The 103,612-nt window shown below is 47.4% G+C and overlaps 2 protein-coding genes across 3 annotated transcripts; one reads left to right on the forward strand and one right to left on the reverse strand.

Annotated features, from left to right (window-relative positions):
• Window positions 1-963: 963 nt before the first annotated feature.
• Window positions 964-72,777, forward strand: MAP6 (microtubule associated protein 6). The gene is made up of 4 exons (XM_019726450.3): window positions 964-2,611; window positions 50,160-50,373; window positions 53,475-53,671; window positions 71,742-72,777. The coding sequence occupies exons 1-4, from the start codon at window positions 1,698-1,700 to the stop codon at window positions 72,634-72,636; spliced, it is 2,220 nt and encodes a 739-aa protein (XP_019582009.3). The 5' UTR covers window positions 964-1,697; the 3' UTR covers window positions 72,637-72,777.
• A 6,219-nt stretch (window positions 72,778-78,996) lies between these two features.
• On the reverse strand, window positions 78,997-88,643 carry SERPINH1 (serpin family H member 1). 2 transcript variants are annotated; one of them, XM_019726451.3, is made up of 6 exons: window positions 88,510-88,577; window positions 87,011-87,054; window positions 83,888-84,555; window positions 82,642-82,740; window positions 82,302-82,534; window positions 78,997-80,002 (listed from the first exon to the last, which is right to left on the reverse strand). In XM_019726451.3, the coding sequence occupies exons 3-6, from the start codon at window positions 84,510-84,512 to the stop codon at window positions 79,700-79,702; spliced, it is 1,260 nt and encodes a 419-aa protein (XP_019582010.1). In that variant the 5' UTR covers window positions 84,513-84,555; window positions 87,011-87,054; window positions 88,510-88,577; the 3' UTR covers window positions 78,997-79,699. The 2 variants fall into 2 exon arrangements, with proteins under 2 accessions (XP_019582010.1, XP_019582013.1); XM_019726454.3 differs by lacking the exon at window positions 87,011-87,054 and having other exon boundaries at window positions 88,510-88,643.
• Between the last annotated feature and the right edge of the window lie 14,969 nt (window positions 88,644-103,612).

Raw genomic sequence — 103,612 nt, forward strand, 5'->3', positions numbered from 1 at the left:
TTAGTGCATTACCTCATTTTAATTCTTTGAACAACATTGCAAGTTCAGAATTGGTACCTTTGTTCACAGATGAAACGAAAGGTCAGGAAGTTGCCGTGATATGCCCATGGACATAGAGCTAAGGAATGCAAAAGCCAGGATTTGAATCCCCATGGATTTGATTTTTAAACTCAAAGCTTCTGCTATGAGTCCTTAAATACCTTCACAAAACCACTCTGTGGTACCTATTATTTCCTCCGCTTTACAAACGGAGCGATTGAGGCCCAGGGATAACCCAACTTGCCCAAGTGACACAGAGAGTAAGTGTCAGAGCCAAACCAGGTCTGACTCCAAAATCTATTCTGCCTCCCAGATTGAGGAAGAGCAAAAGTCAGGGGTCAGGAATGTGCCCGAAAGCCTCTGCATGTCAGGCCCTACCTTTTCCTAGGACACTCATGATCCGTTTGTTTCCCATCCACACCAATCTTCCCACTTAGGCCCTTTCCAGGAATTTTCTTTTTACTGCCTCTCCCCCAGTGTGGCCCCTGGGCTAAACAATTCGGTGTTTTGGAGAGGCTGTAAGGTACCCCTTCCCCTAAGGAAAGGCATAACCAGTCTGGGGGCTCCTATCCCCACATATCTAAGCAAGACCTATGCATAAGACTGGAGAGTGCTTGGATCAGCAGCCAGCCAAACTGGGTTCAAATCCAGTCTGGTGACTTTGGCCAATAACAGTAGCTCTGTTTTTAAAATCATCTATCCTGGGACAGACATTTCACTCGGGGTTTCCTCCATATTTAAAAATTTTTAATCCCCCTGGCGGCCGCCCCCCCACCCTCCCCTCCATGATTGGCTCTATTTACAAAAGAGGAGCTGACCAGACCAGCGTAAGGACAGTAAGTCTTCAGGAGCCTAGGACTTGCACCCACCTAGGCCCAAATTTTGCTGTTGCCTAGGAGCAGAGGAGGGAGGAGCTGCCAGAGCAGAGGGAGGAGGGGAAAGACAGGGCGAGCTCCCAGCAGTGCGCGCTGACGACAGCAGGTGATTTTTTTTTCTGCAGCGCTCTTTCTCTCAGCATCTTTCCTGCATGTTTTTTTCCCTCTGCTGAGCGGCAGAAAAGGGTGGGGTCGCTTCCTTCAGCAGAGAGGGCGGCGGCAGCAGCTGCAGCATCTTTGGGAGCAGCGGCAGAGGCAGCAGCTGGAGGTGATCGCCTCCGAGTCCTGCTAAGTGGCCGGCTGAGACCCGACGCCGGCAGGGAGGAGAAATAGAGCCTCGTCCACGAACCCTTCGGCCACACTGCCCGGTCCTTCTTCTGCGCCATGGCTTAAGTCAGCGGCCACCTTGCCTCGCGTCGCCAGGATCTACCGGGGTCTGCGCGCCGCCGCAGCCCCAGTGAGGGGCGCTTCCCAGACGCCTTCGCTCGGGGACTTGGGGACGCCCTGTCTCTCACCCTCCGGTGACTGCAGCAAACTGCGTTCTCAAGACCTTTGCAGCGGGTAATCGAGAGACTTTACGGACTTTACCTCAGTGATAGCTTTGCTGGCCCAACCTTCCCGGGTGCTTTCTGAGGGAGGACGGCAAGGTAGCTCGGGCCACCAAAGAAAAAAAAACGGTGGCAACCAGATTGGCTGGTCAAGAGCTAAGGGATTGAAGAAAGATTAGAGATTTGCTTTAGAACCAGAAAAAGAAAGGGAGGACCAGCTTGGCCAGCTAGCATCATGGCGTGGCCGTGCATCACGCGGGCCTGCTGTATCGCCCGCTTCTGGAACCAGCTGGACAAGGCGGACATCGCCGTGCCGCTGGTTTTCACCAAGTACTCGGAGGCCACCGAGCACCCGGGCGCCCCGCCACAGCCGCCACCGCTGCAGCAGCAGCAGGCACAGCCAGCGCACGCGCCCCCCTCGGCTCGGGCTGTCGCCATAGAGACGCAGCCAGCCCCAGGCGAGTTGGATGCAGTTGCCCGGGCAACAGGGCCGGCGCCTGGGCCTAGTGGCGAACGGGAGGCGGCGGCCGCATCCGGCCGGAGTGGACTGGCCTCCGGCCCAGGCTCCGGCTCCACCTCCGGCGCGGGCCCAGCGGACTCGGTGATGCGTCAGGACTACCGCGCCTGGAAGGTGCAGCGGCCCGAGCCGAGCTGCCGGCCCCGCAGCGAGTACCAGCCTTCCGACGCGCCTTTTGAGCGCGAGACCCAGTACCAGAAGGACTTTCGCGCCTGGCCACTGCCGCGCCGCGGGGACCACCCGTGGATCCCCAAACCCGTGCAGATCCCCACATCCTCCCAGGCTCCGGTGCCTATTCTCGGGGCGCCCAAGCGGCGGCCTCAGAGCCAGGAGCGCTGGCCGGTGCAGGCCGCCGCTGAGGCTCCGGAGCAGGCGGCGGGCCCTGGTGGAGCGGGTGTCCTCGCGGCGGGAAAGGCGTCCGGGGCGGACGAGCGCGACACACGCAAGAAGGCGGGGCCCCCCTGGACGGCGCGTCGCCCGGAGATGCTGGGGCACGAGCACACGCCGCTGCCCTCAGCCCAGGCTCAGGTCCAGGCCTCGGGCCCCGAGGGTGGCAAGGGGCGTGCAGCGGCGGACGCCCTCAACAGGCAAATCCGCGAGGAGGTGGCAAGTGCGGCGGGCAGCTCCTACAGGTGAGACGCAGAACACAGCTCATCTGACGGAGCTGGTCACACTTACCCTCTCCCGAAGACTGCCCAGGGCTCTTTCTCCGCAGTGCAGGGCTATTTCTCTAGCCTCCCCTTCTCATCCCAGGCCACACCCTCTCCCCAGCCCCATCTCAGGCACCCTCCGAGGGCTGACTTCCTTCTGCTCTTTCTTCGTGCTGTCTTACTACTACTATCCATACCAGCCTGCCCAGGTCTTTGGCTTTACCACTTCAGCCACGTTTTCCCATCCCCGCTCCGCCTCAGATCCCTGTCCTCCCAACGAAGACCCTTTGCAATTTCTTCACAGGCTGTGCTTCCATCCCGCCCCACCCACCTCACCAGCTGCGTGAGCCTGTATGCTGCCCCTTGCTGGCTCAGCTGCCACCAACTAGCCTTCCAGCCTTCCCTCAGGCCCCATCCTCCTAATAAGAGTTCTTTCCTAGTGACTAATATGCCCTTCTCCATAGCCCAGTTCACTTGACCTTTCAGTCTTCACTCCGCTCTCAGTCCCTGGGAGATACCCAAGCACCACACACACCCTTTTCTAGATTCCCTGCTGGTTCCTCAGAGATCACCCTCCTCCTTCTAGCATGGACTGTGAAGTCTGACTCACTCCTTATGTTTCTTACTGGCTGTGACACATTAAGCAAGTTTCTTAACCTCTCTGGGCCTCAGGTTCTTATCTGTCAGGTGTGATTGATAGTAGATTGTTCTTTTAGAATTGCTCACTCATTTATTAATTTAATATTAAATACTCAACATATGTTTGAGCACCTACTATAGGCCAGGCACTGTGCTAGACATTGTGAAGATTCAGTGAGATGATTCAAGAGAAGAATTGTGCCTGGCATATATAGTAGGTGATGAGTGCATCTTGGTTCCATTCCAACCTTCTACATGATGTCTCACTATTCTGATTTTTATTTACTGGATATGCCCAGACTTCTCACCTTTCTCTTTATGTTCTACATCTCCTTTCTCTTCATGTTCTCCAGATGTGTTTCTCATTCTTTTACCATCCGGAGCCCCCTCTTTAGCACATTTAAATTCCCTGTAAAAGAATGCCTCAAGCAAGGATATAACCTCTCTCTCTTTCCATCCTTCTAGAATTCTCCTGCGGCAGTTTTGGCCGTTCCAAACTGCTTTCTCACCCTTCATGCATCCAATATGTATTTCTGAATGCTTAGCTTTCAATCCTGCCCTTATGTTACAACCTGAATCAATCAGCTAACAGATCACAGTTGACTCTGCACATGTAACATTGGGTTTGGAGGTCTCTGGGGAAGCAGATGTGCATGATGAATAATTGAGATAAAAGTGTTCAAAATGTGGTTTATGGGGTCCTTCATCAATGCCATAGCCAGCTGCCTCCTGCCAGCCTGTGGGTGTGGCCAGGAGGACTGCAGAATTAGTGTCTTTTGCCAAGACCCTCTATGTAGGCTCATGTCACACTGATGTCCTTCTCCAGTGAACAGAACAACCATTCGCTCATATGCTGAGGAAAGAATAATGTAGACATCCTCTCTCGTGAGACAAAAATCCACCCCCCTTCCAGGTTTTAACTCTGGAAAGCATTTCTCAATGAGAAGGGACAGCTAATCAGTTGGTCCCTACTCCATCTTCCGGAATTCCACCTCTCACTTGGCATTTTTCTCTTGGTTTACTGTCATCATGACCACACTGGTCCCCTAGGAGTACACTCCAGTTAAAGCTCTGGGTCAGGCAAGGACACAGCCTGTTCCTTAGTTCACAGCCAACAGGAGGTAAAATTTTCACATTATCTTTTTGCTGCTACCAAGGGATGATCAGAAAGAAAAGAAAGGAAGCAACTAGGCAAGGGGCATAACAAACAAAGCCAATATGTAGTTTTGTAATTCTGCCATGGCTTTTTTATTTTCAGGGCCCTGCTTTATTCTCTGAGAAACCTAAGGTTGGCCCACATCACAGATTCCTGGCCTGGCCTCTTCATCTTCCTACTCCCATTTTACCACCCTGTGGTACATGGAACCTTAACACCCCACCAGGGAGGAACTACCTCTCCTCACTTCCATAGAGCCAAAGCCAATCAAGAGAGATTCCAAATTCTCGTCTCTCCTTGGGCGATGCCCCACAGTGTATGTTTCCAAGTTGGTGGGACTTGCTTTGTCTATGGATGATTGGCCAGACAGTCAGGGAATGATTCCACCCTTCAGATACAACTCACTCCAAATACTTGGGTTTATATCTTTGTTCTGTGTAGCTTCTTCCCCTGAAAAAAACACCTTAACTATACTGTAAACCTGTCATGCTTTACAGTTAGAATTACACACATACTGCAAGTGATTGGATTGAATGGGGGAAGGTTATGCTCTTATAGCTGGTGAGAATGATTATATTTTTGTGGCTATCAGAATTCCACCAACCTGTCAAAAGAAAAAAATCTCAGAGCACCTCAAAAATAATTTTTTTCTAATTTTGGGTCTTTTGTAAAATTTAATGATGCATATGATTTTGGGTAGCAGTTTCATTTTGCTGTATAATCAGAAGGGTTTTGAAACCTTAAGAGAATGAGTGTTGCTAAGAGACAATCAATTTCTTTAATGGACAATATAAGTGCATGACAAATTTGATGTGAAATTTAACATTATTTTTTGTTCCAGAAGAAAAATAAACCAATAATAGAGACATGCGCTTTGGGTGAAAATAGATATGAAGAAATAAGACAATTAATTAATTAAGTATACTATAAAGAAAAAATGCCTGGATATTATGGGCTTATCTGGAACATTGATTTTCCTTCCCTATTGTCTTACATTCTTTTTCTTGCTATGATTCTGAATTTAAGTATGCTCTGTGTCTGCTGTAAAGGAGGCTTTCATTACCTTAGAAGCCAAGTTTGGCTCCACTGCAGTGATAATTTGATTTATAAACCCTTTTCTTCTGCCATTCTACATAAATCATAGTGGTTTACACCATGGTGACTGGCTCATCTCATGGGCTTTACAAAGGACATCTGTCACATGACACCAATGCAAGCAGTTTGCTTAAATAAAGACAGGACACATAATCCATCAGCTTTTTATATATTGGTATATAATGTAAAATGTATATTCAGCATCCAGCGTCATATACATACTAATTGGTTTTCCCCACAATACACAGTCGGTAGATAATATCAAATGTCCTTTGACGCTGTAGTTTTGAGAAACCTTCCCTATTCAACAATTCACCTAATTCATAACATATCCACACTAGCCTGGGATTTTTGCATTCAAGTGGTATCTAAGGTATCTTTAGAATTATTCACAATCTTGAAGTTGATTAATTTTTAATACATTCGTATTACACAAATGATATAAAATTGAGAAACATGTCTTTGTTTTCATTTGCAATATTCAGGATGGATTTCACTGGGCAGCCATTTGTGACTTTACACCTAGCATTCTCAATTAGCAAATAGATGAGTCGTAAGGAGGGGATTAAAATTCCCCTCTCAGTCAACCCTATTGCCCTAGTGTCAGTTCATAGGGATGGATGGGGGAGCAGGTGCTCCCCATAGAAATGCTAATGAAAACTTTTCTTGGAAGAAGTCAGCTGAGGCACCAGGAGGTAGAATTAATAAACCAGAGGCAAAATACTTGAAAAATGAGAGGAGTCACAGGGAAATCAGAAAGAAAGGGAGCCTTTAATATCTGCCCTACCGCCTGCCATGAAGGTTAGAGAAAAGGCCATCTGATTTGGCTTATACTGTGCAGAACGGCACTATGCCTATTGCACAACTGCCTGTTTCCCTAATTGCTTTCTGGGTAAGTCCCAGCAACACTTCGAGACCCCTCTTCAATGATGCCTTCCATTGTTCTGCCATTCAGAACTAATTTTTCTTTTATTTCCTTTAATATTCTGTACACTTCTCATTGTCTGCTCGATTGTAAGATACTTTTGTCTGTATCTGCCTCTCCCACCAGATCACACATACTTGAAGAGCTACATTTTGTTCCTCTCTATACTTCTCACAGCGTAACAGTGTGCCTAGGTGCCGCACAGGTGTGTTGAATCCAGTGGAATTTCTAGAGTTTGGTGAAAAATTGTATTCACCTATATATTGATTCATTTCATTCAGTTTCATTTAGTTGATTTATTTCAGAAAATGACCACCAAACCCCGCTATGTATCAGGCTGCTGGGGATACCAAATGAATAATTTATAACCCTTATGTAAGGAAACTGTGTCTTCCTTCATCAAAATAAAGTCTAATCCCTACTAGGCTAGCACTAGAAGTGAATGTTCAAATGGGGAAGGGCAGCGAACATTACATACCCGACTTCAGATACACCTTCCTCCAGGGCCCTGGTGCTCAGCATTGGAATCATTGCAGAACTTTTAGAATGCTGATGCGTAAACCAGAAATTCTGATTTAATTGGTCTGGGGTGTGGCCTGGGCATCCGAATTTTAAGAAACTGTTCCAGATGATTCTCATGTGCAATTCAGGTTATGACCTACTTCCCTAAGGCAAAGGTTCTCAAATTTTAGTCACAAAAGAGTCATTTGGGGAGCTTTCTAAAATGCAAGTTCCTGGGCCTCATCCTCAGACATGTTGACGCACTAGGTTTAAAATGGAGCCTAAGAATCTGCATTTTTAAAAGCAGTCTAGGTAATTTTGGTGCGGGTGAACTTCATTCAGTCTTCACTTGGGAAAACACTGCTTGGAGAGATTTGCTATTTTTAAGGTATTGAGTTTTCCCATAAACAAACATGGTATTGCTTGCCATTTACTTACGTTTTTTTATGTCTTTCACTTATATTTTGTAATTTTCTCCCAATAAGTCACACACACATACATACTAGCTTTTAAGTTTTGTTTTTCTATATTTAAGACTTTAATAATCTAACTGGATTTTAACATTATGTGTGGAATGAGGTAGGGACCTAATTTTCTTTTCTCCCCACATGGAAAGTCATTTATTCCAACAACCTTTTTCAACGTTCAATTTTTCCCCACTAAGATCTCCTCTATCGCATAAGGGTCACATATTTTTGGATATAGTTCTGAGATTTCTGTTCTAGTCCATTAGTCTGAGCTTAATGCCACACTATCATCTTTTCTTTTTTTCTAAGCTATTTTAAATGATTGTGAGGCGTATATTTGATTACATTTTCTAATTTGTTGTTGCTCATATGCATTAATTTTCATATGTTAATCTTGTATTCAGCAACCTTACCACACTCTCTAATGAGTTTTGCCTGTAGACTCTGTTGGATTATCTGTGAAAATAATGTATGCTTTTAGCAAACACCAATTTATTGTCTTCCTTTCCAATATTTATATATCTGTGTGTATGTGTATTTTGCTGCATTGGTGAGAACTTCGGTATAGTTTTGATAGTAGGTGATAATGACATCTTTGTCTTGGGATATGGGAATGCTTCTAAAATTTTATCATTAGGTATGAGGTTTACTCTATGTTTTTATGAGATAGCTTCATATCAGATTAAGAAACTTCTCTTTATCCTGGTTTACTAGATGTTTCTAAAAATCTGGATGGGTATAGAATTTTATTGAATGCTTTTTCTACATCTACTGAGATGATCATATGGTTTTTCTTTTTTAATCTGTTAATAGATGTTTTTGTCATTGAGTCATCTTTGCATTCCCAGGATAAACCTTACTTAGACAAAAATATATTTTATGATTCTGAATTTGGTTTGCTATTTTTTATTTGAAATGTTTGCATACATATTCATAAGTAAAATTAGTTTACTGTCTTTTCCTTTTATATATTGGTTTTGTGCAATATTGAGATGAAAGTTATGTCTGTAAAATTAGATAAGTAGATTTCCCTCCTTTTCAGTTGTTTAGAACAATTTCTACAAGAGCTGCTCCTTAAATATCTGATAAGATTCTCCAATAAAGCTTTCTGTACCTGGTTTCTTTCTCATGGATAGATTTTTTTTTTTTTTTACTACCAGTTTGCTGTCTTTAATAGTGATTAATTTATTTAGCGTTTCAATTTCTCCTTGAGCCAATTTTAGTAATTGATAGTTTTCTGGATAGTTTACATTTTTTCTAATTTTTAAATTTATTAACATAAAATTGATCATAGAGTTATCTTGTGGATTTAAAAATAAGCTCTACTTATCTGTAGTCATGTCCCCTTTACATATCTAACATTAATTTTTGCCTTCTCTTTTTTTCATGTTTAGTCTTACTGAGGTTTGTTTAGTTTTTCAGTCTTTTCAAAGGATCACATTTTGGTTAATCATTTCTTTTTCCAGTAAAGTTTCCTCTGATTTTTACTATTCCTTTTCTTTCTATGCTCTGAGAGGTAGGCATAGGCCAGGTTAGGAACAGTCTTATAGCCCTAAGGAGTTGGGATTTTCCTCTAAAGAAATGAGACACTAAAGGACTCTTAAGACAGCTCCCACTGGCTGGTGACAGGAGGCGGTTAGAGAAAGGGAGGGCAATAAGAGGGCTATTGAAGTAATCCAGAGAGGATGATAAAGCTTGAACTGTGGGTGTGGGACTGGAGACTTATAACAACATAGCATAGTTACAAAACAACAGACCTTAATGGCCAATTGAGATGCAAGGAAGAGGATATAATCCAGGATGACTCTTGTTTCTGGTTTGGATAACTGGTAGTGGTGCTAATAACCATCAGAACAGACTTTAGACTTCCATAATGAAATAGAGGAGAAAAAAAATAGTCAGGAGTGAAAGTTGAGCTTATTTTTTAGTATCTAGAATTTGAGTTGTCTATGGGATATCTGACAAGAAGTGTTTATGGGTCATTGACGAAATGGATCTAAAGCATAGGAGAGAAATCTGAGCTGTAAATATCTATTTGAAACACCCTGTGGATATTATTAAAGCCATGGGAGGAGGTGAAATCATCCCTAGAGAGGGAGGAGGGAAAATTAGCCATCAGAGAATGGAGCCCTGATACAAATATTTGGGGTACTGACAGCAGAAGGAATAGCCATGAAAAAGACCATAGGAGAGGGAAGAAAACCATGAGAGAGACTCATGGTAACCACATTGGAAACCATGGAAACCACATTGAATACCTCAGTAATGCCCTATGCGCATTTCAAAATATTACTGAGATATTACTGTGTGCAAAGCGTTTGGCTAGATCATTGGCTGACCTTATGCACTTAACTGTCAGAGATCTAATGCTGACTGAGACAAATGCGCAGAGAGGAGATAAGATACACACAATCAATTCTTGGTTCCTGTCCTCGGAAAAATTGGCATCTAATGCATACACATGTATGAACTTTTTTTTAAAGAATCAAGCCAGCAATAGTTCTAAGTCTACAATCACTCAATGTCCCAGACACAAAACTAAAATAATCCCACGAACGTCCATTAGGATTAAGGAGCCATCTCTGTACACAATGCAGCTTTGGCTTTACAAATTATGTCAGCTATATAAACGTAGACAGGTGAACTTCTCATTCTCTACTAAATGAAGGAAACTGCAAGATGGGCCTCAACCAGTGAACTAAAAATTCCCTTGATATTCATTAAAGATGCTAGTTTTCACCGTTGGAAATAATATTAGTAACTGAGTGCCTACTGTATGCCTAGCAGGCTGCTGGAAACTTTAGATGCATTTTCTCCTGTAATCTCCATAGTAGCCCTTCAGAAAGCATCCTGTGACTTCCGTATACAGTACTCCTTCGTGTCATAATATCATGTATTGTCTTGACTCAGTTTCATTCCAGTAAACATTGATTAGTGTCTACTATATATCGAGCTAATTCCTAGGATGACATAGTAGTCCTTTCTCTTGAAAGGCTTATGTTTATTAGGTAGAGAGAGTGTGATAAAAAGTTATAGGTGCCCTAGTAAAAAGTTTGTGCAGAGGGTATGGTGGGGTACAGAGAGGGGTTAAGTCTACTTGATTTGAGGGTTATCAGGGAAAGGGTTCAGTAGAGAAGGGACTATTAGGCTGAATCTTCAAAGATGGAGAACATTCAATGGGGAAAGGATTAGTCTGAGTAAATTGTAAGCAGTTCTGTGCAGGTAGGACTTAGAGGTCTCATTGAGTGAAGACAGAGTGGTGAGAGGTTGATAGGCTAGGTAGGCTGGGGCCAGCTCCTTTATCCTATAAGCAAAGGAAAGAAGCAGGATTAGGTTTTAGATTTTAGACAAGGTGACTGTGACAGCCGTGGGAAGGGCGGATTGGAGGGGATGAGGCTGGGAGCATGCAGTCCGGGAGGGAAGGTGAGATGATGCAGGCCTCCATCCAGCAAGGCAAGAATGGAAACAAGCACTGATGGTACAGAATAAAATTATGCAGTGGCTAATTGAAAGTAAGTAAAAAGGGTCTAGGATGCTTCCCAGATTTCATGCTTTGGATACCTGAAGAAATAATCATTCACTGAGCTAGACAGCACTGTTTTGCACAAGTTGAGTTTGAGGTGTCTCTGGAAGGTCTACATGGAGATGTTCAGTAGACATTGAAAACAGAAACTCACCCTGCTGGTAAGGGTGTAAATTGGGAAAATCACTTTATAAAACTCTTTAGCCTTATATACTTAAGTTAGACGTATGTTTTGCTCTATGACTCAGCAATTTTGCACCCTTGAGTACATATATATCTAATAGAAATGAGTACAGAAGACATGTACAAGAATGTGAATAGCAGCTTCATTAATAATAGCTAAAAAGTGAAAACAGCCCAAATGTCCATAGGATGGATAAATTGTATATTCATGCAGTGGATATCATGTAGCAGAATAGTGCTCCCCTCCCCAACCCATATCCTAATTCCTGAACCCTGTGAATACGTTATACCGTGTTTCCCCGAAAATAAGACTAGCCGGACAATCAGCTCTAATGCATCTTTTGGAGCAAAAATTAATATAAGACCCGGTCTTATTTTACTATAAGACCCGGGCTTTATAATATAATATATAATATAATATAATATAATACTGGGTTTTATATTAATTTTTGCTCCAAAAGATGCATTAGAGCTGATTGTCTGGCTAGGTCTTATTTTCGGGGAAACACGGTATTACTGAGCAAAGGAGACTTTGCATATGTTGTTAAGTCAGGAATGTTGAGGTGGGGTGACTATCTCGGATTATCCACATGGCCCCACTGTAATCACAGAGATCCTTATAACTGAAAGGGTTAATGTCACAGCGATGCAGTGTGATAAACACTTGGCTAGCTATTGTTGGCTTTGAAGACAAAATGGGGACATGAGCCAAGGAATGCAGGCAGCCTCTAAGAAGCTGGAAAAGGCAAGGAAATAGATTCTCCCCTAGAGCCTCCAGAAGGAACCCCTTGCTTCTGCTGAAACCTTGATTTTAGCCAGGAAGACAGACCCATGTCAGACTTAAGTACAGAATTATAAGATGATACATTTGTGTTGTTTTAAGCCATTCAGCTTGCAGTAGAAATGAGTTTGTTACAGCAGCTATAGGAAACTAATTTACAGGGTTGCTCAATCTCGACACTGTTGACATTTTGGACCAGATAATTCTTTGTTGTGAGGAGCTGTCGTGGGCATTATGAGATGTTTGGCAGGATCCCTGGCTTCTATCCACTGTGTACCAGTAGCATTCCCCACCGCACCCACCCCGAGGTGTGACAATCAAAAATGTTTCCGGACATTGCCAAAAGCCACCCCCTAGGGGGGAGCAAAATTGCTCCAGACTGAGAACCACTGTTATATAGCAATAAAAAAATTACTGCAGTATGATTAATGTGGATAGATCTCATGATGATGAGTGAAAGAAACTGGATACAAGCACGCTTACTGAATGATTTCATTTATGTGAATTTCAAAAAACAGGCAAAAGTAATTGATGGTGATGGAAACCAGAACAGTGGTGATCTCTGGGGATGGGTGGGTAATTGGCTGAGAAGGAGCATGAAGGAACCTTTTGAGATGTTGGAAATGTTCTATATCTTGATCTGCGTGGTGGTTATGTGGGTCTATACATACAAACAATGAGGATTTATGAACTTTATTCTATGTATGTTATACCTCAACAAAAAATAAAAAATGAATTACAAACTAAGTAAATAGAGATAGAGGTTTGATGCTCAGGAGAAAGGGCAGAACAGAAAGACCTGCACACTGAGCTATCCGTGAGAATCAAACCCATAGATCTCAGGGTGGGTGAGGAATAAAGAGGGTGAGAAGAAGAAGAGAAAGCCAGAGCCCAGCAGGCAGCAGCATCAGGGATGGGTGGAACAAGAAGCCATCGAAGTTGGACCTTTGATGTCTGTGTGTCATCTCCGCCCGAGAGTGACAGCGTCGGCCCCACCCTTGTCCAACTGCCCACTTCCGCTCCCTGGTCTTGTGCACTGCCTTCAGCAGCTAGCTCATGTACGTATAACATAAGAGCACTCCTTTCTGTCACACCTCGGCTAGCAGAGTCCATTCTCAGTGCACATTTGCTTTCAAACTGAATGAAGAAGCTTTTGGAGGACCAAGCCCGGTGTAACCTTTTCTGGTGGGAAAACTGGGCCCAGGCCCCAAGCCACAAAATCCACCCTAAGTGCCTCCCTGAAATACTGCTCCTCCACCGTGCTGTTCCCTGTGGCCACTGCCTATTTTGTGCAGGGACTTCAAAAAGTTGGCCCATATGGTGGCATATCCTAGAGTGCATTTTTACAATCTTCGTAGCCCCTGAGAATTGTTCTCTATTAAATGAAGGATAGGCGAAAGATAGACAATGGCAGAAGACAAAAGAGCAGAATGTTAGAGAGAACAGGGACATAATTGAGTTTCAGCCTCATTTGCCGAGTGCTTACTCTGTGCCAATTGCTTTAACATGTTTTGGGATTTTTTTTATTTAGATTTCATAATGACCTTTTAAAGTAAACATGTCTCTCTTTAAAGATGAAGAATAGAGTCACACGATCAGTGTGGACTGAGGTCACACAACCAGTCAGTGGCTGAGCTGGCTGAGGAACCTGGTTCTCTTCATTCCCGCCTCCAGCTGTGTCTTCCTTGTACAGCTCACGCAGACCCACCATGTCCCCACTGTTCGACCTGCCATTCCTGGGAGAGCTGCTGTGCATCTGCCTCCTTCATGCGGTCTTTGTGGTTCCAACTCTCCTAAGCCTGGGCCCTTCTCTTCACCAACTTGTTTCTTCAGTGGGAGAGGGGTGGGTGGTCTCACTATTCCTTGTCCTGACCTCCCCATGGCTCCCTTTCCTCTCCAGGGCGAAGCTCAGGCACCTCCACCTCAAGGCTTTCCAGGATCTGACCTCTGTGGTGCTTCCATCATTTTTGCTCCTGCTCCTTGCACAGGCCTGCTGCTTTTTCCTGGGGGGTCCTCAGTTCTGGTTGCACATTAAAATCATGGGGGCCCCAGCAGGTGATTTAGCGAAATCACAGCCTGAACTGGGCCTTGCCAAGCCCCACACATAACTACCGCTGGGTTTTGCTCGGTTTTCCCTCCTGTCCCCTTCCCATCTTCGTTCTAAATCCGTCCTGTCCTTCAGCGCTTGTAATCATTGTGGAAGAGGCTTATACTATAAAAGCAGGGAATTAGGTTGGATTTATCTGATCATCATATCATAATAATAATGCATGGGGCTTAATACTATTTTTATTCCAAGTTCATTGCGGCCTCTTAAGCGCATACAAAGGCGGGGGCTCTGGGCTCTGAGGATTCAAAATGCAGAGCACAGACTCCTGCTCACGGGAGTTTGCTGTCTTGTGAAGGAGGTAACATGGATGCAAGTATCTTAAGTACCAGGCAGAGCCTGGTGAGGGTTGAAATCAAGGGCCAGAGTTCTCCAGGGCCACAGCAAGGGCTGGTTAATTGTTGGAAGATTCATGGAAGGGATGGTTGTATGAATCCTGGGGAGTATGTGGGGTTCTATGAAGGATTTAGTGGCCATTAAAACGGTTTGAATCATCTCTTTGTAACTTAAAATATGTGTGACTTTGAGATAATTACACAGTGACTTCACAGAGTCATGATATAGATGGAAGGAGACAATGCTTTTTTACCCAGAGTATTCCTATCACAATAAGTGCTGACTATTTTTATTATTATCATTGAGAGAATGGAATAGGATACGTCACCTCATTGAGAAAATGGAATAGAATAGCTTACCAATGAAAGACTTTCATTTAGAAATTCAGTAAACATCTATCACATCTGTCACAGGCACTATGGTAGGACCTGGGGATACAGAAATGAATTACACATAGTACCTGTCCTAAAAGAGCTCCTGGTCCAGTGAGAGAAACGTATTAAGAAAATTATAGTAATGTTAGTAAGTACGATGATAGAGGCACAAGGTATTGAGGGAATGTAGAGAAAAGGAGGGGGATTCTGACTCAATCTAAATCAGGGACCATTCCTGAAGGAGGTAAACCTGTGCAGTGGGTTAAAAGCATGGACTTAGTTCCATTGGGAAGGCAAAAGATCAGGAACTCTACATTCCCTTCTAGAGGTCTTTAACAATGAGATAAGAACAAAGAAGGCCATTTAAGAGGACAATAGTTTCTAGTCATTCCAGCTTCTCTTAGATGTCTAGCTTTGTTTGGGGCTTTCCATTCAAATCCTGCTCGCCACCTATTAACTATATGACTTCGGGCAAGTTAATCTCTCTTCTCTGATTTTGTTTCCTCATTGGTGAAGTAGAACCAATCATTCCTACCTTGCAAGGTTGTTGAAAAACTTAACATTCCATTAAGTCTGTGACTCTCTTGCCTGTCTTATTTACTGTTGCACCCCACGGCACCAAGCTTAGTGCATGGTATTTAAGAGAGGCTCAATAATATTAATTGAATAAATGAAGGAATGATGTATATACAGCACTTAGCACAGTGCCTAGCCCATAGTAAGCACTCAATTAAGGCAACGGTCCTCGTCATCATTATCCCCAGTGGGTCAGAGTAACACTTGGCTGATATAGAGGTAATTTGCCCTTCCGTGTGCACACATTCTGCATTTCAGGGAAGAGAACCATGAAATGCTCAGATGAAAGATTTTCTGAGTATTTTTTAGTTTGCCTTGGAGGATCAGGGAAGACTTCAGAAAGGAGGGTAGCAGCTGAGCGGGACCTTGAAGGAGCAGCCTGAGTTCAGTAGGCAGAACACTCAGGCGGGCAGGGAGGTGTGGCACATTCCAGGCAGAAGGGACAACTGGAGCACAGAGAGCTAGATATGCTCTCGGGGGAACCACAGAGATTCAGAGATGACAAGTGTTCTGAGTGTGAGGCGTGACGTGGCAGGAGTCGAGTCTGGAAAGGTCTAGACCAGTAATCAAAAAACCTTCTATAAAGGGATAGATAATAAATACTCGGTATTTTCGGCTTTGCTGGCCCTTGTATAATAAGAGAGAACAAATTTCCCACAAGTTTTACTGATGAAATTAAAAATATAATAATAATTAAATGCAAATCTTTTGTAATATGGGTCTACTAATGAGAAGAATGGATTTTTTAGAGGAATAACATTTGCTGAAATAGGATTCAAAATTAGCATTCCCTTTCATCGTATTGATTGCAAATATTTATCTACAAAATCCATTCTTAGCTCATGGCTGAACAAAAGCAGGTAGAGGGCCCGATTTGGCTCATGCATCATAGTTTTCCGATCTCTGGTCTATATTATTGAGGACAGAATACTGGGCTATCAAGTTTCAGACTCTGTATTTAAGTAGCAAGTAGCCTCCTGCACAGAGTGCCTGAGACTACTTGGTTTGACCACACCTTATTAAGTACATCATTTATTCTCTCCAAGTGACATAGTCACTCTCTTGTTTCCTTACAACTGAAAGCAACAGGGCACTGATGTATGTGCGAGAGCTTCTTTGTCTTCATATATAATGAGTAACCAACCCATCTCTCATAGCAACCGAGGATACAAGGTACAGAAGTCGTCATTGTAAAATAGTATTAGGCTCTGGCTGCTATGGTTCTTTTGTGTAGAGTTTCCCTGGGAGCTGGAAAAAGGCTTAAAAAAAAAAAAAAAAAAAAGACAGTAAGTGGTATTAAAAGGTGCCTGGGGACGTAATCTACTTGCCTAAGATTCAGGGCCCAAGAGAAGCACAGAAGAGAGCTCTACCACTACCACGAGAAGATTGTTATGACTCCTCAAAGAATCCCTGATCCAGCATCTCTCCAGAGTCTGCCAAACACTGGCTGTGAGCTGGAGAGAGGCTTGTTTATTCAAGCTGCTAAAAACCTAATCCAACAATACCATTCTTTGAGGAGCCTTTTAGCACCTCATAACAGTCCTAATCCAAACTACATTTGGGAGAAGGTGATACTTCATAAGTGCTTTTTTTTTTTTCTTTTTCCCCTCTTCTTCTTCCTCCTCCCTGCCCCCCACTTGAACCCAAGTTTCAAGCGATTGTTTCCTTTCTCAGTCTAATTGTGTAGGACACAGCTCCCTGGCCCATGCTGGTATTATGAGCCTTGCGCTCACCCTGGCTGAGGCAGTTGGTCGCGATGTATCTGTCGGCCACTCACAGCAGCTCACGGCTGCTCTCACCGGCTGCCGGCCACTCATGATGGCTGCTGGCCACTGGCCGCTCATGGCAGCTCACGCCAACTTCCTGCTGCTCACGGCCGCCCAGTTCCAGGGAGAGCCATTGTTCACAATCTTAGCTGTAGAGGGCGCAGTTCACTGGCCCATATGGGAATCGAACTGGCGACCTTGGCATTAGGAGCACCACGTTCCAACCACGTGAGCCACCAGGCCAGCCCTATAAGTGTTTCTTTAATCTCTATCTTGATAGAGAAATTTTGGTAGAGAATATTACTTTGTGAACGAACAATTTCAGTTTAATTCAATTCGTATTCATTCATTTATTCAATTCAATTCAATTCATATTTGTTGAGGACTTCCTATAAATAAGATACTGAGCTAGGCCTGGGGATGACTGTGAGGTCCACAGTTTGGGACATCCTGATTTATTGTGTCCTCTCCTACTTTACTAGTAGGGAGAAATATATGATGAAAGATGATGGTGATGATGAGGAGGAGGAAGATGGAGGATGAAGGAAAAGGAAGTAGAGGCAGGAGGAGATGACGCAGTAGCAGAAGCATGAACACTTTTAACTAAGAAAGGTCTTTAGGCTGGATGTAATAGAAGTGGGAAGAGTTCTGAAGAAAGTGAGAAACAGGGGAAATTAGTAAGTACAGCTACTGATCTGGTAGCCATGGTGCAGTGGATCAACTGCACCAGATAAACATCAGTTCGAATCCTCAGCCTTTCCATTTACTATTTTTGTAACCTTGGTGAAGTTATTTTGAGTCTCTGAGCCTCAATATCCTCCTCCAGAAAATGGGGCACTATTAACATGCAGTAGATTGCATGGATGTGAACATGTTTTGTAAACTGTTAGGTCCTTGCAGTTGTAATTATAAATATTATTAATACTCGCAAATGAGCATATGGAATCCTAATGCCCACGAGTTTAGATGCCAGGAGAACAGTCACTCAGAGAACTGTCTCTGAACTAAGTTCTTGGGTTACAGCTACGAACGAGACACAGTTTATCGTGCAGTGAGCAGCATCATGACACAGGGGTAAGCACGTGTTTCAATAACGAATTATTAAATACAGCAGTGATGAATTTTAGGCAGGCAAAGTACAAGGTGCTAACAGAGCATTTCGTGGGAGCTGATAGGCCTAACCTAGACCAGGGGCTGGAGCTGGCATCTGTGGAAGTGGCATTTGAGCTGAGTCCTGAAGGATAAAGATGAGCCTGCTGCCTGCCCCCCCAGCTACGTGCCCCTGGGCAAGCCTCCTGCCTGCTTTGTTTTACTCACCTACCACTAGGGCGTTGGCCCAGTCCCCTCTCACTCAACCACATTCCAAGACCCTTTAAAACCCCAGTGCATGGTGCCCAAACCCAGGCGTCCTGCAGCTTGCAGTAGAGGACACAGGGGAGATGAGGGATCTAACAACTGTGACGCAAAAATCCGGTGACATTGAAGAGGGAGCTTGCGGCCAAGGATTCTGTTTCATCCATTTGATACCGCTCTCATTCCCTTCTAAATATCAGAGGGTACCTTGTCCAAGGAATCCTCAAAACATTTTCTATTTTCTTTTTTTTTTTAGAACTTTAAGAAATACACTACAAATAATAGTATAACACCCATATTCTCACTACTCAGGATTTTAAAAATGAACATTTTGTTGTATTTACTTCCAGTCTTTTTCGTGTTAAAACATTTTTTCTTTCATAGTCAAGTTCTCTTTGCCCCCCCTGGCCCGGACCCAATCTACTCCTCCCTCGGCACCACAGGAGGTTACCACTGTCGCAACCCTGCTGTGCCTTCCTCTTTATCCATAAACTATGTAAGGCACTGCTGTGTGTGTGTGTGTGTGTGCGCGCGCGCACGCGCACCTGTGCACACACATACACAGTATTTTGGGGAAAGGGTGAACAGAAGGATACAGGATGCTGGATCACTCAGATATCCCCTCACCCTGGTCCTCGCCCAGAGCCGCCGGCCATCTGCTCTGAGCAGCCGCCTGTCTGAGAGTCGAAGGTATCCATGGGAACCACTGTGGAGGTTGCCAAGAGGACTCCATGGCCACCAGCCAGAAGGGAGAATAGAAATCAAGTGGAACCAAAAGTGACAGACTGGTGTGTGTTCAGTGGAGTGGGAGGTAGTCAGCTGTGAGAGCAAGGGTGGGCATGAGCACAGCCAATCTAGCGTCTGGGCACCCAGACGAAACCTCCAGACAACACTGCCCGCACAGCTGCACCCTGGAGGTCATCTGAGGCAATTCGGACAGTAGTATTTCAGTCTCTCTTCCTCCCTGCCTCTCTCCCTCTTCCCTCGCTTTCTTTCTTTTCTCCCTCTCTCCTTTAATAGGAAATTTCGGGTTTTTTAGAAAGCCCAACTAAGAAGAAAAGTAAAAAATTAAAATTTAGTCACCTCAAATTCCACCATTCATAAGCAGATGCTTTAATTTTGGTGTTAGTTTATCTTTTTCTCGATGCATATTTTTATAAGGTTGAAATCATGCATTCCAGTTCTGTATTCTGCTTTCTAAAAAGTTCTCCTGAGTCAGGTGTTTAGCTTTGAGGAAAAAGCACGGGATTTGGTGTGAGATTCGCCCTGCATTCTTATCCCAGATCTGCCTGGCTAAGAATGAATGACTGAGGGAAGGCCAACATGACAAAACGATCCAAAACAGATCTTCCTGAGTGAATGCTATAGTGCCATCTCAGCCAGCGGTGTTCTTTTTAGTCATTTCGCCAGTTTTTTAATTGGGTATTTCTTGTATATTTAAGCAACTTTGGTAAAGCCTGTGCATAAAGAAAAAAAATCACTTTCAACGGGGAGAAAAGAATGGAGGATTATTTTGCTGACATATTTCTAAAACGAGCATTAAGATGTGAAATTCTGTGTTGCACCTAGAATGTGACCTAATGGAGTAAGAAATGTATGTCTGGTTCATTTCTCCGTAATTTACTGGTACAACCAGAGGCCTTATCGTTCCTGTTACTCGCATAGCACTTATGCCCCAATGGCAGGTGCTGCATCGTCAAGTGACCAGTCATGTTTGTGGGGACCGTGGGCATCACCGGCTAAAACGTGTGAACCTACTGGTGAGGCCAGGATGCCATTTCAATCAGAGCGTTTCTTAGATCGATTCATTGTTTAGACCAGTTCTTTTTCTGAGCAATTTATCCAGCCCTTCCTTCCTTCCTTCCTTCCCCCATTTCAAAGTCTTAATTTTTATCCACTGGCAGTCTGGTGACCAGAAGGAGTTTTAGAAGTAATCTGTCCCCACCGCCCATTTTGCAGATGTGACAGCTGGGTTTGTGATTTACCCAATGGCACACAAAGGTGGGCTTCAAAGTAGGGAACTGAATCTAAATCTTTTTGGACTCCTGGTCCAGTGCTCTATTCTCTCTCACCAAGCAACTTGCAGCTCCGTCTTTTTGTTTTGCTTGCTCACATCCCATTCCATAGAAATATCTTAAAATTAGCCCATTCAAGACACTATAAATAGCAGAGTTTATTTTATTGGCTGTGTTTCTGTCCTTTTAAATATTTCTGTCCTTTTAAATGTTTGTTTATGAGTGTATATTGTCTGTTTTCCTGGCAAACTAGGAAGGCAGAACTCTATCTTTTTCAACTTAGTGTCAATAAATACTTTCTTTGCATGATTGAAGGGAGCCCGTGATAACCCAACCATTCCATATATTCCACCATTTATTTTTACACTTTTGCTTGAGAAAAACAACGTAAGTTTTGGAGCAGCTTAAAAATTGACTTGAAATTCTAACCCCTAAAGAGAACAAAATCACTCATAGAAGACTTCCTTTTAAGCTTCTTGACTAACTTTTAAAATTAATTCAACAAATATTTTTTGAACACTCACAGTGAACAAGACACTGAGTTAATCTAATAGCTGTTCAGAGAGAGAGTGTGTCTTCAGTTTGCTTCTGGTTTAATATGGGAGGCTGCTTTAAAATATAGGCTTGATTGTTATCAGGTGTGGTAAGCCAACAGCTCAGGTGACGACTGCCACTGAAAAGATAATTACTCTCAAAGAGAGAGCGCAGGCCACACCAGAGCAGCCACGTAGGGCCACACAAGAAAGCACCAGGACTGGTCAGAAGGCGTGAGGGAAACTGGAGGCAAAAGCCTTTTGGTTTTTCCCAGGAAGAAATGGGTGAGGCCAGGTAAGCAGGCTAAGCAGGTTTAAGACTGGCTAGTTTGAATCATTTCAGTGGGCTCTGTCTATAGTTGTCTGGTGCCTGGCCCAGCGATGATTAGGGCAGGAGGAGAGAGGCCCAAGTGTGAGATCCCAGTAAAGGATGTATGGGGTATGAGCATTGGATTGGTTGGTTTGCCTGTGAAAGGCATGTTTACTATCTCTAAGAATGGCTAGCCCTGGGGTGGGGCCGGGTCCATTTCCCCATGGTCAGTAAGGCTCCAGATGCTAAAACACCAGAAGAAAGAGACGTGCTTCATGCAGAGGCAAGGCAAGGCACTTAATTCTAGCCTTGTATCAGCTGAAAGGCTGTAGGTAACAAAAAAGAAGCACACTTTGGGTATCAGCAGAAAGAAGTTATTTCAAGAATACTTGTTCTGACAAAGGCTTAATGGTAGAAATAGCTTTTCAGCAGGGCTTGGTGAGGAGAGGGAAGCCCAGCTCCCACCACTCACTGGCAAGTGGACTACCTTGGGCAAATTACATACATCCCTGGAATAACATTTATTCTGTTTACATCCCAAAGTTATGCAGATCAAGTAAATGCCTCCATGTTTCTCTCACTGTGCACAGGCCATGCTCCTACAACAGAACTGCTTGGAGTGTTGGCTTAAAATGCAGCTTCCTGGGACCCGGATCAGATTACGATGGTGGGTCCCGAGTCTGCATTTTAACCAGCCCCTCGTTCCCACCCTAGGTGATCCTTAGGAACACCAATGCTGGAGACCAGCCTAGAGAAAACAATGCTAGAATCTAAAGGGTAAAATACTACACATATGTCAAGAGAGCTTTATGTACTTGTAACAACTGTAGCCCTCACCTTCACCGAGCTTCAGTATCTGAGACATGTCCACTCCTTAAACGGGAATCATGTTTGGGTTGCCTGCCTCATATAGCATCTGCTGAGCTAGGTATTACACACATGGAGAGATACCCCGCTGCCTCCTGCCGCTCCGGCTGGCTGAGGCGAGCTGCTAGGGGAAGCTAATGTTACAGAGGTTCCGACAGGCTGCAGGAAGGAATGCTGCCAAGGAACCAAGTCCCCAGACTGGGAGCAGGCTCAACGCACAGCTTGGCCTCCAATGCAGCTCTGTGATTGCAAATCCCATGATTATCCCCGGGGGTTTCTATTTTTACCTCAACTTTTTCAAAATGTGAACTGACAGACTGACGAAAAGTGCTTTTGGCACTTTCAAGGGAAAACACATGGGTACGAATTATTGAATAATTGCTGAGTCCTCTGGCCTTGCCTAATTGGGTTTTCAGCAGCGAGGCACAGCATGAACTGGTAGTGATGGAAAGGGGTCAAGGAAAGTAACACTTAGTAAGCGCCACTTGTTTGACCTTCGTGTTGATGTTTTTAATCCTCACAGAAGACCTCGGAGGTACACTTTTCCCATTTTATTTTAATGAAGTGAGGCTCAGGTGTCCAAGGACTCAGTCACTTATCCAAGGTTTCACAGGAAGGAAGGTATGGATGAGATTTCAGGCAGGCTGTTTCATTGCAGAGGCCCCTTGCGTTCCCTTCAAACTGCCTCTGAGAAGATGCTGCCTCCCCAGGGGGAGGGTAAAAGCCGTGCTTCCCACTGATTACTTTTATAAAACCCTGGTGATATATTTCTCATTTTATGAACTGAAAAACGTTCAGTTTATTGCCTTTCACAGAGATAATTCTTATCAGCTCTCTGACAAAACAACCCAAATCCTGGCTGCTTCGTTTGCTCCATGTTTTCCTTCCCACTCCCCTAGTAATTATGCAGTAATTATTATGTTGGTAATTACCTCATTAGTAATTTGGTGCGAGGAAGCTCAGTGAAAGAATAATAAAAGAGTGTCTCTTTATAGCGACAAATGACAGATAGAGTTTTAACAGCCCTTACACCCTCATTAAAAGAAAGGGAGAATTTTTCCTGCACAACATTTTAAAAAGTGTCAGCATATCTCTTAATCAATACACGTTTCTCTAGAGAGCCCAAGTTTTCCCTGTGGTCTAAAGAGCTCATTTATGCGTGAGTGAAGGCGGTCTGGAAGTTCTAGGACAGAAGAGCAGCAGCGGGACACCCCGCCCCCCACTGCCCTGCCCAGGGCGGAGAGGGGAGAAACGTGGGGGAGGGCTTCATAAAACCTGGAAAAGGCACCGGCCCTGACAAAGGATCTAGGCTCCAAGTCCCTTCTGCTGAAACCAGGTGCAAAGCCTCTGGAGGCAGAGCCTGCTCGGCCTCCCTGGCCTGGCTCTTGGCGTGAGGAATGGGAAAATGTGAGTTGGGGCTCCTCACTGTACAGGCCCGGCTCCCCACTGTGCAGCTTCACTGCCGGCCATGCACCCACATGTTCCCCACCCTCTAGGACCCTGACCGCAGCCACATGTTGGGACTTTTGTGGAATTTGCCTTCACCATTTGGGCCACGGAAAGCCCTATGTCTCCCATCTTTGGTGAATTCTTAATCAAGAGTCAGCTCATGTCCTCGTCTACATTTCCACTCTCTCTCCCATAAAGTAGAATAAATTTCATTTATTTGCCTTTAGCACTTTTTACATACTTCTTGTGTAATATCGTTCATTCATTCAGCAAATATATTTATTCAGAGACTCTTCTGCCGGGCCTGGTGATAGGACACAACTACTGTGACCCACTCCACTGTCATATCTATCTGGATTACTGAAGTAGCTTCCTAACCTGTCTGCCCGCCTCCCCCTCACACAAGCAGTGTCTGTTCTTAACGTCCTAAAACGCAAGGCAAATCATGATGCTCAACGCTAGCTGGGTCTGCTCAAGTGTCCAGCGGCTCTCCATCTCACAGAGAATAAAATCAACTCCCTCACTCTGATATTCAAGGCCCTACCCCATCTGCGCTTCCATCTCTGCCCTTATCTCCCACTCCTCCCCCTCTTCCACTCTTTTGTTCCAATCCAGTGACACTGGCCTTGGTTCCTCACACACACACCTCTCACCTCAGGGTTGTAGAATTCTGCCTGGAGCACTCGTTCCCCAGATGTGTGCAAGGCTCAACTTCCTTTAGGTCTCCACCCAAATGTCACTTCATCAGAGAGGCTGCCCTTGATCCTCGGTAGCACAGCACGCGTGTACACACACTCGAGCACATGGAACTCTCTGTCACCTTTACCAGTCTTGGTAGAACTCACACCGCCTGACATGTTTAGAACAGCGTATTGGTTAATTGTGCATCTCCCCTCACTGGAATGTAAGTTACTGCTCTTCAATACAGCAGGGATTTTGTATTTTGTCCTCTGTTGTAGCCCAACCTCCTATCCACAGCACCTAGGTTAATATATGTTGAATAAATGAATGGGTGAATTATTGACCATCACCCAGCGATCCCTCAACAAACACTTACTGATGGAAAATCATGAGTTTGCTCAGAGTATCTGCCAAAGGAGGGAGATTTATTCTCAAGTTATATTAGGATTAACATATAAAGAACAACAGGCAGGTGGATCTGTTGGAAAGATCATTTGCCTCCAGAAGTCCCATGGGACAGGGATTTATGAGCAAATACCAAGAAACTTGGAGAACATCATGGAATAATTTCTAATGCCCTGTAAATGGTAACACAAATAAAATACGTATGTTAAGATACACTGTAAACTGTTAGGTTTTATGCAGATATTATCTATTGTTGTTTTTAATGACAATATATATTAGCAACTTTAAAATAATCAGTCTATTTTGGTGGGGGAAAATAATAACTGGACTAGGAAATGAGAGGTCTGAGTATGGTTCCAGCTCTGCCAATAGTTTGCTGTGTGACTTAATGCAGTTACTTTCCCTCTCTCCACTTCATTTTCCCAATCTGTAAAATTAACATACTGGGTTAAGTTACCTCTGGAATGTCTACCAGCTCTAAAGCTCTAGGCTCCAGGAATTGCTGGCTGGCCAACTAACCGGAGGGTGGAGAGAGGACCCTAACTTCCACAACATTTCCCCAGTCTTAACTATTCTGGTTGGTTCTAGTTTCTTCTTCCTACTTTCTTCCCACTCTTCTCTAGTCCAGAAGAGCCCACTTTTTAGCTGAAAATGTGTTATGTACACCCCTGAGGTCCTTATATCTTCTCTGAGTAGTAGACAGTTAGAAAACAGTAGATTATATGATTATAAAAGCAGAAATGATGGTAACTGAAGGATATGTATTCTGTGAAAAAGGAAAGAAGAAGAGGGATAGATATACTGACTTATATCCAAAAATCATGGGTGCATATAAAGTTCATGGAGCCTGCTTCACTTATGACTATCTGTTTTTGAGAGGCACTTCTTTACACAAGAATTACAGAGTTACCCATTGAATCTTTCCTCTGGTGAACTATATTCTCAGATGGTTGGCCATGGAACAACCCAGAAGAACATCTGAGAGATCTTGGCCACCCAACATCGTGTTATTGGTCAAGTCCCCCGAGTTGGAAGGATGAGAACACAGAGGAAGCATGCTTGGGTTCAAATCTGCCACTCATTAGCTAGGTGACCTTGGGTAAGGCACCCCCTACACCTCATTCTTCTGGAAGTAGAACAGAGTTAATAGGATTGAAGTAAGGATTAAATAAGAAAACTCAGTGAGGTAAAGTAACTTGCCCCCAAGGTCACAGAACGAATATCTGAACCCTAAAGCCCTAGTAGGAAATGGAGATAAAAGGAATCAAGAGACTCTCTTATAATTTCAGATGATCTGTTGATTAAATTAATGAAATTAAAGTAAGAGATGTCTATATGGTGCCCACAGAGGTAATTTCACCACTGCTAGAGATTTACTCACATGCTTGGTGTTCATTGCAGCAAAATGTACCAGAAATGCCTTTGCAGGAGGTATTTGCTGGATGGAATTATATTATTCCATCCAAGTAACATAATTGGATACTCAGTGCCTATCTCCTGGGACAGCAGAAATGATCGGTTTTCATTGATATTCTCTTAGACCTGACCTTGCTATTCCTTCCTGTGTGTCCCTAAATACAGCAAAGCACCGAGGATATAAGCATGTTCTCCTTCAATTGAATTTCACTTGTCTCACGTTGAGGTTTATGTTCAGAGGCAAGCAATGAAAGAGGCCAGCTCTAGATCCCATCTTCTGCTCACCATGATCCTCCAGTCACTATCTGCCTCTTTTTTTTCCCCCTTTCATGTTTGAGTTTTATTAGTTAAGAGAGCCACCTTACAACCATCAATCAGTATAGTTGTGGAAGTGCTCTTACACTGTCCAGCTGGCCCTCTGTTAAGTGATCGCATCTGAAGGGGAAGCCTGGAAAGGGGATTAAACAAGGGCAAAGGTCCATTAAGAAACTTACTTCTATATTTCATTAAATCCTCACATTGCGACACAAGTAGGTGATATTATCTCTGTTTTATAGATGAGGAAACAGGCTTAGAAAGGACAGGTGACTTCCTGGAAGTTACACAGCTGATGAAAAGCATGCTTGGAATTCCAAACCCATGCTCTTTCTGAATGACAGGCCATGTTTTGTTATTGTTAAGAATGAATGGAGATCGTGGAAGAGTGATCGAAGATACCTATAATCCTGCCAATAATTAAATTTTTACCCAGGTGTAACTGTCTTCAAGGTAATTCAGACTATACTTAAACTAGCCACACTGATAACAACAGCGCGGCCTAGAGCCAGGTACTGTGCCAGGCCCTTTACAGACACTATTCCTTTTGTTTATCACCTTTCACCCACGTGGTCACGAGAACTTTAAAGTGGTCTTTCTCAAAGTGTGTTCCTCTGATCAATTGTATCAGAATCACCCAAGGAACCTGTTAAAATACAGATTCCAGGGCTTTGTCCCAGGGGTGGTAACAGTGGAATTTTCATTATTAACGAATTATCTGGTGAGATCCAAGATGGTGGAGTAGATAAACACTGTGCCTGCTTCCTTCTATGAACAAATTAAAATTACAGCTAAGGTATAGAACAATCAACCTAGAGAATCATCTGAAGTCTGGCTGAACAGAAGTTTTATAATTAAGGATATAAAAAAGAAGCCACATTGAGACTGGTAGGAGGGGCGGAGACGCGGAACAGGCTAACTCCAAACCTGTGTGTGGCAGTTGAGAACTGGGAGGGATATCTCAGCTGCGGAGCTTACCCCCAGAGGAGCAAGGAACCCCAGCCTCACACCAGCCTCCCCAGCACAGAGCACTGGTGCTGGGAAGAGGAGCCCCTACAACATCTGGCTATGACAAACAGTGGGGATTCCAACTATCCGGGTGGGACAGAAGGCAGCAAGAAACACAGACATCCTCTTAAAGGGCCCACGCACAGACTCTCTCACTCCCAGGCACTCACCTTGGGCTCCAGCGGAGGGACAGTAACTTGGGGGGTGTCAGAGACATATGGGGGTCAGACTGAGTTGTGTAGCTTTTGGACGAGGGCTGGAGGACAGTCGGCATTTCCCCTGTGAGAGCCTCCTCCTGTGCAGCCCAGGGAGCAGGTGGGGACCATCTTTCCTGTGTTGAGCCCTCCCCCTACGCTTACGTCCAAATCTGAATCTGATTGGCCTGGTGAGCCCCGAAGCTCCACCCTGCTGACTCACTAGGACCCTGCCCCACCTAACACCCTCAGCACTGGGGGCGCTTTCTCTAAGAGCAGCCAGCTCCGCCTGCATTGCACTCTTTCTTGGAAAACTATCAGAGTCTGACAGACCCCAGGCAGGTAGCGACTGACCTTGGTGTGCTCTGAAACTTTTGCTGAGTAGCTTCAGGCTCAGCACTGGCACCAAATCAGAATTTACATTAACCTGGTGACAACAACTCTTCCCAGTCTAGTGACTCCTGGAGACCTTGCTTCACCCAACTTGCACACCACACCAGGCTTTATCAGTGGCTGAAACTCAAGGGAGCTGGCAGGTGGCAGCAGGCCTTGGGGTGTCCTGGCATTTTGCAGAGCTATCTCAGGCCCCGTACTGGTGACAGACATCCTAGGTTTGCAGTGTGGCCTCTCCCACATGCCTCCAGGGTTAGCACAGGCAGCGAACAACCACAGATCACTTTGTAGCTCTTACCAGGTGTTCCTCCACTGGTCACAGGCAGTGGGTGACCTGGGCCTGCATTGGAGTCCCTCCCAAGAGATTCCAGAATGGACATACTTGGGGTTGGCTTTAGACCACAACAGAGCACCACCCAATTCGTCCCACAAGCAGCACACACAAAGAGTGGCCTCAACAGGCACCAGAGCCCACTGGAGCAAATCCCTCTCAGTGGGGTAAGCCCCTCGCTCAGCAGCCTACAGGCTGTGGACATGGCCAAACCCTGCAGCCAATCAGCCAGAGGGTCACTCCCACCCACTAATGTGCCAATAGTAACCAATGCTCAACTATAACAGAAGTGCACATACAACCCACAGGGGACACTCCTGGAGCACCTGGTGTAGGTGGCCAGGGAGCCTGTGCCACTGGGCTCCGTAGGTTACCTGCTACATAAGGCCACAAAGCTATCATTTAGAATCGAAGGACAAATAAAGAGCTTCCCAGACAAGAAAAAGCTAAAGGAGTTCATCACCACCAAACCAGTATTACATGGAATGTTAGAGGGACTTCTTTCTTTAAGATGGCAAAAAGAATTATAAATAATAAAATGGCAATAGCTACATATATATCAACAATCACTTTCGGTGTAAATGGATTAAATGCTCCACATAAAAGACATAGGAAGGCTGAATGGATAAGAAAACAAGACCCTTACATATGCCGCCTATAAGAGACTGACTTCAGATTGAAAGACACGCACAGACTGAAAATAAAAGGATGGGAAAATATATTTCATGAAAATGGAAATGAAAAACACAAACAAACAGAAAAGGCTGGGGTAGCAATACTTATACTAGACAAAATAGACTTTAAAACAAAAGCTATAACAAGAGACAAAGAAGGAATCCCACGTCAGGGTATTTATCTGAAGAAACCCAAACGCTACTTCGAGGGGATGTGTGCATCCATGTGTTCATTGCAACATTATTTACGATGGCCAAGATGTGAGGCAGCCAGGGTGTCTGTGGATGGTAGAATGGATAAAGAGGAGGTGGTACATATATACAATGGAATATTGCTCAGCCAGGGACGGGAATGGGTTCTTGCCATCTGCGGCAGCATGGATGGACCTGGAGGGTATTGTGCTAACTGGAGTATGTCAGACAGTGAAAGACAGATGCAGTGAGATTTTGCTTATATGTGGAATCTAAAGAACAAAATAAGCAAACAAAACAGAAACAACAACAACAAAAATTATCTGGTAATGTTTGACACTAAAATGTTGACAACAATTGCTCTTAAAAGGTAATTGATCCTTGTTACTAATGAAACACTTAAAATCATTCGCTACCTTTTTTGAAGCTTTTCTAAGTTAAGCATTTTGTATTTAAAATGTGGTTATGGATTCTTTTAATGAATAATGAGTTTAGGAAGGACACAAGTAGGAAGCTGGAACTCAGTGTAGGGATTAGCTGAGTGAATTTTACTGGGCACCCAGAGGAATTTGAGGGAATTTATTTTTAGGATTGATTAGTAGGTCACAACTATAAAATTCAAGACCTGGTATAAATTGTCTGAAATTTGGCCTCCAGTCTGGATTTTTGTCATATTCTGTAACACATCAAGTAGAGACTTTTAAACAGCTAAGTAAAATATTTTTAATAAATTATATCAGATAAGATATAACATTATAGAAAAAGATTCATTTCAACTCAATATCCTCTAATAAACATCAACCATGCACGAGGTACAACGGGTTACAAATATAAATAAGCTGGTAAATTCTACCAAACATTCAAAGGAGAATTAATACCAATTCTTCTCAAACTCTTCCAAAAAATAGAAGAGAAGAGAACACTTCACAGCTCGTTCTGTAAAGACAGTATCACTGATACCAAAACCAGACAAAGACACTGGTAAAAGTGGCAGATGTTTAAGCCCAAAATGACCTGCAGATTCTCTGACTGTGGCAGGCAAATTTCAGAGAGAGGTTGAGACAGAAAGATCAGTTATGAGATCACGAAGAGGAGAGTGATAATGCCAGTGGTGGTGATGGCAGTGGTCGCGGTTATAATTACAGCACACGCACACACCCACAGACACACAGATTTGAAATCTAATGGTGGGTTTTTGTCAAACATTCTTCTCTAAGGTAGATCTTGGTCTTTTCCTTGCTCTCGATAGCTCATTGCTGTGGCTATTTAAAATGTATTAGCAGAAGATATTAAAATCAACATATATCTTATGAACAAGAATTGGGACTTCTGCTCCTGTGTCAACAAGAGTTACTCCCACTGACTTATTTTCTGTTCTCCCATCGTCCCCACTCAGCTGACACTCCCTTCCCATTATTCTCTCACGGTCCTATTATAAGAACTCCCTCTGTATAATACCATCACCACCCCACACACGCTGTGTATCTCCAGGCTTGTTTTACAAACTTGAATTCAGATCTGATCTGGCCTCTTTGATCATTTTATTTGGTTATGTTAATCCTTTGACAAATAGTCAAGTGATGGCAGCTACAGAAGAAACTGTTTCTGTTTTGTTTTTCTTTTCCAATTCCTTTGGTCTCAGAATAAAAAAATACGTTTTGTGTCACTTAGTATTTAGAGCAAAGCCTTTTATCCTTTGTGGTGAAATCTTTATTGAATGCATGAGAACAGAATTAACTCAGAATAAATATCCTTGTGATTTCAGGATGCCAAAAAAAGCTCCCATCCTGGGAACCGCTTTTTATGGCACAGTTGACCTGCTGGTGTCCCAAGCAAAGACATAATGGAAAGATCTGGGCTTGGAGTCTTTGTTAGTTTGAGTCCTGGCACTGCCACTTGCCAGCTGTGTGACGTTAGGTAGGTCACTTTACCTCTCTGAGCTTCCATGTTCTGATCTGTAACATAGGAATAATAACTTCTATCTTGAAGGTTGGTTTGAGATTAAATTAGATAAAATATGTGAATCGATCATTAAAGCTTCTAGCACACAGTAAGTTTTCACTAATTATAAATGTAACTTTTACATTGAACAAATGCAATTTATAGGACATAATTGTAAGATGGTTTTATTTTTGCTTCCCAATATCCCTGTGGAGCAAGTTCCTCCCTTACCCGTGCATGAAATTTGGGGCAAGCTCTATAACTTGTACAGCAAATTTCAGTGAATAAAAGTCTTCAAGTCATTAAAATGCCCAGTCCCGTATTATAGTGAAGATGTCAGTTTAAAGTCCATACTTTCTCCCTCCTTTAGCTCTGGTCTAGACCAGAGCAGAAGGCTACAGTGGGCCTTCTACCCCATCTGTCCTACTCCCTTCCCCCTGCATCTAACCTGCCCAAGGTTGGGGTTCAGGGAGCAAGAGCGGGAGGCGAGGGGAGCAGGAAGGTTATTGCTTGGACCGTGACCCGTGTTCTCTAGACCGGCAGATGTTTAAGATAGACTCTGTCTTGTGGGCATTCTGCTGCTGATAAAGTGTGTAAATCATTGACTTACATACTTCATCTAATTTAATCTCAAACCAGCCCTTCAAGATAGAAGTTATTATTCCTATTTTACAGATTAGAACATGGAGGCCCCCTCTCATCCCTGCGACCTCTCCCTGCAGGTACCCTGGTAAAGGTGAATCCCTCTGGCTGATGCCATACTCCTTCCGCCACCCTGGGCATCCTATAGGACCACGAGCCTCTTTCTGCTTCTTTCTCTTTGCCCCTTCAGGTGGCCCTCTTGACCCCATCTGGCCATGTAAACTGCACCGTGTCTTCTTTACCTTAACCAACAGACGGTACAAGTCACCCCAACACAGCCATTTCTCCTCTCTGCTTCTAGACAGACTAGCCAGCTATCACTGACCCTTTAGATTTCCAGGGGAGTCACTGGTGGTCCACCACATTCCCCAAGATTCATCACCCACAAGACCCAGGTGTCCTTGAGTTTCTCTCTTGATTTTAATTGAAGGGAAATTGGCCCGCCCTTTAAAGACCCACAGAGTTCTCACCAATGTCCTCTCCCTCCGCTATTCCTAGCCTTTCCTTTGAAAATCCTGCATTGGCATCTTGTGCCTTACTTAGAAATATGGTATTGTCTCAGTGCCTCAGTTGAATTTTCCATTCAGTCCTGGGACACGGCTATTATTGTATTATTCTTGTTTAATCTCAGCATCTCCACTTATTGCTGTCCTAGGTTACAACGCTTAACCACCCTCAGCTCTGGTTTCTTCATCTATAAAAAATGAAAATGGTAATAATAGTGCCTGCCTTCAAAGGTCTCTGTGAGGATTAAATGAGATAATACACCAAATGTACTTCATACAATTGCTGGCACTGAGCAGGTTCTCTGTAAAGAAAGCTGCTTTCACTATGATCACCGATCATGATTAATTTCAAAGCAAATCAATTTCGACCTGGGAAGAACCCCTTCTTTACATTACCAGCCTCCCTCCTCTTACTGCTTATCCAGAGCACATACACGCACACGGGGGACATATGTACAAGCACAGCTACATATGAAGAGTAATAGCTGAGGGTGTCTCAGGCCCTGACCCCCTCTGATGCTGGCTCACCTACAGCCAGCACCCCAGATACCCTATTCACCCCACCTAATTTGTTTATCTCTTTGTGCTGTCCCTCACAGCAACCTAATTAAGTGGTTGGCCTGTGTGGGGCCATCTGCTGCTGGATCGTCTGCCATCTCTCTTCCAGGATCCCTGGAGGTCCCTTGATGGCCCTAGAATTTCCTGAGGCAGAAAAATGGGGCTAATCCCATTGTTAGGAAATCACATGCAAGAGCTTCCGTGTTAAATGATTATAACCGTGAAGATGATTTTTGAATCTCATGCAGTGATGCTCTGCCTGTTTTTCCTTCTACTTTTAGTCATTTCTTCTTAGTTTTTGCATGGTCTGGTTTGGCTCCAAAAAGATATAAGTAATAGGATGGTAGGCCTGTTTCCAACTTGTGATGCTTTTTTTCTGTACCTATCCGCATAAGACTTCATCCATCACCCCCTAAGAGTGGGCAGAGGCCCTGCTCCTGGCCTTTTCAGCCCCTTGTGTTTCTGTTATAGCACCTCTCATAACACATGACTCACGTCTGTTTACTCTTCTCCTCTGCAGCTCGTTGGACAGTGAGCTCCTATCCTATATCCTCGGTGCTAACTTAGTGCCCGGCTCATGGCCTCTCTGAGGATTAAATGAAATAATGAGTGCAAAGCACTTTGTACACGGTAGACCCTCAGTAAATGGTAATTGTCTTCACTCAGTAAATGAATGAAATGATTTGTTAGCAGAGTTGACACTAAGTTTCCATTCAAGTCCTCATTAAACATAACGTGTGCCTCTTCAGCATCTAATCTCTCCCTATCCCCAGCCTGTCATTGTCCCCAAGTGGTCTGAGTCACCCAACCAAAGTACCTCCCAGGCCACATCATCACATCCCTCCCCTGGTTGCTGGTCCAGGCCAGTGACTAACAAGACTGAGTTTTACGCTGCAGCTTCATGAAGAAATTTGAGATCCCAATGTTGACGAAACCCCTCAGATTTTGTGGCCTGAAAAACAGACTCTCATTTTCTCAGACTCGGATGCTTCTGAGCATGTCTTTTACTTCCTTAGAGCTGGCAGGTTGCTGAGAGGCTTGCTAGTTGCTGGAAGTACAATGACATTGTGAAAAGAAAGGAAGGGATTGAAGCCGTAAGAGGTTAGCTGTGCCTGGGTAAATGAAGTCCTTAATTCCACTTTCCAGACTACCCACCCCTTTACTACCAGGCTGACTCTCCCCGCTGCACCCCAGAGCTCCATTACCTCAGATGAGATAGAGCATGGACAGCCTGAGGCAGAATTTAATGGGTATCGCTTCCAATGAATCATTAGCAACAAGAAACAAACGTGACATTAAATGCACCCAAAATGGCATCATGGGGATCACCTATTTAACATTTTTATGTTCGCTATTATTTAATGATTTCTGAGATTTTTGTCATGCACTAGTGCTGCCAGACTCAGAATGCATTCATATTTCCAAACAAAGGAAGGATTTGCAGCCTTCACACGTGATGAAAATCAAGAGTTTATCATACATTAAAAAAAATGCTTTCTTGTCCAGTTATTTCTTTATGACACGTTCCTATCAATGGAATTACTAAATCAAATGATGGCAATTTTAAAGCCTACATCCACTGATTCACATACAGAGGGCGCCAAAAAAGGATATACACAATTTAAGAAAGGAAAAAACTGTATTAAAATTGTTATACTCAATATATACCAATAACAAAAGATGAATACAAGTCACGTTTGACTCTGCAATGACAAGAGGTGCGCAAAGTGGTTACCATCAGCATAATTTTAATACAGTTTTTTTCTTTCTTAAAATGTGTATACATTTTTGGGCACCCTCTGTATTCAACAAATAAGCATTGAGCACTTATAATGCACCAGCCACTCTGCTGGGCCCTAGTATTACAGTGGTGTCCTGCTGTGTTGACCCAGGCTACACTTTCCCCATATCCTTGCCAACAGTGGACTGTTATGTTTTCCCCACTTTGGCAGTCTCCATAAAAATAGTAATATATTCCCAATTGCTTAAAGATTTAAATGTAATAAATAAATACTTAAATGTGCAAAGAAGTAATTACAGATAGACATTTTATATGATCGTGGCATAGGGAAAGACTTTTAAAGTATAACCTCAAGAGCAAACAGGATAAAGGGAAAGATTGATATGGTTAGGCCATGTGCAATTTTAAAGCTTAGATGTGGATATATACAGATAAAGATATGGATCTACATATATCCACATCTTAGCTATCACTCTCTAATATATTAATACTATATTCACATACAGTAGGCAAAATACAACTGGAAAACATAGTTGCAAAGAATTATCAACTTTTATCTTTCTCTCTAATTCTTACAAATTAATAGGAAAAAGAAACATGGAAAACTGACTAATTGCTATGTGTTACTTATACAATTAAAAAAGTAAAGACAAGAGCGTTTAATCAAATCAACGAAGATTCTTGCCCTCGCTAGTAAATAGATCAAAGAAAGTGAAAACCAACATGAGATACCATTCCAAACGTTAAACTTCTTAGAACATTAACTGTTGGTGAGAATGAGGAGCGAATTATACCCGGACATAATGCTGATGGTAGTATAAATTGGCATAACTGCTCTGGGAAACAGTTTGGCAATATTCAGTAAAGGAGAGATGTTCATATCCCATGACTCAGTAATTCCACTCCGAGTTATATACCCTGGACATGTGTAAGAATGTTAATTGCAGAGCTGTTAATAATAGCAGGAAAGTAAAACCAATTCAAATGTAAAGAAATTAAAAAAAGGTGTTTCTTTGTTCAGCAACACTGAGTGCATGATGAACTGTTTCATCCTCCAAACCAGGCACCAGGGACACAGAGATGGCTCGGAAGCCACCTCTGCCCTCTCAAGCCTCACAGATGGGCCTGGAAACAAAGAACGAAGAACACAGTGTGAGAAATCAAACAAAGAAGCTGCTACAGGGGAGTCTCAGGGCACCAAAGGAAGCAGGGGTCACCTCTCTGCAAGGGGAGGGAAGTCAGGGAAGAGGATGTTCCAGCTGGATTTTTGAGTTACAATTTACATAACATAAAATTCACCTCTTTTAAGTGTACAGTTTGATGAGATTTAGTAAATTTATACAGTGGCGCCACCATCCCTGAAAGATGGTTTTAGATGCTGCCATTCCTCAGGCACAATTGCGATCAGTCCTTCCTCCCAGCCCAGGCCTACGCAACCACTGGTCTTTCTGTTTCTAGTTTGTCTTTTCTAGAAATTTCAGGTAAATGGAATCATGTCATATGTGGTATTTTCTGTCTGGCTTCTCATTTAGCATAATAGTTTTGAGATTCATCCATATTTGGTTCGTTCCTATTTACTGCTGAGTATTCATTCGTTGTATGGATTTACCCATTTTGTTTATTCACTCATTAGTTAATGAAGATTAGGGTTATTTCCAGCTTTTTGGCTGCCATGAGTAATTCTATTAAGAACATCCACGTACAAGTTGTTTGTAGGTATGTGTTTTCATTTCTCTTTGGGACTTAGGAGTAAAATTGCTGAATTGTATTGTAAATGTATGGTTAACTTTAAAGTCTTTTTTCCCCAAAGTAGCTGTACCATTCTACATTCCCATCAGCAATGGATGAGAGATGCAGTTGCTCCATATTCTTGTCAACATTTAGTGTTGTCAGTGTTCTTTATTTTAGCCATTTTAGTAAGTATGTGATGATGTCTTACTGTGGGTTTAACTTGTATTTCCATAATGACTAGTGGTGTTGATCGTCTTTTATGTGCTTATTTGCTGTTTGTATATTTTCTTTAGTGTAGAGTCTGTTAACATTCTTTCCATTTTTAAATTGGATCATTTGCCCTCTTATTATTGAGTTTTATGAGATCTTTATATATTCTGGATACAAATCCTTTGTAAGATATATGCTTTGCAAACATTTTCTTTCATATTATGGCGTCTCTTTTCCTTGTTCTAATGGTATATTCTGAAGAAAAAAATGTTTAATTTTCATGAACTTGAATTTATCATTATTTTTCTTTTATTGATTTAGGGGTTTGTGTCATATCTAAGAAATCTTTGCCTACTCCAAGGTCACAAAGATTTTCTTCTATGTTGTCTTTTAAAGTTGTATGGTTTTCGGGTTTACATTTAGGTTTATAGTCCATTTATAATTACAGTCATGCACTGCGTAATGATGTTTAGTTCAACAACAGACTGCATATATGATAGTGGTCCCATAAGATTATAACGGAGCTGAAAAATTCCTATCAGTTAGTAATATCGTAGCTGTCGGTAATGTTATATAGCACAATGCATTACTCAAGTGTTCGTAGTGATGCAAACTTACTATGCTGACAGTCCTAAAAGTATAGCGCATATAATGACAGTGGTAGCTATACCATCTAGGTTTGAGTAAGTACACTCTATGATGATCAGACAATGATGAAATCACTTAAAGACACATTCCCAGAACATATCCCTGTTGTTAAGCAGCCCATGACTGTAATTTTTGTGTATGGTGTAAGATAACGGTTTAGATTCATTTTCTTCCCATACGGATATCCAGTTTTCCCAGCACCATTTGTTGACAAGACTATAATTTACCCCCATTGAATTACCTTAACACCTTTGTCAAAAATAAGTCAACCATGTATGTGAGCAGTGTGATGGTGAATGTTTAACAACTGGCTCTCTGGAAAAAAGGAGGGGCCTGATTTGTAGTGTTGACCTATTTATTTATTTATTTTAAAGATTTTATTGGGGAAGGGGAACAGGACTTTATTGGGGAACAGTGTGTACTTCCAGGACTTTTTCCAAGTCAAGTTGTCCTTTCAATCTTAGTTGTGGAGGGCACAGCTCAGCTCCAGGTCCAGTTGCCGTCGTTAGTTGTACGGAGTGCAGTCTACCATCGCTTGGGGGATAGAACCAGCAACCTTGTCATTGAGAGGATGCGTTCCAACCAGCTGAGCCATCCGGGAACTCAGCGGCAGGTCAGCTCAAGGTGCCGTGTTCAATCTTAGTTGCAGGGGGCAGAGCCCACCATCCTTTGCAGGTGTGGAGGAATTGCACCGGCAACCTTGTGGTTGAGAACCCACTGGTCCATGTGGAAATCCAACCTGCAGCCTTCGGCGTTGGGAGCACGGAGCTCCAACGACCTGAGCCATCGGGCTGGCCCCCTGACCAATTTATTGATATGAATACTTTACATGGCTGATTTCAAGCTACCAATAGTTTAACAACCAGCTGACCAAATTCCTAAAAATTTAACAGTCGGCTCTCTATACGAATGTAAGCCAGTTCCAACACACTACTATATGCAAAGATCTGTTTCTTAACTCTCTATTTTGTTCATATATCTGTGTGTCTATATGCCAGTAACATATTTGATTACTATAACTTTATAATAAATTTTGAAATCAGGTAGTACAAATCCTCAGGCTTTGATTTTCTTTCTCTAAATTGTTTTGGGAATTCTAGATCTTTTACATTTCCATATACATTTAAAGATCAGTTTGTTATTTTCTACAAAAAGTCCTGTTGGGATTTTGATAAGGATTGCTTTGAATTTATAGATAAATTTCAATTGCCATTTTAATAATATTGAACTTCGTAATTTATGAATATAGTATATGTCTTTATCTATTTAGATATTTAGTTCCTCTTGGCAATGTTACGTTACGTCGTTTTCAGTGTACAGACATTGCACTTCTTTTGTTAAATTTATTCCTAAGTATTTTATTATTTCTGATGCTATTATGAATGAATTTAAAAAAATTTTATTTCTCCAACATCTGTTACTAGTCTATAGAAATATAATTAATTTTTGTATATTGAGTGGGTATCCAGGAACTTTGCTAAACTCACTTATTTATTCTAGTATATTTTGTAGATTCCTGAGGATTTTCTAAATTCAAGGTCACGTTATATGCAAATAATGACAATTTTACTTCTTTTCTAAGCTGCGTAATTTTAATTTATTTTTCTTGCTTTATTATACTAGCTATGACATCCAATACAATGTTGAATAGAAGTGATGAGAGTAGAGATTATTGCCTTGTTCCTGATTTTAAGGGGAAAGTATTCAGTCTTTCACCATTGAGTATGAGGTCAGTTGTAGGGTTTTCGTAGATGTTGTTTATTAGGTTGAAGAAGGTCCGTTCTATTTTTAGTTTGCTGAGCTTTTTAATCATGAGAAGGTGTTTGATTTTGTCAAATGTTTTTTTCTATGTCTACTAAGGTGATTGTGTAGTTTCTGTTCTTTATTCTATGAAAATGGCATATACATTAATTGACTTTTGAATGTTAAACAAACTGCATTCTTGGGATAAAACGCACTTGTTCATTGTGTTTAAATCTTTTTATATGTGGCTGGATTTGATTTACTGATCTTTTGTTAAGAGTTTTAATATCTATATTCATGAGAAATATTGGTGTGTAGTTTTTCTTATAATGTCTTTGACTGGCTTGGTATCGGGTAATAAGTTGGGAAGTATTCTCTCTTCCTCTATTTTTAAAAAGATTGTTTGGATTGGTATTTATCTTTTCCTTAGTATTTGATGGAATTCACCAGTGATGCCATCTAGGGCTCGATTTTCTTTGTGGAAAGATTTTAAATTACTAATTCAATTTATTTACTTGATGTACATTTATTCAGATTTTTCTATTTCTTTTTGAGTCAATTTTTTTATAATTTGCATCTTTCTAAGAATTTTTCCATTTTATCTATATTGTCAAATTTATAAACATAGAAAGTTGTTCCTAGTATTTCCTTACAATTGAGCTATATTTTAAAGAGTAAATTAGCATGGGTCTCAAGAAATCATAAAATGATGTTTTCTTCAGCACCAGCTTTTGTTTGTTAGAAAGATGTTTAGTAAGTACTTCCTATGCACAGAACAAAGAGTGAGGAAACTTAGATGTATTGAGCACCTCAGTAAATGTATCATACAATGACCTTGGCACTTTGTACAGATCGTCTCATAGGAATGCACTCCCAGAATTCTAGGTTTACCTCCAGAAGGAGACAGCACACCTCCCACATTCTAGGACACACTCTCAGTATTCCCATTTCCTATCTTAGGAATCATCTTTCTGCAAGTCATGGACACAAGTCCTTAGGGGCCCAACCGGAAGAGTGCAGCCTTCCTTCCTCAGCCTCAATAACCCGATGGTTTTGTGACACAACCTCCCCAGCACAGGAAAAGACATTCCTATGACTAATATGCCCGATAATAATGGGGAAATGGGGGATGAGGCAGAGTGAGGAGAGTAATGGTCGTTTTCTTAAAACTTCCTATCTAGCTCTTATTTTTTCTATTTCAGGAATATTTGTATGTGTACTTATTTTAACCACCACGCTCCCTCACTCTTATGGTTTCTTACTTTGCTCCCTTTTCCTTCCCTACAGTTCCTAGCATCGTGCCTAATAAATTCTTCAACCTAAATTAATTTCTTTGGAATCAAATGGACTCCTAGTTTGAACAGTTTTATTTTTAACTGTCTGTCCTCATAATTCTGTACATATTGTGTCCATGAGCTTTCTTTGTGTGAGACACTGTTTCCCGGTGGACAGGGGCCTGTGAGCCACAGGCAGCCTATGACAGTACTTAGACAACATTACCTGAAGAATGAGCTATTTACCCAGAGTGAGGGGACCCGAGTCCTGACAGCTGTCATTGCCAGCTGTTACCCATGTCAGATCTTTCCATGTAAGGGAGAGGGAGGATTTTTTTCTGCTCATTCTTTATTCACATTAGATTAGCTTCAAACTTTCCTTTATATACAGACTTTTTTTTTTTTTTCCCAAATATGTGTTTTTCTTATTTTGGAAAACCATCATACGTGGTTTTTTTGGTGTGCATGTGTCTGTTGGATATTAATGGATAAGGAGAACAATCCTAAATGGTTATAATGGCAGCATTCTTTATAAGATTCCCTTTTCTCCCTTTCACACAAATGAAGCTGAAAGACGCATTCGAGCATATACACACACATAGATCATAAAGCTCCTCTCTTGGCCAGGAAGAAGCCGTCTTCCACTCCTCTCTAAAAGGAGACAGAAGCCTTTCTAAGCCCCCCTACAACCCTCTAGTCTCAGGGATGTTCTTTCCTTTTTAATCTACAAATCTTACTTCCTTTAAGCAACTCCTCACAATAGCCTGGCAAGCGACAGCATTCGCTAACTGCCTCCCTCAGAGCTCATGAAGGAGCCTGCTTCTCGTCTGCGAGAACACCTTAATATACCGAGTGCAGACAAGATTTTTGAACAGAGACTTAATATGTTTCCATGACAACATAAATTACCTATGAAAATCTGTAGGAAGATTTTAGACCATTAAAATCTTATTGCACAGTTTTCTTCCCTAATAAAGCAGTTAAGGAATGTTGACAATTTTGTCGTCAAGAAGATGGGGAAAGAATTTTATTTCCCAAGGACTTAGATACATAAGAAATAAATCTGGGACTTGTGGGGAGAGAAATGGAATTTCTATATGATTGTAGTTGGTGGTAATCCATTATCCTAAGTCTCCATTTTTGTCAGGAAGTGATTTATACCAATTAACACATGTATGTATTCTTCACAGCAGTAAAATTGTTCCTTGTATAATTCTATTTCATTGTGTCTTATAAATGCTGGGCTTTTCACCTTAGAAATGAAAGGCAGCCTCTATTCTCTTCTTTTACCATACTTTCTTTCCAAGGCCAAACCTCACCATTCTCCTGATTTCTCCCCTCCCCCCTCTTCTGAGACCTGGCTTCATCAATCACCCGGCTCTCGCCTGTCTCGGTCTCTCCCTTTATAATTGCTCTTTCAACGTCTCCCCTTCCATCAATGCAAGAAAATGTGCTTAAGTGGGATGATGCCTTAAGAAGCAAACATCTGTTTATAGTGGATGCTGCGTATTGGAGATTCAATTAATCAGGCATTCATTGAATGCTGTTTTATTCAAGTCTAATGCGAATTACATTCAGAAATAAACCTGGCATTGAAAGCTGCTGCCCAAATTTTGCCCACTCTGGAGACCAGACTGTTGACGGCCGTGTCCATAAATATAACAGTAGCTGGACAGATATTTGATTATCTGTGTAATTGTTTAGATCACCCCACAACTACAAGGTCAGTGAAGGCAGGAGCTTCATCTGCCTGTACCTGCTGCAGTTCTAGCTCTGTGCCTGGAATGGAGGAGCTATTCAATAATTTTTGTTGAACAAACAACTCTGTAATGAAAACCAAACAGTGATATATGGTTATCCACCATGGACCTTGTAATTCTAATACAAATGTCCCGTCCTCTTCAGAGGCTTCATGTCAGTCCTTTCGAAATGCGCTCATTGAAGTTCAGAGCAAGCGAGGGACTGGCTGGAGGGTTACAGCCAGGACCAAGCCCAGGTCTGGCTCATTCCAAGGGTTGTGCTCTTGCCAGTGAAGCACCATCTCTGTTCTGATCCGGCCTCTGTGCTTCCTCTCACCCTGTTAACCTCTGCCTGCACTTCTCTCGCCCTGTATGTGCTGTGTGCACTGAGACTTTTTTTCTCCTACGAGGGCCTGTCTTTCTTCATTTCTGCTTGTGACCTGGCCCCACAGCAGGTGCATCTTTACTGTTTGTGTGTAGAAGGCTTTGCTACCGTCCAGTGAAAGCTACAAAATGTTCACCCTCGGTGTCCTACGACCAGAGCATGCCCCGCTCTGTTAACTTAATGCCACAGCTCTGCTGACAACTTGAACTTCACATGTTCTGCTCACACCAGTGCTTTCTGCCTTGCTGACCTGAAGCCTGGGTGTTTTAACCCCATGTTGATGGGAAGAATCATTTCTGATTGGGGTGTCTATTAGAATCTATTGCTGTGTAACAAATTATTCCAAAACTTAGCAGCTTAAGCCAACAAACATTTATTGCCTCATACAGTTTCTGAGGGTCAGAAATCCAGGTCTGACTTAGCTGGGTACTTCTAGCTCAGGGTCTCATATGAGGTTATCTGAATGCTTGCCTGGGGCTGAGGACCCAGTCTCGGACGTTACATACCATCGCTTCCACCATATTCTGTTTGTTGGAAACTAGTCCAATCACATTTAAAGAAAGAGGAATTAAGCTCCACCTAAGGCAGGAGTGTCAAAGAATTTGTGGACATAATGGGAGAAGTGACATAGATGCCAGATGCCGTGAGACGCTTGTGCAGCAACTTTATGCCCCTCCCTGACTGGGGCAGCCCAGGACTTCCTGCTTAGCTGTTCCCATGGGTGAGGTGACAGCTGCATTCTGAATCCCTGTCCTAGGCACGGTGAGGATTACACAGATGCAAAAGGTCAGTCCTGACCCTTCAGGACTGCAGTCAGGGAGGGGGGAGAATGATGTCTACACAGGTAGCCTACTCTAAAATAGTGCATGTTGTGTGCTGCGGAGATGAAAACAGAGAAGGACAAGCTTGATTCAGCAGTGGAACTGGAGAAGGCTTTCTAGAGGGTAGAGTACTTGAGCCTGGCATGGAAGGTCATACGGTATTTCAGTAGCTAGAGGTGTGGTGGGAAGGGTGTGTCAGGAACAGGAACAGCATGGGCAAAAACTCAGTGGTAGGAAAGTGCAGTCTGTGTTCGGGGAAGGGTAGCATGTGTTCTCATTAGTAAAATCAGTGATAGGCCCTATGGCACAGTGTGGTTTGGAGGATTACATCAGAAAATGCAGTTAAAGAGCTTTGCACAGGGCCTGGTACACAGAAAACACTCACTCAATGGTGAGAATGGGAATGCGTGATGGATGAAGGCGAAGACATAGGCTGGAAAGGTGCTTTGGAGCCAAGGCACAGGGCCCTGACTGTCATCCTGAGGAACCATAACATATGGGAACTAAAAGGGCCTTTAGTTTGGACTTCATCCTATAGGAAACTGGGATTTGTTGAGGTGTTTTAGGAGGGGAACAGTGTGCCCACAGCCAAGCTGGAGGACGATTTCTCCTATAGGATGTGCTGGATGAATCAGAGAGAGGAGAGGGGGGCAAGGGTCCTGATGGGCTGTAATCCCAAGGCCACGGTGCAGAGGCAGGAGGGACTGAGGGCTCAGGAGAGAGGGGGCACAGGGACTGGACAGGAGGAAATGAAGGGAAGGTATTTGTTGACTCCTTTAAAAAGTTTTCGCGGTCAGCAAGATCCCACAGTTCTGCTTTAGCAGCTGCTCTGAACGTGACTATCCGCTAAAGGTCCCAAGAGAGTTAGTAGCCCAGGAGCATCTTGTCCACCAAATCTCCATAAGATGGCTCACACTGGGCCTGGCTTTGCCACTGGCGGGGCGGGCTTGGAGGCTGGCTCAGGCTTCTCCCCATCGACTTCCCCAGCATACGTGAACCATCAGAAGAGCCACTGTGCCCCAGACCTGAACATATTGATCGAGCCAACTTCTGTGAGCAGTTTACCCACCCGCAGAGGGACATCATAGTCCGAAACACTTCTGCGCCCCTGCAAGGAATGTGCAGGAGGTAAATCATGCACTAAGCCTCAAATGATGGGGTCCACCCATGGATCCACTGTGGAAGGGATGGGCAATGTGCCCTTGGCAATGTACCATGTTTCCCCCAGAATAAGACCTAGCCGGACAATCAGCTTTAATGCATCTTTTAGAGGAAAAATTAATATAAGACCCCATCTTATTTTACTATAAGCCGGCTAGGTCTTATTTTCAGGGAAACATGGTAGTTGAAGATCATCCTGTCCCCATGGCTCCCCCTCATCATGATACAGGAGAAGCTGTGGCGTGTGGAGCACCTCTGCTCTGCCAGGGGCAGCAGCCTGCCGCTGAGGGCTCCTAGTGTGCCCAGAGCCTCACTAGCATGTGCACCCAGATAGGCTGAACGGAAGTACTCTCTTGTGATTGCTGCCAGGAGCCAAAGTTGCCATGAGCTACCTTGAGCTTGAAGTAGGTGCTGGGCAAGTATTAGTTAAGTTTGCTTCTCCTTGCCTGCCCCCTCATTCAAGGTCCTCCTTCCTGCCCCCTGATTCTAGGTCCTCCTTCCGGCCCCCTGCTTCTAGGTCCTCCTTCCGGCCCCTCTCCCTTTACCCTGAGGGCAGCTTCACTCAGCAGCAGCACTGGGCTGCCTCCTGTCAATCTAAGGAGAATGGATTTTACAAAAGCTCCGGAGATGCCAAACGTCTGCTTCAGGAAGGGAAACTCTTCCCCACAAGGACTCACAGATACAGGACACAGAGGTGTTAGGGGGTAGTTTGAGCAGGGAGAGAAGCCCCAATTGTGGGCAGCCTGTGTAAGCATCTGAAGGAGGACCGAATGCTTGATTTTTCTCTAATTCTCCAAGTGCTCCTTACATGTTTTGCTCTGCGCTGTGCAGGGCACCAGGAAAACACAGAGCTCAGTCCCTTTTGAGGAGGGACTCTGGCCAGAGCAGGAGACAAGCTTGTGAGCACATCATCATTTCAGCATGATTGGCACTGGAATAGAAGCTCATGTGGGACGCTTTCATGCCTCCAAGGAGCAAGTGTCTGCCCCGTCTGGGGCAGGGCAGGACTCAGGAGGAGAGCCATCAGCTGACCAGAAATGAAATCAAATAATAACTACTTCCGTTAAATGCTCACTCAATACCAAGCCCTTACATCCTGGGAAGAATGTAGGAAAGATATGGAGCATGGCCTGGGTGAGGAAGGGCCCTGGCAGGGCAGGCAGGAAATGAGGTTCTAGTTCAGCTTTGCCCCTAACCTGACACAGGATAATCTGACACAGGATAAGTAAAAGGACATCCCTTTGCAGCCATGCAAATGAGATTGGACTCAAAGGTTGGGTTCTGTCATGAATTTTCTATTAAGTATTTTATCTCTCAAGAGAGACAAAATGAACTCAGGAAAGCATTGAAGAACAACATGAAACTGCATAGGGAACCACAAAGTTAGATAGTACAGTAACAGATCCAGGAGCCAAGAGATGGGAAACTTTGGGCTAAGAAATCCAGGAGGGTTTCCTGGAAGAGGAGAGCCCTGATTTGGGCTTGAAGAGGAGAAGGATACCATAATGGAGGAATAGTGCTGCCTTGCTCAGAAATGTTCAGGGGCTCCCCAGGCCCTACCACACATGGCATTCCAGGCTCTGTCAGCCTAGCCCAGCTCCTACCCAGCTCAGTCATCTTGACATCCCTCCAAGAACCTCATGCTCCTGCACCCGGAGGAGTCCGCCTGCTCTCTGAACCTGCCACACAGACACAGACTGCTCCCTGAATTCCCCTCACCTACTGCTCTAGCTACATCTTTCAATTCCCCCTTCCCCATATCCCCCCCTTTAGAATTACACATCCTTTCCCCTTTCTCTTTGAACTCTGTCCCATTTGCTTAGGGTCACACATGGACAGATCCTGACCCACTAAACTATAGGCACCTCAACGGTGGCTTACTCTTCCCTGTGGGCCACAGGCCGCACCAATGGCTGGTGTTTGGCAAATGCCAAATGAATGAATGAATGATCAAGTTGAAATCTGTTTTTACAGAAAGTGAAGTTCATGGCTACAGGAACCATGAACTAGTGGCAAGAGGCAATGGACGTGACTGACCTGAGAGCGTGGCCCATGCAGCTCTGGGCGGAGCACCTCAAAGCTGGAGGAGCTCAGATGGCATCTAGTCCAGTTCGTGTCATATGACCCCTCCACGTCATTGCAGACGGCAGGCCAGACCCTGCACAAGCGCCTGCAGTGAGGGCAGACAGAGCACCTTGCAGCTCTAGCACGTTGCCCAAGTGCAGTGGGAAGGATGTAGGATGTGGAGCCTCACTGACCGGGGCTCAGATTTCAGCTCTGCTGTTTGCCAGCGCTGTGGCCTTATGCAAGCCACGTCATCTCTCTGAGCCTTGGTTACCCTCTTTTGTAAAAGGGATCTAATACGATCCCTTTTCAAAGTTGTTGTAGCGATTATAGAGAATGTAATCCCTACACACAAAAATAGAAGAAAAAAAAACACACTAATGCTCCAGCTTATAAAAGGTGACTAATGAATAGTAGTTAATTCTATTTTTATGACATAGGATTAGTTGTTACATATGGCTGGGGAAGGTTTTGTGGAGAGTTCAAAGATAATTCTATGTAACAGAATTTGGGTTTAAACCTACCAATCCATCATAATTAAGGGAACTTCTTATGGGACTCATTAACACGGTCTCATATGAAGATGATATTCAGGATCAGGGGTCATCAAGCTTTTCCCACAAGGACATACCCCATGGAAAATGCTCACAATGAGAGACACTTGCCAGGACACTTGCCAGGCCACGGGAGCTGCTGCAAAGATCCAGAAAGCTGCAGAGGCTGGCCTGGGAGAGATGACCCAGAAATAGTGCTCAGGGTCTATCTCAGTGTGTGCCTGTGTCAGTCCTAATTCTGGAAGCAGACAGCGAGAGGAGCAGAGAATCCAGGTTTCTGCCATCATATACTCGGGAGCCAGGTTGTTATCGGTTTGGTTGCTTGGAAGTCCAGGACAAGGATTAGGAGCTCATCTAACAGGCAGGGCTTCGGTCCTGAGGAGTGGGAGGAAGGACGGAGGCAGGTAATGGTGACCAGAGCCGCAGATGTTACCTGGACCAGCCCTAGGCCTGTGTGTAGAGCCAAGAATGGTCTAGAAGTCAGGTCTTAATAACTGGTTGAACCTATGGAAGGTGAAGAAAGAGAGGAGAGGAGAGATGAGGGGAGGGGAGGAGAGGGGAAGAAAATGGTAGGGAGGGGAGGAGAGGAACGAGAGAAAAGGAGAGGGGACGAGAGGAGAGGAGAGCATCAAAAAGTAGCTTTGATGACAGAGTTGTGCCATTACCAGAATCAGGAGGGTCTCAACTCTCAAACCAAACCCTTCTCCTGCCAGTTTCCTCATCTCAGTAGGAAGCACCCCCACTCACAGATTAAAATCCTGGGGTGTCCCCAAATTCCTCCCTCACCTTGGCCTTCCACAGTGCAGCCGTTTTCACACCCTGCCCATGTCCCTCTTGAAACAGTGACCTGTTCTCTGTCCCCACTGCCACTCTCCTTGTTCAGGTCTCTCTGCTTCCCTCCCGGCTCACTACATAATCTCTGGCCTGGCCTCCTGCCTCACCTCCCGTTCTGTCCCCCATTCACACTGCTGCAAAGTTCTCTTCCCCAAAACTACTCTGGCCGCACTCATTCCTGGCACCTCCTTGGTACAGTCCAGAGCATCCCCTTAGCTTGGCTGGCACGACCTTCATGACCTACCCAGCCTCTTGGGCCCCTGCCCACCAGCTTCAGCCCGGCCACGCTAACGGCCTGCAGGCGCTCTCAAGGAGCGTGAGTCTTGTGAGGCTTTCCATGTACTCCTCACTCTGCCTGAAACCCACTCTCCCCCATTCTGGCCAACTCCCTGTCAGCCTCTCTGACTCCACTGCAGAACCACTCACCCCACCTACCTCTTGACTCCCAAGTTGGCCGAGGGGCTCCTGTGTTTCCCCTCTGTGCTCCCTACTTCTTCCTCCTTCATGGCTCTTATCATACTGTCCTGGAATAACCTCAAATCCCTTTGCCTCCCACACCTTGAGCCCAGGGCCTGTTCTTACTCAGTTTGGGCTCCACAGAGCTCAGCATCTGACAGGCAGACCTGAAACACTCAGGAAATATTAATGAATGGGTGAAATTGAGCAATGAAGGAATCCAAGAGAGAGGATGATTTGGCAGGGGATACAAGCCAATTTGGTTCCAGGGGTGTTGAGCGTGAATTGTTGGTGGGGTATCTAGGTGGAGGTCCAAGCTGCACCGGGAAGGCCAGTCTGACGCTTGGGGACCATCTCTTAAGAAACTATGATATCTCTGCTCAGATATGAGCAATTCCCCGCAGGGGGTCAAATGACCAGCAAATGGCTGAGTAACCAAACCTGCTCAATCGATGCAGACAGCCTCAGAGCTAGAAGGACATTATAAGAACATTGTCTAGTGTAATTCTTTTATTTGACAAAGGAGGAAACTAAGGCACAGAGAGGGGAGAGGCCTAGTTAGAGGCAGTGCTGGGGCTGGAACCCATGTGTCTCCATCACAGTCTAAGCTCTATCTCCCCTCCCCCCGGGCCTCCTGTTTGCATCACTCATCTCTGGGCCCTGAAAGAAGGCCTTACCAGTGAATGTGAAAGAAGGCACTGGAAGAAGCTAACTCCACAGATGACAGATGTTCAGACACTAACTCTTCCTTTCCCACAACACAGCTTCTCATGGTCCCAAATGAGCACAGACCCAATAAAGATCTTGGGAAACATAGAGCTTATGCATTGAACGTCATGAACTCCACAAACAGGGTGGACCCTGTGGCTTCAGCCACAACAACATTTGTTTTTACCATGTTTTGAACAGTGTTGACCATCTACTGTCCAGCCCTGTAACAGATCAGAATCAGCTGATTGGAAACCATCAGAGAGATTGCTGTGAGCAAGGAAACTGACACAGTGCCTCAGAAAAAGCAGCAGCTGTGGTCATTTAGGGTAAGGACCAATAGCCGTTCACAGCAAAGCCCATGAAGACTCTCCACACATACCCTATTTCCCTGAAAATAAGACCTAGCCGGACAATCAGCTCTAATGGTCTTTTGGAGCAAAAATTAATATAAGACCCGGTATTATATTATGCTATATTACATAAGACTGGGTCTTATAATAAAATAAGATGGGGTCTTATATTAATTTTTGCTCCAAAAGACGCATGAGAGCTGCTTGTCTGGCTAGGTCTTATTTTCGGGGAAACACGGTATACATCTCAACACAAGTCTGGTTGTAATACCCACATCATGTTCAGTACATTTTGCTTATTTAAGATCTGCAAGTATCTAGACATTTATTAAGGATTTTCATCTAAAGTGATTAAGATTGCAAAGTTCTGGCACCACAAGAAGCAAGCCCTCTGCTACCAAAGGGAGGAATTATCTTCAAGGATTCTGGATCACACAGGGTCTTCATCATGACAAAGCAGGGAAGGGAACCAGCATTTGTCACTTGACCACAATATCCCAGGCACATTATCTGACACAATGCCTCACGCATTGTCTCATTTAACTGACACAACTCTAACCTCACACACAGCAGGCCCACAATTAGATATGTTGAACCCATGAATGATTGAATGGATTGAGTTTTTCAGCCTCATTTTAGACATTGGGACAATGAGGCCTAAACAGGAGCCTGAGCTTTTCTCCAAGATGCTACGGCCATAGTCACAACCCGTATTAACTTCGCTGGAGGAAAACCTGCATTTATCCCTGAGGATGGAGTGACGTTCACTCTTCGGCCACACTTCGGTCAGCTCCACAAGCACTAATTGTGAGCTGGCTCAGTTTGCAGCCCTGTGTGAGGAGCGCTGCTTCCAGGCATACGATGTTTCATACAACTATGCTTTCTTTGATTCACAGGAATGAATTCAGAGCGTGGACGGACATCAAGCCCGTGAAAGCAATAAAAGCAAAGCCTCAGTACAAGCCCCCAGATGATAAGATGGCTCATGAGACCAGCTACAGCGCCCAATTCAAAGGGGAGGCCAATAAGCCAGCCCTAGCTGACAATAAGATCATCGATCGCAGAAGAATACGCAGCCTCTACAGCGAACCTTTCAAGGAACCCCCAAAGGTGAGACAGATCTTGTGGGGAAGCTGTCAGCACAGCCTGGAACGGAGGGATTCCCTGCAGCAGAACGTGGGGGTGGGGCTACTGCTAATTCTGGCCCAGCCCCCACAGTTTCCTTCAAAATCCCTCCTTTTCTTTGTAGCACACTGAGACACATTTATTCTTTCTTTTTTATTGCGGTAACATTGATTAATAACATTATATCAATTTCAGCTGTACAGCTTTATAATTCGATATGTGTATACTCTATTGTGTGCTCACCACCCAAAGTCTAGTTTCCTTCCATCGTCAGATTATTTGACCACCTTTACCCAATTCACCCTCCAACCACCACCCTCCCCCTCTAGTAACCACCATTCTGGGTTTTTTGCTGTTTTGTTAATTCATCTGTTACTTTTTGTTTTATATTCCACATATGAGTAAAATCATACAGTTTGTGTCCTTTTCTGTTTGACTTAATTTCACTTAGTATGTACCCTCAAGGTAGATCCACGCTGTCACAAATGGCAATATTTCATCCTTTACATAGTTGAGTAGTATTCCATTTTGTGTGTGTGTGTGTGTGTGTGTGTGTGTGTGTGTCACATTTTCTTTATCCATTCATCGGTCGATGGACACTTATGTTGTATCTTGGCTGTTATAAATAATGTTGCAGTGAACATAGCAGTGCATATATCTCTATGAATTGGTGTTTTCATATTCTGTGGATAAATACGCAGTAATGGAATTGCTGGGTCAGAAGATAGTTCTATTCTTAATTTTTTAAGGAACCTCCATAATGTTTTCCATAGTGGCTGCACTAATTTACATTTCCATCAATCATGGACGAGGGTTCCCTTTTCTCCATATCCTCTCCAACACTTGTTATTTCTTGTCTTTTTTATAATAGCCATTCTAACAGGTGTGAAGTATTATCTCATTGTGGTTTTGATGACATGATTTATATACGGAAAACCGTAAAGAGTCCACCAAAAAGCTATTAGAAATGATAAATGAACACAGTAAAGTTGAAGGATAAAAAAGTCAACATACAAAAATCTGTTGTGTTTCTATGTACTAACAAAATATCAAAAAGAGAAATGAAGAAAACAATCCCATTTATAATCACAACAAAAAGAATAAAATACCTAGGAATAAACACAACAACAGTGGGTCTTCTCAATAGGAACCTTCATTAAATTCAAAGAGAATGTGAAAAAGCAACATTACCTAAAGTGAAAACAGCTTCAAGACTGGCAGACATCCAGAGAACTAGCTTCCAATTTTGAGAAGTCCAGAAAAAACGTGGTAGAAAATCTCACCTGGGACTTAAATGCCCCTGTCTTAAATTAGTACGCACTTTTGCCCCTGAAGTGCTGGCCCAGTATTGAAGGAATCCTAGCCCGGCTTCCTTCCCACCGGCCCCTGCCTCATCCTCATCCCCGGTCACTAGACACTTCCTTCCTCCCAAGTCCCTGAAAACTGCCTGTACTTTCTTATCCTTCCTCTCGATGAACACCACTCACCAGCCGTTCCTAAGTCTATCACAACGCACCTGGCATATCAGCTGCAGGATGTGTTCTGAGTAATTTGTTACTATAACAAACAGTTTGTAAATGATTTACATTTCTAAGTAACTTACAGTGATTCAGGGATTTCCCTCTAATGACACTACTTTACCTTATTTGCATCCCAGAAGGCGTTCATGAGAGGGAGAAGCATGTTGGAGATTCAGCTGCTGCAGCAGGAATCATACATGCCAGAGCTTATTCTCTGAGGTCAGGTCACATGGAATCGTGCAGATATCAGCTCTCCCATCAATAATAGCAGAAAAAGTCTGAGAATCTAAATAGCCTTTTCCCTGCTTTTGCCCTCAAGTCTTGCACTCAGTGGTTTCCTATTTGGCCTAGGACTGGTTGACAGGTAAGGTAACTAACCAACCCAGCGCCCGGACTCCTCCTCCAGTTGCCGTACTGTAACTTTCATGTCCCATGAAAGCCCTCAGTCCCGGGCAAACCAGGACAATTGGTTACCTTACATACAGGTCAGCAGTGACTTGAAAACCCCTGGACCCACTGAGTGAATGACCTAGTCTGTGAGGTCGGCCATCATCCCTGTCCACCTTCCACAGATGAGGTGGGACCCAGGACATGGCTTTGGACAAAAGAAGATTCAAGGGGAAGAAGGAAGGAATTTTGGGGACAATAAATCTACAGATGGATGCGAGATGGTTGGCTTATTAAGGGATCATACCCAGTGACCCCAGAGTTCTTGAGAAAGAAAAAGCAAGGCCATCTCCTAGGAAGAAGGTGGGCAGAGCTGGAGGAGAGAGGAGTGGGCTGGAACAGCTGCTCGGGGGAATATGGTTCAGGGAGCCAGCCTGACAGGAGCAGCGGATGGCTGCACAGTTCTGAAGGCCTCACCAAGACGAGATTGCCTGGCCCAAAGCGTCTCAGTGAGGGCATTTCCTCAGATGCGCTCACCATCCTAGAAACAAACAGGAAAGGCTGACTTATGCGCCATGGTAATAAACTACCCTGGAATCTCTGTTTCTTATGTTAACACAGGTTTATTTCTTATAATACACGTCCATCGTGAGCTGGCTGCAGCTGTTCTCCTCGTCACCTCTTCAGTCTGGGACTCAGGGTGAAGGAGCAGCCTCTCTTTGCCAGGGGAAAGAGCCCTGGGGAGCACAGGCTGACTCCGAGTCTGCCTGGAGGTGACCCATGTCACTTCTGCCCATATTTCACTGACTAAAGCAAATCATATGCCTGCCTGACTAGAACAGGGAGAGGAAGTATTATCTTCCCACATGGAGGGGAAGCAGGCAGTGCAGATAGTAACACAGTCCACTGCCTGGGCAATCCAGGGGGTGAGAGCTGGCAGGCCAGGGTGTCCACACGGCCAGTGAGAGCATTGCCAAATGACTTACAGGGACTGCAGACAGAGAAGCCAAGTGACCTAACATCACTGCAAACACTTCATACACTGTGCTCCCTCAGTGTCAAATGTCATCATTACCATTATCCTTTAGTTAATCATGTTTTCTCTCTAAATTCTCTCTCCCATTCCCTCTCTTTTTGTGTTTCTGTATTTGCGGTCTGTCTGCCTATCTCCCTGTGCAGGTGGAGAAACCTAGTGTTCAGACTTCCAAACCAAAAAAGACCTCAGCGAGCCGTAAGCCCCCGAGAAAGGCCAAAGACAAGCAGGTGGTGTCCGGCCGGACCGCCAAGAAAAAGAGCGCAGAGGGCCCCACCGCTGCCCATCCCGATGACAAGGAGCAAAGCAAAGAGATGAACAATAAACTGGCTGAAGCGAAAGAGTAAATTTCACTGCACTTTCCTTTTATTCTTCTCTCCTATTTTTTTTTTTTTTTTTTTTTTTAACCAACCAACAAAAAAAGGCCACAAAATTGATTAGAGGCTTCTCATCTGCCTTGGTCCTGAGTGTCCCAGGAGCTCTTTGGTTTGGTTTCTGTTAAGGGAGGAATCCTATTTCAAAGACCGCATGGCCTGCCTCCTCTTCAAATCTAGACCAGCAGGGCAAACGCTGCTGGGTGTCCATGACCAGGGGCCCTGGGACCCCAGGAAGTGTGGCTCACCAGCTGTGCCTTCCCACAGCATGTGAGACTGCGTGATGGTGAGGAAGGCAGGTGGGGCTTACTGCACGGAGGCAATTTCCAGATGGCTGCAGAGGAAATCTCCTGGTAGTGCTTAGAAATGTGTGTGGGGGGTCCTCTTCCCGTTCCTACCCAAGGTCAGTGTCAGTGATCAATTTGGAACTTTAGGTAACTGTGTTCTTTGCCAAATTCAGAGAGTATCTGTGCTAGAGAAGTTCAACTTGGGCTTCAGCAGTGGACACTTGTGGAAATCTTTTAAAAACAAAACACAAGAAAACCTCGGCCTTAATATCAAGAAAACGAGTTGTGTCTGGTAAGTACTTTTTTCGTAGAATCTTCCGTTGGAAACATGTGGCTACATTTAGTTTCCTATCAGTGGGCTTTAAATTGTATACCAAGTGAAAGCTATGCCACTGATGACTAAAACTAGGGCAGTTGTAAAAGGTTAGGTGTTTTAGGGACATTCTAGGCATCGTAGGAAGATGACAAAAATGAGGAGATCGTTTCCTGTTCTCTCTCGGCAGACTGACTACCCAGTGCTGCAGGTTTGGCAGAGAAGCTGGTTACAGGTGACTGAGGAAGAAAGTGCAAGGTGTAGGGATAGTGTGTGTAGAATGTGACTTTCCTGCTTCTGAGGAACACAAGGCGGGAAGTAGACGTAGTGGCAAGTGTGGCCATGTTTACTGTCCCTTCCTGAACTGTTCTCGCTCTGCTCATCAGAGAGGACAGAGGATGCTGAGCTTCAGGTTGTGGGACATTTCTGTGACTTAGCTAAAGACTAGGAGAGTTCCCTGCTATGTGCTGAGGAAGCATTTTTGGCCTCATTAACGAATAAAAGCAGCTCTCAATGGATTCTGTGTCACGTGTCTGTATGGCCAAAGCCCCCTGTGGTGGAAAGTGCCGCTTTAGCTGTGGTAGAGTTGTGTTGTAGGCATTAGTCAGAGAGTGGTTGTGAAAAGACCCCAGTGGTTGTGAGGGAACCCAAAATACCTACCAGAAAAAAATGACATTTGCAAACCTGTGACGTGTGTATTGCTCGGTAGGCTTTATGTCTCATGTCTTTAAAATGTTTACGGTTGCCAGCACTGAAGACTGCTGGCCTATGGTATGACACCAAGCGTGGGCTCAGGCTTCCTGTTCTTTTGTAATGAAAGTGGTGAAGAGTGACGTTCTCCCAGTCCATTACCTCAGACGCCCCTTGAGGTCCTTCCGGTGTGGAGGGAGCCAGCTTCCACGTGCTCTCTGTATTCTGACCATTTGAGCAGCAAACTCTCCACTTATACTATTTTGTTTGTCACCTTGGAATGAGTGGAGAAGTCGTTTGCGGATTAATGGAGCATGTGCTATGCAGGCCATATTTCTTAAGAGAACAGGACTAGTAGAAATGAAGCCCTCAGCCAGGCCCTCTACCATCTCCCTTCCTATCTCAGGGTGCGGAGCTGTGAGGAAGGAGAAGTATGGAAGAAGGTAGAAAATGTTAGTAAGTTTAGTGTTTATGAATCCCAAATGTTGCTGCCTATCTGGGAATGAGTAGAGTCGATCTCAGTAGACTCCAGCTATTCGCTAGCTAATCTTCACATGAACCAGAGAGTTCTAGCAATATGATCTTCACTTTATCCAGAGAATTTGCCAATGTATGTTCATTCTCTCAAGAGTGGGCACTAGTCAGACATGTTGATGTTAGCCACAGTTTGGATTTCTCCACAGAAGAGTCATATACTTCTTTGCAGATCAAGTAAATCAAACTTTACAATGCACAGGGGACCATTCATTCAACATTCGCTTATCGAATGTCTGAGTGCCAGACATTGTGCTAGATATGGTGGGTAGTATACATAAATCTATCTCCACAGCAGCACAACCACAACAGGGGATACATGAGGCTTGATCCTTGTGTCTGATTCAAGTTTGTGTTGCCCAGATTGTAGAGTTCTCCACCCACCTGGCAGCCCCAGGGACTAGGGTCCCTACCTGGAGGCACCCAAGGCTTGAGATGACGTGTATGATGGTTTTTTCAACCCTTCAGTAGCCCCATCTTTTTAACACCTGTTTGTAGTTCACTTTGACTCTTGAATGTGTCACTTCAGTGGCAAGAGACTTCCTTTGATTTCTACTGTTTACAAATAAAACTCAGCCAGACATACTAATGGAAACTGATTTTGGTTTCTCAAGCAGTGTTTTGGTTTTGCCTGTCTGAAGGTGACCAAGCTTCCTATACCTGTTCCACCCATTTCTGTACATTTCCCTGTGGTTTCCTCAACTCCCCTGGCAAGACAGTGAGGACTGAAGCTTTTTCATTGCCTGATCTGCTTGCTGGCAAAAGTAATCGCTAAAGCTAGGCGTTGGCTCCTGTAGCTGTGTGTCCCCCGCTAGCACTCCCGTTTGGTCCATTGTACCTTCGCCTCTCTGAGGCAGACAGGAAGTGTCTAATTACGATTTTGTGGCCTGGGTTTTGTTGCGTACCACAGGTTGTCTATGTAATGTGTAGCGCACACCTCTCTCGGTGCTATTTCATTCCTGCTGTTAGTAAGAAAATGACAAAATAATTCATGTATAGCCAATTGATTGTGACGTGCTTGTGGTCTGTGCCTGCTCAGAAAAAACAAACCAACAAACAGTTCTTCCAATTATAAATAAATGCTAAAGACGAACACCACTTTCTTGATCTTATTTCCTTAGTAAGGCCCAGCTGAGTAGGTGAAGGACCAACCTTTGCCATTTCAGCCACTCTCCCCAAGAGGAGCTGTGCCCTGCAGGTTTTCTGGGGTTCTCCATAATGCAGCTTGACTCTTTGAGATTGCCTCTCAGATACTAATTGCCAGCAGTCAGAGCTAAGTGTTGGGGAAGGCGAAGATGGACCGGGAGACCCACTGGCCAACAAGGTAGTGTAACATTTTGAACCCATGTGTCTGGGGATGAGGGACCGCCTGTGTCCAGCACCTCCTGGCCGTGCTGCGAGGCTGGGCCCTGACTCTGCACCCCCTTCCTGCCTGCTAGCAGGACTGTCAGTTCTGGCTTTTTCTCCTCCCACAGGATGGTAGAGATGCCTTCCCTCACTCATGTAATCTGCTCATTGTGGAGGTTCCACCCTCCGGGGGCTGGCTCACTGTGGTTACAGGAGCAACAGTTGTGTGTGCCGACACAGGGGTGTGGAAACAGCCATAAGAGAGGCCAAATAAGGTAACAACAGACCAGGTAGCTGGGAGCTCAGATGACAGACAGGTTTCTTACTGCCCGAAGTAGGGAATCAGAAGGCTTCCTGGGAGAGGGAACCTTGGAGAGTGGGTGGGATGCAGGTGTGCAGGGGCAGGCTTGCAGACAGGAGGGCAGATGTGGGTGGGAACCTCAGAGCTAGGGCCACGTTTGCCCACTTTCATATCCTTTCGCTGAAGTGGGAGACAAAAGATTCTCTACGAGATCCCTCTTCCTTTTCCAACGTATGTTGATTGAATACGTGTTATGTGTCAGGCAGTGTGCTGGGCACTAGGAAACCAGGACTGAGGCCCGACCTCTGATCACAGGGGGGCAGGATAGAGGAATTTGTTCTAGCTGGTTCCATGCAGTAAGGTGGACCTCAGTGGATGGGCAGGTGATGACCAGGTGGCCAAGGCTTGCCAGACAGAGGGAGCCACACAGCAACAGTGTGGAGAGGTCCTACACCAGGTGAGCTCAGGTCCTAAGGGAGTAGTTCACTCGGGGAGAGTCAGGGCAAAAGCTGGAGAGTGGCAGAGCCATCATGGAAAGGCCAAGAGCCATACGAGTGGGCAGTTGCTAACAGATTTCCATTCCATACACCAGACTACACTCAACACCTCTGCATGCTCCCTGCCATCATGCTTCTCACCCACATGTCGGCAACAACCACAGGTTCTCTTGCTTTAGGCTAGGAGCTCTATTGCTTGTCCCCAATTTCTGGGTTTGGGGGAGGAGGCTTGGTAGGAATCAATCAAGGGTCATATATCTGAAAAACCACTATACAAGTATATTTGTTGCCCAGATGAACAGAAAAGTTTTGTACGAGGCAGGAAACACAAAATACTGTTTAGTGTATAAAAGATACATAAAAGTACATTATTCGGCTCTCTTTTGATGAGCTAAGGACTGTTTTGATCAAAACCAGGGATTGAGAGAGGTGGAAAGACAGGAGAGAAAGAAAGAGGTAGAAACAGAGGCAGAGAGAGAAACACATAGATGATGACACTAGGAATAACCTAAGAGTAGGTGAGACACACTCAGAATCAGAGAGAGAACAAGAATCAGGTGATGGCGAAGGCAGGAAGGGGGGAGCCTGGCCAGCGTTATCTCTGCTGTCCAATGGCTGGGGCTCTCTCGGAGCTTTAGCCTGCACTCCCCCCCCCCCCCACCCTGATGCTGCCCAAAGCCCAGGAAGTAAATCTATAATTCATTACCAGTATCACCTCCCTAAAACAGCAAACAAACAAAATTAAAACCAGCTCTCTAGTTTTAAAATAGGTCATCGTTGCTAAATTAGTTACAAGTGTATTTTAATTCTTCCTTAGCGTTTGTGTGCTCTTATTGAAATTCTTCCCTCATTTCTTTTCACTCGGCTTTAAAATTTTTTAACCTGCTTCTCATAGATTTGGGGAGTGTGGAATCCCATTTCACAAAGGCTAGGAACTGCTTAACATGTCACGTTGGTTTCCAGGTCCTCTTACTGCTAAGTTATCTTCAAGCAGGTTACATTTTCAGGACCACAGGTATAAAAAGATCCTTTCAGGATGTAGCCACTTATGTGTGGAACATCTAGTTAAGGCAAGGCCCTACCCCAGGCCCACCTGAGGCCAGCAGGGCTGGGGCAGCTGAGGCCACTGAGACACAAGAGGCAGCTTTTTCAAACCACTGGAACCAGCCCTCTCTTAGGCTCCACTCTTGCAGAACCAGGCATAGTCCGAACCTTCTCCACCCTACTGTCACTTAATGCATAGATGCACATAACACCTAGACCATCCTAGAATACCAGAATTAACATAATTATATACAGGTAGGCCTTGTTTTATTATGCTTTGCTTTATTGAGTTTCACAGATGGTGCGTTTTTTACAAATTGAAAGCAAGACCTTCCACTAGCAAAAAAGATTACGATTCACTCTGTTGTGGTGGTCTGGAACCAAACCCTCAGTCTCTCCCAGATACGCCTGCCTGTATCTTATTCATGTGAATACTGGTTGGCGTTGGCAGTGCACTTAGACAGTTACAAGGTTCATGGATGGAAACTAGTGTCGGCTGTGCAACCCTGTGTCATGCACTAACCTCTCTGAGCCTTGGCGCACTAATACCCATCTCAGAGGAGAGGAGTGAGGATGAAATGACATGATGGCCACTGGGAACCCATCGTGGACACTGAATACAGGGAGTTTCAGGCCCCTCCCCTTCCCTTCACAGTCCTGGAAAGGTTCGTGTTCACTGTCTTTCCGATAGATAATTAACTATGAGTAACCTCTGACAGCACATGAAGTTGATTGAGGCAAACACTCTTATTAGGAATAATACTTTTAAAGAATTCCAGCTATTGAAGTACCTTAAGTCCACAGACATAAACAATACCATGTTTCCCCCAAAATAAGACCAGGTCTCATATTAATTTTCACTCCAAAAGACGCATTAGGGCTTATGTTAAGGGGATGTCATCCTGAAAAATCATGCTAGGGCTTATTTTCCGGTTAGGTCTTATTTTCGGGGAAACACAGTAATATTCTAACAGTTTGTATTTATTGACTGCTCACAAAGCATTTTTTTCTGTGTCGTTCCATTGACCCCTCCTAAAGTTGTGAGCAGGTGTTTGCCCAGGTAACAGACAGGAAAGGGAAGTTCAGAGAGGAAGGGTGCCTGCCGGCTGGGGGGGCTCAGAGAAACAAAGGAAGCGTGAAGCCCAGGTTTTCTGCTCCACGGCCTGGGTTCTTGCTCCCTTCCCTGAGGGACGTTGAGGCTGGCCTGCAGTGAATCAGGTTGCAGACAACTTGGACTCAACTAAACTACCACACTGTCCAGTGCCACAGTCTAACCAGGCCATACGGGCCCTTCAGAAGGCTTACCTAGATCCTCTTTAAATCTTGGAACCCAGATACAAACCAGGGGAAATAGAATTTGATCAGGGATCCACACACAACTGGCCCAAACATCCTGACTGAACTGACTGAACTTGTCTTAGCCAAATACACAGGTTTTTCTCCTTCGGGTCCTAAATTGAGTGACTGAACTGCATCATTATTGAATACAAAATGGTCCAACAAATTTTTCATTCATAAGAAATATACTTGGTATTGGAGATACCAAGATAAAACTGTTGTCTCTTACCTGAGGCCTTGGACCAGAGACCTCCATTTTGTGCATTTTATTTCAAAGTGAAACTGAGCTTGAGTCTCTGTCCTTTGTCCTCACATAAGGGGCCTTCAATCATTTGTGACCGTGGCATTGTATTTTAACTATCAACCCAGACATGTTATCTGGGGCCCCGGGGAGCTTCAGATACTGAGAAAAATGAATGACTGCTACTGGTTTAAGCTGCCAGAGGGCTCTTTAAAACATGCCGATCTGACCATGTCACACCCTGCTTTCAATCATCCTGGGCTCCTTGCAGTCTCCGGAAGCTTCTTGTCCCCTCAGTACACCATGCTGCTTCTCACCTCCATGCCTTTACCCACGCCGCCCCACCTGCTCAGATTGCCCTTCTGCTTCTCCACCTGGCTAACTCATCCTTCAAGACTCCGCTCAGGGGACAGCTCCGGAAGCCTTTCCCGCACCACGCAGGCTGGGTAAGATGCGCCCTGTGTGTGTCTTCATCATAGAACTGACCACATGTATTGTGTCATTGCTCATGTGTGTGTCCCGCCACTGGACCGTCTTCCCCCAGGGCAGGGGCCAGATCCTTCCGTTCATCGTTTTAGCCCTGGTTTCTGGCCCCGCGCCTACCACACAGAATGTCTTCTAACGTGTCTGTTGAATGAATAACGAGTGAGCGAATGAGTGACGACTTTCACCATCTGCCTTCGTGTTCACCCCGCTGCCTCCACAAGGCTTTATTCTGCCTAGGAACTGGCTCTGCGCACGTGAAAGGGGTGGTTTTGAGAGCACTCACGGCCGATATCAGAACATAGAGCAGTCACTGGCGGGTTTTATAGCGGTCGGCCTGCCTCTGTACTTTATGTACTCACTTTGTCCAAACAGCCTTGATTTCAAAAAACCACAGACTCTTGGTGAGAGGGTAATCTTAGGAGGTTGGCTGATCCCAGCCCCTGCCCAGTGCGGAGCTCCTAACTCCACAATGGCAGAGACGCATCCCTCTAGGGACATGTCTTAGGAAGCAGGCCTGGGAGTTAGAGCCAACAGGCCTGGTTTTAAATGCAAGCTCTACTGTTTACTAGCTTTGTGACCTTGGCTGAGTGTCTTCATTTCTTTGAACCTCAAAGAGGTAACAGTCATACAAGTATCCATCACTATCTAAATCTATTTGGTTCTCAAATTCAGAAAGTAGGTGTTTGGTCAGAAGGGACACAGTGTTATCTGAACCTGTTTGGTTCCAGAGTTTGGGAGAGCAGGTGGTAGGAGTTCTGATAGCAGGGGATACCCTGTTTCCCCGAAAATAAGACCTAGCCAGACCATCAGCTCTAATGCATCTTTTGGAGCAAAAATTAATTTAAGACCCAGTCTTATATTATGTTAGATAAGACCCGGTCTTATATTATAGTAAAATAAAACCGGGTTTTATATTAATTTTTGCTCCAAAAGATGCATTAGAGCTGATGGTCTGGCTAGGTCTTATTTTCGGTGAAACAGGGTACCTGTTTCTGATTCACAGGACTGTTATGATGGCCCAGCGAGGATGCATGCGAAAGGCTTCAGTGGACTATAAAGTGTAATGTCTTTGTCAATAGTTCATTTAAGGGTACTTGTGCTACGACCACTTCCCCGTTACTTACCACCCTTGGGCCCAATAGTGTGGTAGCTGGAGCTACTTGTGGGAACCACACTCGCTGAGAGAAAATCCATCTAGTGTGGCTCCTGTTGCCCTGTCCCCTCCCTTCTCCCTTCCCCTGGCCCCTCCTCTCTGAGCACCTATAAATCACGCCATACAGATTCCATTTCTGCAATTACACGTTCATTTTCATTGATCCCCTCTGGACATGTGAAGCCAGTTTTGATTAATTGCTCAAGATCCCATCCTTTGCTTTAGGTGGGGTGCAGGGAAAGGACAGAAATGGATTTGCAAGCTCCCAGGAGCACAGAGCTAGACAAGAACTGAGCCATTAGGTCTGGCTGCCTTAGCCCAGCACTTTACATTTTATAAAGGATCATTAGCAGAATTATCAGAGTCTTGGCAGCCCATTGAGACAATCAGTTATGCCCTTGACTTTGCCTTCTTGGTGTTAAAACAACCAAGGATGCTTTTTAAAATATTTATTATACAAGTGAGAATTTACTTAATTCTTCTAAGCAGGTTATATCTAGAAAAGGTATTTAACAGTAAAAAGGACAACAGCGACAACACAGAGAAGCAAACATAACCGTCTAGCCACCTCCTGCAGCCATTTCCCTGTACTTCAGGAGAACATGTCTGCCTGCAGGAAACCTGGACTAGTGGAGAAAAATCTGAACTAGGAATCTGCTGCAGGTCTTTGGTTCTATTTCCGTAAAATGCAGGTTGGCACAGCCTAGGGGGAGGCCTTGAACATTTATTTGACCTTTACACACCTGTTCTCCTTTAATCCTCCCAATAGGGCCAGAGCGTCTGTAGATACCATCCCCATTTACAGATAAAGAAATCAAGACTCGGTGATTAAATAACAAAGTCACACAACTTGTAAGCGGTGAGCCAGGATTTGAACCCAAGTTTGGGTGACTAAAACTCATCTTTTGTTCAGTACTTGGGACCACCCCTGGGATCTCTATTGTAAAGATGTGCATCCTCGTGAAACAGCAATCTCTTCATCCTGTCCCTTCCTTACTCTGAAACCTAAGTACTCCTGTTGCCTACGGAAAATGAGTCAGATGAAGGTCACAGATGCTGAGCTGGATTAGCACAGTTACCACCGCCTTCCCACTCCCCCACCCCCACCCCTGCCCAGAATTAAGCCTTGTGGTGGCAGCATTTTTCCTAGCTGTGGTCCTAGCTGTTCTTCCTGTATGAATGAGCCACATTTTGTGGATTCTTTGTGTGGCCCCAGACCGGTGAACCGACTGGCAGCCATACAGGTAGGGCTTACAGGTGTGCGTATAGATGGGTACTCTCAGAACAGGATGCTGCTGCTTTCCGGGCCTGTCTTCTCTACCAGGGTCTGCTGACTAGCACGGGGTAAACCTGGCGGGATGGGGAATCCTTGTGTAGTAAATGCAGGAAGGGACAGGGGGAGGGGGACCGGTTGTTGGAGGTACAATTGAGAGCTCAGAGCTGGGGACCTGCAGAGGTCAATGGCGCCAGCCTCCTGTACTCGGCAGATCCAGAGTTATCTTAGGTCAGACCTAGTTCAGACATCTGCAGACCAATTTGGAATCTGTAGTTGAAGTCACACCCATGAGGGGTATTGTTGTAGAGAGGAAAGAGCTTGACTGCAAGTCTGTCATCCTCGGTTACAGTCTTGACACGGCCGCTCACTCCCTACGTGACCTTAGGAAACTTACTTCCCTTTCTGAGCCTCATTTCCACCCCTGTCAGGAATATGGGCTTGTGGGTGACCCCTGTCTGCCTGGCTGACAGGGCTGCTGTGAGAGAATACAACGTGCCACGTTGTATGTAAATTCTTCTTGGAAAACCAGAAGGAGAAGTTACAGTTTAGGAGGACAGAAAGGGAGCTCAGTGAGTTAGAAATTGGAAATCGTTTGTGTGTCATTTAAATGTGGTTTTTAGAATTTGCTCTTGTGCGAATTCCTTTGGAAACTTCCCATTTAGGATAGAGGTCTCTCAGTATGTGCCAGCCCCAGGCCAGAGCTCTCTGCTTCTCCACTGTACTCAATCACCTGGCACATAGTAGGCACTTATTAAATGTCTGTGGAAGAGAAGAGGGGAGAGGGAGAGAGAGGGGAAAAGAGTGAGGAAGGGAGGGAAAGAGTGAGGAAAGAGAGATGAAGCAGACGTGGTCTCTTCCCTCAAAGAGCCCCCACTCATCTGATCGGCTGCTGTGAGGGGAACACTGGAGGAGGACTTGACCCCTGGAGGTGGGGGGTCAGAGTGGTTTCTGAGGGAGTGACCCTAGAACGCATTTTCAGTCACCGAGGAGGGGGTGACTAAGGCAGATGGGGACAGGTGGTGTTGGCAGTGACAGTGACGTGCCTGAGAGAAAGCTAAAGTAGCCAAGAACTACCTCGATGGAGGTACAGACCCCAGGGCAGAGGTGGTGTGTCCTATTTGGTAACCACGCCTCCATATCACTTTCAGTTCTGGGGTCACACTTTCCAAAGGATGGGAAGCCAACTGAGGTGTGTTGTGAGGAGAGTAGTCAGGACAGCGAGGGCTCTGGAAGCCAAACGTCTGAGCTGTTGTGGGCCATGTGTTGCCCAAAGAAGCCAGGAATAAGAACATAATTGCTGCCCCCTTCAAATATCATCAAATATCTGCAAGGCTATCCTGGGGCAGGCAGCGTGGCATTCTCTGAAAGGGTGGCCCCAGAGCACAAACCCCGACTGGGGCAGGCATGGGAAGCGGTGGAATTGACAGAAATACAGATTTCTGCTCAGAGTCTAACCAGTAGGCCACCAAGAGGTGGGTTGCCTCACTGGGTGTGTGCCCTACCCTGGGACAATGTGGGCAGTGACTGGGGCCAGCTGACAGGGAGATAGCAGCAGACGTTCAAGAGACCCAATGACCCTCAGGTCTGTCCTTTCAGCCCTGGATGCTTTCACTTGGCTCTGTGAAGTGTGATTTCATAGAACAGAGAGAGAGGACTTCTCCAGCGAGTGATGTCTTTGCCCCTGAAGGGCCCTTGGGACCCTAGTTAAAGTGACACAGGCTGATGAAGGCTTAGGGCCAGGGCTGGTGGTGGTGCAGACACACTGGTAGCTTTACAGTGTCCGTGGTCTGTCTCCTGCTCCACACGAGGCGGGAATGGGGGCAGGGGTGGCCCTCAGGTCAGGGCCCCAGTCTCATTCACTGCTATGCCCCCAGCACAGGACCTAACACAGACTTTGTCCAGTGAATGGATAAAAGAGAAAGAATATAGAGAAAAAGCCACCTACCAGCCATTTGTGACTCCCACAAATGTCTGCCAGGTACTACTATGAGCCAGACACTAGATACTAACAATGAAGAGATGAAAAAAACACAACCCACAGCCTAGTGGGAGAGACAGGTAATTACCCAGCATCCTGATAACTGCTACAATAGAGGCTGCCGTGGAGTCCTGTAGGGGAGAAGGTGGCACGAGAGCTGTTGTTTTAAGAACGCCTCGTTTCCCGCAGATTCTTCGTAAGAATAATGAGCCTTTCAAAGATGGTTTCCTTGGCACTGCCCCTCGGGTAGCTGTGTTTCCCATAACTACGTTGGGAGCTTTGTTTGTGTCTGGGAAATGTGAGACCTGCACAGGGCCCGTGAGGGCGGCAGGAGGGGAACAAAGCCATGAAACTGCCTTGTCCCTCCACCCACCTCCTGCCATAGCCCCTGAGGTACAGTAGGCCTGGGCCCTGGCTCAGACCCTCCTGCCCATCTTTGCTTCCAGTGAGTGTGCTCTATCCCTTCTACCACCCATTGAGATGGTGAGAGGCCTGTGCTTTAGCCCTGGACCTGCTGTCTGTTAGCTGTGTGGCTATGGGAAAGTGGCTTGCCCGCTGCACCTAGTTGCCTATCTGTAGCGTGACACAATTAGACCAGATCCCTAAGTCCTCTTAGGAACTAATGTTTACTAAATATCACCCACATTCCAGGGGTCACGCCATGAGTGTTCTCATAAAAATAGCCTCCCTGGAAGGTGGGCCCTGTGATCCCCAGTTTATAGATTAAGAAAACTGAGGCCCAGAGCCTGGCACGCCCATGATAACATCCCACAGCTAGGAAGGAGTTGGGTCAGAATTCAAACCCAGCTCTTCTGGCCTCGAGTCCAGTCAGTGTACTTTCTCCTCCAGCAGGCTGCCCCTTACATTACGAGAAATGATCTATGTTAGAACACCTAGCATCGAGGCTGGTACGTGGTTATTGCTCAGGCAATATGAGTTTCTTTCTTCCTCAGTGCTTTTCCAAGCTGTGGAGGCAGGGATTCAAGCACAGGGTCCACAGGTCCCTGATTTCTGAACAGGGTCCTATGACAGGAGCATGGCCCCAGCTCTCGGCCACTTTGATGGTCCATCAGGAGACAGTCTGAGAAGGAAAAAATTACATGGTAGATTATGGAATTAGAATTGGGTGCAAGGGCAGGAATCAGTGGGAGGGAAGGAAGCCCTGTCTGCAGAAAGTGTGGGGCAAGGCCCAATAATCCTGCTTCCAGACTCTGATAAAGCATGGACCCAAAGTCAATGTGTGTGTACCCAAGAGGCATTGCCTGTCTCCATGGAAACAGGATAAAGGGCAGAAAACCAAGTTCCTAAGACTCAGGATGTCTCATGTGAACTTGGAGCACTGCATTTTACAAATAGGACAGAGCCTGGCACAGAAAAGTCTCTCATTTTATGATTCATTCGACAAGTACATACCGTGTTTCTCCAAAAATAAGACCTAGCCGGACAATCAGCTCTAATGTGTCTTTTGGAGCAAAAATTAATATAAGACCCGGTCTTATATTATATTATGTTAGATAAGGCCCGGTCTTATAGTAAAATAAGACCGGGTCTTATAATAATTTTTGCTCCAAAAGACGCATTAGAGCTGATTGACCAGCTAGGTCTTATTTTCAAGGAAACACAGTAGTCAGGGCCTTCCCTGGGTCAGGTACTATTTTAGGTACAATGATATGCAAATATGACACGGCCCTGCCTTCTGAATGCTTCAGTCTAGTAGGGTAAACATTAATCCAAAAGAATGCAAGCAATTCGCTATGAGAAGGGGTAGGAAAGGGAGGGCCAGAGACCAGGAGAGCCTGTAGCAGGGGACAGCTTTCCTGGAAAAGTACTCCAGGGAGCTAAGCGATGGAAGGTGAGTAGGCATGAACCAGGGGAAGAGGGAGCAAGAGAATGTTTCAGGAGGAGATAACAGCACGCGCGAAGATGGAAAGGAGCAGGGCAGACCGAGGAACAGACCAAAGTCCTGGGAGGCTGCGGCACAAGGAGACAGGAAGATGGTGGGAGCCGGCTGGTCAGCCAGGTGGGGCCGTGTAACAGGATGTACTTTTTCTTCTGAGCGCCAAGCAAAGCCACGGCAGAGTTGCAAGCAGGGGAAGAGATTTGCTGTTTTGAAAGATAATTCTGATTTCTATATGAAGAATGGACTGGAGGAGGAGCAGGGAATACCAGTTAGCAGGCTGTGACAGCGGTCCACAGAGATGGTGTCACAGCTGGTGGGGAGGAGGGAGGGAGGGAGGAAGGAAGAGAAGTGGGGATATTCAAGAGATACATGTTAGGAGATGGAACAGATGGTTCTTGACAGACTGGGTGAAGGTTTTGAGGGAGAGGGAGGTCTCAAGGATGACCCTGGGGTTCTGGCTGGGGCCATGGGCTAGATGGTGCCATCTAGGTTTCAGCAACAATAATTTCTAAATCTACATTTGACCTTATTTGTTCCAGGTGCTGTGCGGGGCACTGGCGTGCAGGCCAGGAGGGTGGCCCCTGCCTTCAGGGAGCTCACAGTCTAATGGGGGAGACCTGCCACGTAATGGGGGTCTCTAGAAATGTGGGAGAGACGATCAAATGATGCTGCAAGGGAGATACAGACAAAACTAATGTGGAGAGATGCATGCAGAAGGACCTAGTGAGGAGGTGGGATCTGAGCCGAGCCATCGGGGACAGGCAGGGGAAAACGGGGGCAATCCAGGAGGAGACACAAAGAAACAAAACATGGGGAGTTTATAAAACAGCATGGGGTGGCCAGAGGACAGCGCGAGGAGGGTGAGGCCACATGCCCTACCTTCCTCCAGGGCTGCCAGGAGGGTCCAGTGTGTGAGCATTTAGAAAATTGTTACTACAGTTATTACAGTCGTGGACTTATTCACGTGACGTACCCAACCACTCTGCAAATATCAAGCGTTATGATTTCAGATCCCTGCCTGACAGGATCATCCGCTTCTCTGTTGTGAGAATCCCTGACATTTGCGTTGTTATCCTCATTGTACCGGTGGGGAAACTGAGGTCTACTGTAGTTGAATAATTGCCCGAGATCTTGCAGGCAATAAGCAACACAGAAACTGAGACAAACCCAGCAGGTCGTTTTAGTTTCCAAGAGGGTACACAGGCTGGGAGGAGAAGGGCTCTGTGTCATATGCTGTCTTGAGAAGATGTGTGTCTGGCTCAGGGCACCAGGTTTGGTTGTGCAGGTTGGGTGACGCCCAAGGATAGCTGGCCTGTGGGCTGAGTGGAGTTGAATGCAGCCCATCTCCACTCACTAACCGTGCGCCCAGCTTTCCCTGCCCTCCCACCCCGGTGGCACGGCTCTGTCTCTTTCACACAGAGGGCACTCTGAGTGCTGCTCTGCCAGCCTTACTGGGAGTGGTGGGGCAGCCTTACTAGCAGTGCTGGGACACTGGCAGCGCACATGGAACCGAGCGATGGCCAGTCAGTGTCAATGAGAGTCTTATGTGCCCTTGAGGGCAGTTTTGTTCATAGGAAAACCAACTGAGGCTGCTGTGGTTTTAAAAATGAATGCTTAGTTGATAAAAGTAACAAATTTAAAAATTTAGTCAATTTTAACAGTTTCTTTGAAGGGGGATTTTATAACTTAATTCAGTTCTCTTAAATAATTTAAATGATGAATAAGTTAAAATGAAATAAACTAAGCTTAAAAATATGAAAACTATTTGGTTGTCATAAACGTTCCATCATTGTTTACAAAATGTATAGAATTATCTTATATCTTTCCATTTAAAATCACAAGTATAAATTAATTATTCCATTACAGATTTTATATTGGAATCACAAATCTAATCTGTTACATATTCTAATATGCCAAATTATTTTAAACATTACAAATACTTTCAAACTAAATCTACACCAATTTTTCCTAAACTTAAAATCAAAAAAGACAATATGGTAGATTTATCATTGCTTTCTTTTTTAATTTGTTTTATTTTATTTATTTAAGTCTGTTGTTTTCCCAGGACCCATCAGCTCCAAGTCAAGTAGTTGTTTCAATCTAGTTGTGGAGGGCGCAGCTGACAGTGGCCCATGTGGGGATCGAACTGGCAACCTTGTTGTTAAGAGAACCGTGCTCTAACCAACTGAGATACCTGGCTGCCCCTAATTTGTCATTTCTAATCTTAATTCTAAACCTTCCCATGACTAAAGACGCTTACTTACTCGCTAAGGAAACAAGTTTCTAACCAAAGCAATGTAAGTTTATATATCCAAGCAAATTTGGGGTTAGTTTACCACTGGCTAAGAGTGCTCATTAAACAGAAATTTGGGGCATAGCATGGGAGCCAGTGCTGCAAACACCCAGGGAAATATATTTAGCAACTCACACTGTGGGGCTGGCCTTCTTTTTAATCTCCATGACAGCAGGGGACGCTGAGTCCCTAACCTTCCGGTGCAATAACCCCTGAGATCAAGTTAAGCCCGGGTCACCGTTTTTGTCTCCTGCCTCAGCTTCGTCACCCCTTCAGGATGACCCCACCCAGGAGGTTCACAACCTGACAGACTCATCCAATCAATGTCCTGCTTGATTCTATTCTGAATCAGGTTTTTACTTTTCCTCTCTGGCCAGCCACCATGATTAGAGGTATTTTAATGCCATCCTGGGGTTCTGTAGGCTTCTGGTGGCTTTGCCTGGCTCTCTCCCCAAATGCTAAGCTCATACTGATAGCAGCCAGCGGTGTCCATCTGGCCAGGGCAGCTGTGCTGTGTGTGGTGCTGAGCCCGTGAGCTGCCCTGACTTCTCTCTGTCCACTGTGATGTTTAGAGACATCAGGAGGGACTGGACGGGCAGGCTGCCTGTGCCACCAGGTGCTCTGTTGAGAGACAGCAGTGCCCTGGTAGCTCGAGATGCTAGACACAGTACAAAGTGTCTGGATCAGGATGATATGTCAGAGCAAAAGATGTCCACATACATGTCATTTTACTTCTAAGTAAAAAGAAAAATAAGTACAGTATTTCATAGTAATATCTTGGTACAGGTGCTCTATGTACAAGATCTCTAATCATAAATTTGAGGAAAGATCATTACACCTAATGAAATAGATGACAAACTTGAGGCCCCAAAAGATGAAACCATAATGAGTTAAGAAAGCGTTACTAAGTAGAGGTCTTATTGTACCAGCTTTACTAAGCAGGTAAGGCATAGTCCTGAAAGCCAATAGGAACTGTTAAAATGCTGACATGGTTTTAAGCTTAAAGACTGGCCCCAAAGAGTGGTCACAAAGTGTGAAAGAGTAATAATAGCTAACCTGTACTGAGCACCTACTAAGTGCCTGGCGCTGTAGGGGAAAGAAACCAGGCACCAGGAGGGGAAAGACGCAACTAGAGGCCGTGCACTCCCTCTCACTGGCGCTTTCTGGACCTCAGTTTCTTCCTCTGACAAGGGTGACACAACCCTCCCTGCATCCTTCATAGGGTTGCTGGGTTGCGGAAATGAGCTTTGAACCAAAGTGATTTGAAAAGTGGAATGTGTTATAGGTATGCATGAGCTTGTGACACTGGCTGAATGGCCACTCCTGAGTGGTGACTTTCAGCTTGGCCTGCAAGGAAGGAGTGTGCACTCTAAACTACACTGGCGGGGTCTGAATGTGGCAATGTTTGCCCTTGGTGTCAGGGATGTCACCTGCTCTCTACGACGTGGGTGGGCCAAGGGATGGGGCAGGTATTTGCAGTGAAGCAGACGGAGCAGCCTGTGAGGATTCTGAAGAGAGGCTTAGATCCTGGGCTGCAGGGAAATCAGCCCCAGAGACTTGGAGTAAGTGTGGGCACAGGCCCAGGTAGAGTAGAGGGAGCCAGAAGTGGAGATGGAGCGAGGGGAGCAGGGCCTGTTCGCCGCCTGAATGGGAACTCCCAGCCAGTCAGCTGCCAAAGGTGGCGGTGGTAGCGGTGGCACGGGCAACAATGAGACGCATTGTCATAGAGAATTGAAAAGCAAGACTAAAACCAATTAAACGCTGTCTGCTTATTATTACTACCACATGCTGGTTGTTTTAAACAATGTCAGTGATAAAATACTTTTCTGCTTGCAAGGAATGGGGAGAAGAGGGACATTCCCACTGCTTCTTTCTTGGCATGCCATGGAGCCCTTGCCCCATCCCACAGCCAACCCTTAACACGTGGGTCTGGGAGAAGGAGCCTGGGAAAGCCCTGTGGACAAAGAGCACCCTGGCCTGTAGGGCCATCTGAGTGGACAGCTAAGAGGGGCTCCCAGGATGGACCCAGCTATCCCACAGGAAGGAAGAGCAGCCTGGGTGGAGTGGGGGGTAGACGGACGGCAGGACGCTGAGCCCTGTTACAGCACTGCTGTTTTCACATGGGCGCCACCCTCTGTGCTATGTGCAGGTTATAATCAATTGGCAAGCATGCTGAGTGACTGATTCCTGAGCCTGCCCACATCCCACCCCTCGTTCTGCACTAAGAATATGGAAATCAGAGTCTCCTCCTGGCTCTCCAGCAAGAGCTACCCTGCCCAGGCTCCACAGGCACTCTGTGTCCTACCCTTTCCCTGGCCTGAGCTCTGGCCCTCTCAGTGACCACCTCTCTCTCCTCTGCAGGAGCCAGGTTGAACCCATCAGTGACTCACGTAAGAATCGAGGTCCTGTAGCCACAGAGCCAGATAAGGATCAAGGTCCCGTGGGCCCGGGGCCTCTAAAAGATCAAGGACTTGTGATCCAAGAGCCTCCGAAGGATCAAGCTCCTGTGGTCTCAGGGCCTCTGAAGGATCTAGGTCCCATGGTCCCCGCACCAGTGAAGGATCAAGGTCATGTGGCCCCTGAATCTTTAAAGAAAGAAGGTTCTGTGATCTCAGCACCAGTCAAGAGCCAAAGTTCCTTGTTCCCGATGCCTCCAAAGAGTCAAAGTCCTGTGGATCCAGCAAGAGTTACGGATCAAGGTTCCATGGTACCAGAGCCTCCGAAGGATCAAGGTCCCACAGTCCCAGCACCTGTCAGGGATCAAGGTCCCATGGTCCCAGAGCATCTGAAGCCGCAAAGTGCCACGGTGACAGCACCAATAAAGAAAGAAGGTCCTGTGTTGCCTGAGCCCATAAAGAATCAAGGTGTGGTTGTCCCAGAGCCAGGCAAGGATCAAAGTGGAGTGGTCCCAGTGCTTCTGAAGGGTCGTGATTCTGTGGTTGCTGCACCTGCAAAGGACCAAGGTCCTGTGGTTCCAGCACTAACCAAGGACCGAGGCCCCATGGTCCCTGAGCCTCCAAAGAATCAAGGTCCTGTCGTCCCCGAGCCTGTGAAGAATCCAGTTCCTATAATCCCCATGCCTCTGAAAGATCGAGACCCTCTGGTGCCACCACCGGCAAAGGACCAAGGTCCTGTGGTCCCTGAACCTCTGAAGATTCAAGGTCCCAAGGGCCCTCAGCTGCCTACCGTCTCACCTCCACCCCCAGTCATGATCCCAACTGTCCCCCATGCAGAATATATTGAGAGTCCCCCCTGACACCACCCCTTGACACACCAAGGAAAGAGCTGGCAGTGAAAGTGCTCCCTCCCCGGGGTAGCGAAGACTCACATTTAATATGCATGAAACATGTGCTGTATAGTCTTGCTGGAATCTAATAAAACTGATCCCTCTGGCTCAGCAGTGTCTCTCGCTGGCTCCATTTGAGTGTGTGTGTGTGTGTGTGTGTGTGTGTGTGTGTGTGTGTGTGATGCACATTTGAAAGTGCGCATGCAGGAGCTGCATCACCCATCTGGGCCAGAGGAGTCAGAAATCCCCAACTCCTGTAAGTTGTCAGCAAGAGATGGGAGGGGGCGGGAGATGCTAGGAGATGGAGGACAGGACACACCTGTGTTTCTCCTTTATTCTCACACTCCTACACTTCACTTCTGACACCAGATGTGTGGGGTTTCCCACACATCAAGCAATTATCCAACACAAGCTGGGTGCCTCACAATTTGACTCAATTCTGACACTACCTACCTGGAGACAACGTCAGTTCCTACAGGTTAAGAGAGTCCCACAAGACTGTCCCCTGCCCCCTCCACTTCAGATGCCAACGGCAAGTCCCAGGTTGTCTGTCACTTGTACTTCTGACCGGCTATAAATCTGGGGTTCCTACAATCCCCTACTTGGGCTCAAAAATTTTCTAGAATGGCTCACAGAAACACGTTTATTGACTTATAAAAGGATAAAGGATACAGACGAACATCCAGATGGAAGAGGTAGGTAGGGTAAGATATGGGGGAAGGGGCACCCAGCTTCCAGGCCCTTTCCTGGCATGACACACTCCCAGTACCTCCAGCAACCTTGAAAGCTCTCCAAACCCCAAACTGTTGGGATTTTTATGGAGGCTTTATCACACAGACATAATCAATCATTAACTCATCCTCTTCCTAGAGGATGGGGAGGTGGGGCTTAAAGATCCAAGCTTCTAATCACGGTTTCATCTTTCTGGTGACTAGTACTCATCCTGAAGCTACCCAGGAGGCCAGCAAGAGTCACCTCCTTAAAACAAAAGACACTCACCCAGGAAATTACAAGGGTTTTAGGAACTCTGTGCCAGGAACTGGTGGCAGAGACCTATACATATATTTTCTATTATTTTCCAGGTAAGGTCCCATGAAAGCCTTGGAACTGGTACCAAATCACAGCAGGCTGAGCCCTTGGGTGGGTCAGAACTGGAGCCTGCAGAGGAAACAGGAGCAGGGACCCAGCTGGCCCAAGGTAATTCTGGGAGACCGTTGTTTGCCCAGCACTCAGTCCTAAAGCTCATCCAGATGTGGTGCTTCTTGAGCAAACCACGCCTCTGATCAGAAGCGCCCCAGGACACTCAGGAGGACAGAGCCTAACACCTGCTGCTCCTCACTCAGTATCCAGGACAGCTCAGCCAGGGCTGCTAAAACAATGCCTCACGTCCCCCACTCATGCATGCACACAGCAGACTTTCCTTAGCACCCACTTGGTGTCTCACTCAGTGCTGGCATTGAGGTCACTGTGATTAAAAAAAAAAAAAAAAAAAAAATCCCAGTCTTACGACAAGGAAAGGAGAGCCTAGGACAACAAAAGGCCTGGTTTGAGAAGACAGTGAAGAGAGAATGCCTGGTGGGGGCAGCCAGGAAGGCTTCTCAGAGAAAGTGGCCATGGAGTTCAGATACCCCAGGCAGGGGATAAAGGGGCACGGTGGGTGTGGCTGGAGAGCCTGGCTAAGCATCCCTGGGAGTCCTTGAATGAAAGGAACCTGATTCGCGTGAAGGTTTGATCAAGGGGTGTAGGTCTCTGGGGCAGAAAACTGGGATCAGGCAGGGATGGCCAGTTTTCTGAATCTCAGGACATCAGGAAGGGAGTGGGGGTCAGTCCTGTGGGCTGTGTATTGCTGGCAGGCGGGAAAAATGGGGGCTGCCAGTGGGGCTGAAGCTCTGATGTGGTCAGAGATGGGTCCTGTGAGGATCCCACTGTCTGGGCCGCAATGGCCTCCCCTTTAAAACCCAGAGTCCTCAGGGACCTAAGGGTGTGTGTCATGCGGGGTCTCTGGTCCTGCTCCCTGCACAAGAACGCAGGATATGGTGAGGCCAAAAAGGAACACCCACAGAGCCATAGATAGGGGAGTCATGCCACTATATGCTCGCTGGCAGCTGGGTTGGAGACACAGGAGGCAGGAGCCACACGATCCGCAATCCACCGTCTACCTCTCCGCCAACAAACCAACCCTCTAGTGTAGCCACGGCAGTTATATCAGTGGCCAATGGCTAACTGGTTACAGCTGATGGCCAACTAGTCAGAGCTGAAGGCTATCTACTACCTGAGCCAGCACCTTTCCACATGAGGCTGAGAACCTGGAAACTGCTCTAGGGCTCTGTCCCACAGGATGGGAGGAGCTCCACCTGTTTCCTTCCACCAAAGCCAGCTCCCAAGAAACACTCCCACCCCTTTAAGAGCTTTATGATCTGTTATGGACACTAACTCCATTTAAAGGTCTTTTTTAAAAGAGCTCCTTTTAAAGGAACTCGGCTCGGTTCTTACAGAGAAATCACCACAGGAAGTACTGATGACTTCCAAATTTTTCTGAGCAACCGGCCCCAGGCCTATCTCCTCACCCCTTTCCCAACAGCACCAGGATGTTCTGCTCCCAGAAGCCACCTCTACACACACACACACACACACACACACAGAGGATTTTTCCTGGCCCAACACAGAGCTTGCTGCCATGAGTTCTAATGGTCAGAGCCCTACCAAAAAAAAAAAAAAAAAGGCCACACTGAGACTAAAGAAGTGTTGTGTATGGACACCTCCCTCCTTTCAGTTCTCCCTCTGAGCCACACACCCAGGCCCATGACACACACATTGCCATGGGCCAGGCAGATGATGGTTCCATCTCTGAGATGTGTAACATCCAGGGGCAGAGGTCCAGGAGGCGACCACCTACCAGGGTTCGACCTCTGAAGAGAGCTGCCTGGAATAGGATCCAGGAGTCAGCTGCCTTTGGGGGGTGGGGAGCGGTCACTGAAGCCCCACACTGAGCTCCCCCAGGGACAGTGTCAGAATGGAAAGAGGTGGGCCCAGCCCAAAGCTCTGGATACTTTTAAGAGGTAGGAAGAGAAGTGCACAAAGGAAGCTGAGAAGGGCTGGCCCTACGCTGTAAGGAGAAACCAGGGTCTGTGGTACCAGAAGTGAGTCAATAAGGAGAGTGAGGCCCAGTAACAAAAGCTGAGAGTACAGATGAGGTGGCTGTGGAACATGGCAGTGCCCGCCACATCAATTTTCTTACTTGTCAAACAGTCCAATTAGAGGAGATCCTGAAGCAGAAAACCTCTAGCTCAGGGGTGAGCTGCTGGCAGCCGTCCCACTCACATCACATCCAGCTCTCCACTGCATAGAAAGAAGGCCCAGTGGGGAGGTGATGGCCAAGACCTCTCTCCTGGGCAGGGGCGCAGAACGGTGGGAAATGAGCTAGACTCTCTTAGCCCATCCCAGATGCACACTTCATTCAGGCCCTGGTTCTTTCCGGCTGCAGCCATTTCCCGGCCCTCCCCAGCATCCATCATCTCCATCCCTCCCTCTCCTCCTCCCTTCCCTCAGAAGCCTTGGGAGTGCCCAGATAAAGTACCCTGACCACCATGGCCAGCGACTCCGCCTTTACAGACACAGCTGGCCTGTGGGAGACGAGAGGAAGCCGAGAAGGGGTGGGGAAGAGGCGGGGCGGGTGGGAACTCTGCAAGAGGAGTCCTCCACTCCTGGCCCAGGGCCAAACCCTGGTGGGTCAGCATCTGAGCCCAGATCCATGACTGGGATCCCGAAGATGCCCAGATTCCACCCAAGAGCCGCCGAACCAGGTCTGGGTTCCCGCTCCTACAGCCAGGTTTCGACCCTGTCCCCCCACAGCCCAGCCCGCGGCCGTCTGCCCACTCACACACCGCCAAGCCCCGTAGCTCACCCCCTGCCAGGTTGCAGCGCTGTGGGCACCGGGCAGTTTCCCCAGGCCTGGGCCGGGTTCCTCTGCCACTGCAGCCTAGCCCGGTGGGGCCTCAGGACGCGGGGTTGAGCGGTCAGAGGGACGCGTGGGGTTGGCGAGTGTGCGAAAGAAGCCTTGGAGCCAGCAGGTGCGGACCATGCCCTCCGCCCACCCGCCCTGGGAGGGGCTGGCGCCACCTGGAGGCTGGCCTTGGATACCCCCCGCGAGGAGCTGGGCCGCGGATTCGCGGGAGCCTCTGGTGGCTGATGTAGGGAAGAGCCGCGATTTTACACATTTTTCACTTCGGGATCCTCTGCCTTAGCACTTGCAGAGAGCTGATATGGCTGTGCCAACTAACAGCCCGGCCCTGACTTACCTTCCTCCGCCACCTGCCCTGCCACTCTCCACACCAAGCAACTCTACCCTTCACCACACGGTGGGAGCACAGACCTCTCACCACCCTCCCCTGCGCCCAGATGGAGTCAAGTGGCCTCAGGGCCTTTTTTGTCATCTGGGTGGCCCCCACATTCAGGCCTGGCTTCTCGCACTGCCAGCTCCCACCTGGTGGTGGAGTTGTTGCAGCTTTAACTTTGAGCCCTGGGGTCAGGATTCTAGTCTAGTCTCTGTCCGTTTCTGAGCTGCCTCTGTATGATTAGGAAGACGTCCCACCTTACTGGGCTATTGTGGGCATTAAGTGGGCTGACATAGTACAAGCAAGTTTATTATTAGAATCTGGCCAGTTCCTCTCCTGCCCTTCCTGCGGAGTGTGGAGGAAGAACAATTATACAACTGAGTAGGAGCATTTCCCGGGGCCTCAGGCAGGTCATTTAACCTCTCTCAGCCTCCGTTATCCCGTCTGTAAAACAGGGATAATCTCTACCTAGCCAAACTGTTAGAAGGCCGAGATGAAATTATAATCAAGTGACTGACATGGTGTTTAGCACATAGAAGCAAAACACAAAGGTAGTACCAGCTGAATTATTCAAATCATTATTCTGATCGAGAAATGCCTCTTTACCCTTCAAGGCAACCTCCTCCTGGGAGCCTTCCTTGTACTCCCCATGGCAGTCACGGCTTCCATCTCTGGACTCCCACAGCCCTGGCGCTCTTCCAGCACAGCCTTTTCCCTTATTTACTCAGCAAATATGTGTTTAATGCCTTATATGTGTATCATGTTGAATCTAGGTGCAGGATGAATAAGACATAGTTCCTATTCTCCTAACAGTGGGGGGCAGTGAATGTGTCAATAGGTGGATAATTTCATAGCACTAAGGAGTCAGTAAAATGAGAAAACAGAAAAGCAGGTGGGGGAGGAGCTGCTTATAATGGGTAGTCAGGAAGGGCTCATTAAGCTTTCTGGATGACAAAAAGCAGCCTTGCAAAGATCTAGAAGAACCACTTGCCAGGGAGAAAGAATAGCAATGCAAAGGCCCTGAGGCAGGAGAATGCATGTGGCATGCCTGGGAGCAGAACAATCCAGGGGACTAGAGCACAGTGAGTACTAAACACACCTGTCACTGTCCCTAAGTCGCCACCTCTAGATGAAGCCCCATGAGGGCACTGACCTAATTTATTGGGTCCACAGCACAGGACAGACCTAGAGCTCTGAAAAGTGGTGTTAAAATTCTGTTGCAGTAATAAATGGGAGTGAATCAGCTGGCCTTTCTGCAGCCCCTTTCATATCTTAGAGGACTCCAACTGGGTCGCCCAGCCAGGCCGGGGCTCCTTCCCTGGACCAACAACCTCCAGGGCAGAGCTGCTGAGATGAGGAAGCCAGAGAGGTGCCCAGAGACAGGAAGTGACCTGTCCAAGGTCACACAGCCAGCAAGCAGCAGAGATGGGCGAAGAATCCTTTTTCCTCTGCCTCCCCAGCCATGTGGGTCTTCTGTCCTGTGCATCCCAAATGCCCTCTCCCTCCCTACGCTGCAGGAGCCCAGGGCTCCAGGAGAGGGAACTAAAGTGAGGCAGACTGGTCCCTCCTTTTCTGCTACAAACGCACAGAGCAAGAATCCCACAAGCCCCTTCCTTCCAAAGCCATGTCCAGTCAGGCAGCCTGAGCTTGTACCCTCTGGCCCTGGATGTGGATGAGGTCAGCTTGAAGTGAAAGGTTAGGGGGCTGAAGCCTGGAGTCCTGTACAACAGGACTGGGATACCCTGGGCTCCAGGTTCAGCACCATCACTCTGACCCTGCAGCCACAACCTCTCCAGGGCAGACAGAACCGAAAAACAGTCTCCTGAGTCAGCATATAGCAGGCCGGCCGCACAGTATCATCTGCAGTTAGCTGCCAGCATTTCAGGACCTTATATGGACTGTTAGTAGCAAACCCGGCTTCACAGAAAAAGCCCCTGTCCCCTGAGAAGAATGACATGGGAATCTCTGATCCAATCATCTTTGTGTGCCAACAAAATTTCACTGGAAAAGTTTTATTGAAAAAAAATTGTACAAATAAGTTCTTGGTTTGACAGCAACAAAGGCTCATTTTCTCCCCATCATTGAAAATCCATTAAAGGGAAAAAGTTCATCCCTACAATGCTTGACCAGAGTCTGCCCAGGAGCCCCACCCACCATGAGCTATTTCCTGATCCCTCTCAATGGGGCCAGGGCCACTCTGGGTGTGCCTGTCCCAGGGGCTGCAGCACCTATTTTGATAGTTGAGGGAAGTTGGGAGAAGACTGGGATAGAGCTGGTGGGGCGGAGGGGACTGAGGTGGTGGTAGTGTCAGAAAAGAGGGTCCCCATTCCACGAGGGCGTGGCTGAACCCCCCAGCTCAATTCTGTCTCCCAAATGAGAAAGCACTTGCCTATAAATATGAACACTGATTGAGGCAGGTTTGTTCCTAGGACTCTGAGGACAAGGCATGATGACGATTGTCCAGGTCCCACAGGGTGTGGGGCTGGGCTCAGCATCATGATGTCTGGTGGCCCATGTCCAAGCAGAGGGAATTCTGGCTGGGAAGGTCTGCTCAGACACACAGGAAGTCTGCTGTTCCCCCACCCACCCACCCCATGGAATATCCAAGGTCAGTACCTCAGTTCCCCCCCACCCCCGTAGCACCCATATATCTCAGGAGCCTTCAGCTGCCTCCTGCCATCTCGTGGCCACCCAGGGCCCTACAACTCATCTCGCATCTTGTCGCCCTTGGGCCGGACCAGGCGCCCAATGAACAACAGGGAACCGCTCTGGGAGTCTCGAACCAAGAAGATGAAGGGGTGGTCGGCATAGAAGAGCTTGGGACTGCGCAGCTCCTCGCGCCCATAGATGTCCTGGTCAAAGGGGTTGCCCTCTGTGTCCCACTCGAAGGCGGTGGCATGGAACACACTGGCCAGGTACAGGTCCTTCTTGCCCGACATGCGCGACAGGTCTGCCTTATTCTTGTCGATGGCCTCAGTCAGACCCAGGCCAGCCAGGTGTTTCTATGGGAACAGGTGAGTGCCAGGTGAGGCCACAGCAGGCAAGGCTTCCAGACCCTCCCCTTCCACCCACCCTGTCTACCGTCTCCTGCCCGCCTGTACCTCAGAGCAGCGCATTCCTACTCCCTGGTCACCTCCAGTTCTCATGACAACCCTGCAAGAGCTTCTAATTGGCACTCGACAGATGAGGAAACTGAGACTCAGGGAAAAGGCAGAATGTATCCCTGACCCTGCCAAGAAATCTTGACTAGTGCTTCTCGAAGTATGGGTCACAGACAGCTAGCATCAGCACCACCTGGGAGTTTATACAAAACACACATTCCTTGACCCCAGCCTGGCACCACTGAATCAGAATCTCTGCAGGGAGACCCGGAACCTTTTTAACAAACTCTCCAGGTAATTCTTGGCACACTCGAGTCTGAGAAAGACTGAATTAAGGATAGCCATTACCACATTACACTGGGGCTTAAAACCTTTCCAGAGTGCTATGACGTCTGGGATTTGCTTCCAAATAATGTGATGGGGGAGGAATGGGTGTGTACTCATAGATGAATCCTCATTGGTCGTGAGTGGATGGATGATGGCTGAAGCTGGGTGAATGGATACATTGCACTAATCTGTTTTCATACAATTCCATAGTAAAACCTTAAAACACATATCCACAAACATATATACACACACACCCCTTATCCATGGCTCTGCACACCCCTCGGACGCCAGGTACAAGCTCTTTCCCAGGTGATCTGTGCTTACATTGTAGCCTCACCCCTTAAGCATGTACCACCCTGTTCTCCATCCGACAAGCTCACTGAACAACTGGCATCCTCAAAGGCATTTGATAGCTGCCCTCTCTCCCTGTGGCGCTCGTTAGACATCATGTCGTCCAGAAGCCTTCCCTACCCCACAAGACCGGAGCAGCGCCTCCCTGGACCTCAGCACCCCTGGCCTCTCTCTGCCTATCTGTGTTTAGTCCTGTCTGTCTCTCCCACGTGACTCAGATCTCCCCCAGGGCAGGGCCCGTGTCCAGGGCTCTCTCTGGCTCTCAGTGTGGAAGAGGCAGCAGTAAAGGACTGTGGGCTGAATGAACAACAGCCTTTGGGGCCAAGGCTTCTACAGGACAGTCCACCTCCCAGCCTAGCCAAATAGGCCGTAGACATGGGAGCCCGAGCGTTGGCTGGTCCCGAAACAGGCATTCTAGGCCAAGCTACTCTAATCCCAATGATCTTGCATAAGTCACCCACTTCGAATTTCCCAACTCACTCTATCCCACAGACCGCTGGGTAGTGTGCACACCCAGGGTTCCAGGAAGACCCTGGAGAAAAAGGGGAGAAGGGATTCATATAATAGCCGCTGCAGAAGAGGCTGGAGAAGAGCAAGGACAGACCCAGGAGGAAGACAGTGATGGCTCCTCACCGGACAACATAGGGCTATTCTTCAGTACAGACCATCCAAGCTCCACCAGTCTCTTTGGTTTGGAGCCTAAGCCTCATTTCACCTCAAGCTTTCTCTCTCCACTCTCTCAACAGCAAGTCTGAATGAATTCAGTGGGTGAGAGACCTGCCAAGGAACCTTATCTGGCATCCAAGGCAGGAATAAGATGAAATTTCCCTTTGGAATATATTTAAAAAAAATCTCTCTCTCCTGACTGACAAAAAGGCCACCCTGAGCTTTCACCTTGAGGACTAATTGCAGCTGCACCACTTACTAGCCAAGATGACCTTAGCAAGTCACTGCTGCTCCCCGAGTTGCTGCCCACCACCCAGGGTGGTCATGAGGCAGAAATCACGTTGAGTGAGTAGGTTGTTTCCAGCCATCCCAAGTGACCCACACCCGAAAGTCCTGATTAGCCTATTACAGAATGGGGGACAATCTTCCACCTCGAACAGTCTGTACTGGGGGCACTCAGTCTCTCAGAGGCGCAGCGCACAGGATTAAGGGCATGGCTTGGTGCCAGAGTTACTACTGGCTGTGTGACTTTGGATGTTATTTAACCTGAGCCTCAGTTTCCACAGCTATAAGATAAGGTTGACAGTCCTACCTAATGAGGATTAAGAGTTTAATACATATAAAGTGCTTAGAAGAGTGCCTGGCATACAGCAAGTGCTCAATTCTCTTTAGCCGCTGATGTTATCATCTTCCTACGGGCAGAGCCCATGCCTCCTCCCCCTGCTACCTCTCTCAGCTGAGACCAGGACTGCCTGCACACCCAGAGGGGCTCAGGACAGACCTGCTGAGCTGGTGAATGGGTGCCCAAGTACCCCCCTGCTTCACCTGGAAGCCCCCACGTCGGGCCGCCCCTCACCTGCAGGTCGTGGGTCACCTCCACCACCCCCTTGGGCAGGGAGATGGCGACAGCCTTCTTCTGCATCTTCCCCATCCAGATCTTCAGCTGCTCTTTGGTCAGCATCTTTTCAAGGCGCTCAAGGGGCTCCACGTGGTGGGGCATGAGGATGATGAGGCTGGACAGCTTGTGGGCCAGGGGCATCTCCACCATTTGCAGCTTCTCCTTCTCATCGTCATAGTAGTTGTAGAGGCCTGGGAGAAGAGCAGAGAGGGCACTGGGCAGGCTGTGGGGCTAAGGTGGGCCAGGCCCCAAGCACCCTCAGATCCCCACCTTGGCCCCCAGCTGTACAAGGCACTACCTGTCCGGTGCATCATCGTGACACCCACGGTGTAGGAACGGGTCACCATGAAACCTCGGTTATCCACCATCTTATGGTGGAATCTCTCATCCCAGTGTGCTGTAGTGGGAAGTAGAATACAAGGTCAGAAATAGATGCCCCCTCCCTCGAGACGCAGCCCTTCCCAACCGCATATCTGGATTTATTCCTGCCACAGGCCTTTGTTCTAGTCTTCGGGCCTCGGTTGCAGCCCACCTCCCCCGAGAATCCAGCCCAGAGTTCATGCTCCCTGCTTTGGGGAGTGGGGGTCTTGGCCCCAGGACATTCAGCCTGAAGATTGGCTCTCTACAGTCAGGGCTGACTGTGACTGTGCCACATGGCAGAGAACTCCTTCAGGAGGACCCTTGGTCAGCCACCACCATGTCCACCCTCTACCCTGGCACCTGTCAGGCATTTGGGCAACATACACTAAGCTCTACTTCCCACCCCACCTGCTAACTGAGGGGTGTGTGCCCTGGGCAGGTAGTACCTCAAGACCACCCTTAAGTCTTGTCTGCAAATCCCATCTCTGTGGCCAGAAAAATGACCCCAAAACTGCATATATGACAGTGGCCTGAGCCCTGACCTGTGTTCAAATCCAGCCTCAGCTGCTTACTGGCTGTGAGACCTTTCACTACTCGGTCCCTTCATTGGTAAAATGGGGGTTACCTCATTCTCATAGCACACCATGAGGGGAACAGTGTTATCCATACAGGTATTCAAAAACACACATTAACCCCAATTCAACACAGAAGCAGCACCTGGGGCTGCATCCTGGCTCTGCTACCTCCTAGTGGAGCCTCCGTTTCCTTACCTGTGAAATGGAGGTAACACCACCTGTCCCCAGGGTGGCTTTGAGGATCAGGCAAGAGCACAGGTGTGGAGCCTTCCTCAAGCTTACTACTGAGGCGGAAGTGAGTACTGAATTTTACTGATTCCAAGCAAGCTATAGCATTTTGTTGTGATGAAACACAGAGGAGCACATCCTCTGGAGTTTCTCTGCAGGCCTTGAGTCTCCCCTTCCTTTAGACACAGCGCTGCACCTGTCTGAACTTAGTATCTTATATGTAAGATACTTTAATAACAGTGCCTGCCTCCACGGTTGCTTTGATTCAACGACAAGCAGCCAGGTGCTAGGCACAGCAATACAGCTTTAACTTGCCAAAGGCTCGGGGGACAGGAGGCGCCCCCAGCCCCACCACGCCCAGCCCCGCCCCTCCGGACTCACGCTTGAAGAACATGGCGTTGACCAGTAGAGCACCGTCCGTGCGCTCCACCTCTTTGGTGACCTCGGGCAGCTTGCCGTCGGTGGTTTGGGCCGCCCATTCGTTGATGGACTGCAGGGCGCTGCGCTTGTCGCGGAAGTTGATCTTGGAGTGCTCGCAGTTGTAGTGCTGCTTGCTGCTGCGCACGAAGTCCTCCGCGAAGCTCACGGAGCTGGGTCCGTACAGGCGGCTGCCCAGCTTCCAGGTCACATTGCGCGCAGTGCTGTTGCTGACGGAGCGCAGCAGCTCGCCCAGGCCCGCGTGCACCTCCTCGTCGCGAAGCTGCTCCGCACTCAGTACTGCCTTGGCCTGTGACGCGGTTGCCGCCTTGCCGCCCAGCGACACTAATCCCAGCGACGAGGCCACCACCACCGGCGACAACAGGATGTTCTCCACCGCCTGATCCTTGGCCATGGCCTGGTAGAGACTGAAGGCCAGGCCAGCGCTGCGCTCAGCCAGTGTGGCTGCCTTGGGGCTCAGCTTCTCCGCCGTGCCGGGGGCTGCTGCGGCCGCCGCGGGTTTCTTCACCTCGGCGGCCAGGGCCACAGCCAGGAGGCAGAAGGTGCTGGTGAGCAGGAGTGAGCGCATGGCTGGGAGGTGGGTTGTGTGCACCACAGAGGACCTGTGAGGGCTGCAGAGAGAGCCAGGTCCTGAAGCCCTACCTAGATGGTCCTCCCCAACAACCATCCCCCACCTTCTGGCCACCACCAAGTTCCCTGAAGATGGGAGCAAGGGAGTCCAAAACTCTGGGGAGCTCAGACCTAACCTTGGGCTGTCCAGATTGGAGGGGTCTCAGTCTGCCTATCTTGCAGAGAGGCCTGCTTTGACACAGGGTTCCTGGGTTCCACCTCCACCCTAGTGTTTTCTTGCACTGAACTTACAACACTTAGACCGACATGTTTATTTTTGTATTATTTCCATCCCTAACTAGTCTGTGACCTCCAAGACAGGAAACCTAGCCAGTCTGGCTTCCCTCTATATCCCCAGTGCCTAGCATACAATAGGCTTCCGCAATTCATAAAGGAACAGAAACCAGGGTCACTTGGCCATCCCTGGGGTCCCCAGTATGTATAAAGGTTTATTCTGATCTCATACATCCCTAGGGCCCTTCTTCAGTGGAAGAATGTGGCAGATGGGCTGAGGGTCAGCACGAAGCCCAGGGGCCTGTGCACAGGATGTAGGCCTGCTCCTCCCCATGCCTCTCATTCTGCCCTGGATGTTAATGAGTCATTGGTTGGTTCACTCATTAAATGAACCATCTACTGACCCAAGGGTGACCTTGAGCATGTGTGTGCACACACGTGCGCGTGTCTACCCCTTTCTGAGCCTTACTCTCCCTTTTCCAAGTTGTAAGGATCTCCATCTCCATGCCCAAGGCCTCTGTCTTGGCAGGGACTTGCCTGCCCATCTGCCCACAGCCCTTGGAGCAGATAGGAAATCCCCAGGATGAAAGCTGGGTTGGGTGGGGGAGTAGGTTTCCTGAGAGGAAGGATACTGGGGGAGGGGGTAAGTCACAGCTCAAAGAAGCAATGACACCCCTACTTCTTCCCCAGAAGGTGGCCAGATGTGTATTCAGCCTCCCAGGAAGCTGGGGATAGCCACTGCCACACAGACTATCTGCTTTATGGCTTTAGGGTTGCCCACAGGTCCCGTCCCTAAACCACAGCAGTAGCAATGGCCCTTAGGACAAGCCTCCCTTCTCCTTCTGGGGCGTCCAATCAGGACAGTCTCTTCTCATGGGGCACGTCCACACTCCTCCTCCTTCAGGTCATTTCCCCCTCTGCTTCATGCAGCAGGACAGAAGAGGAGATAGCAGGACAGGGGGAAGGGTTAGAAGGTACACTGGTGGAAGCTGGGATCCCACTGCTCTGGCAAATGCCATCTTGTGGCCCTTCTCAAGGAAGACTGAAAACTCAGAATCCTGGTGGAAGACCCTCAGGACTTGCGCCTGCCTGTGGGAGCACTGAGTTTCTGGGAAGGCTCTACTGCTGCAGCGGTCCTGTGAACCCCCTCTCCTGGGCTGGCCATCCTTGAAGGTGCAGGGCAAAGGAGAAGCAAAGGGTACATGGGGAAAGGTGGGGAGAGGAAGGAAGGCCACAGAGATTCACAGCTACCTGGGGGAAGGTACATAAGTCATGGACCCTAGAGTACAGATTGTAGGGGTAAGAGAGAAACTTACTCTAAAGTACAGTTTGGGGAAGAGACAGCTCAGGGTCTGGCCACCTGCCTCCCAGCCCTAACTCCTTCCCCCCCAGGCCTGGAGTCTCAAAGGCAGTGACTACATAATTATTGTACAAACAAGCACACTTAAGAGAGTAGAATGAGGCCCTACGAATGATGCCAACACAACCAGCACACTGTCACCCTCTTCAAAGGCCACCTCTAGTCCAGAGAGCTGACGCCACAGCTCAGACCCTGCAGAGGCCACCAGCATCCCCCTTGGGAGACCATCAAGAAGTACAGCTCACAGTCCTGCCACGTGGCAGACACCATCTTGACAGCCCCCACCCCCAGCCAACCAGAACCTCAAAGGGCTGGGAGGGGCTTTCCAAGAAAGCTCCAAATGACTAGTTTGGAATTCCTCAGGCAGCCACACAGCTGCGCTCCTGCTCCTGCTCCAGCTCCAGCTCCAGCTACGTGGCAGGCTGGAAACTGAATTATCTCCACCCACCAGAGAGGGGCTTCCAGCCTGGGAAGCAGGAGGCCTGGGTTCTGGTCCCAGAGGGTACCATGGAACATCCCTTGCATTAGCCCCCAGCCCACACATGGCTCTCTGCAGGAAGATGTGTGGCTGTGGAGAAGGGCTGCCCTGTTAACCCAGCAACAAGAACGGAGGAAGGCAAGTCACTGCAAGCAAGCTGGCCTCCCACAGCCCAGCCCATGTTGCCACAGAAATCCCAGCCCTTAGGCCAAGATTGGATGATTTACAGTCCCACAAAGAAAGATACACGATCAGATGCCCACAGCGAGCCAGCCAGACTGAGCTGAGACTGGATTCTGGGTTTCTGTTAAGAAAAAGAAAAGGAAAGCAGCTGCCAAGGGGGTCACCAGAGAGGGGCTCAAACACTTGAGGAGGTCTAAAGTACCTTGAAACTGCCTCAGGGGGAGGTCAATGCCTGCCTTTTTCATTCTGAAAGAAAACAGAAGAGTGAGGAGGATGGGATAGGGACGGCCTGGGTGGTGGTGAGGATAGGCCTGGAAGGCCCAGCCCCCAAAAGGGACCCCATCTACACTGCCCCTGGCACAAAGGGAGACCTAGCCAGTCCCAGATCTACAGGGACCTTGGATCCACCTCACTGTACAGTGGGAGAAACTGAGGCCAGAGAGGGGCAGGGAAGCACCCCTGGCCCACAGGGATCCGTGGGGGCCTCCTTCCTCCCAGAAGCACCCACAGAGCCCCTCCTGAGGGCTGGATATGGTGTCCCGTTACACAGCCAGTAAAAAACATTTCTGCTGGGAATCCTGGTGACCAGAGACTAGAGGGGACCGGGAGGCCTCAGGGAGGGGGGATGGGCAGATGAACCATCTGAGGACGGGAGGGTGTGGTCCTAGTCAAAGACTCTCTGGGAACCAAAGCCCCCTAATTTTCCCCAGCGTCCCTCCATCCGGGCCCTGCAGTCCAGAGGGACCAGCCGGAAACCCGGGAAGAGGAGGGGCCAGGCCTTGTGGCCGTGCTGGAGGTGGTTTCATTCTTTTTCCTCCAGTGGTGTGGGGAATGTCCCTAAGCTGGGGGCAGGCAACCCCAGTCTCTGGAAGTAGCCTTAAACCTGCAGTTACTCAAAGAACCAGGTGGCAGTAGACAGAATCAGAGTGGGTGCCTCAAAGCCTTCTAGTCAGCCCTCCCACCGGGTGGAAGGGTGCAGACCCTGCTGCCTCATTCCTTTCGAAGGGGGTGTAGGGGAGACATGCTGGTCAAGTCCTCCCTCTAGCTGCCATCTACACACGCAGGCTTCTGATTAGAAATGAAGCCACCATTGGTGACTCCTCCCAAACCGTGGGGACCCCAAAAGCCAAGACCTCCCACCCCAGGAAAAGCCAAAACTATTTCACCTCTTTTCCTACCACCCTGCCTTCAGGAGACTCACAATGCCCCTACAAGCCAGTAAGGAGGCTGGCCCACCAATCCCTGTAGCCCCTGGGCCTCAACCCCAGAACTGGAGGCACCCAACCTGCAGAGCTGGCCTGGCCCACCAGTACTTGCTGGAATGGGCCCCAGACCCATCTCCTCCTTGACCCTGCCAGAAGGTCGAGTCTCAGCATCCTGGCTCCAGGCCCACTGCTTCCTCTGCCATCACACCCCTGCCCCACACTTTTGGGGAACCCTAAACTTTTTCGGGATCCTCCCAAGTGCTGGACTCCACAATCGGCTCTGATCTCTACCCTAGCCCTCAGGCTACTCCACCGTAGCCATCTAGCTCCGAATTCTCGATCCGAACCCTTCAGCTGCCCCCAAAGTGCCAGGGACTCTAGTTGGCCTCCAACCCCTCCCGAGGGCCTCCCGCCCCTCTTGCTCTCGTGAGCACCCACAAAGCGCCCGCCGCTCCCCAGCCCGGCCCCACTGACCCCCGGCTGCCCCGCCCCTCACCTGAGCCGGGCCGGGCTGGCGCCGGGATGGGACTCGCACAGCAGCCACGGATGGATTCTACTCCCCGCCGTTCCCCTCTCCCCAGATCTATATATGGCGTCCCCTCCTCCCGCCCGTACCGAGAAACTTCTGGAAAGTTGGAAGAGCTTCCGGAGGGCGCCCCGGCTCCGCCAAAAAAAAGCCAAAGACCTCCCCCAAACCGCCCCGGCTCCCGCCCCCTCCCTCCCTCGGCGGGCGCTCTCGCGGCCGCTGGGTCCTATTGCCCCATCATTGGATGGGGCGCCAGGGAGCCGCTGCCGGGGGGGGGGGGGGGGGGGGGGGGGGCAGTTGGGACTGCTGAGCTGGAGAGCACACGGGGCTCTAGGATCCAGCCCCCCAGAGAGGAGCACCCTCCGACCCAGGCTCTCTGCACAAGCCAGCTTACCCCTGATCGCACGTTCCTTCCAGTATCCCTTTCCCTGCAGGGGCTCTGCCCGGAATGGATCCACTACCCCCTATTTTAGAGCTGAAACTAATTGGGTCCTCCTACGCACCCCTTCTTCGGTCAGGGCCCTCTCTCCTTTGTCTTAGGGGAGGTGGTCAGAGGTTGGGAGGCAGAGCCCTTTTCCCTCTGCAGTTTGTTCTGAAGACCTAGGCTGGAGCTCAACCTCAGTAACTGCTTGGAAGGGGAGTGGGGTTGGACCAGACGCAGTACTTGACCCTCACCCGCTGAAGTCTTGGAGTGATAGAGGCAGAGGCACCTGGGGAACATCAGGTGGTCTGGCTGGGCCTGGAGGGATGCACAGTTAGGAAACCCTGGCTGTCCACTAAGTAATAAGCTGTGTGACACTAAGCAAGTTACTTTACTTTTCTGGGCCTCAGTTCCTTTGTGTAATGTGGTGCTAAGTCATTCCTTGCTTCCTTCGCTGTCTGTCTCTGTCTTTCTCTCTCCTTGGTCGTCCCTGTCTGGGTCCCCTCCCACAGGTTCCAGGTCTCACTATCAACTCTTCCCACCCCACCCTCCCACAACTGATAAGCCCCTTGATCTCCGAGCTATGCTGGGGTATTAATTTCTGTCCTAGGAACTGAAGAGACAGCTGAGAACAGGGCAAAGTCCCTGCCCTTGACCAGTACATCCTGAGTTGGGTATGTAAATGTTAGTAGGGAACTCAGGAAGGCAGACGATTGTTTAGGACACCCCTCCCCCATCTTCTTTAATAATGAAATGATAGGTAACAGATGGGCACAGTATGGAGAGGAAAGCACTGGGTAAAGAGACACGTCATTCATTCCTTCACTCATTCATTCATTCAACCAGCTGTGCAGAGCATCTTCTTTCTTCCAGGTATATTTGTATCTCGGGGAGAAAATGAGGCCAAGCAATGGCTGGTGAATCATCTGGGTCCCTGGCAGCCGGAGTGGGAGAGGGACCTTTCTGGTGGTGGTGACTAACGACTCAGTCATCAAAGTCTGATGGCAAGGACTGTGGGAAATCTGAGATCCCATGAGCTTCAGACTCTTCGAATCAGGGTCAAAGATTCGATTACTTGAATCCTAAAGTGATCATCATAGAATATGACATTTTGCTCGAAGCCGCATGGACTCTTTGAATCCACCTAAGGAATCTCAGAATGTCAAAGAATCTTACAGTAAAAGTATTAAGGACTCAAGGTTGCAAGGCATCTTAGAAGTCGAGAATTCCTGTCTACAGCCCCAGGCAAAAGTTCTCCCTGTAGTATCCCAAAAAGGGGGCTACTACAGCCAGCACCCAGACACTTCCATGGACTCTGAGCTCACTCCCTCAGTGGCAGCCCAGGATTCTTTCTTAGGACAGGTCGAATCATTAACACAATCTTCCCACATGAGTGTGTGTCCTGGTCATTGTGTGCTTCCTTCCTACCTCAATTGTGTATTGCTTTTACGGGTAAATCCTGACGACCTGAGGAAACCACATAGGTCTCAAGCCAGACCCCTCCCTCTACCTCACCCCCCCCTCTTCCGAGCCCCAGGCAGGACCCTCTGATGGTATTTGGCCAGTGAGTTAAGGATCCATCAAAGCTGCTGGAATGAAGGAGAGGTTCGCCTTGGTTTCCAGCAGGTCCAGATGTCAAAATCCCAGAGATTTCCTCTCTTCCACTCTTTTTCATCTCTTAGCTCTCTGAGGTTTCACCAACACGTTTGTTCGTTTGGGGAAAGCTCAGCACTGTGACTCAGTTACTGCCCTGAGGGGAAAGGGCAAACTGAGGCTTCTGCTGTGAGATAAATCTAGAATCCTAGAAGGTCAGAGTGGAAAGGACCAATGCCCTCTATTTACATAGGGAAGCTGAGGCCTAGGGAGGAAGCTGGGGCTGCAGCCCCTCTGCCAGCTCCACCAGACCCCTACTGTAGTTCAGAGTGGGCTAGAAGCCTCCTCTGTGCTGCATTATCTCTGTGTTATCACCCTGTATTGTCACTGGAGACTTTGGAAGGGCAGGACTATCTCCTTCTCATTCTGAGTCCCGAGTACCCGGCACGGGGTGTGCGCAGAAGAGGCACTTGGTAAGTGTGGCCAATGGTGCTTCTCTCACTAGTGATGGGAAGTGGCTGCCTGAATCTGCTGGGCTCCAAGCACGGCCTCCCTGAAGAAAGAAGGGCAAGGCTCCTTTAAATTTCCAAGATCAGCAAAAATATTTCAAGAGCCTTTGCCACATTATTCTTAGCTCTAAGCCCAGCCCAGGCCCTGCTGACTGCAGCCATTCCCCTACACTCCCAGGCTGCACTTTCTGGAAAAAGCACTCTTATTGGAGGGGGGAGAGGGTCTGAAATGCAGAGCAACACTAGCATTTCAGGTCTGGATTCCTCCAGTGCCTTCAGCTCCCTGCGGGAGCTGTTCCTGCCTCCCCACCTCCCACATGGGCTCAGCTGGAAATTCTCTAGGTCCCAAGAAGTGTGGGCAGCAGGAAATAGAAAATCATCAAGGTCAACTGTATCAAGACTGTACAGAAAGGAAAACTGAAGTCCAGAGAGGGGCAGGAATTTGCCCAAGGTCATAAAGCAAGTCAGAAGTGGAGCTGGGCCCTCCCTCACACCCTGGACCCTCAGCCTTCCCCACCCCACAGTCTTCTAACTGACCCAACCAGGTAGGCAGGCCCAGTTCTGCCCGGTATTGCAGAAATAGCTTTCTTTGGTACCAGTGGCTAGAGTCATGCAGTCCTTCTCTAGGAGAAAAACTAACATGTTAGCGAAGTGCCCAGCACGTTCATATTATCACATTGAATACTTGCAAGTTAACTAAAAATGCCCTCGTTTTTAAACACGAGGAAACAGCATCTCAGGGAGACTATGTGTGTCCAAGGGCATACAGCAAGTTGCAGTCAGAGCTGGAATTTGAACGGGGGCTGTTTGTCCACGGGAAGGTAGGAGAGGGGAGAAGAGGGAAGAGACATTTATGGGGCACTTCCCTGGAGCCAGGTCCCGTACTGGGCATCCGAAACGGTGTCTCATTTTGAATTATAGTATATTCATTGGCAGGAAGTGTAATCCCTTCCTCATTTTGACATGAAAGGCTCCAATATCCAGGCCGTGGTGGGCCCGCTCGCTCAGGGAGCCAGGGCTGCCACAGGCCACAGGCGGTGCTTCTTTGAGATGCTGTCCCCAAGCCAGGAATGTGCTCTCAGCCCAGAGCATGAGTCAGGGAAACACAATTTCTGCAATCTCTGATTCTCTCTCTCAGAGTGTGGGGCCTTCCAACCAAAAGGGCTCTCTCACAAGCTGCCACGTTGGAGGGTGGGAGGCCCCAGGCCGGTGTGGGGGTGGGCAGGCACATGATTCCTCCGACTCCTCCCAGAGCAGGCCCCGCCCCCACCCCGCGGGACTCCTGGTGCTCAGAGCAGTTGCACGGTGCCTTCACCCACATGCTTGACACAACACCCAGGAGACACACACCCACTGACACGTGACACTACAGAAACACATGTCCACCCACCCGCGGCAGCCCCTTCATGCAATCCACATACACGAATGTCTGTGTGACTCTCTAGCAACACAAATACACCACACATGACACACATGCCGAATAGGTACCTGTACACAGGCAGAGACTTGAAGTGACAGGGAAAAGGCATGGCCTGGAAGTCGGGGATTCCACTCTCATTTTGTCCCCCCTTATTAGCTGCGAAGCCTTGGGGAAGTCACTCCCCTCTCTGGGTTTCAGTTTCCATTTGTAAAATGAGAGGATGTGACTTCTTGCCACCCCACTCCCTGCCAGATGATATTCCCCCAGCCTTCACCTCAAAACTTTTAGCTATTTCTTGAGCATCTGTCATGTGTAGGGTGCCAAAACCCTGGCAAGACAAGGACATAGGTCTTCACATTGGGAAATGGGATGAGCCAGGGGCAGAACACAGGGACAGGGCTCCTGAGCCCAGCCCAGGGCTCCATCCGTTGCACCAGCTGAAAACTCTTTGGTGGTCCCCAGTGGCACCTGGAGAAAGTCCCAGCCCCTTCTGCACGCAGCAGGCATCCCAGTTTGCGAGAGTAGGTCCTTGGTGCCCCTGGACAGAGAGTCTGCCTACTTAGGACCAGAGCGAGGGAGCACGCTCTTAAGAAAGCTTGGCTTTTGGGAGTGGGGAGCACATTTTATTTTGGGTGGATGGAGAGCTCCCTTGCTTCTCCCAGCCTCCTCCGGCAGCCCTTGGAAATGGCTCCCTCTGCCTGCAAGGCCAGGCTCGGAGGGCTGGTAGGCTGGTAGGATGGCTGTTAAATACTGCCTCGCCCTCTCCCTTCCCCGGCTGCCTGTCCTCCCAGCCCCTCACCCAGTACCCAGATCTTCTCTCCCCCAAGTGACACCAACAGCTGTAATAATAACGATGCCCAGCTGTAATAATAACGGCTACAGGGCTGCCCTCCCCATCCTGGCATTTCTGACACTCAGAAAAGGGATCCCTGAGCCCTGACACCCCCACCTCAGCCTTATCTGCTTGGGCTCGAGGCAGCCTCCCCAGGGAGATGAAGCCCTGGCTTGGGGGTCCAGAGCCCTGGGCTCCTGTCCCACTCAGCTATGTTTTCGCTGTGTGCTCGTGATCTGGTTCCCCCTTCTGTGAAAAAGGAACGATAATCTCGAAGATGATAAGCACAGGTGAAACAACAAATTAGAGAGCATTTGGAGAACTCTAACTGATGTTGGGCTCTCCACCCCACACTCTGCTCTCCTCTCTTCCTGTCCTACCTAACCTTAGGAAGCCACCTCTCTGACTATCCTGCTCTATCCTCTGAGCACCGTCCTGTCGGTTCCACTCACACCTGGCCTTGCATGTATACATGAGAATAGCAAAGGACTGTGACTGGAGTGGGGACTTCCCTGGGAGGCACAGGCGAAGGATGACAGCCTGGCAAAAGGGGAAGTACCCCAGTGTGGGGACAGAGCCAGCAGTGTGGTTTCCAGGCTCTCGGCCTCACGTGGAAAGGTGCTGGCTCAGGTAGTAAATGGCCATCGACTGTGATTGTATGGCCATCAGCTGTGGCTAGTTGGCCGTCAGCTGTAACCAGTGAGCCATTGGCCACTAATATAACTGCCGTGGCTACACTAGCAGAAAATGGGGGCTAGCAAGAAGATGGAGGCTGAGCTGGCAAGAGCGGATTGCAGCTAGCAAGTGGGGTTGGTTGGCAGAGAGAAGTGGACAGCAGGTTGCGGATCGCGTGGCTCCTGCTTCCTGTGACTCCAACCCAGCCGCCAGCGAAACTGTAGTGGTGTGACTCCCCCATCTATGGCTCCGTGGGTGTTCCTCTTTGGCCTCACCATGTCCTGTGTTCTTATGTGGGGAGCGGGAGCAGAGACCCTGCCTGACACCCAGCCTGGAAGTCAGGAAGTCTGGGTGCCACCACTCATTGAGTGACTCTAGAAAGTCACTGCACCACTCTTGGTCTCCATCTCCTCATCGGTAACATGGGGATAAAAGCAGGACCTGGAAGGATCGGAGGGATTTCACAGTAAACAGGAAGAAGGGTTCATCCACACTGCTGGCAGGAGGAGAAATTGGCACCCCCTTTCTAGAAGGACAGTTTGCACTAGGAGCTTTAAGAATATGTTACTAAATAATTCCCTGCAACATTGTTTATAATAGCAGAAATTGGAAACAACCTAACTGTTCATCCATAGGGGGTGGGGATACCAAGAAGCTGGAAAAAACAAAAAGCAGGGAAGTTCTTTATGTCCTGATATTGACAGGGTCTCAGTGGAAGAGCCGAGAGAAGAGTGTGTGTGGTGTTCTGCCATTGCTTTATCTACACAGATGATCCCAGCGGGCACATGACACACTAGTAACATTTCTTGCTGGTGGGGAAAGGACTGGATGGGAGGAATGAGACGGATTTTTTCATCACTTATGAATGTTTTGGACTGTATGAACGCGTTACCTCTTCATACATTTTTAAAATTTTGAACGATTTGTGTTCTCTTTTGGGGAAAAAAATCAATTTTTAGGAATTTAGCCTAAGGAAATGCTTTCTGAAAATATATGTACAAGGATGTTTGTTACAGTGTTGTTGGTAGGGCCAAAAATTGGAGACTATGTCAGGAAGGAACGGGCTTTGGCAGCCTTCATAAAGGGGGAAGCCGTTTTGCTCCTCCAACAGAGAAAGCCAGCTTGATGGACTGGTGGGTAGAAAATAGAGCAGCTTATGAAACAAAGTGTGTATGAAAACTCTATGTGCAGAGGCACAGATGTATGAAAGTCTGTTCACATGTCACAGAGCCAGCTCTTGCTGTTTGTTAGGTGATTTCCACTTAACTTTAAAAACACTTCTGTTTGGAGGTGTTTTTCTCCCCCCAATGAATGTGTATTAACAAAAAAATAGATAGATAGATGTGTATAATATTCATAGAGAAAAAGCCTGCAGGGAATACTCTTAAGTGGTTTACTACTGTTTATCTTTGGAGATTGAAATACACATTATCTCTATTTTCTCCTCTGCTTCTCTAAAGTTTTTCAGTAGTATATATTGCTTTTATAACCATTTTTTTTTTATCGCTAAAATAAATAGAAAAGAAATATCCAGTGGGAGGTCAAGCCAGGCCTGTAGGCCATGTCTGAGCTGGAGCAGGGGAAGCGCAGGCGGTGCTGGGACCCGGGGCTTGAGCCCCTGGCTGCAGCGCTGGGGAAGATGGGAGGCTGGAGCAGGCCTTCCTCTGGCCAGGCACGACATTTTGCACCACAGGCCAGCTGGCTTTAGGCCTCAGGCTCAAAGGAGCTAAATCCTGATAGGATTCCTTGGGAAGCAGCCAGGGCAGGCAGGCAAGAGTCCAGACAAAGCCACCATGCAAGGGGTCAGGAATATGAGTGGGAAAAGCTACAGAAGGTGGCCAGGCCCATCTCCATCTCATTGGAGCCTGGGGGTCAGGGGCTCAGAGCTTCCCCCTAAAGGCAATTTAGCAGGAAAGGGACAAGGGCACATTGATGATTTTAAAGAAGTTCTCTGCCTGCTGAATGGAGAGTGACAGGGAACCCAGAGAGGAGAATGTCACAGTAAGCCAGAGTGAGATGCTACTGCCTGGACCCCTGCAGGGGCCATGGGGCTAGAGAGGGTCCAGGAAAAGAAGGAAGGAGGACTCTCGCGTGTCAGGCCTGTGTGAACGGGTGGCAGATGGTCCTCTTCCTGAGATGGAGATTCTGAGGGAAGATGGTGAGCTCTGTAGCATATAGACTGGACATCCAGGAGGCGGTAGCATCCATGAGCCTGGCACTGAGGAGAGAAGGCCAGGCTGGAGAGGACAATTTGGGAGTCATGGCACAGGAAAGTAATGGACGCCGTGGGGTGGAAGGTATGAGTGAGAGCAGATACAGAGGGTGAGACGAACAGAAGCTGGGGAGAAACAGGCCCATGCCAGGCAGAGGGGGCACCTCTGCCACTTCCAGGAAATAGAATCAAGGCAAAGATGGCCCTGGTAGGGCAGGAGAAGAGGGAGGAATGCCATTCTAGAGGCGATGGAGCAGCGGTGCTCTCTGTCTGCTCCTCCCTGGCTGAGGGCCGACCAGGCTGCCGCGTGGTGATTCTGTGGTGGGTGGGGTGGGTCAGAGCTGGGATCTGTACACTGGGCCAGGCTCCATTGGCTGGCAAGCAGGAGCCAGTGCAGAGACAGGCCGAGCTGATGCAACGTGGGCCTATCGTTGCAGGCTCTGCTGACGGGATACAGCTGTGCTGGCCACTGCCCAGAGGTTCCAGCAGGGGGGGGGACCTGCTCTCATGGAAGGCTGGAGCTCTGGAACTGCTCTGACTCAGGAGGGAAACACGCCTTTCATGGAAGCACCCAGAGGCCTCGGCTCTGTGCCTGTGCGTGTGATCGCGTGTGCACGAGGCGGGGGAGGGGCCCCAGCTGATGCTGCACCCACAGCTGTCCGTCTCAGGCTCAACATTTCCAAAGCCAGATGGGAAACCGGAAAGGAGGAGCTGGGTCCCTGCCGAGCCCAGGCTGAGAGTCAAGTCCTGGGTTCCATTCTGTACTCAGCCCTTGACTCTGTACGTAACTTCAGGCAAATCTCTTCCCTCTGGGTCTCAGTTCCCTATCTCTTTAGCTGGGACAGAGGGCTGTGAAAAAGACTTCAGAGGCTGGGGGCTGGAATGGGAAGGGGGTCACCAGGGGCACAACTGACAGTCTGGGCACCCAAACCAGGTATGGGAGAAAGGGAACTAGCATTAATTGATGCCTGCTGTGTGCCAGGAGCTCTGGAATTTTCTGGGTATGTTAATTCCCAATTTGCAGATGAGGAAACTGAGCCTCGAACAGCCCAGGAATGAGAGCCTGGATTTGAAGTCAGGTTTTCCTGCTTGGGGTCTGGGGTTCTGTTCACTACAGCCAACGGGGCCGTACCTGAGGGCATCAGGAGCTCACACTGGGGTCACGGACGCCCAGGACTCAGAGTCGCCTGAATCTTGGGCACTGCCCACAAGTCGGTTCTCTGTGCACCCTGCCCAGGCCCCAGTGTTAGGGCAATGAAGGAGAAGGAGCTGGACAACTAGTGGCCAGGTCAGACGGAGTCCCAGGATACAGGTGGGGACCGAAAGGGATCAGCATAGGCCGATGCTCAGGGACCTGTGGGCAGGCGGCTTCCTCAAACTCCCTGACACAGGGTCCTGGCCTGGAAGACTGGCAAGCGTGGGCTGAGTGCCAGAAAGGGTCTCAGCTGCAAATCTAGACAAGGCCTGGTCCCAGGAACAAGGCAGGAAGCCTAGTTATTAGAGGAAGAGCATGAGTCCCTGAGGCTGGGAGCCACCCAGCAGGGGGCTTAGCCCCGAGGCCAGCTTGGCAGCGTTTGTGCAGTGGGCGAGCGGGTCAGCAAAAGGCCACAGGCCAGGGCAGCAGAGTACTGAGATGAGGCTCCCTTGACACTAGAGTCCCGATAGCGTGGCCACTCTGCCTCCATCCGTACCCACAGCACTGGCCCATCCCCAAGTCCTGCCAGAGGTCTGCCCTGCCCCCTGGAGTGGGGCTGGGTCTGCTGCCCGGGGAAAGCTATGGAGGACGAGCAGGCCCAGTGACCACAGAGCTGGCTCTGCCGCAGCTGGGCATTTTCAGAGATGGATCCTTGTTAAAGGGTTACCCCCAGAGGAGTTTTACCAAGGACCTTCTGGAGACAGACGGAGTTGAACCAAAGGCATCATGTTGGCATAGAATTCCAAACCCTGGCAGGCCACTCATTTTCACTCAAAACCAACTTTTCCTAAGTAACTCTTTTTAGCCAGGCTCTGTGCCGGGAACACAGAAATAAGTCAAATCCACTCCCTGTCCTTAAGCAAATGGGGTTCACACAGGATGCTCAGGGGATGTGACAGAGGAAAGGAGGCAGAAAGCTCCAGAGCCCAAAAGTGCCTGAGTCCATGCAGGGATGGGGGCAGGGAAGACTTCCTGGAGGAGGCCGCCTGGGATTAAGACAGAGCTCACACCAAGCAGAGAAGGCTTGGGGAAGGTAAGGAAAGTGAGGCACCTTCCTCGGGGGTGCAATTAATGGGAACACCGGAAAACACAGTAATCAAGATAAGTAATATTTTCATGCAATAGTTTTGAAAATCAAAATCAATGCATAAAAAAAATCCATGATGAACAAAATATCAAAATTTTAAGTAAATACAGGATCCAGGCCAACTCCGTGGGTGTATGACCTGTGCAGTCTCACAGGGCTCCATGCTTGGTTAAATGTTCTGCTGTTGTCATCTTGAAATTCTGAATAATTTTTGAAGAAGGGACCCCACACATCATGTGGACAAGATCCATAAAATAGTACTGTGTCAGGCCATATTAGAACCTAAGCCAAAAGAAGGGGGGAAATGTATTGATTTAAAATTTTGGTATTTTGTTCCTCATGGAATTTTTTTGAAATAACTTTGATCTTAAAAAATGTTACATGAGGGGTGGCTGGTTAGCTCAATTGGTTACAGCGTGGTGCTAATTAACACCAAGGTTGCCAGTTTGATCCCCACACGGGCCACTGTGAGCTGAGCCCTCCTTAAAAAAAAAAAAAAAAAAAAAAAAAAAAATTTATGTGAAAATGTTGTTTGTCTTAATTACTGAGGTTTTGGTGCCCCTTTTCATTTGCACCTGGGGGAATGCCTCACCCTAGTCCCAGCCCCGAGAGAGAAGGCAAGGAGAGGAAGGGCATCTCAGGCAGAAGGAATAGCAGGGCAAAGGCTGGAACCCTGCACAGGTGGTCAAACTGGCCTGTGAGGCATCGGGGAGGCTTGGGGGAGCAGGCAAGCCTTCAGGCATCTCCCAGGTCCCACCGAGTCTTTGCGGAGAGGGACCTGGGTATCTTCTCAGTCTCAAATCACGTCCAGAACCTTAGTGCCCCCCTCTGCAAAGTGAGAACAACGGTTCCTTTCAACAGCCTTTCTTCCAGGATGTTCTGAGGGGCAATAGAAAAAAAAAAGGGGCTGAGATTGAAACTGGGAAGCTCTGTAATTTGGAAAGTGCATGTGCAAGTTCTGTGCCAGGTGCCACTCCAGCTGCCCCAGGCAGGCATATGTTCATCTCCCCTGACGCTCCATGCCTCTCCCCCTCCGTTCTCGGAGCTCCTGAGACCCCTTCTGCTTCTCATAGCCTGGGAGGCCTTCCCAGCCAGCCGAAGCTTCTCCCTGCCCTTGCCCTCAGTGTGCACGTGAGCAATAGCCTATCAAGTCTTTCACGTATTCCTTCATTCTTTCTTTTATGCAACAAATATTTATTGAGCACTCCCTATGTACCAGGCGCTTTTCTAGAGGCAGGGATACAAGAGTGGACAAAATAAAGCCTTTGCTCTCAAGGAGCCTCACATGGTGGTAGGGGGTTGGGGTCGGAGGGGTGGGTAGACAGGCCATAAACTAAGGAACAAATATGATTATCTCAGATAATGATAAGGGAGGGCCACAAAGAAATGAAAACAATTGCTTAGAGGTGATGGGGACCACTAATGACATGAGGTACCCTGAGACCTGAATCCTAAGAAGCTGTGATTCCTTGCTATTGCTGCTGTAACAGATTACCATAAATGTAGTGGCTTAAAACAATGTCAGTTTCTTCTACTTCTGGACATCAGAAGATGAAAATGGGTTGGAAGGACTGCATTCCTTCTGGAGGCTCTAGAGGCAAATCTGCTTCCTCGCCCTTTCCAGCTTCTAGAGGCTGCGAGGCTGCCTGCATTCCTTGACTCATAGCCCCTTCCTCCAACTGCAAAGCCATCAATGTAGCATCTTCTTACCTCCCCCTCACTCTGACCTCTGCTTCTGTCATCACGTCTTTCTCTCTGACTATAAACCCTCCACCCTCCCTCTTATAAGGACCCTTGTGATGACATAGGGCCTCCAGGGTAATCGCCCTATCTCAAGACCCATAATGTAATCACAACTGCCCCCTTTACCATGTAAGCTAACACATGTAGGGATTGCGACATGGACATCTGGGGTGGAGGTGAGCATTATTCTGCCTACTGCAGAAGCCACCCTTGTGAAGGCCTGGGGGTGGAGGTGAGAACCCCAAACAGAAGTAACTGCATGTGCAAAGACCCCAAGGCTAGAATGAACTGGGCGTGTTCTCAGAACAGCAAGAAGCCACCCTCCTAGAGAGGAATGCTCCAGTTAGTTTGAGTTTAACCAACTTCATCCATGGGGCCAATCTCACCTCTAGATAAATGGCGTACTCCAGGGACCCTGAGCATCCAGGACAACCCTTAGAGAACATCCCCTTGGCACTGAAGGTCATCTCTTCCATCCCTCTGCTTCTAACTAGCCAACCCTTCACATGCTTAGAACAAGCGCCCTGGATGTTTCAAGAAGGTGCCTGCCTGGTTCCCACCTGGAGCTGGGGGCTGGACTGACTCTGGTGGAGGAGTGGGCCCAGCCCCTGGTACCTGCACATAATCCTGTTCTTTCTTCTCCGCTGAAAGCAAGGATTGTGTGGCTGAGGGAGGGTGGGGGCAGGAAAGGTTGGACCTCGAGCAGTGGCAGCAGCCTTCAATGGCCATATTGTTAGCTCTGGGCTGCAGTGGGGAGGGCGCCAGGGTCTGGCTGAATGAGGCATCTGTGCCCATTAGGTCAGGATGCCTAGGTCATGGGCTCTCCTGGGAGAAGCCTTCCACCCCGCACCAGTGCCCAGACCCTGCCATTTGTCTTCCTTAGCATCTCTGGTACTGGTCCCTCCGCTATCACTGGATGGTTCACTGTGCCATTGGCTGTTGGATGGCGGCCTTTGCTGTTAGAATGTAAACTCTCTGAGAAGACCGGGAACGGTCTGTCTTGATCACCAAGTCCCAGCGCCCAGCCCAGAGCTTGGCTCAGAGAAGTTGATCCATAAAGTGTAACATGAATGGCGCAATGAATGAATGAATGAGACACTGTTGCCATTCTTGCTTTGTCTGGTTACCTCTTCCTGGACCCTTGCACCAGCCTCTCACTAGCTTCCCTGTCTCTGGCCTCTCTTCCTCCTCACCATTACACCAGGGGATCAGTCTTACACACCATCTAGTTAAAACCCTCCTGGGCTCCCTGAGACCCTCAGGATCCAGCCAAGCCCCTGCCAGCCTTGCCAGGTGCTCAACCATCAATTCTTATCCCTTCCCAACACTACTGCTCGAGCACTCCTGACGCATCCCAGCCTGTGTGCCCTTGCACTTATGGATTCCTATGCCCAGAATGCCATTCTTCCTCTTCTCTGCACCTGGGTGACTTCTACGCGTGGTTCAGGTGATGGGTTCCTCCAGGAAGCTTGCCTGACTACCCCCAGCCTGCCCTGGGCTCCTACAGCCTCCCCACTTCATGCTTCCCACCACCTCAGCACCAATTGTGATTGCCAGTTAACACCTCTGTCTTTCTCTCTCCAGACCCTGAGCTCCTCAAGGGCAGACACTGAATCTGACCCATGTTTTTGTCATAGCCAGTTTCCTGGACATGGTCAGGCACAGACAAATACTCAGCAAAGGTATAAGCTTGGTCCTAAGACAGTTGGCGACCGTGAGTCCTGACTAGTGGGCGCTTCTGCCCTCTGGTGGTCATTTGGGGTCATTGCATTTCCCATGTCCTCATAGGCTTCAGTAGGACAACAGACCCCTAGGAACAGTGGTTCTCAGAATGTGGTCCCAGGACCCACAGTGTCAGCATTATCTTGGAACTTGTTAGAAATGAAAATTCTTGGGCTCCACCCAGACCTATAAATCAGAAACTTTGGGTGTGGGGCCCCTCAAACTGTTTCAACAAGCCCTCCAGGTGATTCTGACGCAGACTCAAGTTTGGGAACACGTTCTCATAGGAGCCCGGGTAATATGTGAGACAGCAGGGCTCACCAGACAGGGCTGCCAGCTAAAACCCAGTACTCCCATTAAAGTTGAATTTGAGACAAAGAGCATAAGATTTTTATTGCAAATATTGCCCCAGACACATTTATACTAAAATTTTATTTGTTGTTTATCTGAAATTCAATTTTAACTGAGAGTCCTCTTTTTTCCCCCCCTTCTAAATCTCGTGGCCTGAGCCAAGGACTCTACTCTTGATTTAATGTTCTGGTGTTCACCATTTTGACATTTTAGTAATTTTGGGACATTGGAGCCCTGCATTTTCATTTAGCACGGTAGTCAGTCCTAGGAAGGACCCATACATAGCCTCATCCAGAACATTCAGGACCCAGAGCTCCAAGGTGAAAGGGGTCACAGCTCCAGCAGCTGAGCTATGCTTCTAAGTTTTCCCAGCCACCCCATCTTCCATGTCCCCTATTGTTCCCTTCCCAGATCCGTCAAACCATCATTTGTTCTCCCCAAATTTTAGTACCGGTACCTGTCTCCTCACTGTCTTCTGCCTCTGTTCTCGCCCCTTCCATTCCACCTTCCACACAGTGAAGTCCCCAAAATGTCTGCCCAAGTCACCCTCCCACTCAACACTTTTCTCTGGGTGTCTCCTTACTACTCTTTTTATTTTAACAGCCATCTGCCGTTACAGAGCACAGAGCTAGGCACTTTCCCTCATCATCTCCCGTATTCTGCCAAGCAACCCTTCCTCTGGCCGATGTCAGGGGTGGGGATGTGATGAGCAGAACCTGCCCGCAGCCTTGGATGAGAAAATCAGGAGTTACGGTTTAAAGGGTACCGAGCCTCACTTTTACAAAATGAAAAAGTTCTGGCGAGGAATGGTGGTGATGGTAGCACAATAATGTGTATATACTTAATGCCACTGAGCCGTACACTTAAAACTGGTGAAAATGTAAGTTTTATGTTATGTATATTTTTACCACAAGTTTTTTAGAGTTTTATTTTTTACTTTTGTTTTTTGTAGGTAATTTTTTAAAAGTACTTAACATTTTTCCAGTTTAATTTTTATTCTTATGCTTGAATGTGAACTTAGCAACAACTTGATAACCAGTTTGATATCTTTCATTTATCCCATTCTAGTCCCGAAGTACATAATCTTTTAACTACCCAATACTTTTTTTAAAAATCCACCCATCCCCTCCCCTTTGGCAACCATCAGCTTGTTCTCTATATCTGTGGGTCTGTTTCTGTGTGTGCACACCTTAATAAAAAAATACTGTATTGCTAGAAATATGCTAACCATGATCTGAACTTTCAGCAAGTTGTAATCTTTGCTGGTCTTGCTGGAGACCAGCAAGTTGTAGTCTTTGCTGGAGGGTCTTGCC

This window comes from Rhinolophus sinicus, chromosome 14 (assembly GCF_057876585.1).
Source record: "Rhinolophus sinicus isolate RSI-liver-muscle chromosome 14, RSI-T2T, whole genome shotgun sequence".
Lineage (NCBI taxonomy): Eukaryota > Metazoa > Chordata > Mammalia > Chiroptera > Rhinolophidae > Rhinolophus > Rhinolophus sinicus.

What these genes read in the sequence shown, in the direction of transcription:
- SERPINH1 (XM_019726454.3), bottom strand. Translation starts at nt 84,512, where the DNA reads ATGCGCTCACTCCTGCTCACCAGCACCTTCTGCCTCCTGGCTGTGGCC. An exon ending in CAACGCCATGTTCTTCAAGC is followed by an intron (nt 82,741 to 83,887) that starts GTGAGTCCGGAG and finishes TTCCCACTACAG; the next exon opens with CACACTGGGATGAGAGATTC. An exon ending in CACGATGATGCACCGGACAG is followed by an intron (nt 82,535 to 82,641) that starts GTAGTGCCTTGT and finishes CTCTTCTCCCAG; the next exon opens with GCCTCTACAACTACTATGAC.
- MAP6 (XM_019726450.3), top strand. Translation starts at nt 1,698, where the DNA reads ATGGCGTGGCCGTGCATCACGCGGGCCTGCTGTATCGCCCGCTTCTGG. An exon ending in GCGGCGGGCAGCTCCTACAG is followed by an intron (nt 2,612 to 50,159) that starts GTGAGACGCAGA and finishes TTTGATTCACAG; the next exon opens with GAATGAATTCAGAGCGTGGA. An exon ending in CTTTCAAGGAACCCCCAAAG is followed by an intron (nt 50,374 to 53,474) that starts GTGAGACAGATC and finishes CTCCCTGTGCAG; the next exon opens with GTGGAGAAACCTAGTGTTCA.